The following is a 144179-nucleotide window of genomic DNA, read 5'->3' as shown; positions in this document are numbered from 1 at the left end:
ATCATCACGCTTTCATGTATTCAGCTGATAGTAGCAACAACCATAGAAAAATTCGTTTATTCATTATCGAAAATAATCTCTCCCTAAATAATAATTTTCAATCATTTTTCAATTTTTGCATTTCATTTGTAATAGAGTGTATATTTAAATCAGTAGTGGAACAAACAAAATGTTGTTGATACTGCTGTTATAAAATATGCACGCAACGCAATGAATGTTCAAAGACATTTCATTTATTCACCTAGGGTAGTCGTTCAGGTCTGACTTTATAAGCAGTGTGAAAATTTGTGTTTCCATCCTAAATTATTAGAATTTTGCGACATGTCAAAGCTAGGACATGACATTTTGGAAACCGTCTGCCAATACCCAAAACACAATGTCTGAACAAAATGTTAACAAACAAAGAATGATGATTGTTGCTACTTCTCAAAAGAAAAGGGAGTTTCCCCTCGAAAAAGAACCCACTTTTTGATATCATTAATAACTAATGATTGATCGACATAGATAACGCATGAACTAGTATTTGAAATTATTCATGAGCTTTAGTGAACAATAATTGTATCTATTCATTCATCTTTAATTTCATGAAATACGCAGTAAGTAAAGTAAACAGACAAATTGTTCAAAAATGTATCTGCGTTTTGCTTGCATCCTCTCTGTGGTAAAATTACTGGAAAACGCTAGCTCTTCAAACATGTGATGAACATAATTTTTGTACACGAAGTGTCGACTTGCCTGCTTAGTTATTTGTGAAGGAATCCACCGATTTGAAACACAAAATGACCAAAATGACCTCACCCGTGAACTGCTTGTGCGTGAAATTGTTTAATCGAGGCACGTAATATTATATGGACTGGAATGAAATAACAGAAGCAGAAATTATATATCTTGCATGCCTACTGAAAAATAACATATATTTATTTCTCAAAGAGAAAATAAATTCCTTTATCAAGATATGAACTTGCGCACGTCCTATTTTTTTTTGTCTGACTCCACCCCCTAATTCCAGAGTTACGGCCCATGAAATAGTGAAAAATGCACATTATCACCTCATGACGCGCCTAGCTCAAAAAGTATTTAATATAAATTGATAAAACCTTGCAGGAGTCCTTATCAGTTTATCGTGATATGAACTTGCGCACCATCTATGTTTCCTCTGACTCCGCCCCCTATTTTCAGAGTTGTGGCCCCTGAAATAGTCGAAAATGCTCATTTTCACATTGTGATGCGATTAGCTCAAAAATTATTTGATGTAAATCTATTAAAACTTGCATGAATCTTTATTATGATATAAACTTGCGCACGTTAACTTTTCGTCTGGTTCAATCCTTTATTTTCAAAGTTATGGCCCCTGAAATAGTCAAAAATGCGCATTTTCACTAAATGAAGTGCCTAGTTCAAAAAGTATTTGATGTAAATTCATGAAACCTTGCATGAGACTTTATCATGATCTGACCTTGCTTACTTGGCATTCTTCTTGAGATTTTAGCGCAAATTACAGAGTTACGGTCCTTGAATTAGTCAGAATACTGGATTTTTGTTTATGATGCTCATAGCTCAAAAAGTATATGGCCTAGAATAATGAATCCTTTATATAAAATGTTTGTTGGGGCTATAACCCCCTTAAGACTGCAAATATTTGAATTATTGTCCTTTATTTGTGACAAATGTACCAGTGGGGGCACACCATGTGTCCTACAGACACATTCTAGGTTGTTGTTTTGTTTTTTTTTATTTCAGAAATAAATTTTGTGCTAGTAGTTTTACAATTTTATTCCAGACATCCGCTCTTCAACCAGTTTCTTCGCTTGTGATAACCACCAAGTTACGCAGTGCACGTGGTATTGTTCTGACCATGACAAGTTTTTTTGCTCGACTTGTAGGGATTCAGACCATAGGTAACAATGTTTCGTTACATAAATATTGCTTTCTACTACTTAAATTTGGTTATACAGTAGCAGCAGTCGTCCGAGCAAAGCATTCATTAAGCTTTCTTATAAGTGTGAAATACTGCCGTTATATAAACATGCAGAGCTTAATTCTATCTAGCTACAAAACATGTCATGCTTTGATGCAAAGAAGAAATCCCGCTTGTATGAAAATGTCGTTAATGGTATTACACATGTGACTTTTCAGAAATGGTTGCAGGGCATTAAATGATTAAGATCATATGATTCAGAATTTTCAGTTTAAAAGAACTTTGGCATGTTAGTAACAACACATATTTTAAAACGTATGTCAAGTTATATTTCCACTTTATATTAGAATTTCGTTAAGTGTATGTTGATACAAGTTACAGCGAAGCATACGAAAGTCAAAATATTTTCCCAGTTCTTCCAACAATGCAGTTTAGTTATAAATTCAGCTTGTCCTCTTCCAATGGTTTGAATTATGTTAAACTTGTAGTAGTGAGCGCAATGACCAATTTTATATTGCTGCCTCGCTAGAATATCATGCCGTAGAAACGTGACATGATACCCCACCCAGTCCTATTATACTGACACCCGGCTGATTAGTCCTAACACTATCCTGTAAATGCTGAGCGCCTAGCCAGGAAGCTAGTAGTAACATTTTAACCTCTTTGGCATGACGTGGCCAGGGATAGATCCAACGATCTCCCACATTCGACGCGGGTGCTCTAACACTAGGCTATCGAGGCGGTACACCACTTGAGGAGGATCCCTATATGGGTCAGTTGCTCCAAGGTCATGGTCACAGAGATACCATCATTTTTCAAATGTTTTAACTTTCAGTTTAGTTTCTGGATTTTTTTATCTTAGAACTTGACTTGATTTCTGGTATTTGTTTTCGTTTCCGGGCTCATGGCAACTCGTGTCACAGTACCAAACCATGAAGAATGACTAAGCACTATTTGACTAGGATGTTAATTTTTTTTTTTTTTTTTTTCTATCAGTAGGTCAAAAGTCAAGGACACAGTCGCCTTCAGATTAAAATGGTTTCCAGACTTTAAATCGTAAAGAGTAGACAACCCCTATTGATTTTGGGGTCACTCCGTCGAAGGTCAAGGTCACAGGGGCCTGAACATTGAAAACCATTTCCGATCAATAACTAGAGAACTACTTGACCCAGAATGTTGAAACTTCATAGGATGATTGTTCATGTAGTGTAAATGACCTCTGTTGTTTTTTAGGTCACTCCGTCAAAGGTCAAGGTCACAGTGGCCTGAACATTGAAAACCATTTCCAATCAATAACTTGAGTACCACTTGACCCAGAATGTGTAAACTTCACAGAATTATTGGTTATGCAGAGTAGATGATTCCTATCGATTTTGGGATCACTTTATTAAAGGTCAAGGTCACAGGGGCCTGAACATTGAAAACCATTTCCGGTCAGTAACTTGAGAACCACTTGACCCAGAATGTTGAAACTTAATAGGATGATTGTTCATGCAGAGTAGATGACCCCTGTCGTTTTTGGGGTCACTCTGTTAAAGGTCAAGGTCACAGGAGCCGGAACTTCGAAAACCGTTTCCGATCAATAACTTGAGAACCTCTCGACCCAGAATGTTGAAACTTCATAGGATGATTGTTCCTGCAGAGTAAATGACTCTGCAGGGTTTTTGGGGTCACTCCGTTAAATATCAAGGTCACAGGGGCTTGAACATTGATAACCATTTCCGATCAATAACTTGAGAACCTCTTGATCCAGAATGTTGAAACTTCAAAGGATGATTGAACATGCAGAGTAGATGACTCCTATCGATTTTGGGGTCCCTTTGTTAAAGGTCAAGGTCACAGGGGCCTGAACATTGAAAACCATTTCCGGTCAGTAACTTGAGAACCACTTGACCCAGAATGTTGAAACTTAAAAGGATGATTGGCCATGCAGAGTAGATGATCCCAATTGATTTTGGGGTCACTCTGTTAAAGGTCAAGGTCACAGGCAGGGGCCTGAACTTCGAAAACCGTTTCCGATCAATAACTTGAGAACCTCTTGACCCAGAATGTTGAAACTACATAGGATGATTGTTCCTGCAGAGTAAATGACCGTATTGTTTTTGGAGTCACTCCATTAAATTTTAAGGTCACAGGGGCCTGAACATTGATAACCATTTCCGATCAATAACTTGAGAACCTCTTGATCCAGAATGTTGAAACTTCATAGGATGATTGAACATGCAAAGTAGATGACCCCTATCGATTTGGGCTCACTCTGCTAAAGGTCAAGGTCACAGGAACTTGAACATGGAAAACAATTTCCGATCAATAACTTGAGAACCACTTGACCCAGAATGTTGAAACTTCGTAGGATGATTAAACATGCAGAGTAGATGACCTCTATTGATTTTTTGGTCAGTCTGTTAAAGGTCAAGGTCACAGGGGCCTGGTCATGTAAAATCATTTCCGGAAAATAACTCGAGAACCACTTGACCTAGAATGTTGAAACAGGAGCCTGAACAGTGATTTGAGAACCACTAGCTCAAGAGTGTTGAAACTTAGCGGGATGACTGAACATGCCAAGTAGATGATCCCTATTGCAGCCAACCATCAGTGTCTCTTTGACTTTCGCTCCTGACACCTATTGACTTCTTGCCTTTAGGACTTTGCATTGGGGGAGACATGCGCTTTTTTGCAAAAGCAATTTCTAGTTGATTTTGGGATCATTCAGTTATAGGTAGACACCGTTACTGGAAGATTGAAAACGGTTACCAGACTGCGCATCATAAAGCATATAGGATTTTAAACTAGTGCCAGTAGAGGAAGATTTCTATCGAGTTTATTTTTTACATTGAAATTATCCAGTTAAATTTTCAAAGAACCCTTCTATGCGACCTAAGGTAGGTTTTGAACAGTGATTGCGAGCATTTCAAATTTTTATTGATAGTGAGCTAGAGTTATCTTTCCTGTAGTTATCATAAAGAACAACAAGTGTTAAAATCAATGCAGCATGGTGCTTCAGAGCAATTATGACAAACTGACAATATGTAAAGATATAACACATATATATTCCGATTAAGAACAATGATTTAAAAGACATTTGCCACCGAAGCTTTACGTGTTGCCTGCTTAGTCCGATTTCGGATTAAACATTTTCGGATAAGTGGCTACAATTGCTCTACTCCGTACATTTCCTCGGGGATAAGCATTTACATTTGTGATCAATTATGTTGTTTAGAATTTTATCAGTAAAATGATCCAATAACCATGCATACCCCTTGCATTTTGAATATTAGGATTTTTGTTTTTAATTTAGCGTAGGGTTAAAAAACCGTTAACGATTTTAATGCCTTGTGCAGGACCATTTTCAAAATATCAACATTAAAACATTAAAACTTATGTGAACATAAAATTTGCTGGACTGCAAATTACCTTTGAAATCTTGGTTACCGCTTCTGATAGCTAGTTTTACGCTAAATGATCTAGATGGAAACAAGCTCCATGAGAGATTGCAGTCTGAATACAGAACGGTTCCCTCAACCAAGCCGGCTCTTTTGAAGTTCAAGAATGTCATTTTCCAGTCTTTTGTCCATAAACGCGTTACAGTTCTCGTACTTCTTGATATTTCCACTGTCACAACGCCTTGAGCACCATTTCGGTGTCACAGACAAAGCACATGTTATTTCATCATTTCTGAGCGACCGCTAACAAGCGGTGTGTTGATAATCAGGAATGTATCGACACCTGTGTTTATGAAATCTACATAATGTACTCTGAACCAGTGATGAAGCATGCAAACATCACGGAGTGCTGTCCTGAAGACACCCATTTGTGCATATCCTTCAAACCAATAATAGTTTTGAATAGCAGCGGGGTGTACAGAGGGTTACCTTGCCGATATTGTTTCATGGATTACCTGTAACATTACAAAGCTGAAGGCAGATAAAAGGGAAATAATAAAAACATAACTCCAGATGCAATGCTGGCGTATCAGTGAAGTTCGATAAATCAGTTATAAAAGCAGCAAACTGTTTACTGTGTGGGGTATCTTGAGGTAGTGTCATGTTCTAATATGGATATAAAACAACATGAAAACTCTGTGTGTGCACATACGCCGAATAGATCACACCAAAGAAGATTTGCTCGTGATGACACCAAATCTTTAGTAATAAAACCTGTCGTAGTATGTTATTAAGTGGTCTTCCAAATACCATATTAGTCAAATCAAAATATGTCCAGAACACGACATTTCGCATAACAACTAGGACGCCTCGCAATAGTAATGCAGACACCGAATGCTTTTAAAGATCTGTAAAATATTCCGCAAGCTACCAGATTAACTTCGTCTTTAATGTTTTATGTCTCAATATGTTTGGCTTGTTCGGTTTCAGGTCTGTGTTCGTTTAATGTCTTGTATATACCAATTTTTAACGTGTTTGGGCATGAAGCTAATGTGTTTTGTGGTATTTTTTATATAAATTATAAATAAATATTATATTATTATTAATAATAACAATAATAATAATATAGATTTTATAATGACTGCCGTTGCTATAGTATATCATTTTATATTTATTCTATTTATCCAATCGTGAACGTTTATTTGCAAACACGTGACCGTACAATATATATATTACCGTAGTGGACGCTCGTGCGTACAAAAAACCTGTATTTTTCCGTATTAGGACGGTTCAACAGTTCCATGTTAAACATACGATAAAGCCCGAAAAGCGTAAAAATGTTTCGAATGTAAATCGGGTGAAGTAGGCGCTCCATGCTCTGTATAATCAAGCTGGGAAAATACAGCAATACAGTATTCAGTGAATCATTTTTAATCTAAATAGATATAGAATATAAAAGGTCTTTAAAATTGTACTGTACAATACGAGATATATTTGGACTCGTACCTAGCTGGGAAAACCATATTAGACTCGCCGCTATAATATGGTTTTCTCAGCTGTGTACTCGTCCACATATATCTCCGTATTGTACAGAACAATGTTAAATGACCTAATATTATTGTGTATATGTACAATTAGCGGGTGTAGGAAGACTGTCTGTATAGATACCTATACATATGCCTTACTCTATTATTCTAATACTTCCAGAACATGTGTTGGACTAAAAATGGTCGTATCAGAAAGCTCATACGGGAAACAGACACAAAGTCTTGTAATCAAGAGTAAGGTGGGAAATTATAATGTGAAAATAAAAAATCTTTTGATTAATAAAGATGACAATGACAAAAGTGTGTGTAAAGTAAACAGCGTCCGTTTGCTTCCTGATGGACACATTCTCCTAATTGATTCGGGTAATAAAAGGATTAAAAAACTGGACACCTCATACTATGCTGTCAGCCACTGTGATCTACATGGTCCTTCATATGGCTTGTGTTATATCGGTAAAGATATTGCTGTAGTCAGTGACGGGCCGGCCGGCCATATTCAGTTTGTGAATATATCGGGTAAAATGAAGCTTGAGCATACAGTTAAGCTTGACCATGAATGCTACGCACTGGCGGTTCATGGTGATATTCTCTATGTCACAGATTGTAACACAGTATATACTTATAATAAAGATCTTCAACAGAAAAAAATGCTGTACTGCAACCGTTGTTTGAAAGTTTTTGAAATTATGTGTGGTATTGCTGTTAGTGATGATGGCGAGATACTTTATATTACAGCTCTTTCAGGAAGTATTATAACAATAGATAAAAACGGAAATCGTCTGTTCACTTTTGAACACAAGGTTGATTTTGCCAGAGATGTGTGCGTTGTGGGTGATGGTACTGTACTTGTACTGGACAAATCAAACGTTGTGTTCCAGGTTGATTACAGAGGTGAAAAAGATCTGGGAAAAGTTGTTTGTCCGTCAGATGGTTTAGAATTTCCAGAATCGTTATGCTATGATAGACAAAACTGTAGACTAATAGTTTCGTGTTACATGAGTAACTATGTAACAGTCTTTCAGATGCAGCATCTGCAACAGATATGGTAATAAGTATTCACATTTCCATTGGAACTTCTCATAAATGTTCACATAACAAACCCTATGGCGGCTGAATTATGATTACACTTACGAGCATATATGAGCCGTGCCATGGGAAAACCAACATAGTGGGTTTGCGACCAGCATGGATCCAGACCAGCCTGCGCATCCGCGCAGTCTGGTCAGGATCCATGCTGTTTGCTTTTAAAGCCTATTGGAATTGGAGGAACTGTTAGCGAATAGCATGGATCCTGACCAGACTGCGCGGATGCGCAGGCTGGTCTGGATCCATGCTGGTCGCAAACCCACTATGTTGGTTTTCTCATGACGCGGCTCATATCATTTTTGCAAAAGACTCACGTTTTGCCGCATGGACTTCGTTAGTTGAGTTAAAGTGTAAAATCATTTTAAAACGGCACATATTTGACATAATTTATCGATCTAAACCTAAGATATCGGAAGCATAAACAGCTAAAAAGCAGGAAACTTGTTAAAACAGTTTTACTTGTAGCAAATGCAGTCTTGATCCAAAGTATATAGCTCAGTGAATTCGATCCTATTATATAGACAAAACATGAAACAGCTTAATCACGATTTTGTTTTACATCAAAATATGATTACCGTTTGCTTTTCAGCAAAGTAAAAACTTTCGCGCGAATTAAACTCCGGAACGTTTTTATGCTTTAATATTGCAATAAACGATGGTTGGTTGAACAAATCGATACTAGTACTACAAAAAGCTTCAGAATGGTTTTCCGGGGTTTTTTTTATCTAAACTAATTAATTTTAGAATATTTATTATGAAAAACATTGGCAAACATTTATTGTTTGACGATTGGAACAAGTTCTTTCTACTTGATATTGTACGTAAGTATTGACCTGGCACTCATTAATCTTCGCCAATATTTTCGGGAATTTTCGTTAATTTACGCAATATTTGTATCCTGAAAGTATCTGTATTTCTAAAGTAACATATAAAGTTAACCGATGACACGGTGGCCTAGAGGTAAGGTGTTTGACTTCCACGCACGTTACCACAGGTTTGAAATCATTTAAATCATTTTTTTCAATTTAATGTATTGTAATGTGATCGTTTACATTATTCTATGTATCATATTTCATGAATTTTAATTGTTTTATCTTGTAGTATTTATTTTCTGGAACGCTGGTGACAGGTAATTTGTCTTTTTATCTAAGATACTTTTAAAACAATTTTATTCCACTTTTTTACAACGGGTAAATATGATTATTGTTAATAAATGAACCATAATTATCACGATTAGTGATGGGCCGACAATCGGCGACAATCAAATAATCGTCGGCGTTGCATTCATGAGCGCGATCGCCGACTTCACTTTTCCCTGACCGATTAATTATTTGGCACCCTAAACGGATAATTTAGTTGTTTCTGGCCTCTTTCTTTCTGGTATTTATGGTTCTTTGGGGCAATTACGCCAAGGGAAAGTACTCTACCTAAAAATGGCATCCTCCAAAGTCTCGAAAGAAATTGAGGTCATCTGTAATCACCCAGATTTTGGAAGATATATGGCTTTTACAACATTAGGCCGGGAAAACCATCAACCTAAACTCTTGACATTAGTATGGCAGTATGCATAGCATGCCGTAAGACTTACGCAAGCATATTAGCAATTTTTGATTTTGTGGGATTGAAATCATTCCAGTCGTAAACTAAGAATTAATAAATCATTAATACGTTTTTTGCTCCAAACAATTTTCATTTGATAACACAATATCACTGGATAAGTCCCTTGTGAAATTAAGACAAGTACCTGATTTGAAGTTTACTATCTTCACAAATATTTTACTTTTATGCAGTTAAGGTTCATTCTATCGGAAAAATAGTGGGTCTAAATAATTAAGATTGGCGGGTTTGTTACTGGACAAAAGTCATAAAAAGTATACACCAGTAGATTCGTCTTGGAACGAAGTATACGACTAGATAATTAAACTACGACTACGACTCTTTCATAAGTCGTACGACGACGAATTTGATAACAAAATTGGTAATGTTTTTTCAAAATCAAGGGTTGCTTCAAAATACATGCAGAGTCCATTTAAAATGTATTAATAGACAGACAAGACATGTATCTAGTTCCTGCCACCCTTTAAATTACCCAAACTTTTTCTAAAAGGCTGACAATTTACGATTGAAAATATACTTTAAAATGCTTCAGACGATTGTTTTCATCGTGTTTTGTTGACATGACGGACTACTTTTTTGTTACTATAAATACTAATATTGCACGGTGAAAACGTGCTCGATTCCCGCCAAATATAATAAAGGATAGTTCTTCACGCCGTTTACCTGAAGGGAGAGTTCCTTATCCCGATTATCATTCTCGGCAGATTTTATAGATCCAATAACACTATTCTAATAGTACAGTCAAAAAGTATTCGAAGAATAATCAATATTTTTTTTTTAATATTCTACAACCTGAAATGAAATCTAGAATATCTGATTCATTGAACTACGGTCTACTTAATATGATAAAAGCGTTATCGTTCCAAACTTTGTAAAAAAAATTCTTACATCCATAACGTTTTTCAAAAAATTTGACTACCTCAGGGGCGGATACAGTATTTGGTGTAAACTATTTGAAGACTAGAGCAAATAGGGGGTCCGGGGGCATGATTCCCCGGAAAACTATGAAAATAATGGATCCATTTGGTGCATTCTGGGCGTTCTGGGGTACTTTATTTGTTATTGACAAAGGACAGGTTTTGTGACAAAATCAACACAAATAACATGCTAATTATAGTCACGTCTTATGAATTGTCAGACTTATTCTTGCGCGAGTATCTCGGAATTTCTTAGCCGTTCGTTTTTTGAGGATTTTCATGGAGAGGGTTTACCTAGGAGTAAAATAAAAAGGTTTTTTGGAGCTCATGCAAACTGTCAGATTTTAAATGTGCCAGCATAGCGAGCGAGAAAAAAAAATGCATTTTTTCCATCAATAAAAAAACAAAAAAAAAAACAAAAAAAAAACAAACAAATTAACAAAAAAAAAAAACAAGTAAGACAAATTACCTGTGAGACAGAGATAAAAATGCACTTTTTATGTTTAACCCAGAACAGAAAACAAATTAAGTTTTCGAGCGTAGCAAGCGAGAAAAAATATGCATATTTTTCAGCCGGAACAAAAGATTAATCATTAGTGCGAGCGTAGCGAGCTAGAAAAAATGCATATTTCATATTCTTAAGTCAGAATAAAAGACAAATTATGTATCAAAGCGTAGCGAGCGAGAAAAAATGTATATTTTGCGATTATTTTACCCAGAACATAAGACAAATTACCTATGCTCCGGCGATTTTAGGGGCGGGAGCGCCCCGGTGACCCCCCCCCCCCCCCCCCCCCGCTATGAATCCACTAATGGCAATACTTCAGTCTGTACGCATAAATGATTACTGTACAAAATTCATAATTTGATGGAGTTTTATTGTACAAAAACGGCTTTCGTTTTGGAGTTTAAGTATGCCTGCATCTTAAGCCTGACAACAGAACAACTTCATAATCTCTGCCGACGTCGTTGATAAGCTTAAATGTTGTTAAACTTTGCTAGATCCCTCTTCCGACATCGACCTTAAAGGCCTTTATCATACTTAAGGGCAGGTCCGGATCTAGCCTGGAAATCCAGTCTGACAATTTCTAACCATTTTTCTACCTGCAAATTGACAATATCAGAAACTCGGATGAATGCCAATTAACATTAATTGGCACAATTTAAGTTGGATCTTTAATGTAGGTAAGATTTCTTCTGACAATTATTGTCAACGGCTTCCCAGGCTAGTCCGGATCCAGAAATGCCTTTATTTGATGCAGCGAGGCAACAGTTTAGAAAGAATGTGTCACCAGCGAGACACATAGCTCCCAGCGTGAGTAGGAGTCAGGGTGTTCTCCCCCAGCAAAAGTTTGAAATATAGTTATGTAATGGTGGCATCTGATAGAATTTTTGGTCTGAATTTTGAGAAAATATGTTTAGTATACAGCATCTTCTGTGTTAGACTGTGCTATTTACGATAAAAAGGATGAAAGTGACGACAAGTAAAGTAATCAATGATGACTGTTTTATTTTGCAGTATAACAAATTCATGCATGTCCACACAAACTAGAAAATGCTTTTGTAAAAAAGCGCATGTCTCCCCCAATGCAAAGTCCTATAGGCAAGAAGTCAATAGGGGTCAGGAGCGAAAGTCAAAGAGACACTGATGGTTGGCTGCAATAGGGATCATCTACTTGGCATGTCCAGTCATCCCGCTAAATTTCAACACTCTTGGCCTAGTGGTTCTCAAGTCACCGTTCAGGCTCCTGTGACCTTGACCTTTAATCAAGTGACCTCAAAATAAATAGGGGTCATCTTCTCTGCATGTCAAATCATCCTATTAAGTTTCAATATTGTAGGTCAAGTGGTTCTCAAGTTATTTCCAAAAAATGATATTACATGAAAAGGCCACTGTGACCTTGACCTTTAATAGACTGACCCCAAAATCAATAGGGGTCATCTACTCTGCATGTTCAATCATCCTATGAAGTTTCAACATTCTGGGTCAAGTGGTTCTCAAGTTATTGATCGGAACTGGTTATCAATGTTCAGGCCTCTGTGACCCTGACCTTTAACGGAGTGACCCCAAAAACAATAGGGGTCATTTACTCTGCATGAACAATCATCCTATGAAGTTTCAACATTCTGGGTCGAGAGGTTCTCAAGTTACTGATTGGAAATGGTTTTCCATGTTCAGGCCCCTGTGGCCTTGACCTTTAACAAAGTGACCCTAAAATCGTTAGGGGTCATCTACTCTGCATGACCAATCATACTATGAAGTTTCATCATTCTGGGTCAAGTGGTTCTCAAGTTACTGACCGGAAATGGTTTTCAATGTTCAGGCCCCTGTGACCTTGACCTTTCACAGAGTGATCCCAAAATCGTTAGGGGTCATCTACTTTGCATGACCAATCATCCTATTAAGTTTCAACATTCTGGGTCAAGTGGTTCTCAAGTTACTGACCGGAAATGGTTTTAATGTTCAGGCCCCTGTGACCTTGACCTTTAATGGAGTGACCCCAAAATCGATAGGGGTCATCTACTTTGCATGTACAATCATCCTATGAAGTTTCAACATTCTGGGTCAAGTGGTTCTCTAGTTATTGATCGGAAATGGTTTTCCATGTTCAGGCCCCTGTGACCTTGACCTTTGATAGAGTGACCCCAAAATCAATAGGGGTCATCTACTCTTCATGACCAATCATCCTATGAAGTTTCAACATTCTGGGTCAAGTGGTTCTCTAGTTATTGATCGGAAATGGTTTTCAATGTTCAGGCCCCTGTGACCTTGACCTTTGACGGAGTGACCCCAAAACATAGGGGTCATCTACTCTTCATGACTAATCATCCTATGAAGTTTCAACATTCTGGGTCAAGTGGTTCTCTAGTTATTGATCGGAAATGGTTTTTCAATGTTCAGGCCCCCTTTTCCCCTTGACCTTTGACGAGTGCCCCAAAAAAACAAATGGGGTCGTCTACTCCAGCCGTCAGAAAGATGAATAATAAAACATTTTCTGAAACAAAACTAAAGTTTGGAAACAAAAGCCAAAAAACAGTACATATAAAAATTTTAAAAACCAGCGTAAAAATTTTCAAGAATAACGATTTATATAGTAGCAAAAAGGGAAATAATTTTTTTTTTTTAATCAAACAAAAAACTCCTTACCAGAAACGCCCTTAAAAACACCAAAAATTTGAAAGTAACCAGAACAAGAGCTGCCCCGAAGACAGCGCGCTCCACTATTGGGGGATTTAATAAAATAATATATTTAAAAGAAAAACCCGCCCTTTTTTAAAAGGAAGATACACCAAAGGGGCAAAAAACCATCAAATACACAAATCTGATTATTAGATTGTTACAACACATGCAGATGATATGATAAAGATATTTTTTTTTTTCAAGTCATTACTTTATAGCCCCAAAATTTATGTCCAAAAAACAAATTTTGTAAAAGTTTTAATATAAAAGGGCACAATTTGGTCAAAAATACAAATCAGAGTTATGGGACTTTTACCACACATGCGATGAAAAGATAAAGTTACATTTAAATTTCAAGTCTTTATTTTATTTGCTTAAATATATTCAGAGAGCAAAGATTGCAAAAAAGTTAAGTAAAAGGGCAAATTTCTATCAAAAACACAATTACATTTATGGGTATGTACTGCATATGCAGATATCAAAAACAAATACTTTTAATTTCAAGCATTATCTTTTAAAATACCAAAATAGTCTATAAAAAAACTTTCGGAAAAAAAACATGAAAAAAATTCTATGTAAAACCCTTTGGACCTTGACCTTGGTATAATGGGCCCAGCCCTTACACATACTTTGTTGTATCGGAAAAAGTTAACTTACAGTATATAAAACACAAGTAACAAAAAAATTACAGAAAAAAAAAGGGCTGCCGAAAACTTTAACCATAAAAAAACCAAAGTGTAAGACCTTGGGTGACCTTCCCTTTGGTACAATGGGCCCTCACTACTTGTTTGTATACGGACATTTTTAGTAAATTACAGAAGAAAACAACATAACAAAGAAAGACAAAAAACAAAGGGTTTGCCGAAAAACTTAAACCTAAAAATAACCTAAGTATAACCCCTTTGGGGTGCCTTGCCCTTTGGGTAAATGGCCCAGCTCTTACCAGACTTTTTTTTTTGTATGCGACAAAGTTGAACTTACAGTATGATATAAGAAAAAGTAACAAAGAATGACGAAAAACAAAGGCCCAAAAATTTTAAACCCCAAAAAATCCCTAAGTTAAGCCCTTTGTGTCCTTGCCTTTGGGTAAAGGGGGCCCTGCACAATTTTGTTTTTTACTGGACAATTTTTATGTAAAAATTTACGTAAGATATAAGCTTTTAAAAACAAGAATACAGAAAAACGAAGGTTGCCGAAAGATTTTAAACCCTTTAAAAATAACCAAGTTAACCCCTTTGGGTCCCTTGACCTTGATATAAGGGCTAAACCCCTAACTATATTGTTTGTATAGGGGACAATGTTTTTTTGAAGTTACAGTACGATATAACAATAGAACAAGTATGACAGAAAAACAAAGGTTCCCGAAAAATTTAAAAACCTTTAAAAATAACCAATATAACACCTTGGGCCCTTTTGACCTGGGAAAAACAGCTCAGCCCCTATACAAACTTTTTTTTTTAATACGGGAAATGTTAATGTAAATTTTACAGTAAGATTAACAATATTACAAAGATAACGAAAAACAAGGTTGCCGAAAAGATTTTTAACCTTAAAAAAACCTAAGTAAACACCTTGGTGACCTTCCTTTGGGGTATAATGGGCTCAACCCTACACAAAAAATTTTTTTATACTGGACAATGTTTTTTTAAAATTACGTACGATAAAGCAATAGAAAACAAAGAATACAGAAAAACAAGGTTTGCCGAAAACTTTAACCAAAAGGGTAACGCCGACGCCGGGGCGAGATAAAAACCCCCACAACCCCGCCCCCCCCCCCCCCCCCCCCCCTTTTTTCCCCGAATAGGGGGCAAAAAATGGTCTTGATTTCTCCCTACTCAATAAAAAATTTTTTGTCTAATATTTTATAGTGCAACAAAGAGAATTAAAACTGAAAAAATCTAAGTCCACCAAAAGTACACGGGCACCTTACGTCAAAAACTAAAAAATTAATGTAACATGGGGTTTGTACACAGAAAAGTATCCCAATTTCTCCTAGGCTAAAAAAACCCCTTCCCCCTCGAATTTCTATAATAACTTGTCCTTTTTTCAATTTGGACAGTACCTTTTCTGTTAAAGGGGATGCTTACCAAAAAAAACTGTTTTAATGGCAAACAGTGCTGTCACATCAGACTGCAGGGTGTGCAGGCTGACATACTAACCCTGGTCACAAAGACAGAATAAATCATTTCACATTAAGGGGTTAATAGAAAGAATTTACAGAATAGCTTTTTAGTAACAGCAAAGATGGGGCCGGTTCTTACTCATCACACCCACTCATGATGATGAACTTTTTTGCCAGTAAACAAATCCCCCCATGCATGAACAAAACTAGGGACAAAGTCTTTTTTGGTATTAAATTTTTGGCCTCCAATTTGACCTTCGAGCTAGGGGTCTTGGTTTTGACATACCCCGGGTACATCATGGTGAACATTTATCCCAAGTTTCTAAATTTCCCTTCAGGATCACAGGCTATTGACCAGACAAAAAAAAGACCAATTAACCTTTGACCTCTAAGTGGCCCTTGACCTGGAGAAAGGGGTTTGGGTCTTTGCAAAACAACGTTGCCCTCTTTATGAGAACATTAAAAGCCGAGAATTTCCCAAAAACCCTTTAGTTGGCAGTTATTGCCCCAGACAGAAACAGCCCCCGTTTAACCTTGACATCTAATTTAACCCTTTGACAGGAGCAGTCGGGGTCTACAAACTTACACGAAACATCCAAAACTTTTTCTATAAAACAAGTATAAAAGTCTTCCTTTTTCTACAAGACATTTATAAAGTTACAATTTTTATTAGAACAGGCTCAAGAATTGAAGTTTAAATCAAAAGTCCACACTTTTAACTTCCATATTCTAATACTTTAACTTTGGGGGATAAAAAGTATTTTGTAAATTAATAAAAACAAGTTCTTCATTCAGGGAAATTTATTTTTTTTCCCCTAATTCTTGATATTCTTCCTGTTTCCCCCCAAATTGTTTGGAAATAAGTTTAAAACCCCTTTTGTTTTACCCCTGTGCCATGTTGCAATTTTTTTTCGAAAAATGCCCCCAAAAAATTGAAAAGAAAGTTTGCACGGGACACATATTTCCGAAAGTACACCTTTTTTAACTTCTTATCAATCAAAATTTTTAGATTTCAAGATTTTGAAAAATTATTCTTAGGCAGTTCTTCATACATGATGCATACTTTTTTTCCTCTAAACTCGATTTTTTCTAGTTTTTTGTCGGGGAAAAGGTAGTATTTTTTGCAATGTAGACCAAAAATATTCATTTTTTGTTGCCTCTTTAAAAACAATTGGGGCCCTTCAAGGATCATCGAAGGGAACAATTTAGCCTTTTTTACAACTTAAAACTTAACATGTTTTATATTTTTCATAAAACACAAAATTTTAAAATGAAAAATCTTAAAAATTTTAAAAAATTTATCAGTCTGACAGACATTATCAAGAAAATGCTTAAAAAGTGGAAAAACAGACCTACACAATAATAAAGAAAAGAAAACAGCTTAAATTTCAACGAGAATATATTTGTCTGTATGTCTTCAGCATTCCATTTTCAACTAACACTATTATATCCGACCTTCATTCCAAAATGTATCCCAAAATTTTTCTTAAATTTGTTTGAAACTGTGAAGGCAACAAAAATGTACAAGGTATTTGATATTTTAAAGGGACATCACTAAAATAAAAAGCACCTGAAATGAAGTCTGCAATATTGCATGCCTACTATTTTGAAAATTTCATACAACTTATTTTTTCACTGTGACACAAAATGAAAACTGTGGGAGATGAAATTAATTTTAAATAAAAAAAGGGGCAAAAACACCCAAATTAGATTTTACTAAAATAGAAAAAGGCCTTAATTTACTTTTAAAGGGAAAAAGTTATTACAAGTTTCAAGGGCTTTGGGTTTTAAAGGGGGGGAGGACGGGTACATAAAGAACAAAAAAAAGAACTGAAATTTTTATTTAATTCAAGATCAAAAGGGCCCATAACTTTAGAAAACTGCATCAGATGTAAAATCCACTATTTAAAAAATTTATAATTTTGCCTTGGCCCTAAGTATCCATGATCCATTTGATATATGGAATCCAAAAAAAGTTGTAATCAAAAGGGAGAAGGAAGCTATGATATGACAATTTGAAAAAAAAATGACATAATAACTAAGAAACAAATTCAAATTTTATGCCCCGAAATATGTCCTGCCACTTTACTGATGTACCAAGTTTCATTTTAACTGATAAATAGTAAATTCATAAAAAATTCAAAAATGCGCTCTAAACACCCGTACCTTTTGATTCTACTTTCAAGTCACCCAAAACCCAGAACGGCAGCTGCATTGAGCATTTTGTTCACCATATCATACTGTAACCATAAAAAAACCCAACAGTACATTTTTATACAAAATTTTTTTTCCCAAAAAAACTGTGATTCTCATAAATTTCAACACTTCACATTAAAACAAAATTTAAAATACATGAATTAATTCTAAAATCAGTTTTATTTTGTAAAAAAAATGCGAATGCCCTATCTATTTTCAAAAAACGACTGTTGGGAAACCTATTTTCCGAATGACCAGTTTCCCGGGCACATTAAAACCCTTTATTTCTTTTTGTTATTCTGTAGTTGTTTCATCTAATCATTTAGATGTTTGTTTCCCAGTCACAAAAACCAAAATTTTAAAGTTTTTTAAAGTTTGGGTTTTTTAGATAAATCACCTTTGTTTACAAAACATCTTTCTGCTTAACGGGGCATGAAGATAGCTTGCGCATGCGCATAGTTTTCCCCAGCAGAGGGACAAGTGGGGAAAAAAATAATCAAACTAATAATGATTGTCTGCTGATAACAGTTTCTTTTAAATTTTAAAGCAAAAAAAATTCGTAAGATGCAGGGGTGTCGATTTTTGCACTAAATTTTATTCTATATCTATTGGAATTTTCAAAATCGTATAAGACAAAAAATTTTTATATCAAACCCTTGGGTTTTCTTTCGACGCTATTTAAAGCAGTTTTTTTCTGCGAATTTTGAAAAGAAAATGATAAAGAAATGTGTAGAATAGTTTTAATTACTTTTTTTGATATCAAATTTAAAAACAAAACCTGTCAAAATATTTTTCCGGAAACAGGTTACCTGACGGGAAAAAATAACCATTTTAGTGACCCCATTTTTAGCCCCTAAAAACCCAAATTTTACGTCACAACGCATGCGATTGCAACTCGGGGTGTGGAAAGAGCTGAAGTTTGTGCAGTGTGAGCTTTATTTATGTCAAATTTTTTTTAGGAATAATGGGGCCAAATTGAAAAAGTGTCCGGGAAAAAGGTTCCCCAAACCCTATAAAATGGTGTGTAAAGGGTCTTCCTTTGGGAATTTTTAGCATTTATTTCCCATTAATTTTTTTTGAAAGAATTTTTTTATCTTCATCAGAAATAAGATAGTATAGTTAAAAAAACTAGAGGAAACTATTGGGGTTTTCAAAAAAAAAAGCAAAAGTGTGACAAGGGTTGGAAATTCAAACCATTTTTTTGGTGGGCACCTATTTTTTATCCGCAAAAAATTAAAATTTCAAAGGAAATATATAACTTTTGGGGAAAATGTTGAAAATACCAATCAGATAATTTTGAACAGCCTTCTTCATAATTTTAGAGAATTTCCAGTAAGATCGGTGAAAAATATTTCGTGTTTTATGACAAGGAAATATTATAACATAAATTTTTCAAAATATATGAGTAGTTTTGGTATAGATTGAACTTATTTTAAAAACGTTTGTGGACTTTTTTTTTAAAAACACCCCTTTTTGCACAAATCTGACAAAAAAAAAATTTCCTAGAAAAGTTGTTGCTGAATGAAAAAAAAATTAACAATTGTTATAAAAATTTTTTTTCCTTACATTTTGCAGTTTAAAACCACATTCCAAATTTCAAAAATGCCCGGGATTTTTAAAATGCACAGGGGGCACTACTAAAAATCAGTGTAAATTCTTAAGTTTATTTTTTTTTTCAAACAAGATTATGGGATCACTAAAGACAAAAGCTATTTAACAATTACTTTATTCCCAAAAATAACAAAAAAACGAAAATTTTCGCAACACAAACATGAAAATTCGCACATATAATGCTTTAAATGAAAAAAAAGTGATTTTAAAAACAAATTAAAACATTGAAATCTTTGTTTACAGGGACTGCTTATTTAAGTAAAAAATACAAAATATCATGCAGGTAAAAGGAAGGAAAATCATACACTTTAAAAAATGCTACAATTTTAAGAAGATGCCAGGGGGAAAAAAGGCACAAAATAATTCAAGGAATAATTTCATAGTAAGTAAAAATTCTTTCAACACAAAAATCTACTGAATATTACATATGTAGGAAACTTTTAAATTAAAATTAAAGTTTTCCCCTTTTAAACCCAAAACTTAGAAAAAGCAAAAAAAAATAATTTAAAATGTCCTGGGATTCTTTTAAAAATGCTTAATTATCAAGTAATGCATGCATTAACTTTTCACACGCAAAATAAAAACTGCCACAACATATTACAGTAAAATGCTATAAACTGAGAATGCAAAAAAAGGTCACAGGGGGCATCACTTTGCTTTAAAATGTAAATGAAAGCTCTTTTTTAACCTTGTAAATTTTCCCTTTAGAGTGAAAAAAAGAAAAAAACCCATTTTTAATTAAAGAATACTTACAAGGACATTTTGGGTGTGTAGACAATATGAAGATTCCCGAAAAGTTGATTTAAAAACAATAAAATCATAAGGGGTTTTCAAACGAAGGAAAAAATCTTAGAAAAACATTTTGACTTAAGAAAAGTAAGGGGTTAGAAATTGTAGGTTCAACTTTTAAATGTACCTATTTTTTTTTATGAAAGGGCTTCCATCACAAACGAACATTGGAGGAATAAAATTATTAAAAGAAAAAAAAAGTATTTTGTTTTAAATGGGCAGAGTTCAGATTTCATTTAAGAAAAGCCAAAAATGTAACAATTAATTTGGTTAAAAAGAAAACACAGTTGAAAACTACCTTTTTCCCAAAAGTCACACTTTGAGCAGAGGGGACAAAATTTGCTATATAATTTAACTTTATAACTTTAAAAAAAGCTTGACCCTTTATCTGAAATTTCACACATTCTCGAATACATTTATTTGGAAAGATTTGCCCCAAAACACATTAAAAAATGAACTGAATGAAAGTAAGGGGAAAAAAGAAGAAAAGCTTCATTTTTTTAAAAATACCCATAAAGGAAATCACATTATATATGAATCTTTACAATTGGATTAATGTATCTTAAAAATATTCATGTAACTTTCATTTCTTTAGCGATTTTTAGGGCTACACACAGCTGATTTATGAATTGAACAATCATGCAGCCATGTAAAAAATAATTATGATACATTTTATTAATCACATCTTTCGTAATTACCCCTGTATGTTATTTCATTCCTTTTATAAATGAAAATTTGTTGATATTTTTGGGGGCATGATCATGCTTCATTCAGCCCTTGCCTTTTTCACTATCAGAGGTGGCCTTTCTTGGCTACTTTTAAACATTGTTCTTTTTTTTACGAAAAATTTTTGAGAATATAGTCTATATAGAACATTTCATTTTACTGTTCTGGGCGACACATGTACCCGTTTAACAAGAAAGCAATGTGAACGCCCAGCACAGGGTTTAAAAATTTGCAAATGACTTTTTTCCAGGTGCAGGATTCATTCATCTGAAACAAACACATGACGGGTTAAATGCACATAAAACCTTTATTCTAATTTTTTTTTTGCTTTAGAAATTGAGGTTTTGCCGGATGATTCAGCACGTCCGATCAAAATATTTTATGGGATAAAACAGTCAGTTCAAAATTTTGTCAATTCGAAAGCAAAAAGACATCAACGTTTTTTTTCTAAGACAAGATCTATTCTGTCATTCTGATCGTTCACTATCATGAAACAATGCGTTAATTCTGCTCGACCCTTTAAGATCGAGAATGATTTGTTGAAATCTACCAGTGGATCTAATGATAATCTATGGGGCAGTGATACAAGCATGCATGTTTTCTCCCCCCAAAAATGGCAAATCATTCCAGATCTTTAAAAAGAGTCACTGAAACAACCAAAATTTTAACTCTTACAAAATAACTAATTTTATATAAATCATAAAACTTTGCACTTACCATTGTTTCCAACCCCAAAAAAACTCGACCTGTCAAAATAGTAAAAACGGGGGGCCTTTTTACGGCATTTCCCGTAAACTTCCAAGGAAAAAGTCCAAATTTATTCCAGTTACTTCCATATGCGATATTATCGTGAATTATAATTATATGCATAATGTATCGCATATAGATTTAAGCATAAATTTAATGTTCGTGAATCCTGTGCTTTAGCTGTTTTCACGTTAAGCGCCGAAAATCATGAAATCCATAAGGCCATGTGCTCAGCCTGATCACATTTCTACGCACTAACACATTTTTACGTGAAAAAATATGCTGAAATTTACATTTTATTATGTCAATTACTTTGTGACTGCAACCGTTTCTAAAAATAAAATTGACACATCTGACTTTTATGTGTATTGCCATTGTAATGATATTATGGATTTTTGTCATAGATACGCATGTTTATCTCAAATTAGTTGTGAAATGATGATGTCTGCATGAAAAAAAAATAAAATAAAAATTGTCTGAAATTATCGACTATAAAAGGCACTTTCATCAAATTTATTTAAAAATTGATTGCTCGCAGGAAGTAGATATATTATCTATGTACGTTTTGGTCACAATTTTAGGCAGAATAATGCTTGAATGTAGCAGCTGTCGATTTTGAAAAAATATGACCGCCTAAAAATATTTTTTTCTGTCTTCTGTCCAGATTTTCGGGTACAAGTTGGCATTTGTTTTTCAAGATATATACTTCGAAGGAGAGCTAAATCATTTTCAATAGGCATTTCATTCATCAAATTATGTAATTCTTCAGTAAAAATTCGCAAAATGGTTGTAAAGACAAGCACTAAAATGTCGATATTTTGGCTATAGAATGTACCTTAACTTACTCATATTTATGAAGGGATACAATACAAATAGGATATTTGACGTCTGTGTAGTTCATTTCCTGAGTAATGACATAAAACATACACTGTGAGATGACCTTATAGATATGCAACTAGAGTAACCGATTATATCCGATTAATCGAATCGGTTGGCTTGTCCGATTATGCCGATTAATCGATTGGCAAATCTAACCGATTTGCCCATCACTACGTGATGCGTTTGATCAAATAAGCAAGTCTGCATATAAAATTTGGGGGAAAAAAGATATGGTCAGACGTAGGACTCGAACCCATAAGCCTGATATTGGCAGCTAAACGCTTTGTCTGCACAGCTACCTGTACATGCGACAGTTTATCAATTAAGAATTATATATGTAATAGTTATATCGCTATTTATGTTCGGTTAATTTACGGAGAAAAACGGAATATTCATGAGTGCCGTGTCAATACTTACGGACAATATGATTTAATTCATTGATCTATGCACTTGGTTTGGCACATATCTTCATTTGACATGCAATACGAGCATTCTATTGCATTTTCTTTGTTTTTTGGTAGAAACGCTGTGTACATATTTCTATATGTGGTGTTTGTAGAAGCGGCTGCGCTCTTTGTTGTTGTTGTTTTTGTTTTGTTTTGTTTTTTGTTTTTTTTGTTTTTTTTCTTGTTAGACCTTTGTCCTTGATTTGAAAGGATTGACACATCTTGTTAAATATTGGTCATTTAAAATGATTTATCATGTTTACTGATATAAAAGAAACTCTGAATGAAATGCGTGTTTATTTTACAAATATACTAATTATATGTTCTTCAATATGATCATAGTTTAGCCGACATTGGTGTGTGAGCAAAATTATGAGAAATCTATCCATGTACTAACATTTTCAGTGAAAAAACACAGGGGATAAACTTGTTTTAGCATTTGGTCCATATGAAGTTAGAAAGCAAATATTATTATAATGTTTAAAGTCGTTAATTTCCGGTTTATGTCAATGTTTTAAAAATATAGACATTACTTTAATCTAAAAGTAAATGTTAACGTTTAAAGCTGATTCATTGAATTTATAATTATTGAAGAAACCATAAAGTCTGCTCTACAACAATATCAATAAGAAGAAAATAGCTTTTATCTTTACAACACAAAATGTGAACTAAAGTGAAAGTTCTTTCTTTTTTAGCTCACCAGAGCACAAAGTGCTCAGGGTGAGCTGTTGTGATCACTCACCGTCCGGCGTCCGTCCGTCGTCCGTCCGTCCGTCCGTCCGTCCGTCCACACTTTCCTTTAAACAACATCTCCTCCTAAACCAACAGGCCAATTTTGATGAAACTTCACAGGGATGTTCCTTTGATGGTCTTCTCTAAAAATTGTTCAAAGAATTGAATTCCGTGCAGAACTCTGGTTGCCATGGCAACCGAAAGGAAAAACTTTAAAAATCTTCTTCTAAAAAACCAGAAGCCCTAGAGCTTAGATATTTGGTGTGAAGCATTGCCTAGTGGACCTCTACCAAGTTTGTTCAAATCATGACCCCGGGATCAAAATTGACCCCGCCCCAGGGGTCACTTGATTTTACATAGAAAAATCTTTAAAAATCTTCTTCTCGAAAACCAGAAGCCCTAGACCTTAGATATTTGACATGTAGCATTGCCTAGTGGACCTCTACTAAAGTTGTTCAAATCATGACCCCGGGGTCAAAATTGACCCCGCCCCAGGGGTCACTTGATTTTACATAGGAAAATCTTCAAAAATTTCTAAAAATAAAGCAGAAGGCCTAGGTCTTAGATATTTCACATGTAGCATTGCCTAGTGGACCTCTACAAAATTTGTTCAAATCAGACCCCCGGGATCCAAATTGACCCCGCCCCAGGGGTCACTTGATTTTACATAGGAAAACCTTAAAAAATCTTCTTCTCAAAAAGCAGAAGGCCTAGAGCTTAGATATTTGACATGTAGCATTGCCTAGTGGACCTCTACTAAAGTTGTTCAAATCATGACCCCCGGGGTCAAAATTGACCCAGCCCTAGGGGTCGCTTGATTTTACATATGAAAATCTTCAAAAATTTTCTTAAAATAAACCAGAAGGCCTAGAGCTTAGATATTTCACATGTAGCATTGCCTAGTGGACCTCTACAACATTTATTCAAATTATGACCCCAGGGTCAAAATTGACCCCGCCCCAGGGGTCACTTGATTTTACATAGGAAAATCTTCAAAAAATTTCTAAAAATAAACCAGAAGGCCTAGATCTTAGATATTTGACATGTAGCATTGCCTAGTAGACCTCAACAAAATTTCTTCAAATCATGATCCCCGGGGTCAAATTGACCCCGCCCCATGGGGTTACTTGATTGTACATAGAAAAATCTTCAATATTTTCTAAAAATAAACCAGAAGGCCTAGAGCTTAGATATTCGACATGTAGCATTGCCTAGTGGACCTCTACAAAATTTGTTCAAATCTTGACCCCCCAGGGTCAAATTGACCCAGCCCCAGGGGTTACTTTATTGTACATAGGGAAATCTTCATAAATTTGCTTAAAATAAACCAGAAGGCCTAGATCTTAGATATTCGATATGTAACATTGCCTAGTCGACTTTTACAAATTTGTTCAAATCATGACCCCCGGGGTAAAATTGGCCCCGCCCCAGGGGTTACTTGATTGTACATCGGAAAATTTTCCAGAAAATTTCTAAAAATCATCAGTTTGACATTTGAAACATATTACTCTGGTGAGCGATCCAGGGTCATCATGACCCTCTTGTTTAGATTTCTGATATTTCTGTTATCTTTTCTATATGTTATTAATTCTATTAATACTGTGAGATGTACATCATAATACTGCTGGGTTTTTTTAGTTTTATATCGAAGATTAAACAAATATTTGATATAAAGGAATAAAAAAAAAGTGGTGACACCTGCAAATCGTTTTACAGCTATTTTTTTCTATGATGAATGTTTGATAGTATGAGCAATACTATGATGCTATAATGTCCATGTTTGGTTAGACGAATAGAGGTTTGAAAGAAATATTTCGTATATCCTTATTAGAAGCTGATACTTACAAGTAATTACATTTGTATCGAGAAATATGCACGAGTTCTGCAGCGTTAATATTGCGCAACTTTAGGAGCGGTGGTAGGTTAGGGTAGGAACTTTTTAAATTCTTATTTTTAAGCTTATAGACAAAAAGATTTTCCCTGTGATAAATTCTGGTTAATATTTTTTCTTTGTTATTTTTTTTAGATAGTTAAATAGTTGCAATGTATGTGAAGGTCTCTTTAGGCGAGGGGAGGGTAGAAGAGCAACATTTGCTTTCTCAAGCATTTCAGAAAAACAAGAATTTGACATCAAAACAAAACACTTAATAAAAGCATTGTTTAATTATTTCTACTACAAGATTTGCCGATTCATAAAAACAGAGGGTCACTGACCCTAAAGCTATTCATTTCATAGCTTATTATCTTGACCTTACCCTGCTAAATTTTGATAATGAACTTGTCCATCTTTCAATTTGGACAGTACCATTAGCTGTTAAAAGGGGTGCTTACCAAAAAGATACTGACTGAATAGCGAACAGTACAGATCTTGATCAGACTGCATGATGTACAGGCTGATTATGGTCTACAGTGGTTGCAAAGGCAGAATCAGTCGTGTCCAGCATGCTAAGGGTTAACATTTGGTATATGTTACCATTATATGACCCTCTGGCATTGTTGATTATATAACTGTCCTTGTGCAAGAAATGGGTTCACCCTTTAGCACTACGTCTGTCCTATATGCTTTTACATAGGAAACATAGTAAATCTTCTCTCAACCCATTACCCTTAGAACTTTGATAATAGGCTTGTATTGTCAGGATTTGAACCTCAACTCTTATATCACATGCCAGATATCAAGGCTCTAGCATTATGTCTTCAGAGAAGAAGATTTTATATAAGTCTCAAGGATATATGCGTTATATGTTTTATGTATTCTCTAAATGTTACTATGATTTATTTCATCTAATGTTTAAATGATGATAATGAAGAATGACAGTTACAGTCTTGCACTATCTTTTCCCATGTTCATGCATGTATATGTTTCTTGTGGAGCGGTGGACTTGTGGTTATGGTATCGGCCGCTCAACCCGGGGTCGTGGGTTCGAGCCCCACTGGGCCCGACCATGACTTCTCAAACCTGTACTAGCTTTTCCAGGAAGCGGAATGGGGAGTGGTTCAAATAAGCTTTAGGCTTTCATCACAAAAAAGCTACAATAAATTGGTATAAACTAAACTATCTATTTCTTATTTCATATTTCCAAGAAGTATATTGTGTTTTAACTAAATTGTCACCATTTATTAACTTGACTTCATCCATTCATCTGTATTTTGTGTGAATGTCAATTTCCTAAAACTGTTCCTGGAGGCTGCCATGTTGTTTACTGCAGCGTGTAAAAAATCCATTTTCATATTCTGTTGCACTTTCATCATTTTGTGTAATGTGCATTGATAGGATGCTAGAAACATATTTTAATTATTAACTTTACTAAAACTTTATATTATTGTTAATTTCAATCGCGGTCTAAATTTGGAACTATCAATCATCGGAATTCTCCGTTTTATTTCACCAATTACATTTTATCTACCCAAATGTTCTTCATCTTTACTAACAAAGAGATGTGTTGTTTTTGTGTATTATTGCTCATATTTTGTTGTATGTCATGTTATTCGTAATTTTACTTGGTAATTCCGCTCAGCGTATTTTAGGAAGAGATTTCCTACCCAACTCTGATTGGCTTAGAAAATTCCTAAGTGCAATCTGATTGGTTGAGACCTCTCTCCTAAAATCCTAAACGGACCAAAGCTTATAAATAGAGCGACAAGCCTCATTTGGATTAGGACAGTTGCGAAGGCGCCATTATTTAAATTTGTCAACACAACTATCATACAATTCAAAATCATTCTTAGAGAGTAATTTAGGAATCTTTTCTAAATTTCGGATTACAGACTTAAGGATCAATGTATTAGCATTATTTAAATACAACTATAGGTATAACGTACATATGAAATCGTGTTAGTATGAGTTTTAGGAAATAGATCTAAAATTGTTAACTTAGGATTTTATAGATTTTAGAAAACGGTCTTCTATTTACTATGGCAACTGTCCCAATTTGAGAGCTGGCGCACTTCATGAAATATGATTATTTATGATATAGGATTACTATTCCGTATGTTTTTGGCAGTTATAATGCATTATTGCATTTAATACAGAGTATAACAACTGATATCGTTGTCGTCTTCTATTCCTTGCTACTGCTGGAGTATTGAAACAACCCTATCTGGTAGTCCCGTAAATTGTAGCGTATTTCATTAAAGCATCCTGACCCCACTAAGTACGCTACAATCCTATAATATATATGTCACACTCAAGGGCGTGGCCATTTTCGAATCTAGGGCAATATTTTGAACAATTATGGTAGAGAGTCAAACCCAGATATCAAATGCAAAATATCAAGACTCTAGTTATTATGGCTTTAGGGAAGAGTTTCAAAGTCATTCATGTATAAGCCTATAGTATAAACTGTGGAGCATTTTTCACCCTAGGGCAATAACTTGAACAATTAATATTGAGAGTCTTTACCCTGACATCGTATGTCAAAAATCAAGGCTCTAGCTATTATGGATTCGGAGAAGAAAATATTCAAAATTTCGTTCATATTAGCCTATATTATATTATATATACATGTCACAGACATGAGCATGAACTTTTTTTAACCTAGGGCAATCATTTGAACAGTAACGATAGTAGTCAGTCCCTGATATCACACGCCAAATATCAAGGCTCTAGCTATTATGGATTATGGAAGAAGATTTTCAAAGTTTTTTATATATGAGTATATAGTTTATGCATTTCAAACTCAGGAGTGTCGCCATTTCTGACCCTAGGGCAAAACCCTGAATGATATCACAAGTCAGTTATCAGGGCTCTAGCTATTGTCGCTTCAGAGAAGAAGATTTTAAGAGTTCATAGCTGAAAACCTATTTTAACCAGAGTGACCTATATGTTCAATAAACCGAAATCATTTGAACAATTTTGAAATTCAGCGGTTTCGAAGGAGAAGTTACATAAAATTGCTGACGAAGGACGCATGCACGCACGCACGACAGAAGACGGACACAGCGTGATCGTAACAGCTCACCATGAGCACTTCGTGCTTAGGTGAGTTAAAAACAAAAACGCTTCGTCTTGCCTCTGCCGAGGATCGGATCGAACCATAACCTCTTGAATGTAAAGCCATTGTTCTGACCATTACGCCATATGGGGTCTTGATCTCATTAGAAAATTATCATTTTAATTAAAGGCCTAGATTCACTACTATATAAGTGTCCCCCCCCCCCCCCCCCCCCCCCAAATCCAATATACAACTCCCATCTTATCTGCTGCTTATCAGCGATTATGTAACAGTAACTGATTAGAGGGCAATTAGCACAGCAGGGACCCCAACTAGACCATGAAGATGTGTGCAGTGGAGTTGAAAGAAATTAATTTTTCTTCAGTGAATGTGGAATGATAATAATAATTATTATTATTTTGATATTATATAGATTATAATAACTATTACTTTAATGTTATAATAATAATAATAATAATAATAATAAAAATAATCATAATAATTATTATTATTATTATCATAATAATTATTATTATTACTATTATTATATTACATATAGGATGAAAAAAGATACAGTAATAATATTGAAAATAATAATGATAATAAAACACAAAACTTGCATATTTCTTTAAGAAAGTTCCTCATTATCTTATTATTGTGAAAATAAGTTTCTGATTATTTTATTATTGTGTTTGATCAACAATATTTTTCTTTACATAGAAATGCCAAAAAAAACCTAGTATAACTTTAAATGTTATTAATTATTCATTAATTTAAAATAAATTACATTGTTTCCCCTTCTCACTAATTGATACACTTGAAAGGTAGACTGACTTTCTAATAAACAAGGACCCTTGTTTATTGGAACCATACTGTGATGGTCATTAGCCCCCAACTGTGCTGGTGAAGACAGAAATCCCTTGGCCCACTGCCAAAATCTAGGCCTTTAAAGTCGCGCGATGTGATTCGTTGGGTTATTTTACTTTCAGTTGAAACTTGTGTATTTACAATGTACTTCTATTTCTCAAAACAAATATATTCGGTACTTATTTCTTACCAGAATTAAACGGTAACGGTAGATTTCGCGGAAGGACAGAGCACAGCAACACAGGGCCGCCACAATTAAAAAAAAACTGCAGTGGAAAGATATGGCAGAAGGGTTACTTCAAAAATCCTACAACAGTACATTTTAATTATATTCAAGATACAGAAATGGGCATGAAATAGGAAAAGGGGTGCTGGTGTTGGTAAAGTGGAAAAGCAACACTTTTTGATGTGAAGAAAACTTAAGTGACCGTTTCTGGTTGTCAAACGTGATTAACAGGGCAATGCCTAAAACAGAGCATTAGATTGAAGACGGAAGAATATAAGAATCTCCCTCTGGTTATAGGAATTTCCGACGCGCGGGTACTTGTTTATGCGATATCGATCCTCTTTCGAGTTACCGCCAAAACAGTTACCCGTGAGGCGATATTCCACTGATACCAGCCAGAAAGAGCAATTGTAACCCTAGGAATACGAAGAAAACTATGATCATGAACGGGAAAATATACTTACCCATTTCAAACGCATCGCACATTACTCTCCTAAAACGCACAGTTTGGTAAATGAGTATACAAGAAATAGAGTTACTGTTTATACTGAAGATTGACATGACAATGTAGTATTACAGTCGGACTTCGTTCGCTCAAACTTGAAGGGTCAGGCAAGATTTGTCCACGGTATTGGCAGTTCGAACCATCGAAAAATATACAGTATAAAAAAGATTTTTCCGTGGCCTGGCGATAAGTTCGAGCGAAAAAAAAAGTGTTTTTCAAATTATCTGCGATTGAGCAAACGAAGATCAACTGTATGCTTTGGATTAAGATCATAGTGGATCATTTATGTGGGTTTTTTTGTTCCGTCTTTTCCCTCTATATATGTAAACTAGTGAAGTACTTTGAACTAAAAGTCCCCTCCTACATCATTCTTACATATAATTTTAAAATTAGCATTTATTTGATTAAATATTGTACCTAGCATTCAACAATTACCTTTATAAAAACAAAAAATAAACATACAGATTTTGAAATAGTCAACGGCATTTAAGGTTTTAGTCTTTGGTCTTGTGTAGAGCTTTACTATATTCCAGTAATTTTGCTGTAATGTGACACAATAACATTATAAATTGCAAAATATAGAAGTATCTATAGTTTATCAATAAATGTATAACTTGGAAGCATATTGGTATTCAGAGAGTGAGGGCACTTAGATTTACAACTGCTCGCCCGTCTGTCGGGGTGACCGTCCGTCCGCACGAATTTGTGTCGTGCATATCTCAAAAATATTTTACCTAAAGTCTTCAGCATGAGCAGTTGTGCACTTTGGATTTTTTCGGGATTTTACTCAGTAAGATTAGAGTTACCGCCCATAATGCATAAAGTAACTAAATGTTGATGTCGCATAAATCTACAAAAGTATTTGACCTAGAGTCATTAAACATCAGAGCATTGTTATAAAGCATGTTAGATATGCGCCTGTAGTTTTGATTGAGAATCCACCCAGAAATGCCAGAGTTCTGACCCATGCCTTAGTCAAAAATTAAGCATTTACGGCTTAAACATTTCGTTGCACATATCTCAAACAGTGTTTGACCTGTAGTCATGAAGCTTTATAAGACTGTTATTCAGTTCGCCAAACAGTGCACCTGGTGTTTTATTTAGGATTCTCCCCCACTCAACCTCCCCCTCTTACTACCTCTACCTTTCCTGAGAATAAAAATATAAATGAAGAAAAACAGCCTTTTCGATACGCCCCCTCCCACCCCACCGATGACCTGTATCCCAGCCTAAGGTAATATGAAAGTTAACTTAATCCTGCATTGTCAACAATTGATATATGACCGTCGTTGACAGGAGGTAGGGGTATCAGTGTCGTATGAACATACATGTACTTTATACTAATATGCCTACCTACAAACTATAACTGTTATCAAGCTCCTTCATATACTATATATGTCGTATTTTCTGGTATTTGGATATGTAAAGTTTTCGTATCAATATCTTATATAAAGTTATTTATTTGTTTTCTCAGCTTTGAAAATACGTTTCTCTTTAAAGGGACTAACCCATACATTTTAGGCGAAAAATAATTTCTCTCAGAAATCCATAAAAAGTGAGTACTCTGAAAGTGGCAAGTGGTACAAACCAATTGACATAAGATTTTTGCGAGATATTCTTATACATTTTACATGTATATAGCCAAATATATTGTGCAGAAAAAAGTAAACCTTTGCAACCCTTTTGAAATAATGTAGAACACTCGAACACCTTGCAGCTGCCTTGCGTTTTGTTGCAAAATACTGCTGCGAAACGTACGACTATCGCACGAATTTGCACAGCTGCCGCGCGGACCCTGCAGCAGCTGTTTGTCTTCCCATCTCTAGAAAAGACAGATCCGCTCAGCTCACCCAACTCATGCTGACGAGATTTCAGACTGACAACATTTCTCATGCCACCTAAACATAGATCATGATCTGCACTGTTCGCCATTCAGTCAGTATCTTTTTGGTAAGCACCCCTTTTAACAGTTAATGGTACTGTCCAAATTGAAAGATGGACAAGTTCATTATAGAAATTTAGCAGGGTAATGGTCAAAATGTAAAAACGCACATAAAATAAACAAGTGAATGAAGTATTGCCATGCAATACAAAGTCCCCTACTGGAAGGCACCTAATTTTCTCTACTGCAGTATAACATAATGAACTGATATCTGTCAATGATGTATAAACAATATTGTACTATATATACAATATGTTATAACAAAACACTTGGATTAAAATTTATATATATAAAAACCTACAGTTGTTTTCATATTGAATTTTTTTGGCTGATTATAAAAATGTTATTGAATAAGTTATTTATAGTAACATCAAAGGGAAATTAATCTTTAAAAAAAAAAAAAAAAAAAAAAATCTATATAATATAAGTCCACAAGAAACTCTTTACCAGGTAGAGATAGGTCAAAATACACCTAAAAATTGGATGTAACATGCATGCTGTACCACAGAAAAGTGGTCTCGATTTTTCTCTACCGCCAGTAATAAAAAAGTTACAATAAAATCTATTTATAGTAAAACAAAGGGACGTAATTCTAAAAACAAGGGTGCCTCATGGTGGTGAACATTTGGTCCAAGTTACATCAAAATCCCTCCATGCATGAAGAAGAAATGTTCCGTACAAAGTCATTCTTGAATTTGACCTTTGACCTCTAAATATGACCTTGACCTTAGACCTAGGGACCTGGTTCTTGCGCATGACATGTTGTCTCATCCAGGGGAATATTTGTGCCAACTGATATCTAAATCCTGCTTTGCATGACAAAGTTATAGACCGGACAGGAAAAAAATCCTCTTGACCTTTGATCTCAAAGTGTGACCTTGACCTTTAAGCTAGGGTACTGGGTGTTGCGCATGACACGTCGTCTCATCATGGGAAACATTTATGCCAAGTAATATTGTAATCCCTTGATGGATGACAGAGTTCTGGATCGGACAGGGAAAAAACCTTATTGACCTTTGACCTCCAATTGTGACCTTGACCTTTGAGCTAAGGGTCTGGGCTTTGCGAATGACATGTTGTCTCATCATGGGGAACATTTGTGCCAAGTAATATTAAAATCCCTTCATGGATGGCAGAGTTATGGATGGGACAGGAAAAGAACTCTGTTGACCTTTGACCCCCAATTGTGACCTTGACCTTTGAGCTAGGGGTCTGGGATTTGTGCATGATAGGTCGTCTCATCATGGGGAACACTTGTGCTAAGTGATATTAAAATTCCTTAATGAATGTCAGAGTTATGGACCTTTGAGCTAAGGGTCTGGGCTTTGCGCATGACATGTTGTCTCATCATGGGGAACATTTGTGCCAAGTAATATTAAAATCCCTTCATAGATGGGAGAGTTATGGACCGGACAGAAAAAAAGCCTTGTTGACCTTTGACCTCCAATTGTGACCTTGACATTTAAGCTAGGGGTCCAGGTTTTGCGCATGACACGTTGTCTCCTCATGGGGAACATTTGTGCCAAGTAATATTAAAATCTCTTCATGGATGGGAGAGTTATGGACCGGACAGGAAGAAAGCCCTGTTGACCTTTGACCTCCAATTGTGACCTTGACCTTTGAGCTAGGGGTCCGGGATTTGCGCATGACACATCATCTCATCATGGGGAACACTTGTGCCAAGTAATACTAAAATCCCTTCAAGGATGGGAGAGTTGTGGACCGGACAGGAAAAAGCCCTGTTGACCTTTGACCTCCAATTGTGACCTTGACCTTTGAGCTAGGGGTCCGGGTTTTGCGCATGACACGTCGTCTCATCATGGGGAACATTTGTGCCAAGTAATATTAAAATCCCTTCATGGATGACAGAGTTATGGACCGGACACGAAATTGCGGACGGACGGACGGACGGACGGAATGACGGAAAAGTGCATTCCTATAGTCCCCGAAACTGGTTTTCAACCAGTAGGGCACTAAAAACTAACACATGCGGTTATCGCATATAAAACAATTATCAATTTAATTAAAACAATGCCATAGAGTCTCTTAAATACAGTATAATAAATAAATACGCACAAAGTACGTAAGATCTTCGTACAGTTGTCTTGCAAAAGCTTGCATTTTGTTGTGCGGTTACAAGAAAGTTTTGCAAATTCTTACGACAGCCTTGCGGCATACTTGCAAATGCCTTGCTTTCTTTTTCTTCGACCAGGCTGCGAACAGCGTACTGCTGCCTTGCAGTGTCTACGACCGGTGCTGACCTTTTGCGAATTTGGCTACGGTACCTTTGCCCTGCGAAATCGTACGACCAAAAAAATGCACGTCTGATGAGAACCACTTGCCTTCGAAAATCACTTTTCAGTTCCTTCAATATGTCCTAAAGAGTACATTTTATTGTACTAAGAAACTTTTTTTGCATTAAGAAACCCTTTTTACCTTCTCTCAGGTGGTCTGTTAATACAAGCTGCACTGTAGTTTACGAATTTAAAGACAAACAGATTTCCCTCTACATATGTTGTTATTAAGCTAATACCTTCAAGTCTATAATACGATTTACTGTCAAAAGAAATAATTAACATTATTTTCACTTGAACAAAACTTGACAATTATTTGAAATCTTGAAACATCAAATTAATGTTGTCTCGCAGAAATATGTCAAATTACAATCATTATTACTTATAAAAATTGCCAGGTTAATGTTTAAATGTCTATTTTAATCTAGAAACATGCAAAGAAATAAAGTAAACAATATGTACGTCAAAATATTCTTTCGAAACTACATGTATAAGGTACATACTATATATATTACTTTATTTTGTAATTACAAAATGTAATTTTTTCCATTATTATTGTTGTTATACTCAGGTAAATGTCATTTTAATGCAAATACCGTTTATATTGCATCATTATCCGTACGTTTCTTCAGCTGTATCGGTAGTTTCCTAGATCATTATTCTTACGTTTCTCCAGCTGTATCGGTAGTTTCCTGGATCGTTTCCCGTACGTTTCTCCAGCTGTGTCGGTAGTTTCCTGGATCGTTATCCGTACGTTTCTCCAGCTGTATCGGTAGTTTCCTGGATCATTATCCGTACGTTTCTCCAGCTGTATCAGTAGTTTCCTGGAAACAGAGCCCACAGTACAATTATTTTCTAGTCAAGGATTACAATTATCACTTATTGTATTGGCACATGGATACAGCACCTTGCAAGTGATTCTATAAAATATTTTATACTTTCTTGAAAAAAAAAATAACAATACGCGACATACTTCCATATTATTTCACTTTATCTACAAGTCAAGAGAAGATATGGATTCACATAACGCTATATCAAAATCTATAGAATAAAAATACTAACAAAAATTGCGATTCTGTTGGATATCAAACCCACACCCACAAAATATATATACTGTACCTGTATTATCACGGCTATTAAAGCGGTAGATTTTGTGTTGAATCATACTGATTTGTAAGCATTACCTTAATGACGGACCGTTCCATTATTAAAAGTTTAAGAACATAGCTAACATCAAAACTGAACTATAGGAACGCTTGATTAAGACGAAGAAAAACAATTATCATTTATGTAACGGTCTGTTACAATACACCAAAAAGAAAACTATTCTGCGCATCATAGGCCGTTAACACAAAATGAGCCAACGAGCACAACATGGGTATGGCATTCGCCTTCAAATTTTACAAGGACATAAAGACATGTGCAGAGGTCGGCATATTGTTTCCATACAGTCTAATTTTTATCAGGGAGGCTGTTTAAAATATCCTAAAAAACTACTTTTGTCAAATTATATTTCACTTAAGGTAGTGGACCCGCAAGGACACTCGGCAATTTCCGTGCGATAACGTATCCCCAGTATGCGATTTCGGCATCCCTCGGCCTTAACAGAAAATTGATTTGAGCCGCATCATGAGAAAACCAACATAGTGCGTTTGCGACCAGCATGGATCCAGACCAGCTTGCGCATCCGCGCAGTCTGGTCAGGATCCATGCTGTTCGCTAATGGTTTCTCTACTTGCAATAGGCTTTGAAAGAAAACAGCATGGATCCTGACCAGACTGCGCGGATGCGCAGGCTGGTCTGGATCCATGCTGGTCGCAAACGCACTATGTTGGTTTTATCATGGCACGGCTCATTTTCAAAACATGCCGAAATCGCACTCGGAGACTAGCAGCTAGACCGATAATAAAGAATTTGTCACAAAATTTCAACTTTTCTAAATTTTCTTTCATTTTATGTAATAATGACAAATGCCAGTCTATTTTAGAAGTTTTCGCAGAGAACTGATTGTATTATTATCAGTCTGTGATATTGGACATAGGATATAAATAAAAAATTAAAAAATAATAATATATCATAGTCTAGGAGCTAGTCTAGGAATACGTAAACGAAGGAAAAGTTCCGATTGTCATGACGGGTCCACTTCCTTAAAGAAACATTTTGTCATATAAAACAGAAACTCTGTACTTATGATGTTGCAATTGGGATTGGACATGCATTAGACAATTTGAGCAGTGACTATTTTACAAAACGAGCAAGCTCTAATAAATCCGTGTCTTTAAGATTAAAGTTATCATTGGCAATATGAAAACAAAACTGTTTGACTGCAGATGGGTACGATAGAACACTTTACGCCCCATCTATATATCAGATGGAGATTTGGTTGAAATTATTGATCGTTCAAGCGGACGTCAACATGATTAAGACTCTCAGGGGAAACATCATTTTTTTTCAAGTGTTATGACGTGTCTAAGTGATAGTAGAAAGAATTCAACAGTTTTGATAAATAGTATTGTAAGGAGACGGAATTATTTTTAATAACGGAAACTTTGAGGCATTCCTTGGCAAATAAATTCGCTAAATTAGAGCAGGGATTGAGGAGGAAAGAGAAACATTTCTATATAATACAGAAAATGATATTTGCATATTGTTATTTCAGTGGAATTCACGCAGAGTTTGTAACCCAGGGGCAAAAGAAATTTAAATTCGGAAGTCAACATATGAAATAATAAACTATTATTTCATAGACAGCTGGCACTTGAACTTTATTAAAATAGATACTGGTCTCCGAAACTAAATGGAGGTTGGGGTAATCCTAGAGACAGAAGTTTGTGTGTAAAACTTTTGTTTTATGAGAGTAAATTGTAACCTGATAGCTTATGATTGTAAGTCATTTTACAGAAACTCGAAGAGTCTGTAATTGAGTTTTTAGGTTAAACACCATTTCTGACTTTGAATGGTTATATTTCTGTTTATATTTGCCGACCTTCTTCGTGCCTTCTAAGTCTTCGTACAATATAGATAAATGTATGGAAAAAAGCAATAACTACACAGAGGTTACACCTCAAAATGGTAGCAACGCATTTTTGTAGTCACTACCAAAATTCGGCCGAGTTTTTGTAGCGACAAAATGCGTTGCTTGAGTACTTACGATATGTTAAGAATCATAGAATGGAACGTATTTTGGTAGTGTTTTTTTCTACATCAGGGGCTGTGCTCATTTTACAATACGCACAAAAGAGAGATAAAAGGAGGGGATGTCTCCTATAAAAATGGTGGGGGAGTGGGTTCGGAGTTCCCCTACCGAGATATAGTTCGTATGAAAACAACCAAAATGTAGATCCCTGAGAGTGTGAAAGGGGCCTCAAACGACACTTCCTATGCAATAACATAATATTGTTTTGTTGTTTTAATGTGCTGGTGTTGTCCGAGGGATAGTCCACCGAGATTTTTTAAAGCACGAAAATGTTGAATTCTGTAAAACGAAGTATAAATGTGAGGATGGCACCTAGTTATTTTTTAAAACATCCCACATAAACATAAACGGTGAATTCTGTGCGTGTTTTAGGGGTCTTAGATATATACTAGTATTTCCGACAAAAAAGATTTTTTCGTTTTAAAGGTGAGGGGTTTCGAGAGTCCACCACATATATCTTTGAAACACAACGTAAAAAATGGTAAAATATGGGCGTGGGCTTGCTCGTATAATTTTTTAAAAACTAAATTCTCCGTCGTTAGATTTAGATTTTTATTTTGGTGTATACATGCGAGTGGTATTTTGGGGTCCTCCCCGGACAACACATGGAAATGGTGGGTTCTGTGTGTTTAGATGGGTAAGAAATATATCATTTACTCAGAAATGAAGCCTCCTCCACAATAAGGTTTTTCTCGTGAATCTCCTGAAGTTTAATCTCAAACAGTCTATACTTACTTATGGGCGTTTGTGAAACCTGTCCCAGGGCCATGCGAACGACGCATAAAATAATTGTGGTGAACATTTGTGCAAGTTCCTTCAATATCTCCTGATATATGTCAAAGTTAGTGTTGGATTGATCTCTCCAAGGTTCCTGCTTGACTGAATCTAGGGCCGTTATATTTTCAAGGTCAAAAGGTCAAGGTCGTATGAACGACTATGTTCCATCATGACTCTCTTTGAAATAATATTGTCCATTCGTCACAAAATATTTTTTTTATTAATACCGTTTTGCGTTGGATGTGTACATATCCAACGCATTTTGGTACTACATTTTTGTAAACTACCAATTGCGTTGAGTGTAACGCATTTTGGTAATGACTACCAAAATGTGTTGCTACCATTCTGAGGTGCAACCAGATGCAACCCTTTCTTTTATATGACAAGTAAAAAAAGTACAATTACTTGACCAAATTTGGGACAGGAAAACGAGGGAACTGTGAAAGTCTTTTATGATGATAATTACAAAGCGTAATTTTGCCGTGAGTAATCTGGTACACTTTAAAACGACTAAAGTTATTTTTTATGTACTGTTACAAGGGCTCTGCAAAAAGTTGTAACATTGGGTTTGGATTTCTTAAGTGCTACGTTTTATCAAAAATATTTTTACTACAAACCTTCAAAGTATTCCCTCTTTACCGAAACACATTTTTATAACCTTTTTACCCAGTCGCGGAAAGCAGATAAATAGTCTTCTTTTGGTATCTGTTTGAGACACTGATAAATGGCGCTGCCAAGAGAACTTCTGGACTTATATTTCTTTCCAGAAAGCATTCTCTTAAGCCTTGGAAGTAAAAAAAAACGTCAGAGGGACTCAGGTCAGGTGAATAAGGCGAATGGTTTACAGCTTCCACATTTTCAGAAGCCAAAAAAGACTTAACAATCTCGCATTTGTGAGAGAAGGCGTTTTCGTGCATAAGATGTATTCCTGACCATCTTTTGCTTGGACGTTTCTTATTGTTAAACTTTTTCACTTTCTTCAGTACAGAATTCTTGTAGAATCGTCCAGTGACTGTATGACCAGATGGACAAGGCGCTTGAACGACTGGCCCACTAGAATTGAAGCCCATCACTGTGGCTCAAACATGTGCACCCAGGTTTCGTCACCTGTTAGCAAGTTAGAAATAACCCGTCTATCACAGCCTTTGTATGTTTTCTAAAGTTCCCGGGCACATTTAAGGAGTTGTTTCTTTTGCTCCTCAGTGAGCAAATGAGGTATCCACCTAGCGCAAACCTTTCTCAGGTTCAAACGCTTTTTCAGATTTCTGACTGGCTATTTCTTTCACAGACGTTCGACCACAGCTTTACAGCAGCGATGTTTGCCTTTGTAACAGAGGTTTCAGACCTACCAGAACGGGTATCATCTCCGACAGATATTTTCCCAGCTTTAAAAGCTTTAACCCACCTAAAAACTGTACACATTGAAATGGCCTGAGGTCCATATATACCACACAATTCATCAAATATCTGTTTTGAATCTATATTAAACCTAATGCGGCATTTAATATAGCTAGAATTTCAGTCTTTTCGTCCATTTTACAATGTGACAAGTAAATCGGTCAGTGTATATGACTGCATGTATTTTAATTTAAAATAACTCGGTCATTTGAAAAGCAGTTTGCAAGAAATAAACGGATATCGTTAGCGATTGGACACACCAATCAAGTGCAATGAAGTTTTAAAAAATACCTGGGATAAAACTACGGAAGCCCATTAGTGACAGAACTTTTTCAGGACCCTTGTAAACGTAAATACTGACAAATAAACTATTATACAGTAAAATATATAGCGGGTGTCATTACTTTTCGAAGGTTAACAATATCATGTGTCTCTCGAGCAAGACTGTGTTACTAGTTTTATTATAATACTCCATCCTGAGATATTTAACAAACTAAAATGTTATCCTTAATATACTTCAATTTCAACTTTTTCCCAGTACAAAAGCGCACACATTCTTAAGCGAGCGCATATAACACCCGGTTAGGTTCTATTAGAAACAATTATCACACCTTGATGTTGTTCCAAAAATATAGTATTCAAACTAAACCACTGTATTGGTCTATGGAAATTTTACATTGTTTACTTGAGGTTTAATAAATATACGTAATAATATCTAAGAACTTTTTGAAGCATGAAAAGTAACCAGTGTGTATGAGGGCAACTGAATGTGCAAAAATTCCTAGTTGCACTCCATGATTCCAAATGACAAGATAATAATTACACCACTAAGGGTGTAAAACTGTTGTAAAAAGACATTAAGAGCGCAATTTTATATTGTTTTGCTTATAATATGGAAGATGTTGCAATATTACCCGAAAGTGTTTATGCAACATAGATGGACTGATTTATAGCTACACATTAATGAATAAGAGTAAGAAAGACAAATTGCAGGTTTGTTTAGGAATACATGTGGTGGTATAAAAAGTAATCAAAATGACTGATTTCATTGTAAATTTTCTCCTGGTTCCTCCTAGTCTATTCAGACTGTTAAAATGTACAAATGATTCACTAGCTGTAAACGTATTTTAAACATGTTAAAAGTATGTTACAAGTGTTCGAATAAAGAGCAAACAATGGTTCCGATAAATTTGTTGTGGTGGAAATCATAGGAAGGACGCATTTTTGTTGCAAATTTCAAAGTATAATAATGCCGTGATAATTTCGGTATATGTAAAACCAAGTGAATTTGTCTTGTAAAAGACCAAAATTATGTTTCCGTTACCTACGTCTTCCGGTGGCTCCTGATATGTATGTAAATCAGACAAAAGTAATCTGATCTGCAAAGAGGCGGACTGTTGACTTGACTCTTGAGAAGGTGATCGTGAATGTAAGTAAGGAAAAGAAGATGGCCAAACTAGCAGAGTTAGTAAACATTTCAACACTCTATATGGAACTCTGTTCTGTTCTCTATCCTACCCTACCCTACCCTACCCTACTTCTACTTCTACTTCTACTCTACTCTACGAAACCAAGTTTCAGCAAAGCCTTTGATGTTAGTAGATTGCTTTTGAAACCTGCCCATTATGGCATCAGGGACACCACTCAGTCATTGATACAAGCTTTTCTTTCAGATAGGAAACAGAGAATAGTGGTTGATTTGTCAATTTCCAGCACAGCTCCTGATTTTTCAGGTGTACCCCAAGGGTCTGTTTTGGGGCCGCTTCTACTTCTGCTCTACATTAATGACATACCTGCTGCTGTAACATCTAGCGTGCGCCTTTTTGCAGATGATTGTGTCATTTATAGACAAATTAAGTCACAAGCTGATTCCGTCCAGCCTCAAAAGGATCTCGATGGCTTGTCATTGTGGGAGCAGAAATGGAAGATGTCTTTCAACATAGCCAAATGTCATATTATGCATGTAACAATATCTAGAAAAACCCGTTAATACAGTCTATATGTTACATAATCAACCCTTATCGACAGTTAATCAGGCAACGTTTCTAGGCATTGAAGTAGCATCGTCATGGACCCCTCAAGTAAATTCAACAGCTAGTCAAGCCAGCCAGAAATCAGGTTTTCTTTAACGTAATATACATTCTGCAAAACGCTCCACCAAGACTACAGCCTATAATTCAATAGTAAGATAACTGTTGTAAGACCCGGGCACAGTCACAAATTTCCTTACTGATCTCAAATGGCATACTTTACAAGATAGAAGAAACTACTAGTATAATAGATTAGCATTCTTTCACAAAATGGTTTATAATCATGTTGCCAGTATCTTACACCATACACCAGACAATCTAGGCATTACCATTACCTAGCATATCACATACCAGCTACCACAGCAGATTATTACAAATTTTCATTTTTTTCCACGGACAGTTGTGCTATTGAACACACTTCCATCGTATGTAGTCAGCGTTGAATCAATCTCCAGATTCAAGCCAGCGTTGGCTGCATACGTGCTCCAACCATAAATGTATTACACATGCTTTTATGCTGTTTTAACCCTACTAACATCTTCCTTTCTGCACAACATAGTATGTACATGTATGTACATTTTTTTTTATTCAGATAGAGACTTAAGGTTCTCTTTAGGTTTTGCACAATTATTTTACCACCAACTGCCAGTAAGTACTAGGTGGATTGAGTAGCCTGGAAAAGCTGGTGGTTCTACATGTATCACTTTTTAATTCCCACGCATGGCCATAATGTTTCATTACTGAACGTTTGCCATTATTATAAAAGAAAAAGAAGAATGATATAAACAATATTGTACTATATATATACAATACGTTATAACAAACCGCTTTTAAAATTTGTATATACAAAAATCTACAGTTGTTGATTGTTTCATAACATCTATAAATATAAAAAAGTATCTAATTTCAATTTCGATAACATTTTATTTTAATATTGGTGGGAAAATATGAGAAAAATGTAAGAAATCATCATATTAAAGGGAAGTTATTCTGAAGAAAATACACAAATATTTTTTTAATTGTGTCCATATGACACAAGAGCTTATAAAAAATTACAGACTAGACAGGAAAAGATCACTGTTGACTTTTGGCCTTAAGGGGCTTTACCTTTGCACCTTTACCTTTGCACTAGGGGTCTGGGTATGGCACATGACACAGTGTCTCATTATGGGGAACATTTGTGTCAAGTAATATTAAAATCCCTTAATTGATGACGGGGTATGGACAGGAAAGGAAAAAATCCTATTGACCTTTGACCACTGAAAGTGACCTTGACCTAGTTAGGGATAAAGGGTTGCGTTAGATATGTTGTCTCATTATGGAAAACATTTGTGCTAAGTAATATTAAAATCCCTTCATGGATGAGTTATTGATAATACGGGGAAAAAACCCTATCGACATTTGACCTCCAAGTGTTTCCTTGACCTTTAAGTGAGGGGTCTGGGTGTTGAGCACGACACATTGTCTTATCATGGGTTACATTTGTGCCAAGTAATATTAAAATCCCTTTAAGGATTGTTGAGTTACAGACCGGACAGGAAAAAGGATTTGTTGGCCTTTGACTTCCAAGTGTGTCTTTGACCTTTCAGCTAAGGGTCTTGCGCATGATATTTTGTCTCATCCATGACAGAGTTCTGGGCCGTACACAAAGCAGACCCTGTTCATGCCATGTTAATATTTGACTGCCAAGTGTGACATTGACCCTTGAGATAGGGGACCGAAAGTTGTGCATGACATACTGACTTGTTATGGGGTACATTTGTGCTAAGTAATATTAAAATCCCGTCATGGATGGCAGAGTTATGGACCAGACAGGAAAAAAGCCCCGTTCACGTTTGACCTCCAATTGTGACACTGACCTTTCAGCTAGATGTCCGGGTTTTGCACATGATACGTTGTCTCATCATGGGAAACATTTGTGCCAAGAAATCCCTTGATAAATGACATAGTTATGGACCGGGCACGAAATGCAGACAGACGGACGAACGGACGGACGTCCCTACATATGGATATTTATGTAGCAACTCTTTTGTTCTCTCTATTGTTCTTTTAGCCGCGTAAAAGAACAATAGCCACATAAAATCTTACGGAATGAATGACATCAAAGAAAAAGTACCATTACCTATTGTTCTTATAGCCACCTAAGTGTGCAAAAGTAAGCTCGGAATGACGGACGGACGGAAAAGCGCAATCCTATAGTCCCCGAAACTGGTTTTCAACCAGTAGGGGACTAATAAGTTAAAACATAATAACCGTCATGCAATGGTCAGTTTAGTGCACGCAAACCATCCACTTATTAACCTAAATTCAAATTCTTTAGACGAGAATGTGGAAACAAGATAATTTCCCACAGTAATAATAATGATAATTAATAATTAATATTATTATTATTATCAACATCATCATATAGAATGCCTTAAAGTATTTCTTCTGCCACAAAAGTACAATATCCCTCAAGCGTGATCTGTGCAAACTGATACCTGTCGGTACGATTAGCCAAAAATGACAAAAAATAAGTGATTTAATGAGTGTGTCAGAATCATAAGTACTTAATGTTTTTCGCAGTCATTTCTTAAACTTTTAAAACACCTGTCATGCAGTCATTGATCCTGAACCGCAAAGTCAATTTGGTAAGAAAGACCATTATTTTTGAATGTACAAGATAAGAACTTTTAACCATTCAATTATCACGAAGAATAATCATTTCATCATATATATATCTATATATATATTAAACAATAGTACACCCATACAACGTTCTCTGTTAAAATATGGGACAATGCAGTCTAATATGTTAGAATAATCTATATTGTATATAGATCAAAATAACTGTGAAGAATATGAAGTCTCAGCTGGATCTTCTTTTTAAAACTACATTGATTAGCAGGAACTGCAGGTAGCTCGGTGGGTCTGTTTACAATTTATTATTCTTTCTTTGACCTTTGGAACGGACAAGTTAAAAGTTACTATAATGGGAATGAACTTTAAGACCAAATCGATACGTTGATACAGATTGACACATACACGTTGAAGAAAAATACATCGCTATTTTATACATTTTTACAAAACAAAACTATACATGTAAACACATGTCAGAAATGCTGATGATTTTAATAGGACATCTGTTGTTAATGTTGTTCCTTTGAGATAAAAGGCAAACCATTTTATCTTATAATATTTCTAGATAAAACCTCAAATAGTTCACTGCAAACTTAATTATTAATTAAGGATTAAATGTTATCTTCTGTGTATTTAGATCGGTAAAAACGCACTGGGTCATCTGGGAAATCCATAAATCGCGCTGTTTAATTATACCTGTCTAGATGCATAAAGAAAAGGATTCAATCCTTGTATTTACATTTTACGGTGGCTTGTTAAAACGGTTTTTTTTCTATTAGTGTCAGAAAGTTATGATAGATGCCACTCTACTGATCTTTACAGTATCTACGTAGAACAGACAAAAGGATCCACCCACGTTAACTTGTAATTCGCCGTTCGAAAAAAAAATCCTGTTTCCGATTATTTTTGATATCCTTAAGGTAGTTTTGCACGTTCTGATCAATCATTTTTCTACATTATAGAATATTATGAACCCCGACATTTCAAAACATCAGAATATACTAAACTCAAAAATTTGGATTCCATGCAAGTTTTATTTCTTACAGATTTTATTAAAAAATAACAGTTCATAGGAAAATCACAAACTTGAGGATATTTTAAAGAGTAGAATTGTTTCTACAATTTAGATTTTAATAAAACTGCTGTAAATCAACATACTGTCTATAATACGGTCAGGTGTTATGTATAGGTACTTATGCTTATTTTTAAGACATTTGCACATGATTTAAAAGGCCCACAATTCAAAAGGTATTGAAAAGCATTATTGGGAATGATTTCATGTGTCAACATTTTTAATTCAAAGGAAAGTTTTGTTGCATAACTGTAGCCTATGCATGGAATGACATTTAAATGATTTATACGAAGGATGATTTACTTTTCCTTATTCCGGATCCAGGCGTTATTCTTTCTAATCTGAATAAATGACGTCAAAACTTCCGGTTTGCCAAATATGTAGAACTACCATAAGTAGGCCTAAATCCCATAAAACCACATTGTCTTTGTGTTTGTTACATAAAGATATTCTACAAAAAAAAAACACAAATAGTGAATGTATAGAGGATATTTGTTTGTTTCAGTGTAAGATCGAAATGTATTTCACCGAGTGAACACTATAATTAAATATTTTCACGAGTGGCGCAGCCACGAGTGAAAATGTAAATTATGGTGTTCACGAGTAAAATATATTTCAATCTTACATTGAAATAAACAAATTTTCTTTTATTTTTATGTATTTTCAATGGTTTTAAACAAATTATATCCTTTTTACCGGCACAGCGTCACGTGCATCGCATCATGACGTCATAATATCTATGTAGAAAAACTGTCAAATAGTTCTATGACGTTTCCACACACTGGATAACCGGCTATCTTGACGCCCGCTGGAAATGTAACTCAGCTGGAAATGTAACGCAGCTGTAAATAGGTAGGTAAAGTTTTTCATTTATTTCTATTAAAACGAAGCCAATTCTTGCAAATCAACTTGACAGTTTTATCAAGGAATGACCATTGCTTACATTTACAATTTCTGGGCCAAAAACGATCGTTATGTTTTGAGATATTCGCTAACAATTTATTCACTTTGAAAAATCGAGCAAAAATCCAAAGTTTTGCGCAAATTGTTTTGTTTATGAACAACCTGTGAAACATTTTATCATCTGGTTGAACAGATGTGTCCTTTCGGAATACCTGTGTGAAGTTTCCGGGTTCTACGTTATTCCTGAAAAAGTATATTAGCCGTTAAATAGGCATGGTCGAAAAAAAAAGACTGTCGAAAACGGCCGCTAGTGCTGTCGTTGAACTCAGATGTTAGCATTTATAGACTATCCATTAACTCCGATGATTTTGAATACTTTTGTAAGTAAAAAGTATTACTGGCAGTGATTTGACGGAAACGTAATTATTTTTAAAATTGGCACTTTCATTTCAAGAGGCTTTAGGACTATATTCCTTCACACCCGGGCTGAATTTAAACGTAGTTCACGCGTTCTTGCCATTTTTCCAGCATGCGAAAGCCAACCATATATTTTTTTGCAGTTACACCGAATTTTGCCAGCTTTTGATGGTGGAGGAAAACCACTACAGGTGCCTCCGGGCTACTACAGAAAGTAATTTCACCTCGGGTTTTGCAAGTGCAAATGATTGCTTCTGGCCGTCAGTCCTTGATGGTGCTAGATGGTGTATAATATTATTTGCTCATACATAATTATTTAATTGCTCCTAATGTAAATCTGCTATTTTGTTTTATTCATAAATACCCTTTCAACAAATACCAGTTTATTCATGGTCAAAAACTGCAAGTTGTTGATGTATAGAGGCAAACGATTGAAAACGATTGTTTCAAATCTAAATAAGCAGTACTTTGCAAAATCTCACATGAATGTTAATTAGTTATTTCTTAGCATGGCAGCCACATGTAGCTTTAATCAACATATAACAAGGTAGATCGGAACTGTTCTTTGCTTGTTTACGATCTTACGATAACGGATCCCAGAATTTATGTCACAAGAGTTATCCCCCTTTTGTGCAGTTTACGCATTTGCTCTTTCTGTCTTACACTGTTATTTTGTACAACGCTAGGTATTGTATATTGTTTCACATACATAATGTCTTTTTGTTTAAAAATAAAAGTTTTACGCATACACAGTATTATAAGCCATAAATAAGCTGCCATAAAACACAGACTTTTAGTGTATTCGTGTGTAGATCTTATCTACTAAGATTCGTGTATAAATGTGACTCAGAGGTACAATGATAGCCTACTGATTTGTACTGCCAATCCCGTACTTCAAAACATGATAGAGGTCATTTGGATATCTTAGATCCAAAAATCAATTAGAGGACAAGTTCAGGTTCTGCACACGAGGAAATTGTTCACGTGTACTGGGTATTGTACCCAAATCCTCTTCCACTTATTATGTCTCTGCAGCTTACCTGCACCTGTCAGGATTTATTAATTTAAATTCTATGAATTCAGGTCAGGTGTATTATCATGATCAACATACGCGCTACAGGCGGCCATATTAAGTTTTGCTGTTTTCATTACCCTCTCATACACACATAGATCTACTCAGTTCAAAAGATACATTCATCAGATTTGATTTAGTGACTAAAACAATTTGCAAAAAAAAAAAATGAAACATATTTACACCTCCTTTCTAATTTTTACTTTCAGAAATGGAAGGAGAGAATAATTTCGAATTAGAAGCAGATGAGCCTCTGGATGGGTCTTTGCTTGATATCTCAATAGAGGAAGAAGTTGATAATGAAGTATTTGATTGTGGGATATGCAGTAAATCTTACAAGACAAAAGATAATCTGAAGCGGCACTTAAAAGTACACGACGATAAGTATAAGTTTTCATGTACTTGTTGTACACTGTTCTTTACAACAGAACATGAATACAACGTCCATAAACAATTAAAGCATTCAACAAGTTTCTTGTGTATCACATGTGGAAAGACTTTCAGCAGGAAGGCTCATTTGACAGACCATGCAGCTTTGCATGAACCGGCGGCAAATCCAGACAAGGTTCAAGTTTGTCCTTTCGATGCCTGTAGAAAAAAATTTACCAAGAAGACACGATACCAGGACCACATGAACATACATACAGGGGTAAAACCGTACGAATGCTCGTGTTGTCAGAGAAAGTTTCACGGAAGATACGCCAAGAACCAACATGAACGTGTGTGTGCTGGTGTAGTAGAAAATAGATGCGAAGTGTGTAGCTCAGTATTTACTGATAAGTCCACTGGACACGGATGCTCACACATACTACACCATCCTCTAAATAGCGAAGTTTTTACATACAACCTTGAATCCATTCCTTTAAAAAGTGTATAAGGAGTTGAACACACCAAATTTCCTTACTATGGTCTATTGTGTGAAATTAAGAAAGGGCCATAATTCATGAATAAATAGCCACAGAAAAAAAGTCCATTATTTGTGGTCATCTTCACATTAACGTCCTTCATCTGTGAAATTTTCAAGCATATCCTTCCAATAGTGTTTGAGGAGTCAACACACAAGATTTTTCTCTATATTCTACATAGGGCCAGAACTACAGTGAAAACAGTCACAGGAAAAGTTCCTTCCTTTATGGTCATAAATGTGGGGGCATAAAAAGGGTAAAGCATAAGTTTGTAATTTTAAAGGAATATGAGCTAGTATACACTGCTAACAATATCTAATGCTACTAATAAAAGTATCAATGTAGAAATTTTAAAATCTGAAACAAACAAAAACAATTTACTTGCCTGCAGTCTTGGACATGGATAAATTAGTGAGTTTCCACAGTCGACCTTGAACGGAAAATTTTCACCACCTGTATAGATATACACCTGGCCTTGCTCAGCTGTAAATATCAAGGTATCAATGTTACAATTTCTTTAATCAACAAAATAAAAGGTGAGTAAGAAAAAATAAAAAAAATACAGATCTTTGTTAATTTGTTTCGTTCTGTGTATTGTATTGTTTTTATTATGATATCAGATTTATAGAGTATAACTACCCTTTTCATGTTAAACACTTTCAAAGGTACTTAAGTTAACATGATAATAAATAAAGGAAGCCACTCAGGGTGCCAATTCATCCCCTACCTGTATAGGCACACAGAGATCTGACCAGAGGGTGAGAAGGAGAGAAAGCCCCCAGAACAAAGAGAAAGAGAAATCATTTAGATACAGGCATGACCGGCTAACTTAGCCTAGCTCTTTGCAAATGGACTGGTTCTTCAAAGTGCCCAGTGTATAGCATCTATACATACTAAGCTGACTATCCTGGTAAGAACCGGTACTGGGTTGTTACTTGGATTGTAGACACTCAAAAGCATCTCAGAAATTCCCAGGGCCTGGTCAGGGATTTGAATACTGGACCTCTGGATTGACATTCAACTGTGTTACCACTAAACAACTTGGCCACCCTTTGAGCGAAATATTTTTCCAAAAGTACAGCAGTTTCATCAGGAAAATATCTATCACTCTTTTTCATTAAACCCATCAAAACATTTAATAAAGACACATGAAGTACATCAAGTTTGAAACTGGAGTCACGTCTTGCTATGAATTTTCCTCATAGCTGAATACTTTATGTAAGAATTAATGGGTTATGGGGTTCTAATGATAGGTTGCTGGCTAACTTATGTTTGTCAAGGTGCCCCGAATACCTACATAATGACAGGAGTTGTAAACAAGGTCTACACAGAAATGTGAAGATATCAAAAACCACTGTAAAGTGGACATAATTTTATTGTGAATATAGGGCCACTGCTATGACTTTGATCTTAAAGCCTATGTACCCGGTATTCTAAATTGATGTAATAAAAGGTCCAACTAAAGCCACTGATTACCTGCATGAAAGTCTCTGCTATGGCATAAAATTTAATTCCGCAATGAAGAGCATACAGAATTCAGCAGATTATTGTTTCAAATGATAAAATTCAAACAACTAAACTTTATAAATCTAATGATTCAAATGCCACCATCTCTCCTATTATTTATGTTACTTAAACATATCAGATTTGAAAGGTTTGCTCAAAATTTATATCATTAAACTTAACATTTTTATTTGTAAACAGCATAATTAACCTTTAGCCTGCTGGCGGCAAACGATTCTGCCTTTGCGACCAGTGCAGACCAAGATCAGCCTGCACATCCGTGCAGTCTGATCATGGTCTGCACTGTTCGCTATTCAGTCAGTACATTTTCAGTGAACACCCCTTCAGATAATAAATGGTATTGCCCAAATTAAATGATGGACCAGTCCATTTTAGAAATTTAGCAGGCTAAGGGTTAATACACCTAAAGTAATTAAAGTCATTGTTGAGATAAATGTATAGCTACCGTCAAACAATTCTTCCGTGAAATCCTCCGTCCTAAATGGAGCTCCAATAAATAGGTCACTCATTGTATCATTGTTGACATCCCAAAACTAAAAAAGGTGAACATGAAATACAGCAATTAATGTTTTCTATGTTGTTGTTAGGTTTAACGTCAGACCAACACAAATATAGGACGTATAGAAACTTTTCAGCTTTTCATGGTGGAGGAAGACCTAAGGTACCCTTCCGGGCATTAATTCAGGAACCAACTGAAACCTGGGTAGGACAGAAATTAATGTACTCTACCTTAATTGTAGAATTCAACAAAATATTTTATATCTGACCAAGTCATGTAAAGTGAATGCAATAATTAATATTAATGAATGTAAATAGAAAATTTTAAACACCATGCATTAAATTGCAGTATTATCCAATATAAATGAAACAGACACTGTTTAATCCAAATTCTAATAAAAGCAAAATAACTACAAAAGACATTTTATATCAACATATCTATTTAGATAAATTTGTTTACCTTAACTTTGTAGCCGAATCTTTCATACGATCTGTCTCCTTCTATTACATGATCAGCTGTTGGCGATTTGGTACTAGGTAACCGTCCTGCTGTTGTGTTAAAGAGCCCTACAACCCCGGCCTGCTTAAATTCTGAATGTCTGCCTGCGATTGAACCACTGACTTCCTCACCAAGCTGACTAACTGCTATAACCTGGAAATCAAAAGAAACAGACCAAGTGAAATAACTGTTTCCCCATTAAGCTGACTAAAATTTAAAACAGTTATAATTGGGAATGAAAACAAACTGATCAGGTGAAGGAAGGACTCCTTTACCAAGCTGCCAAACTGCTTACCTCAACAGGGAGAGTGCAGATCTACTGATTGCGGGGTCGTGAGTTCGATCCTCAGGCAAGGCGAATGTCACAATTTGATATAAGATATTTTGTCTGAAATCATTTGTCTTCCACCTCTGATTCATGTGGGGAAGTTGGCAGTTACTTGTGGAAGACAGATTTGTACTGGTACAGAATCCAGGAACACTGGTTAGGTTAACTGCCAGCCATTACATAACTGAAATACTGTTGAAAAACGGTGTTAAACCAAAAACAAATCTGATCAGGTGAAGGAAGGGTGGCATATTTACCAAGCTGACAAACAGCTTTACCTGGAGATCAAAACTAACTGATCAGGTGAAGGAAGGGTGGTGTATTTACCAAGCTGACAAACAGCTTTACCTGGAGATCAAAACTAACTGATCAGGTGAAGAAGGGTGGTGTATTTACCAAGCTGACAAACAGCTTTACCTGAGATCAAAACTAACTGATCAGGTGAAGGAAGGTGGTGTATTTACCAAGCTGACAAACAGCTTTACCATGAGATCAAAACTAACTGATCAGGTGAAGGAAGGGTGGTGTATTTACCAAGCTGACAAACAGCTTTACCTGGAGATCAAAACTAACTGATCAGGTGAAGGAAGAAGTATTCACCAAGCTGACTAACAGCTTTACCTAAAAATCAACACTAAGTGATCAGGTGAAGGAAGGACGCATTTACCAAGCTGACTAACAGCTTTACCTGGGAATCAACACTAAGTGATCAGGTGAATTTATTTATTTATTTTGTTGGGTTTAACGTCGCACCGACACAATCATAGGTCATATGGCGACTTTCCAGCTTTGATGGTGGAGGAAGACCCCAGGTGCTCCTCAGTGCATTATTTCATCACAAGCAGGCATCTGGGTAGAACCACCGACCTTCCGTAAGTCAGCTGGATGGCTTCCTCACATGAAGAATTCGACGCCCCAAGTGAGGCTCGAACCCACATCGATGAGGGGCAAATGATTTGAAGTCAGTGAACTTAACTACTCGGCCACGGAGGCCTCTAAGTGATCAGGTGAAGAAAGGACGCATCTACCAAGCTGACAAACAGCTTTACCTGGAAATCAACACTAAGTGATCAGGTGAGGGAAAGACGTATTTACCAAGCTGACTAACAGCTTTACCTGGATATCAACACTAAGTGATCAGGTGAAGGAAGGACATATTTATGTATACCAAGCTGACTAACAGCTTTACCTGGAAATCAACACTAAGTGATCAGGTGAAGGAAGGGCGTATTTACCAAGCTGACTAATAGCTTTACCTGGAAATCAGAACTAACTGATCAGGTGAAGGAAGGACATCCTAAACAAGCATTACAACAGCTTTCACCTTGGAAATAATATAAAGAAATTGCTTCAAAAATACAAAGTCCCTTCCTAGTTTTGGGACAATTATGCGAAAAGGAAAATATCTTAATACAATGACATTCCTTTCACGAATATGCAACACTATAAATTTTGTTTATATAGTAACAACTATTATTTTATAATGTAAAGCAAAATGACAAGGACCCAGTTGCCTTCTCTGTTTATTATCTGTACAAAATGTTGGTATGCAATGTTTTGCCATTTACATATGAAATTTTACTCTGTTTAAAACAAAAATAAAGCAGAAAAAAGCAAAGTGATAGCTCTGACACGGGAACAACAGCAAACTTCATTATGATGGTACCAATTAAGTTTATACAGTCAGCAACCTTACTTCATTGTGAAATTATGGCACTCTAAACATGTGGTGTTGTATTTATAATGTTTATATACTTAGAAACAGACATAACAAGAGCTGTCCATAAGACAGCCAAGCTCGACTATTCGAAATATTGTCACAGAAGCAGGAAATTATTACCCAAAATGTTAAATATCAAAAGAGTTTTAAGTTCGAAAGGGGACATAATTTGACCAAAATACATATCAGAGTTATGGGACTTGGTGCTATCAACTAGTTTTATAACCCCGAAGAAACATATTAAGTTTCAATTCAATATCTGCATTAGTTTTGGGGATAGTAACTTGCATGTAAAACTTTAACCAGAATTTTCAAAGTCCAAAAGGGGGCATAATTTGCTCAAAATACATGTTAAGAGTTATGGAACTTGACCCAGTGAGGTTGGTAATTGACCTAGAAAAAGAATAAATAAGTTTCAAAGCTATATGCCTTTTGATAATAGCTGTATGTACTTGCACGCAAAACTTTAACCAGGATTTTCTAAGTCCAAAAGGGGGCATAATTTGCCCAAAATACATGTCAGAGTTTAGGACTTGGTGCTATCAAGTAGTTTTAAACCCCGAAGACACATGTGAAGTTTCAATTTAATATCTGTAGTAGTTTTGGAGATAGTTACTTGCATGTAAAACTTTAACCAGGATTTTCTAAGTCCAAAAGGGGCATAATTTGGCCAAAATACATGTCAGAGTTATGGGACTTGACCCAGTGAGGTAGGTAATTGATCTAGAAAAAGAAAAAATAAGTTTCAAATCTATATGCCTTTTAGTAATAGCTGTATGTACTTGCACGCAAAACTTTAACCAGAATTTTCTAAGTCAAAAAGGGGGCATAATTTGGCCAAAATAAAGGTCAGAGTTATGGGACTTGGTGCTATCAACTAGTTTTATAACCCCGAAGACACATGTGAAGTTTCAATTCAATATCTGCATTAGTTTTGGAGATAGTAACTTGCATGTAAAACTTTAACCAGAATTTTCTAAGTCCAAAAGGGGGCATAATTTGCTCAAAATACATGTTAGAGTTATGGAACTTGACCCAGTGAGGTTGGTAATTGACCTAGAAAAAGAATAAATAAGTTTTAAAGCTATATGCCTTTAAATGATAGCTGTATGTACTTGCATGCAAAAACTTAACCAAGGTGTGACGCCGACGCCGACGCCGATGCCGACGCCAGGGTGAGTAGAATAGCTAGACTATTCTTCGAATAGTCGAGCTAAAAATAGATTATAAATCACTATGTTTATAAGGAAGGGCACATTTTACCTGTTCATTTTTGTCAGGGTATGGTGAACCAATATCTGCACTCCAACCATTTTCTGAAAAACGTGAATAACCATATGCCGTCCAGTTCTGTGTCAGGTTAGTTCCGTAAAATGCATTGATCTGTCCGACACTCTGAATGTCTTCATCTGAGGTATAAGAGCAGTTAGGTCTGGAAAATGAAGAGAACTCAGCTGATAAATCCTGAGAGAATGCTTGTGTTGCCTAATCAAATATTATACAGTCATTATAATAGTAGCTTGATCTGGGATGCTGTATTCAGCTTTAGTGAATTTTGCCAGATCAGATGACACAAGGCGTGCAAGTGCACGACGAGTGCCGAATACAAAATCCCAGATCTAGCTTCTGTTATAATGACCCTTTTATTATATACCGCCACATTTTTCTTTGTCGTTTTGTTATCGAACAAAATCCTTAATGTTTTAACAGTTTACCGATGTTAAAATAGAACTGAATGTAGTTCTTGTGTGCACTATTTATAGACCTGCATTAGGTCATGCATATTAAATGAAAGTAGTCTGGCAACATACAATACAAAAGGTACAATACAGATTTTTTCTGCCTGTACGTATCAATTTGTAAAATACAAGTCATATTTTTGACAGAATTTATATAGGTACTGGTTGGGAACCATTTTCCGGACAGGACCAGTTTCCAGACACATGTAATATCCACTTTATTTCATTGTTATTCATGTAATTGTTTCATCTAGATCATTTAGATGTTTGTTCTTCATGTCTACAACAAACCACTATTTTATAAGGCTGTATAATGTTTGGGTTTTTGATGATAACTCACCTGCGTTTACAAAACAACTTTCTGTCTTAACGGGGCATGAAGATAGCATTGCGCATGCGCAGTAGTTCACACATGCTGAGGTATCAAGTGGGGAAGAAATAATCAAACTACATAATGATTGTCTGCTGATAACATGTTCTACTTTTAATTTCACGCTAAAAGTTACGTAACATGTAGGGCTGTCGATTTTTGAACTAATTTTATTCTATATCTATTGGAATTATCAAGAATTTGTATAAGACGAAATTCGAGTTTTTTATAGTCAACCTTGGTTTGCTATCGTAGCTGCTATTGAACGTCAGGTTATGTTTCATGTGCAATTTTGAAGAGATGAATGATAAAGAAATGTGCAGAAATAGTTTAATTACTTATTTTGATAACAAATTAACAACAAAACACCGTCAAAATATTTGTCCTGATACTGGTTTACCTGACGGGAAAAATAACTTATTTTAGTAACCCATTTGAGGCCCCATGGAACCCATATTTTATGTCACAACGCGATGCTGATTACAACATCGGATGTGGAAGGAGCTGAAGTTTGTGCAGTGTGGGCTTCATTTATGTCAAATATTTTTTTAGAGAATAATGGAGTCAAAATATGAAAATGTGTCCGGAAAATGGTTCCCAACCAGTATGTAATAAATTTGTTTGTCTGTATGTATTTTTTTTTTTTTTTGCCAATTACATATGGGTAAAAATGCCACTTTTCAATATGATTTCAGTATTGTATTGGCACACAATTAAAAAACAATCTGTGTACCTGGATTTCTAAGCATAAATTACTATTTCTAAAAATAATTTGCTTGAAAATCATGTTCAAACATAATTTTAGGTACATGTATACAACAGCATTCAGTTAATGTAAACATGCAGTGTTCATTGATTCTGTTCTAACCAGGTACCAATGTTAAATATGGTGCCTATAAGCATAAGGTGTGTCAAGCATAACTCTGAAACCTATACAAGGGACCAGTAAAGGTGAAAACACACTACTATGTAACTTGGTATCACTTTTGACTACTATATAGACTACTAGAAAAATGATCTCGAATACCTGTAACAATATCGAAATTCCGGTTGTGAGACAAACATGACGTTCTGGTTGTTCCAAGTGCCAAATGTCATATCATAGCCAAACCATCCATAGCTCTGAAAAGAAAACACAGCGATAATAGTAATACAATAAATACTGCAACTGCTTAGGTATACATTACAAAGTTTGGCAAAGAAATGGCAAAAATGCTGATAATATTTGCAAGAGTGTTGCCAAATATCGTCTTTGTTATGTCTAAAGTAATTGTATAACAAATATTGATTATATAAAACCAGTTCAAACAAGAGCTGTCGGAGAACAGCAGTGCTCGACTATTCAACAGCCAAAGTCAAACAAGAGTGCCAGACTGTCAAAAATACGCCTGTCATTGAACTTGGCCTAATTCAAGGGCCATAATCCAAAAGTGCCTAGGGCAATTTGGCTGATTATCGAACTTGGCCGAGATATTATGCCCATAAACATTGTCAGCAAGTTTGGTGAAGATCGGATGAAAACTGTTCGACTTAGAGAGCAGACAAGGCTAAATTCGCAGTTTTTTGAGTAATTTAAGGGCCATAATCCAAGAGTGCCTGGGTCGTATTGGCTGGTTATCGAACATGACCGAAACATTATGCCCACAAACATTGTCAGCAAGTTTGGTGAAGATCAGATGAAAACTGTTTGACTTAGAGAGCGTACAAGGCTAAAATCGCAGTTTTTCAAGTAAATCAAGTGCCATAATCCAGGAGTGCCTGGGGCGATTTGGCTGGTTATCGAACATGACCGAGATATTATACCCACAAACATTGTCAGCAAGTTTGGTGAAGATCAGATGAAAACTGTTTGACTTAGAGAGCGGACAAGGCTAAATTCGCAGTTTTTCGAGTAATTGAAGGGCCATAATCCAAGAGTGCCTGGGGCGATTTGGCTGGTTATCGAACATGACCGAGATATTATGCCCAAAAACATTGTCAGCAAGTTTGGTGAAGATCGGATAAAAACTGTTTCGACTTAGAGAACGGACATGCTTTGGATGCCGACTGCCTGCCGCCCTTCACCCGCCGCCACGGGTGTTCACATAATACACCCCACTCTTCCAGAGACGGGCGTATATAAAGGGGTTTAATTTTGAAAAACTAGATGTGTGTCCATAGGACACAGGTGCCCCCCACTCCTGCCACTGTAACATGCTTTAATGACTCGGGTTAAACAATTTTTAAGATACAACATTCCTGTAAAGTTTTGTGACTCTACGTCAAATACTTTTGGAGCTACGCGCAACAAAACATTAAAATGACAATTTTTTCCTAGGTCAGGAGCCATAACTCCTACAATACTGAATGAATCCAGACACGAAACCCCAGGTGCACAACTGCACATGCTGACCAACATTCCTGTAAACTTTGGTGACTCTAGGTCAAATACTTTTGGAGCTATGTGCGACACAACATTAAAATGACCAATTTTTAAATAAGTCAGGGGCCATAACTCCTACAAAACTGAATGAATCCGGACGCGAAACCCCAGGTGCACAACTGCACATGCTGACCAACATTCCTGTAAACTTTGGTGACTCTAAGTCAAATATTTTTGGAGCTACGCGCGACACAACATTAAAATGACCAATTTTTAACTAAGTCAGGGGCCATAACTCCTACACGACTGAATGAATCCAGACGCAAAACCCCAGGTGCACAACTACACGTGCTGACCAACATTCCTGTAAAGTTTTGTGACTCTAGGTCAAATACTTACGGAGCTAGGCGCGACACAACACTAAAATGACAAATTTTTACAAAGTCAGGGGCCATAACTCCTGCAAGACTGAATGAATCCGGACGTGAAACCCCAGGTGCACAACTACACATGCTGACCAACATTCCTGTAAAGCTTTGTGACTCTATGTCAAATACTTTTGGAGGTAGGCGCGACACAACATTCTCGGACGGACGTATGGATGCACGGAAGTTCCTACATATGGATACTTATGTGGCTACTCTTTTGTTCTCTCTATTGTTCTTTTAGCCACGTAAGAGAAAAATAGCCACATAAAAGCCTTACGGAATGAATGACATCAAAGAAAAAGTACAGTTACCTATTGTTCCTATAGCCACCTAAGTATGCAAATGTGAGCTCGCACTGACGGAGGGAAGGACGGACTGACGGACAAGAGCAAATCTATATGCCCCCACCACTCATGGGGTTGGGGGGGGGGCACAAAAATCAAAACAGGGTTATGAAACCAGCACAATGCTTATCAGCTCATGAAAGCGGACAAATGTGTGAAGTTTCAATACATTCCCATTAGTGGGTCACAGCTGAGATACCAGCTTACATACAAAATTTTAACCAAAAACTGCTAAGTCGAAAACGGGGTATAGTTTTGTAAAAATACAAAGCCGAGTTATGAAACCTGCACAGTGCATGTCAGATCATGACAGTGAACAAGTGTTTGAAGTTTCAATCCATTCCCATTAGCGGGTACTGACATACCAGCTTACGTACAAAACCTTAACCAAAAATTTCTATGTCGAAAAAGGGGCAAAATTTTGAAACAAGAGGGCCATGATGGCCCTATATCGCTCACCTGTTATCATTGCACTTCTTTTCCTCAGAAAAAATATCTAAGTCCAAAGGACAGGAACAACAAACGGAAGAAATTTAACCAAAAAGAAAAAAAAATTCTTAAAAGGTACAGATATGTCAAAATACACATAAAAATTGGAGGTACCATCCATGTTGTACCACAGAAAAGTGGTCTCGGTTTTTCCCTACGGCCAATAATAAAAAAGTTATTAAAAATAAGCTATTTATAGTAACGTAAAAGGGAAGTAATTGAAAAGAAAATTATTGTAAGTGAATAAAACAAGGATCTGCCATATAAATCTGTTGACATAAATGAAATTTTAGATCAGTATCTTCATTAGTTACGAAGATATACCCATTTTAACTTGAAATAAAGGGAGGTAATTTGACATAAAATCAGTCCATAGTTATCTACCCTCATTGGCTCAGTCCAACTAATGACAATAATGAAATTTCAAATAAGTCCTATAAGTACTTACTGATATAAATCCATTTTGATTACAATCAGGGGAGGTAATCAGATATAAAATAACTTAGGAACCTACGATTGGATCTGATTTGTCAAGGAATCCAATATTTATTGTTGTTGAAGATATTTTGGAAGTTTGTATAAAATAAAACCATAAATGAAGTCTCTATATGGCTGCAAAAGCCAAAATAGCCAATTTTGGACTTTTAAGGGGCCATAACTCTGGAACCCATGATGGAATCTGGCCAGTTCAAGAAAGGAATCAAGATCTTGTGGTGATACAAGTTGTGTGCCAGTTTGGTTAAAATCAAATCATAAATGAAGCTGCTATTGTGCAGAAAAGGTCAAAATAGCTAATTTTGGCCCTTTCAGGGGCCATAACTCTGGAACCCATTATGGGATCTAGCTGGTTCAATACAGGAACTGAGATCTTATGGCGACACAAGTTTTGTGCAAGTCTGATTCAATTCAAATCATAAATGAAGCTGCTATTGTGCAGACAAGGTCAAAATAGCTAATTCTGGCCCTTCCAGGGGCCGTAACTCTGAGACCCATAAAGGAATCTCGCCAGTTCAAGAAAGGAACCAAGATCTTATAGTGATACAAGTTATGTGCAAGTCTGGTTTAAATAAAATCATAAATGAAGCTGCTATTGTGCAGACAAGGTCAAAATAGCTAATTTTGGCCCTTTCAGGGGCCATAACTCTGGAACCCATTATGGAATCTGGCCAGTTCAAGAAAGGAACCAAGATCTTATGGTGATACAAGTTGTGTGCCAGTTTGGTAAAAATCAAATCATAAATAAAACTGCTATTGTGCAGACAAGGTCAAAATAGCTATTTTTGGCCCTTTCAGGGGCCATAACTCTGGAACCCATAATGGAATCTGGCCAGTTCAAGAAAGGAACCAAGATCTATGGTGATACAAGTTGTGTGCCAGTTTGGTAAAAATCAAATCATAAATAAAGCTGCTATTGTGCAGACAAGGTCAAAATAGCTATTTTTGGCCCTTTCAGGGGCCATAACTCTGGAACCCATAATGGGATCTGGCCAGTTCAAGAAAGGAACTGAGATCTTATGGTGATACAAGTTGTGTGCAAGTTTGGTTAAAATAAAATCATAAACGAAACCACTATCGTGCAGACACGAAATTGTTGACGCACGCACGGATGGACGCACGCACAGACGACGGACGAAGGGTGATCACAAAAGCTCACCTTGTCACTATGTGACAGGTGAGCTAAAAAAAAGCAAAATAGAGTTATGGAACCTGTACAATGTAAGTCAGTTTATCATAGTGAATAAGCATGTGAAGTTTCAATCCATTTCCACAAGTGGTTACTGAGATACCAGCTTACATACAAAACTTAACCAAATCAGGACGCCGACGCGGACGCGGACGCTGACACAGACACCGACGCACAGGTGAGCCAACAGCTCTACCTGTTCTTTGAATAGTCGAGCTAAAAAGAACATTAGGAGGAAATTTTCAGATTGCAAAAAATAACTCGAGTACTTTCTGCGAGTACTTTTACTTTTAAATTCTCTTTCATCTTTGAAGTTTGACCTCGGTGCAAAGATTGTCCACATCATAACATTATCTACGTGATCAAACTGACGTTCTAGAATAATGTCAACATGCACTGTAAATATCTTGATCACAAAAGAAGTTCTGAACTTTCAGTTTAATTAACAAGAGGACCATGATGGTCCTGAATCGCTCACCTCTTCCCACATGACCCAGTTTTGAGTATGACGTCGTTTTTTTCTATTATTTGACATAGTGACCTAGTTTTTGAGCTCATGTGACCCAGTTTTGAACTTGACCTAGATATTATCAAGATAAAAATTCTGACCAATTTTCATGAAGATCCATTGAAAAATATGGTCTCTAGAGAGGTCACAAGGTTTTTCTATTATTTGACCTAGTTTTCGAAGGTATGTGACCCTGTTTTGAACTTTACCTAGATATCAAGGTGAACATTCTCACTAATTTTCATGAAGATCTCATGAAAAATATGGCCTCTAGAGAGGTCACGAGGTTTTTCTATTTTTATACCTACTGGCCTAGTTTTTGACCGCAGTTGACCCAGTTTCAAACCTGACCTAGATATCATCAAGATGAACATTCAGACCAACTTTCATACAGATCCCATGAAAAGTATGACCTCTAGAGAGGTCACAAGGTTTTATTATTATTTGACCTACTGACCTAGTTTTTTAAGGCACGTGACACAGTTTCAAACCTTACCTAGATATCATCAAGGTGAACATTATGACCAATTTTCATGAAGATCCATTCAAGGGTATGGCCTCTAGAGAGGTCACAAGGTTTTTCTATTTCAAGACCTACTGACCTAGTTTTTGATCGCAGTTGACCCAGTTTCAAACCTGACCTATATATCATCAAGATAAACATTCAGACCAACTTTCATACAGATCCCATGAAAAATACGGCCTCTAGGGAGGTCACGACGTTTTTTCATTATTTGACCTACTGACCTACTTTTTCAAGGCACGTGACCCACTTTCGAACTTGACCTAGATATCATCAAGATAAACATTCTGACCAATTTTTATGGAGATACATTCACAAGTATGGCCTCTAGAGAGGTCACAAGGTTTTTCTATTTTTAGACCTACTGACCTAGTTTTGACCGCACATGACCCTGTTTCGAACTTGACCTAGATATCATCAAGATGAACATTCAGACCAACTTTCATACAGATCCCATGAAAAATATGGCCTTTAGAGAGGTCACAAGGTTTTTCTATTATTTGACCTACTGACCTAGTTTTTGAAGGCATGTGACCCACTTTCGAAACTGACCTAGATATCATCAAGATGAACATTCAGACCAATTTTCATACAGATCCCATGAAAAATATGGCCTCTAGAGAGGTCACAAGGTTTTTCTATTATTTGACCTAATGACCTAGTTTTTGATGGCACGTGACCCACTTTCGAACTTGACCTAGATATCATCAAGGTGAACATTCTGACCAATTTTCATGAAGATCTCATGAAATATATGGCCTCTAGATAGGTCACAAGGTTTTTCTATTTTTAGACCTACTGACCTAGTTTTTGATGGCATGTGACCCAGTTTCGAACTTGACCTAGATATCATCAAGGTGAACGTTCTGACCAATTTTCATGAAGATCTTGTGTAATATATGGCCTCTAGAGAGGTCTCAAGGTTTTTCTATTTTTAGACCTTCTGACCTAGTTTTTGAAGGCACGTGACCCAGTTTCGAAGATGACCTAGATATCATCAAGGTGAACGTTCTGACCAATTTTCATTAAGATCTTGTGTAATATATGGCCTCTAGAGAGGTCACAAGGTTTTTCTATTTTTAGACCTACTGACCTAGTTTTTGTAGGCACGTGACCCAGTTTCGAATTTGACCTAGATATCATCAAGATGAACATTCTGACCAACTTTCATAAAGATCCCACAAAAAATGTGACCTCTACAGTGGTCACAAGCAAAAGTTTACAGACGGACGGACGGTTGGACGGACGCACGGACGACGGACGCTGCGTGATCACAAAAGCTCACCTTGTCACTATGTGACAGGTGAGCTAAAAAATATAATAACTGGTTTAAAAATGTACTGAAAAATGATGCATATATTAGCATTGTTTGATAAATTAAAATTTACTTTTTTCTACCAAAACAGTGATACAATTAACAAGCCATGTTTTGCAGTTTCTCTAACCTTATCAATAGAACATGTAATACTATGTAGCTTAACGAAGTTTGAAATTCTTAGAACTAAGTAAATAACACTGCAATATACTGTCAGTTCATTAGCAAATACTTTGATTTATTCATTCCTACTCGATTATGCGTGCTACATAAACGTTTCCCTTCTTCTCCAGAATTTGTAGCTGAATCAGTGACATATAATTATATTAAGTTAAATCCCATACCACTGTTCAGAACTATATATGTAAATAATAATAACAGCTGCGATGGGGATGACCAGTTTCAGAAGTTATGAACACACTACTTCTGTACAAATGTTGTAATTATTAATTAATACATGTTTTTAGGGCCAAAATTTAACATGTTTTCTGCATCGCTGAAGTAACTTGAGATCAATATAACTGCATCTTTATTAGTCCATTCTGTGATGTACTATTACACCTGTTCAAGTGCAATCGTACAATCAACATCATACCAGCATTGCTAAATACAAAGTGTATTTATACTTTTATCACTGAACTTTTAAGTTATTTTTTTTTCTTTAAATAAAAACATCTGCATCTGTGAAGAAAAGATTAGTCATGTTAATCTTTAGCCTGCTGGCTGCAAGTGATTCTGCCTTAGCGACCACTGCATACCAATATTCATTCGTTCAGGCTGATCAAGGTCTGCACTGTTCTCTATTCAGTCAGTAAATTTTCAGTGAACACCCCTTTTGAATATTAATTGAATTATAATTGACCAGTCCATTTTAGAAATTTAGCGGGGTAAAGGTTAAAATAATAAATCCTATTTGTCTTAGTTCTGAATATAAGCTAGATTATATCTAAAATGCCTTTCATTTATTTTCTCGATGTTTATCTCCCCTACACTGTAAAACCAAATATTTATATCATTATACTTGACAAACAACTGACAAATACCTACAGAGCCAAGAGTTAACTTCATTTGCAGTTTCATGTCTATAAATTACCTTGAATAAATTTAATAATCAATATAAATAAAACTTACACAAAATTCAAGTCTAAAAATCATTTTTGGTAAGAACATATAAACTAACTGCTTAGTTTTTTGCTATTTCTTTCTAACTAAAATTCATTAACCTTTAGCCTGCTGGTGGCAAGTGATTCTGCCTTTGCAACAAGTGCAGACTAAGATCAGCCTGCACGTCTGTGCAGGTTGATAATTGGCTACACCTTTCGCTATTCAGACAGTAAATTTTCAGTGAACTCCCCTTCGAATAATAAAAGTTACTGCCCAAATTTAATGCTAGACTAGTCTATTTAAGAAATTTAGTAGGCTAAAGGTTAAAGTTTTATCCCTAATTTCACTTTCCTACCTGATTTCCGTTTATTCCCCAGTGCAATTCACTTACATCTTTATAAGTATAACCTGAAATATACAAATATATTGTAATCATCTGCAAGTAGCACAAAGCTTTGTCATTAAATACACCACATAAACAATGGTATCAAAAAGTTGTATTTCATTAACATTTGACATTCAAGGAAAGTCATATGATTGTAGTCTTGATGTAAATGAGATGTGAAAGCAAAATTTGTTGTCCTGTTTGGTGCCATATAACCTATACTGTGTTGGTGCGCCGTAAAACCCAAATAAATAAATAATAAATAATGAAAAAACTAAGAATCAGTGATGAAAACATTTGGTTATTACTGTACAAAAGAACTGGTAACTGAAACACTCTTACATTTCGTTATTTCAGGGCTTTTTGCCGCTTTCAAGCTTCTTTTCCTTCCAGGGATAATTCATGCGTAAGCGCTCATTATGGGTAGAACCACCAATACTTGTGAAGCCAACTAGAAAGCCTCCACACAAGAAAAATTATTCACTCTAACTGAAGTCTGGAAACTAAGCAATGAATGGCAAGTGATTCGAAGTCAGTTTACTTATCATTAATAACCAATCAGTCTTTTGCATTTAGAGACAGCAATAGTTACCAAAATTAAAAACATCAGCAAACAGTGCAGCAACAAATCCCCTCTGTTCTCCCCCTCCAGGGGCAAAAGGTGTTCCTATCACAAGATCTCGATATCCATCATTGTTTACATCTCCAGCTGCCATTGAGAACCCCAAATTGCAATACTGAAACTGCAACGGAAAAAGGTCCATCACAAACTTTACACTAGGGGCAAATATAAATTATTTTTTAAAGTAAGTGTTCAATTTGTTCACTGTCCTTAACTAGACAGTATTTTAATCAGGCAGGTGCTACCTGTAGACAAGCTGAAACATTTGAATGAATGGAGAAAGGTCCACCTAAGGATGGTACTGATCAAGTTTTGTGAAGATCTTTCAAGGACTTTCATCTATAATCCTAAAGGACCAGAATATAAAACAACACTGAGACTCAAAAATGTTTCAAAACTAAAGAGTACTTTGAACTGACTGTAAATGTTATGAGGATATAAAGCATTTTGATTTAGTGGAGTTTAAGATAAAATTTACAAAGAAGCTCTTAACTGCGGTAGAAGTTAACAAGTAAAAACCGTCATCTGAACAAGAGTTGTCAGGAGACAACAAAGCTCGACACAAAAGATGAAAAAAGGACGCATTCTGAAAGGAGGCTTATTTAGCAGGGGTTGGTTGAGTAAGAAAGAATATTGAGAAACAGAAGAAAGTGAAAATGAAAACTAGAAATGTGTCCATAGGACACGGATGCCCTCACATTATAACTGCACCATCCTCTAAATAGCATAATTTTAGAAAAAATACCCACAGAAAAAGTCTGTTATTTATGGTCATCTTCACATGAAGGTCCTTCAACTGTAAAACTTTCTAGCATATCCTTTCAATAGTGTTTTTGGAGTTGGACACACAAGATTTTTCTCTATATTCTACATGTATATAGCAAAACTCAAAGGTCTATAACTGGAATTAAAATAAACACAGAAAAAAATCACTTCTTTAATGTCGTCTGCATATTATGCTTGTTTATCTGTGAAAGTTTGAAGCAAATCAGGCTAACAGTGTGGGTGGAGTTGGACACACAAGATTTTATTCCATATTAGAAACGTAAGAAACTGAAAGTAAAAACAAGTTACCTGAGAAACACACCATAACAGTGTAAACATGTTTGACCTAGTGATTTCATGTAAAAAATATTCTGACCAATTATCATTAAAATTGGTGCAAAAATCTTGAGTATAAACAAGTATTTTCTTTGATTTGACCTAGTGACCTAGTTTTTAACCCCAGATGACCCATATTTGAACTTGACCTAGATTTCATCAAGGCTATCATTCTGATCAAATTTCATGAAGATCAATTGAAAAATACAGCCTCTATCGCATACACGAAGTTTTTCTTTGATTTAACTTAGTGACCTACTTTTTGACCCTAGATGACCCATATTCAAATTCTAACTAGATTTCATCAAGGAAATCATTCTGACTTAATTTCAGGAAGATCAATTGAAAAATACAGGCTCTATCACATACACAAGGTTTTTCTTTGATTTGACCTGGTGACCTAGTTTTTGAACCCAGATGACCCATTTTCGAACCTGGCCTAGATTTCAGCAAGATGATCATTCTGACAAAATTTCATGAAGATCAGTTGAAAAATACAGCCTCTATCGCATACACAAGCTAAATGTTGACAGACGACAGACAGATGCCGGACATCGAGCGATCACAAAAACTCACCTGAGCATTGCTCTGGTGAGCTAAAAAGCTTTTTGGGTGGTTTGGTCATGATGGGTGTTATGCCAATGTCATGGCAAGAATTTATTTATTTATTTTGTTGGGTTTATTGTCGCACCGACACAATTTTAGGTCATATGGCGACTTTCCAGCTTTAATGGTGGAGGAAGACCCCAGGTGCCCCTCCGTGCATATTTCATCATGAGCGGGCACCTGGGTAGAACCACCGACCTTCCGTAAGCCAGCTGGATGGCTTCCTCACGTGAAGAATTCTACGCCCCAAATGAGGTTTCGAACCCACATCGATGAGGGGCAAATGGTTTGAAGTCAACGACTCTAACCACTCGGCCACGGAGGCCCCACATGGCAAAAAAGTGTGTTTAGTTCAGTTGAAATGTGTAGTTGATCGTTAAAAGGATATATTGTTTTAATAAAAGAAAAATATGGTTGATTATAAAAATAATAAATCCAACAAAATGAAAGCAATCTTGAGTTATGGAGCTATGTCATTCAGTTTGTATTACCATGGCAAAGAAGTGTATGAAGTTTTAAGTAAGTGTGACATATAGTTACTGAGATACTAACTTGCTGACAATCATGAAAAGAATTTTGTACAAAAAGGGGCATATTTTCATCATCTAATTCATTATCTTATCATTTGAGATGTGGGTTTGCTGAAAGTCACTGACAAGAGCTCCACAAAGCCAGGCAATACATGCCCAAAGTTCTTGAGCACAGGAGGCAGTAACATTGAAACAAATTTGGGGTCTGAGATGAAATGTGGTGGTTGGTGGGGAAAGGGGGGGGGGGGGGGTTATGCGGCAACAGTGAGAAAATACTAAGGCAAAAAAACTAAAACTGATTTTATGTGTGGGGTGGGGTGGGTTATTTGAGGGATAGGGGAAGTGATGTGGATTGTTGCATCCTCAATTCATCTCATCACCAGCCTACGTTCCAAGTTTTAAGACAATACTTTGAATAGTTCTGAAGTTGTGCTCCGGAAACAAAATATGACATATGAACTCAATGACCTTGACCTTTAACCTAATGATGAAGTTCATGTACCCTGCAAATCATCTCATCACCCTCTACCTATATCCCACCACTAAACTCAATGCAATGAATGGTTATTAAGTTATACTCTGAACACTAATAATGACAGAAAATTTGGACTTCGGACATTCAATATGACAAATTTGACCTTTGAGCTCAATTTGTGTCCTTCATCTTTGACCTTCCGACTCTGCACAAGTCTCATTGGCATCTACCTGTATGCCAAGTTTAGTCAATATCTTGGTTATTTAGTTATGCTCCGGAGACAAAGTATGAGGGACAGACTAGCAGATGCACATGACATGTGTATGTCTGTTTTTCCAAAACGGGCGCATAAAAAGATGTTTAGACACCACGTCAACACCAGGATCATTGCATTAGCTCTAGTGACTTTTGTCGAGACTTAGCTTAAAACCGGCTTTTTTTACTATGATTTACATTTCAAAGAAAAACAAGATTTCTGATGTATATTTAAAGATATTTGAATGGACAACGGAAAAAAAAACAAGGATTAGCAATAACCACGTTCCAAGCACGCAATCCCCTCAAACCATAACCCTATAGCAGTGTACGTATTGGTGTATATGATTACTTTATCCACAAAAAATACAAATACATTGACAAATGAAGTTATAGACTAAGTAGGATTGGTTTTTAGGAGGAAATTATGTTCATAGGGAAATCTATGGAAAAAGCTTTAGATATCTTCCTACTCATTAAGCAAACAAATCAACTCGAAAATCCCTTAATTAACCTTGTTTCATATAAGGATAGTTTGACTTGCATTATCACTGACAAGGTTTTTCTTTCAATTTCTCTTTAAATTTAGGACACTATCATTCATGATGGAACTCTGAGGGTGGAAACAGAAACTTTTTTAATTTTCAAAATACCTTTATTAGTTTTGACTTTATAGCCACAATAAAATGATTTAGATGGTGGTATTTTCCAGTCAAAATTTCACACAAAAACTTATTCATTTCAATTTTGACTTTATCTTTTGATGAACTGATATAAAACTTCCAGGATATCTTAGTTTGTAAAAAAGGCAAATTGCAAAAATTTGTACAATTAGATACTTTTTCAAAATAACTTTAATTAGGTAAACTACATTACTGGCAATAAAATTATCCTTTTTAAGAAATTTCAAAAATTTAGTAAGATCATACTACTACCCAGACACTAAAACAATGCATATCTTTTATCAGAATTTTGAATAAAAGCCACAATTCAGAAAAAAAACACTGTTATGGATTTGCTGGATCCAACAGTAGGTAGTAAATCACACAAGGATGTTGGCGAAATCTATCACAATTTTTGTACACATTGTTATATAATATAGGTCAAAGTATTTCTGTCCTTTGTTTCATATACAATTCATATGGACCTACCTTTTGACAAACAATGGTTATATTGGCAGCACCGTTAGCAACAATCTTCTTCTTTGGAAGACCAAAGTAAATGAGTACGTAACCCTGTAAACACAACAATATTTTTCATGGATTCTATAATTTGTTTACCCTACAAACTGCATAACTACTGAAAATACGATCAATTAGAAGCATTTTCTTTGTCAATGAGAATCAGCAAGGCAAAACACACACCATCTGGGTAATCTAAACCTACCAATTTTTTATAGCCATCTTAGTAGGACAGGATTACATCTATGTTATATCGCAGTTTCAACGAATTCAATCAAACAGCTTTTAACCTTAATATCCTGCTGGCAGCAAGAGATATTGCCTTTACGACCAGTGCAGACCAAGATCAGCCTGCACATCCGATCATGGTCTGCACTGTTCGCTATTCAGTCAGTAAATTTTCAGTGAACACCCCTTTAAATAATAAGTGATGCTGCCCAAACTGAATGATGGACAAGTCCATTTTAGAAATTTAGCAAGGTAAGGTTTAAAGATGACTGAACCATGAAGGAAAGTAAGAGGTGGCTAACCATAAGTGAAAAGCATGAAAAAAAAAAAACTCTTTTGTTAAAAAAACTTTTAAGTATGACCTATCCTACTTACCATATTTATGACATAATACCTATACCAAACAATTTTTACCCATTACTTAATTTCTTAGAACAGAAAGACAATGAATATACATGTATTTCTTTGCATCTGACTTCTAGCTGGTTGCAGGTTCAAGAAAACAAGTCATGACTATGGTTTAGTCATCAGAAATACCCTCTTCCAATTATTTCTTATGCATCACTAAATCATGAATCTTGGATTAATCATAATAAAAAGTAATTCCAACTTTTCATGGAAAGGACTTTCCAAGACAGTATTGCTGATGAAACAAACCGGAAACCAAATTTTGAACCTGGACCACTCAAGTTTTAAAAAAAAACACTTTGAACATTCCACTTAATACTATTTAAAACTATAACTGAGTTTCTGATTTAAACGGAAATTTTGTGGCACAGTTTATTAAAGTGGTGAACGTCACTAATTCTAACCACAAACATGAAAGTGTACTGTTTCAAGATCTTCAGAATAAAAATACGAAACATGTAAATGGAAAGGCTTTGCACTTCTGAACACCTTTTAGACAATCATTACCTGGAAAAGAGGAAAATTATACTAAAAACCACCAAGGAAATTTGTGTATTTCAAACAATGGACTGAAACTTTCAATCCACTTTAAATATACTTTTGTAAAGAATTCATAATACCCTTCAACTAGATTTCTTAAGTTAACTTTTACCATAAACCATTGTACAGTGCTCAATAATACAAAGACTGGAGATTCAAGGGGAAACGTGAATTACAACACCCTGTATTTCCTTATCTTCAAGGTACATATATTATCAACCTAAATTTCCAAACATATGCGCACATTTACATTTCACAACATAATATAAACTGACGAGCATTCAAATAAATTCAAAGTTATAAAGTGACATGACTTCAATACATACAGCAATCTTACAGTATACGAGGGATGTTCCATAAATATGCGGAAAGTGCTCTCATTTCTTCATGTATCATCAAAAATGAATGAAACTGCTACATAATGTAGATTAGGGAATATGACAAAATTATGTTTTCTTTGGAAAAATAATAAGTAAATACTAGTCCCCATGGCAACGTCATCCGGCCCAATTTTGTCTCTTTTTCTATACTACATGCGCTAAAACATTACGTGCCACTGGCATATTTTTCAAGCTACCCTTTCTTTAATTGGATAAATATAAATATGAAGTGTAAGCGCTATGCCAATAACATCAAATTATAAATGTGACATCATTAAAATGTTTGGCAGGCATATTGTGTTGGTCATTGCTTGAAAGTCAGTGTTGAACGGATTCATGAGAAAACATTTTGTGTTTTGAATCAAAAATCAAGGAAAGAGACAAGTGCTATACTGCTAAAGGTTTAATGGACAATGCCCTAAAGAACATTTTATTAGTAGAACGGGACATTTAAAAGTGGTCAGGAGAATATCTCTGACGACTCGTACAGACATGAAAAATGACGTTCAGTTATATTTTATCAATTAAAGAGCTCCATGATACAGCATCACAGTTCAGTGTCCCATTTCATCAATACGACAGGAATATCATATGAAAAATATCTATTTATTGGCAGGAAGGTGTAGAAAATGCATTTAATTGCGATAAACATTGAACCAATGGTAATCACGAGTTGTATTGATTAATTGTTTGTGATATGACAGCGTCTTAATGATGTTGGGCCGCTTTTTAGGAAGTGACATTGTCTAGGAGACACTAAATAAATATTTTGCATGTTCTGAAATCTGTGATATAAATATTCGCATTTACTATGTTTATATCCCTCATATTTTCAAATTTCAGCAAAATGAGACCAGAAATAAAGAAATGAGAGCACTTTTCCGGGCCCTCGTACTTAAGCAATTTTACGGTACACTGAAGCAATCTTACAGTTTACTGAAGCAATGTCACAGTATGCAATCTCATGATATACTGAAGTAATGTAACAATATGCAATTTCATGGTATACTGAAGCAATGTCACAGTATGCAATCTCATGATATACTGAAGTAATGTCACAGTATGCAATTTCATGGTATACTGAAGTAATGTAACAATATGCAATTTCATGGTATACTGAAGCAATGTCACAGTATGCAATCTCATGATATACTGAAGTAATGTCACAGTATGCAATTTCATGGTATACTGAAGTAATGTAACAATATGCAATTTCATGGTATACTGAAGCAATGTCACAGTATGCAATCTCATGATATACTGAAGTAATGTCACAGTATGCAATCTCATGATATACTGAAGTAATGTAACAATATGCAATCTCATGGTATACTGAAGCAATGTCACAGTATGCAATCTCATGATATACTGAAGCAATGTCACAGTATGCAATCTCATGATATACTGAAGTAATGTCACAGTATGCAATTTCATGGTATACTGAAGTAATGTAACAATATGCAATTTCATGGTATACTGAAGCAATGTCACAGTATGCAATCTCATGATATACTGAAGTAATGTCACAGTATGCAATTTCATGGTATACTGAAGCAATGTCACAGTATGCAATCTCATGGTATACTAAAGCCATGTCACAGTAGGCAATCTCATGGCACACTGAAGCAATCTAACAGTATATTGAACAAATCTTACCTTATACTGAAGTGGACTTTCATCCAAATCTGCAAAAGCAGGTGCACCAATGGCTATATCGTCTGCCCCATCTAAGTTGATGTCCATAACAGCAACTGATGTACCAAACCTAGACTGTGCCTGGAAAGTTGTTTTGTAATCTAGACTAGGCCTAAAGATGATTTTTTAAACAATTTCAAGACCAAACCGAGTCAAACTTAACAGTAAAATTTCATCCTGTGTCGGGCTACATTTACTGAGTTCATTCATTGTATGCTGTTCTATCTAAGCTCTAGTTCTGAATCTATATTTAATTAATTTACTTAAATAGAAGATATATTTAAAGTAAAACTATCTTTTTTGCACTGATAACATTTTAATTCATAGAATTACTGTATGGGCAGCTGTCCTCTTTGGATGTAGTTTTTCCTGTTGGGACTTCTGTCCGTCGCTTTAACAAAGAAATTGACCTTTAGCTGCTGTATCCATTATTTACCTTCACTCTAATTTTCAAAGATTCACTGTTCTGTTCAGTGCATAAGCTTGCAGTTTTAACCTCATAAATTTGGTATGAGATCTCAGAGAAATAAAGTAAGTGCAATGCAGCAAAATGATAATTACTCACTGTTCCCCATCCTTTAAGGATCTGACCTTGACCTGTTGATTCAAGACTGTCAAGGTCAGGATTTAAGGTCTCTGGAATACCATTGTCATCTCCTGAAAATTTTTATTAATTTATCAACATACTATTTAAATCAGTCTAAGTAATAAAACAAGAGCTGTCGGATGACAGCGCGCTCGACTATTCGAAGAATTGATTGAAGAATGGGGTCAAAATATTTCCATAGATTTTCAGACTAAACAAAAAAAATGGATTAAACAAAAACTGTTCCTGTATTTGTGGATTTCAATTAGTCTTACACTAAATGGCAATGTGTGACCATGATGGCAAATATGTTAAGTTATATGTTAGGCAAAACATGGACTTATATGAAAAATTTAACTAATTTCCAAGTCCAAAAAGGGCCATAATTCAGTCAAAATAGTTGACAGAGTTATGTACTCTCGCCTACAGATGGAAATCATGTTGATAAACTAGTGTTAAAAGTTTCAAAGCCACAGTTCAAATAGTTTTGACAAAACGCTGACTTGTTAAAAAAAACTGAACAAATTTCAAAGTCCAAAAAGGTCCATAATTCAGTCAAAATAGTTGTCAGAGTTATGTACTCTTGCATACAGATGGAAATCATAATGATAAACAAGTGTTTAAAGTTTAAAAGCCATCTGTCAAATAGTCTTGACAAAACATGGACATATACAAAACAAAACCAATTTCCAAGTTCAAAAAGGGCCATAATTCAGCCAAAAAAGATGAGAGAGTTACGTACTCTTGCCTATTGATAGAGACTATTATACTGAACAAGATATAAAAGTTTCAAAGCCATTTGTCAAACACTTTACACAAAATATAAACTGGTACGAAAAACTTAACCAAGATTTCTAAGTCAAAAGGGGCCATAATTCAGTCAAAATGCTTGATGGAGTTATGTACTCTTGCCTACAACTGGACATTGTGATGGTTAACAAGTGTTGAAAGTTTCAAAGCTTTATCTCAAAAGACTTTGTCAAAATGTGGACTGGTACGAAAAACTTAACCAAGATTTCTAAGTCAAAAAGGGGCCATAATTCAACCAAAATGCTTGATGGAGTTATGTACTCTTGCCTACAACTGGACATGGTGATGGTAAACAAGTGTTGAAAGTTTCAAAGCTTTATCTCAAAAGACTTTGTCAAAATATGAACTGATACGAAAAACTTAACCAAGATTTCTAAGTCAAAAGGGGCCATAATTCAGTCAAAATGCTTGACAGAGTTATGTACTCTTGCCTATAACTGGACATGGTGATTGTAAACAAGTGTTGAAAGTTTCAAAGCTTTATCTCAAAAGACTTTATCAAAATGTGGACTGGTACGAAAAACTTAACCAGGGTGTGACGCCGACGCCGACGCCGTGGTGAGTAGGATAGCTCTACTTATTCTTCGAATAGTCGAGCTAAAAAGTCTCAATCCTTTAAGGATCTGACCTTGACCTGCTTATAAGACTCTCAAGGTCAGGGTTCAAGGTATCTGGAATACCAGTGTCATCTCCTGAAAATTTGTTAATTTACAATCCGGCCTATTCTGCTCAATCTAGGGAATAACTAAAGTCTCAAGGAGTGTATATGGACATAGCATAAATTACCAAAGACTTCCAAGCTACTCATATACGACACAAACACATTTTCCTTACTGGTATGATGCACTTGCATATTTTCAAGGTTTTACTGACTTGGCCAATGTAGATCAGGTTAATATTAGACATTAAAATGGACACAGAATACAAAATATATGCTAAAACAAACCAAGAATGTGATTATAATGATCTTTCTTTCATTACAACCGCAGGATACAACAATACAATTATAGCCAGAAAACAATGTTTCCAAGTTTTTAAACAAGAGCTCATAGAACACGAAATGCCCCCATTAATGCATTCAGCAACCGAAACTGAAACTGAATAATTTGATTAAATGCCTATTTTTATACAATGACATATTCAATGGCGTTGTACATAATAATGATAATAATAATAATAACAATATTAATAATGACAATAATAATAATAACAGCCTTATTTTAACAAACAGTCATGACCGCACCCCTCCCCTTGAGGTCATTTTACCCCCATTGCAAATACTAGTTCTTAAAGCATCACATGGTACGCCCAGACGGGCTGCATATAGAGGTTCAAACCCCCCGGTTAATGGTGCCATCATATACTATTTAAAAAAGAAATACTACACACTACCCTACACACAGAGCCTGTACCAACAAGTGCGTTTAATTAAACAAACCTTGGAAATAAAAATGTTGAAATGTAAAATCTTTTACAAAAATTTAAGAACTATTACCTGCTGTTTTCGCATAATAAACAGTTATCAAAAATTTTAAAACAATGCCGCAAAATCTCTGAAATACAGTGTCTTAAGATTTTTTTTGAATGCGTAGATCTAACGGCAATTCATTCCAAAGTTTTGGACCAATAGTACAGAAACTTCTATCATTAAATGTTTTGCACTTGTTGTATGGAACAACATGACGACATTCAGAATTTTCAGATGATCTAAAACCTTGTCTACTTGGAATATACTCTGTAAGCAATTTTGTTAAATACATAGGTGCTCTGCCAGTGTGACAGCTATACATGAAAGAAAGTATCTTGAACTCAATTCTTGCTTTCACTGGCAACCAATGTAAGTGATACAATGCTTGTTTAGAACTGTCAAATTTCCTCCTGTTAAGGACAAGTTTTGCGCACATGTTTTGAATAATTATGTTGCATCTTGCGCACCTCACAGTTAGCTACACCATACAGTATGACATTGCAATAATCCAGATGTGAAATAACTAGAGACAAAACTAAAATTTCAGTGGCTGCTTTTGTTAAATATTTTCAGATGTTCTTAATTCATAGGTAATTCAACATGGCTGTACGACATTTGCAATTTACATGATCTTTAAAGTTCAATGTTTCATCAAAAAATGCACCGAGATATCTAATTGTGCTTTCATGTTTGACATCATCACCAGCAATGTTAATGGAATTTGTAAAACATTTGTTCAATTGAGGTCTGCTACCAAACATAATAAATTCAGTTTTGGAAATGTTCATTTGCAGTTTGTTTCTAATCATCCAGTCATTGATTATAACTGCGCACCTTTCATGGTCTCCGATTGCTTGTGATTCTACGGAAACAGATGTAGGATGAAAGCTTTTATTTGCTATATGATCATCAGCAAAACCTTAGACTGATATGGGTTTTGGAATAACTGCACAAGGAACAGATTGGTCACTGTGCACTGGACATTTATGTACTGACCTCAAATCAATAATTAAGGTTCAATTACTAGTCATAAGTGACGTCCGTATCAAATGTGATCTTAGACCAAAGCATTCTCTAGTTATTTGGCAAAAAGAAATCTACTGTTCTGGGTCAATGTGACCTTGACTTTTGACCTACTGACCTCAAAATCAATAGAGGTCATCTGCTGGTCATGATCAACCTCCCTATTAAGTTTCCTAATCCTAGGCCTAAGCGTTCTCAAGTTATCTTCAGGAAATGGTTTAACTGTTCCGGGTCACTGTGACCTTGACCATTGACCTACTAATCTCAAAATCAAGGGGTCATCTGCTGATCATAACCAACCTTCCTACCAATATTTATGATCCTAGGCCCAGGCGTTCTTGAGTTATTACCTGGAAACTGATTGGTCTACGGACCGACCAAACGACAGACTGACCGACCAACATCAGCAAAACAATACCCCTCCTTCTTCAAAGGGGGGCATAATTACATATCACTGTTTCTTTTAATTAGCAAGTCATAAGAAACTAACAATATGTGTATATATCACGGACCTATTTAATGAATAAATGCTCCAGAACTTACCATATATTATGTAGACTCGACCCTCCTGTGGGCTACCAACAGTTCCATATCCTGGGGCTGTGATAACTAAATCTGGTTTACCATCAAAATTGAGGTCTCCAGTAGCATATGATCTGACAGATAAAAAGCCATAAACATCCTTCAAACTAAATTAAGAATATAATCTAATCTAGGTGAATATAATCTCAGTGGATAATATTTATATAATCTTATCTTTAAAGATATAATCTAATCTAGGAGAATATAATCTTGATGAAGAATACAATCCAATGAAGGAAAATATAATCTTAATTGATAATACAATCTAATCTATGAGAATACAATCTTGGAGAATATAATCTCAATGGAGAATACAGTGTTATCTAGGAGAATATAATCTCAATGGAGAATACAGTGTTATCTAGGAAAATATAATCTCAATGGAGAATACAGTCTAGTCTAGGAGAATATAATCTCAATGGAGAATACAGTCTAGTCTAGGAGAATATAATCTCAATGGAAAATACAGTGTTATCTAGGAAAATATAATCTCAATGGAGAATACAGTCTAGTCTAGGAGAATATAATCTCAATGGAGAATACAGTCTAGTCTAGGAGAATACAACCTCAATGGAGAATACAGTCTAGTCTAGGAGAATATAATCTCAATGGAGAATACAGTGTTATCTAGGAAAATATAAATACAGTCTAGTCTAGGAGAATATAATCTCAATGGAGAATACAGTCTAGACTAGGAGAATATAATCTCAATGGAGAATACAGTGTTATCTAGGAGAATACAATCTCAATGGAGAATACAGTCTAGTCTAGGAGAATATAATCTCAATGGAGAATACAGTGTTATCCAGGAAAATATAATCTCAATGGAGAATACAGTCTAGTCTAGGAAAATATAATCTCAATGGAGAATACAGTGTTATCTAGGAGAATACAATCTCAATGGAGAATACAGTCTAGTCTAGGAGAATATAATCTCAATGGAGAATACAGTGTTATCTAGGAGAATACAATCTCAATGGAGAATACAGTCTAGTCTAGGAGAATATAATCTCAATGGAGAATACAGTGTTATCTAGGAAAATATAATCTCAATGGAGAATACAGTCTAGTCTAGGAGAATATAATCTCAATGGAGAATACAGTGTTACCTAGGAAAATATAATCTCAATGGAGAATACAGTCTAGTCTAGGAAAATATAATCTCAACGGAGAATACAGTCTAGTCTAGGAGAATATAATCTCAATGGAGAATACAGTCTAGACTAGGAGAATATAATCTCAATGGAGAATACAGTCTAGTCTAGGAGAATATAATCTCAATGGAGAATACAGTCTAGACTAGGAGAATATAATCTCAATGGAGAATACAGTCTAGTCTAGGAAAATATAATCTCAATGGAGAATACAGTCTAGTCTAGGAAAATATAATCTCAATGGAGAATACAGTCTAGACTAGGAGAATATAATCTCAATGGAGAATACAGTCTAGTCTAGGAGAATATAATCTCAATGGAGAATACAGTCTAGACTAGGAGAATATAATCTCAATGGAGAATACAGTCTAGACTAGGAGAATATAATCTCAATGGAGAATACAGTCTAGACTAGGAGAATACTATCTCAATGGAGAATACAGTGTTATCTAGGAGAATATAATCTCGATGGAAAATACAGTCTAGACTAGGAGAATATAATCTCGATGGAAAATACAGTACATTTTGTATATTCTAGGTGAATATAATCTCGACGGAGAATGCAGTATATTCTAGGTGAATATAATCTTGATAGAGAATATAATCTAATCCAGAAAAATGAAAATTTAATCTATAAAATTATAATCTAACCTACAATTAAGACAAACGGTGAGGATATAAGGTAACTATTAAAATCAGATTTCTCATCAACATTGAAGTCTCTTTGTCACATGTACAAAAACAAAACTTTGGAGAAATATAAGCAATAAAGGTGTTAATATATCTAGTATACTAGCTATCAACAAATCTAACCATGTCTTCTGCACTTCAATCTATTTAGATTCTGACTTCTGATTCTAGAAGTTAAATTACACTTCAGTGCTCACAGAGACAAAGATGTCAACAAAGACTTCAGTATATTACTTTTAAACTAAAGATGCTTTTGAGAAAAGCGCATGTCTCCCACAACTGCCTAATCATCTAAATAATAAGTCAGTCTTCATATATTGTTTACTGAATCCACATGTGCATGCGCTTTCTTGACACCAAAAGGACCCCTATACTACTAGTAGTATAGGGGTCGGTTTGGAGGTAAAACTACGCAAGAAATCTGAGTGATTTTGGTAATTCAAGGGCCATAATTCCGAAGTGCCTAAGCCGATTTGGCTAGTTATCGAACTTGGCCGAGCACTTATTGGCAGACACATTTTGTTGAAGTTTGGTGAAGATCGGATGAGAAATGTTCGACTTAGAGTGCGGACAAGCTTTGTGACAGACAGACAGACAGACAGACTGGAGTAAATCAATATGTCTCCCACACCACTGTGTGGTGGGAGACATAACAAGAGGGTCATGATGACCCTGAATCGCTCACCTGAGTAATATGAGCCAAATGTTTAAAATAGCAAACTGATGCTAAAATATTAGAAAGTAGGTCAGTAGGTCACATTCATGGTCACTGAAAGTCAGTTTTAAGATTGGTGTGCAAAACTGTACATGTCATCCAAATTTCAAGGCTTTATCTTAAAAAACAAGAAAGTAGGTCAGTAGGTCAAGGTCACAGTCAAGTGACCCCTAATCGCTTGGGGTCATCACATAATTTTAATTGAACAGTCTAGGAAATATAATTTTTTAAGTATTTATTCCTATATAACTCATATAACAAGTGACCCCCAGGGCGGGGCCTCTTTTCACCCCAGGGGCATAATTTGAACAATCTTGTTAGAGATCCACTAGGCAAGGGCACATACCAAATATCAAGGCCTAGGCTTAAACTTTCGGAAAAGAAGATTTTTTTTCCCATATAAGTCTATGTTAAATTTGAGACCCCAGGGCAGGGCCTCTTTTCACCCCGGGGGCATAATTTGAACTTTTTTGGTAGAGGACCAAAGGCAATGCAACATACCAAATATCAAAAGCCCTAAGGCCTTGGCAATTAATAAGGCAAGAAGATTTTTAAAGTTTTTTCCTATATAAGTCTATGTAAACCTGAACCCCACGGGGCTGGGCCTCTTTTCACCCCAGGGTCATAATTTGAAAAAGTTTGGTAGAGGACCACAAGGTAATGCTACATACCAAATATCAAAGGCCTAGGTCAAGTGGTTTTAGACAAGAAGATTTTTAAAGTTTTTCCTATTTCCTATATAAGTCTATGTAAAACTTGTGACCCCGGGAGGGGCCCTTTTAAACCCGGGGCATAATTTGAACAATCTTCATATAGGACCATAAGATGATGTCACAGGCCCAAATATAAAGGCTCTACGCCTTGCGGTTTTGGACAAGAAGATTTTATAAGTTTTCCTTTCGGTTGCCATGGCAACCAGAGTTCTCATGGAATTCAATTCTTTGAACAATTTTGAAAGGGGCCACCCAAGGATCATTACTGTGAAGTTTAGTGTAATTTTGCTCAGGGGTTTTTCCCAAGAAGAAAATTTTTAGAAATTGTGATGGATGGACACGCATGCCCACGACCCATGACGGGACGCGGACGACGGACATTGAGCAGTCACAAAGCTCACCATGAGCCTTGGCTCAGGGAGCTAAAAACTGGATGATTTTGTGCTGGGAAAAAAATCCTGGCATTTGGACATTTTGAGCTGGGTTAGCAGTGTTTTATACTTAAATTGTTCTAATGTCTTTGCTCCAAAAAGAAATTTTATTTGAATAAAATGTAATATCCGGGCATATGTAGTTTAAACTGCCGTCTGTCCGACTTCTATCTGTTCATTACACTTTCTTATTAACTATACTCTGTACTTTGTGTACTCAATTCCTCTTACATTTTCCCAAACCAATTTAAACTAGAGCTATCACTAAAGGTGAGAATGTACCCCCGCATGCACGGGACACAGTACAATTGCAATTTGACGCACACAAGATTGCATAATTATGTGACTGTATGTATATAGACGTATGTATACAGTATAGTAACAAAAAACAAAGTCCATAATACTATGCAGAATATTTATCTAAAAGAATGTAACATGCACCATGCACAACTAGGGTTGGTACTGATCACTTGTGGAAGTTCATTAAATTTGTGGTAAGAGTTTGGTAGATTAGGCACGCACAAGATTGCATATGCAGACTGTATGTACAATATGTTAACAGAAACAAAGTCCCATAACCTGCAAATTTTTTTCTGAAAGAACCTAACATGCCCCATGCACAACTACTGTTGGTTACTGATCACTTTGTGAAGTTTCATTACATTGTGTCAAGGGGATAGGAGAGATGGTGCGCACAAGATTGTGTTATGTATACAGTATAGTAAAAAAAAACAAGTCCGTAACTCTGAAAATTTTTTTTTCTAAAAGAACCTAACATGCCCCAGGGCAAAAACTACTGTTGGTACGATCACTTGTGTGAAGTTTCATTAAATTGTGTAAAGGGGGATGAGGAGAGATGGTGCGCACAAGTTTGGGTGTCTATGTATATAGTAAGGGTAACAAAAAAACAAAGTCCCATAACTCTGCAAATTTTTTTTCTAAAAGAACCCAACATGCCCCATGCACAACTACTGTTGGTACTGACACTGTGTGAAGTTCATTAAATCTGTCAAGGGGATAAGGAGAGATGGTGCGCACAAATTGCGTCTACGGCCAGACGGACAGACGGCCAGACGGAACAGACGGACAGACAGACAGACAACCTGAAACCAGTATACCCCCCCTTACAACTTTGTTGTCTTTGCTCCAAAAAAGTAGTTTTATTTGAATAAAATGTATATTCCGGGCTATGTATTTAAACTGCCCCCGTCTGTCCGACATTCTATCTGTTCATTACACTTTCTTATTAACTATACTCTGTACTTTGTGTACTCAATTCCTCTTACAGTTTCCACCAAATTTAAACTAGAGCTATCACTAAAGGTGATGAATGTACCCCCCGCATGCACTGACACAGTACATTGCAATTTGACGCACACAAGATTGCAAAATTATGTGGACGTATGTATATAGACTGTATGTTACAGTATAGTAACAAAAAAACCCAAAGTCCCATAACTATGCAGAATATTTATCTAAAAGAATGTAACATGCACCATGCACAACAGGTTGGTACTGATCACTTGGTGAAAGTTTCTTTAAAATTTGTGTGTAAGAGTTTGTAGATTAGGCACGCACAAGATTGCATAAGCAGACGTATGTACATAGTATGTTAACAAAAACAAAGTCCCATACTCTGCAAATTTTTTTTCTGAAAGAACCTAACATGCCCCATGCACAACTACTGTTGTTACTGATCACTTGTGTGAATTTCATTACATTGTGTCAAGGGGAATGAGGAGAGATGGTGCGCACAAGATTGTGTCTATGTATACAGTATAGTAACAAAAAAACAAAGTCCCATAACTCTGCAAATTTTTTTTCAAAAAGAACCTAACATGCCCCATGCACAACAAACTGTTGGTACTGGTCACTTGTGTGAAGTTCATTAAATTGTGTCAAGGGGAAGGAGGAGAGGTGCGCACAAGAGTGTCTATGTATTAGTATAGTAACAAAAAAACAAAGTCCCATAACTCTGCAAATTTTTTTCTAAAAGAACCCAACATGCCCCAGGCACAACTACTGTTGGGTACTGATCACTTGTGAAGTTCATTAAATTCTGTCAAGGGGATAAGGGAGATGGTGCGCACAAGATTGCGTCTACGGACAGACGGACAGACGGCCAGACGGACAGACGGACAGACAGACAGACAACCTGAAACCAGTATCCCCCCCCTTTAAAAACCCTTTGTTGTCGGGGGTACAATAAAAACTTGTCATACAACATTACCATGAAGTGATTATGCATCTATGCCAGGTTTTTTCTGTCTGAAAAATTTTTCCTGAGTTACCCCCCAGACTTAACAATATCACAACAATTTATGCACCTTGTGTACTCTACCCCCAAAGTTTCAATCCAATTCATGGACACTTGTTTACATCATCAACATGAAGCACACAATCCTTTATATATTTTGGAGAATTTTAATTCTAATTTTTTTTTCTTCAGTTTTGTCCCCTTTGTGAACTAACAATAAAACAACTACATATGTACATATTACCTTGTGTACTCGACTCCTACAGTTTCCACCCAAATTTCAATGAGACATTGTATACAGCATCAATACGATGTGACTTTTTGCGTACTTTTTAAGACTTTCAGTTAACCTTTAGCCTGCGGGCCCCAGAAAGTGATTCTGCCTTTACATCCGTGCAGGCTGATCATGGTCTGCACTGTTCACTTTTCAGTCAGTAATTTTTCATAAACCCACCCTTCGAAAAAATTGGTATTGTCCAAACTGAATAATGAACCAGTACATTTTAGAAATTTAGCAGACAAAGGTTAATATTTTTTTCGTAAGCCCCTTGGGAGTTATAATCTTATACTACCAAGCAATTTTAGGGCGTATGTGTCATACAATGTTAACATCATTTTTGTTGCAAGTGATCTTCGTGACTTTTTGCTTTCTCAGACAAGTACTGATGTATTTTGATTTCTGCGCAGCAAACGGGTTACAAAGTAAATAATAATATACTAACTCTCCAAGTTTTGCATAATCTTCTTGACAAACAACACTCTGTCTGGAAATCTGACTCTCCTGTTAAACTTTTCCTTTTGCTCTCAAATTTTAAAGAGAAGGTTTTTCCTTTTTTTCTGTAATTTCATCTGAAATTTTCATCAAGTGATAAACTGATGAGCATGCATAAAATTACCTTGTTTACTGCAGATAAGGACATTTTAAAATACTGAAAATTTCAGATAGTGAAAATCAGGAAAACCCTAATTTCAACTTCTTTTAAAGGGCTATTCTTTTATCAGTTTAAAACAATACATTTAAAATCCTATTATGAACAAAGGGCTAAGATGGCCCTAGGTCGCTCACCGAGAAACACACCATAATAGTGTAAACATGTTTGACCTAGGATTTCATAGAAACAAATATTCTGACCAATTTTCATTAAGATTGGACCAAAAATTGTGGTCTCTTAAGTGTAAACAAGTATTTTCTTCCATTTGACCTAGTGACCTATTTTTGACCCATGATGACCTACATTCAAACTTGACCTAGATTTGATAAAGGGCCCAATCATTATGACCAAATTTCATGAACCTCAATTGAAAAATACGCCTCTACGCATACAAAACATTTTTCTTTGATTTGTCTAAGCGACCTATTTTTTTTGATCCTAGATGACCCAATTCAAAGTCAACCTAGATGTAATCAAGGCAACATTCTGATAAAATTTATCATGAAGACCAGTATAAAATGCAGCCCCTATTGCAAACATGTAAGATTTTTCTTTGATCTGATCTAGTGACCTATTTTTTTGAACCCAGATGAACCATTTTCAAACTTATCCTAGACTTCATCAAGGCAATCATTCTGATCAATTTCATGAAGATCAATTGAAAAATACAGCCTCTATCGCATACATAAGGTTTTTTCTTTAATTTGATCTAGTGACCTAGTTTTTTGACCCCAGATGCCCCATTTTCGAACTGGGCCTAGATTTCATCAAGGAAAATCATCTAATTAATTTCATGAAGATCAATTGAAAAAACAGCCTCTATCGCTACACAAGGTTTTCCTTGATTTGACCTGTGACCTTGTTTTTGACCCCAGAGACCCATTTTCGAACTTGGCCAGATTTCATCAAGGCAATCATTCTGATCAAATTTTATGAAGATCAATTGAAAAATACAGCCTCTATCCCATACACAAGGTTTTTCTTTGATTTGACCTAGTGACCTAGTTTTTGCCCCCCAGAGGGACCCTATTCAAACTAAGCCTAGTTTTCACAAGGTAATCATTCTGACCAAAATTCATGAAGATCAATTGAAAAATACAGCCTCTATCGCATACACAAGGTTTTTCTTTGATTTGACCTAGTGACCTAGTTTTTGACCCGAGATGACCCATTTTCGAACTCGGCCTAGATTTCATCAAGGTTATCATTCTGACCAAATTTCATGAAGATTAATTGAAAAATACAGCCTCTATTGCATACAAAGTTATTCTTTAATTTGACCTAGTGACCTAGTTTTTGACCCCAGATGACCCATTTTCAAACTCAGCCTAGAATTTACCCAAGGTAATCATTCTGACAAAATTCATGAAAAATCAATTTGAAAAAACAGCCCTATCGCATACACAAGGTTTTTCTTTGATTTGACCTAGTGACCTAGTTTTTGTCCCTAGATTTCATCAAGATAATCATTCTGACAAAATTTCATGAAGATCAGTTGAAAAATACAGCCTCTATTGCATACACAAGCTAAATGTTGACAGACGACAGACAGACCCCGGGACATCGAGCGATCAAAAAAACTCCCTGAGCATTGCCCAGGTGAGCTAAAAACATGAAAAACAGTAAAGCACAATATGTGACTATACACCAAAACATCACATAACTATTCAAACCATACTCTCAACCTAAACAAATTTGGGGGTCAACAGAGTGAACATCATAGGAGCAATTTGTCCAGTATTGAAACAATTTCACCAGACCGTCTTGGTAATCTGGTAACCTATTTGTAAAATTAAAGGTGTCCATAACTAACACTTACCCTGCTAAATTTCTATCTTCCAATTTGGACAATACAATTAACTGTTAAAAGGGGTGCTTACCAAAAAGGTATTGACTGAATGGCGAACAGTGCAGATCATGATCAGACTGCACAGATGTGCAGGCTGATCATGATCTACGCTGGTCGCAAAAGGAAAACCAATTGTCCAGCATGGTAAGGGCTAATACTATCTACTGAACTAAGAGGTCATTGGTATTTCCCAGAGAGGGGTGTTTTGCATTTATCTGTGCTCTACAGCAGGCATATTAACCCTTAGCCGCTAAATTTCTAAAATGGACGGGTCCATCTCAGTTTGGGCAATACCATTTATTTTTCGAAGGGTGTTCACTGAAAATTTACTGACAATAGGCAAACAGTGCAGACCATCCGGCAGTCTATCTTGGGTCTGCACTGGCGCAAAGGCAGAATCACTTGCCGCCAGCAGGCTAAAGGTTGAAGAACCAGGCTGTCTATAATTCACAAAAAGTTATGCTAAGTGTGCTGAATATGCCTATATCTAAAATGTTTCTCTCTCTCTCTTCTGGGGGCTTTCTATTACTTTGTACATCTGTTCAGATCTGTAATACAGGATGAATTTTGCTCCATAGCATGATTCATGGATTTCCCGAGGTCCCAAGTGATTTATAGCCATTATTATAAATGGACATAAAATAACATCAATCAGTAAAAAAAACCCACTGGTCTATTTAAAACAGTGATTTACCGGTATAAGTTTTTCCCTTTTTACAAAAACCACTGTTGTTCAAGGGGTGGAATATTCTACAAGTGGGTATAACAAATTATCCACGAGAACTCTGAAGTATCCAATTAAACTCAATAACAGGGTGATAGGAAATAAAAAAGATATGTCTTTTCTTTCAACAAATCAAACTGTGAATTTTTTAATTTCAGGAAAATGTAATTGTAGTTTCAGTTACCATCAAAATACAATTACGTTTCAAGTGACAAGTGAAATGGAAATTTATATTTCAAACAAACTGAAATTCCATCTCCTACTTGTCGTGTCATCCAATCACATAAAAAAGAATATAAAAGAGGTTGAGTCCTATACTGGATTAACTGCAGAGAGAATTATATCACTGGTATACTTCAAATGCAGACCTCAATAGACAAAAGTATTATAATATTTATATGGGTAGAAAATAATGAGATGCATTATTAACTGCAGGACTGACTCTGTATTAAGTAATATACTAAAAAGTAAGCTTAATAATGTTCAATGGGAAAAGTGTATGAACTAAATTAGAGGGTAAAAAAAGTAACACTTTTTTAATAATTTAAAAATATTCCTTTGACAACAGTCAGATGAGTAGATATGCTTGTAAAAAAGCCCCTGTAAATTTTATTAATTAAACTACTAACTGGTAAAGTCACTAGTAAGACTAACTACAGGCACCAGCAATATTGATTTCATACACTATTTTACCAGTTTTTCTTCTTTTTTCACAGGACAGGATCTCAACAAAAACTTGGGTACATTTTGTTCACTGTGGGACAAAAAGGGCATTGGGTCACTTGCTCTTTCTTTCCTACACTAAGTTAGGATGCGTGTACCTCAGTTCTGTCACTGTTAGCATGTCCGATACAAGTACGGATCCACTACTATTTTTTAGCTTTGCACAATTTCAATGTTGGACATACCATAGACAGCCATTATTGGTACACTATGTCTAGTACAGATGCCAAAGATCTATCCTTTTTGATCTATTCTACACTAAATAACTTTGGATTTAAAAAAGAAAATGTATGTTTTCGGTCTAAATACATTATATCTGACAAATGGATGAGTCAGAAAAACTTTCATGATTTTTCTATCATAATAGTGGGAAGCACTGGGGAAGGTGTACAACTGTCAAACAGTGATGTTGATTGTATGTTAGTTCTTAAGGATATAATCTGTCTTGACCAATGGAACGGTTGAAAATTTAACTATTCTTGAAACTGATAATTCTAACACAGCACCTGGGTTTTAAAAAAGGTAGTTCTTAAAAAAACCCTTAGGGAGATCTATGAATGCGATTCGACTACATTTAAGCACTTATGCCTCTGCAACTACACCTGATAGACAACCATATGTTTCCAGTACAATATTCAGAAATTATTTTAAGATACAAACTACCTCAGTGTTTGGAATGCAGCATAAAATAACTATCAACGGTCCAGCTGAGACATATAAATTATCTGGTGGGTCAGCAAATTCCCGACAAAGATTTCGTTTCATCTTTTTTGTTCTATGGAAGAAACACTTGATAAAGGCAAATAGGACAAGGTATTACACTTTCCATCAAGTGAGTGTGTAAGAGAAATTTCAGAATGGAAGGATATCTTGTTCCTGTTGGTGAAAACAAAGCGCTCACCAAGACTTAGAATGGCGAATATGTAAAACTACTGCTGAGAAAGAATTAATTGCTAGTCTAAATGAAACAAATTAAAAATATGTTTTGTTAAAAAAGGTAGCAAAATCTGTCTTAAATCAGTATGTAAAGCTCTAACATCATATGTTGTTAAAACGAGTCTTTGGATAATGGAAGGAACAAATCAACAAGGTCTTTCTCCAAGTGTTATAGTGAATCTAATACAAAAATCACTGTATTTCATAAAATACTGTTTAGAAAATAACCACCTTCCAAACTTTATGATTCCCGAAAGAAATCTTTTAAGAGGGGCTGTCAACAGCAGGGAGAAACAAAATGTTATAAACTTCCTTTCTGACTGCTTGAGGGAAGGCGGAACTGTTCTATTAAGGGTTCCAAAATTGTATCAGTGTGTTTCCTACAGCATGACTTATCCAGAAAATGTGATTAAGTATGGAAAATGGAGAGATGAGGTAGAAAAGCAAAAACTTCTACTGGACTTACAGCTTGCTGAAAGATTTAATGATCATAACTTTTTAATTAACATAACTACCTGTAAGTCAATGAATGAGATTCTGAATTTAGCCTTAAATAGGGTGAACGATGCCAAAACAGTAGAACATATGGTTAAACTGATTGGCCTAGTAATGCCAGACTTAATACCTCTTTTGTTATCAGGAAAAACACTCCAAGAAGTACCTGAGGTGTACGCAAAAAGACTGGAAATGATTTCTCTACTGTAATCTCGAACAATGTTATTGGACTAAAGTCTTATGCAACAGCCAGGAACTGGATCAAATCAACATACCAAAAAACTAATCATTGTGTAACAGTCCTAACAAATGTATAATTTTCATGTGAAGGGCTAAATATAACTGTTGTTAAAATGACTAACAGAAAACATGATTTTCCATTCACAGTTTCTAAAGAATATTAAGAAACAAAGAAGGATCAGTTTTGAGTAATGAACAAAGTTGCATTGTATTAAAATGAGATGAAGCAATGCAATATTTATCCTTATATTTCTAATAAAGTTTAATTTCATCATAAAAGTTACTTCTTTATATAAAATGAAGAATTAATTAAAATAGAGGGACAACACGCTTGGACACCAGATAGGTCTTAGTTGTATTTATTTATAGATCAACTAGTTTCGGTTTTCTATGAATCTTCATCAGGATATACAATCCCGAAAAATGTTAACTAATGTACAGTTTATTACGTTTGGTTACTAAATTTAAAACATTTGTTACTATTTATAGACTAAATTTGAAATATTGCCAAAATGTGAAATAAATTTAATAAAAGATAATAAAATCAGTCTGTGTTCTTGAATATTCCAAATATGTAGTGGACACTTATGATCTGTTCATTAAGTTCAGAGAATTTTGCAGTTTCATCCAAACATACTGTTGCCATGCTATTTGATTCGTGAGGTAAGTCTAAGTTTATATTTGAATCACTCTCTTGTCCTTTACCCTAGGAAAACTAAGAACAAGCAGCTAATGCCTGACGGCATTTTGGCCGGGTTTTCCGAATAAGGTGATAATGAGTTAAAAATCTAATAAAGGCATACAATAAATGACCCCCAAATTAATAAGCACTATTGAAGGAAAAAGGGGAAAAAAAGAAATGGACAGGTAGAAAATAAAATTAAAGACATAAATTGGTGTAAAAAAACAAAGTAAGAAAAAACACCATGTTCAATGTTTATATCCCCGGGGACCTTGACCTTGACCCAGAAATCAATAGGGGTCATGTACACATCAAGCATACGTATGAGTTTCAAGGTCCAGGGAAATACTTGTCCAATATGGACGAAACAATTTTCAAATTTTAGATCCCTGTGACCTTGACTTTTACCCAGTGACCCGAAATCAATAGGGGTCATGTACAAATCAAGACCAACATTTCATGAAGGTTCAAGGTCCCAGGTGAAATACTTGTCCAGAATTGAGCAGAAACCATTTTCAATGTTCAGGTCCCGTGACCTTGACCTTTGACACAGTGACCCCCTTCTCACTTTGGAACAACTAAGGTAATAGGGGATCATTCTGAGCAAGTTTCTTGGGAAATTTTGGGTATAGTTGTTTGGGGAAAAAGAGGGCCATGATGGCCTATTTTTGCTCACCAGAGTTTATCTGGCCTACTGACCTTGAAACTACCCAGTTTCGAATTTGACCTAGAGATCATCAAGGGCAAACACTGACCACGTTTCATAAAGATTGGTCACAACGCGACCTCTAGTGTTCACAAACTTTCCTTTGGTTGACCAGGTGACCTAGTTTTTGACCCTTCATGACCCAGTTTCAAACTTGACCTAGAAATCATCAAGACAAACATTCTGATTAAGTTTCATGAAGACTGAGTCACAACTGTTGCCTTTAGAGTGTTCACAAACTTTTCCTTTGATTTGACCATGTGACCTAGTTTTTGATCCCACATGACCAAGATTCAACTTGACCTAGAGATCATCAAGACAGACATTCTGACCAAGTTTCATAAAGATTGAATCACAACTGTGGCCTCTAGAGTGTTCACAAGCTTTTCCTTTGATCTGGCCTACTGACCTAGTTTTTGACCAAACATGACCCAGTTTAAAATCTGACCTAGATATCATCAAGACAAACATTCTGACCAAGTTTCATAAATATTGGGTCACAACTGTGGCCTATAGAGTGTTCACAAGCTTTTCCTTTGATCTGGCCTACTGACCTTGTTTTTGACCTTACATGACCCAGTTTCAAAAATGACCTAGAGATCATCAAGGCAAACATTCTGACAAAGCTTTATAAATATTGGGTCACAACTGTGGCCTCTAGAGTGTTCACAAGCTTTTCCTTTGATCTGGTGTACTGACCTAGTTTTTGACCCCACATGACCCAGATTCGAACTTGACCTAGAGATCATCAAGACAAACATTCTGATCAAGTTTCATAACGACTGAATCACAACTGTGGCCTCTTGAGTGTTCACAAGCTTTTCCTTTGATCTGGCCTACTGACCTAGTTTTTGACCCACATGACCCAGTTTCAAACTTTACCTAGAAATCATCAAGATAATCATTCTGGCCAAGTTTCATAAAGATTGGGTCAAAACTGTGGCCTCTAGAGTGTTCACAAGCTTTCCCTTTGATCTGGCATACTGACCTAGTTTTTGACCAAACATGACCCAGATTCGAACTTGACCTAAAGATCATCAAGACAAACATTTTGATCAAGTTTCAAAACGATTGAATCACAACTGTGGCCTCTTGAGTGTTCACAAGCTTTTCCTTTGATCTGGCCTACTGACCTAGTTTTTGACACACATGACCCAGTTTCAACCTTTACCTAGAAATCATCAAGATAAACATTCTGGCCAAGTTTCATAAAGATTGGGTCAAAACTGTGGCCTTTAGAGTGTTCACAAGCTTTTCCTTTGATTTGACTGGGTGACCTAGTTTTTGATCCAACATGACCCAGATTCAAACTTGACCTATAGATTATCAAGGGAAACATTCGGGCTAATTCTCATGAGTTTCAAACTTAAATTGTGGTCTCTAGAATGTTAACAAGATTTTCCTTTGATCTGGCCTAGTGACCTAGTTTTTAAACCCACATGACCCAGTTTCAAACTTGACCTAGAAATCATCAAGACAAACATTCTGACCAAGTTTATAAAGATTGAGTCACAACTGTGGCCTACTAAGTGTTCACAAGCTTTTTCTTTGATTTGACCGGGTGACCTAGTTTTTGACCCAACATGACCCAAATTCGAATTTGACCTAGAAATCATCAAGACAAACACTCTGACCAAGTTTTATAAACATTGGGTCACAACTGTGGCCTCTAGAGTGTTCACAAGGCAAATGTTGATGGATGACGCACGACGGAAAACGATGGACGCCAGACAATGACTCACAATAGCTCACCTTGAGCACTTCGTGCTCTGGTGAGCTAAAAAATGAATGAACAACAAGGTTAACATGAAACTCTTTATTCCATCCATCCGCCCGCCCGCCCGGACAGAAATCTACAAGCCGGTTTTAACATCGGTTTGCTAAACTGTACATGTCATCCAAATTTCAAGGCTGTATCTTAAAAAACAAGAAAGTAGGTCAGTAGGTCAAGGTCACAGTCAAATGATCCCTAATCACTTGGGTCATCAGGTAATTATAATTAAACAGTCTAGGAAATATGATCTGATAATTTTTGAAGTATTTTTTCCTATATAACTCATAATTACAACAAGAGACCCCAGGGCGGGGCCTCTTTTCACCCCAGGGGCATAAGTTTTTTTACTATATAAGTCTATGTAAAACTTGTGACCCTGGGGCGGGACCTCTTTTCACCCCTGGGGCACAATTTTAACAATTTTGGTAGAGGACCACAAGGCAATGCTACATACAAAATATCAAAGGCATAGGTCTTGTGGTTTTAGACAAGAAGATTTTTAAAGTTTTTTACTATATAAGTCTATGTAAAACTTGTGACCCCCGGGGCGGGGCCTCTTTTCACTCCTGGGGTACAATTTGAATAATCTTGATAGAGAACCATAAGATGATGTCACATGCCAAATATCAAGGCTCTATGCCTTGCGGTTTTGGACAAGAAGATTTTTGAAGTTTTTCCTTTCGGTTGCCATGGCAACCAGAGTTCCGCATGGAATTAAATTCTTTGAACAATTGTGGAAGGGGACCACCCAAGGATCATTCCTGTGAAGTTTGGTGAAATTCTGCCCAGTGGTTTTCAAGAAGAAGATTTTTTTAGAAAATGTTGACGGATGGAAGACACACGACACACGATGGACATTGAGCGGTCACAAAAGCTCACCTGAGCCAAAGAGCTAACAAGAGGTGTCTGTTGACAGTGCACTTGACTATTCAAAGAACTGATGTAAGTATGGGGTCAAAATATTACCACCGATTTTCAGATTTCTAATTTCTATGTGAAACAAGAGCGCCGCCAAGCGGGGCAATATACGCCCGAAGGCTTACATCATAGGATGGGAGCAAAATTTTAAGAACTTGACTGTTGTAGCCCCAAAGGACTGGAACAACAAAAGGAAAACTTCAAAAAACAAATCTAAGTCCACAAAAAAAATATTCAAAGTCTACAAAAAAAAATCCTTATCAGGTACAGGTATGTAAAAATACACCTTAAAATTGGAGGTACCATCCATGTTGTACCACAGAAAAGTGGTCTCGGTTTTTCCCTACGGCCAATAATAAAAAAGTTTCAAAATAAGCTATTTATAGTAACATAAAAGGGAAGTAATTAAAAAAAAAAATTATTGTAAGTACAAAAAAGAGGTCTGCCAAATAAAAACAAGAGCACTGCAATGCAGAGCAATATACACAAAGCAAAGTCATATATGACCTTTGACCCTTAAGTGTGACCTTGACCTTGAAGCGAGTCATCCGGAACATGCGCTCTGCACATCGTTACAATGTGGTGAACATTTCTGCCAAGTTTCTTTGAAATCCTTCCAGCAGTTCAAGAGTTACAGAGCGGACACGAAACAAACTGACATGACTTTTGACCCCTAAGTGTGACCTTGACCTTGAAGCAAGTCATCCGGAACATGCGCTCTGCACGTCGTCTTGGTGTGGTGAACATTTGTGTCAAGTTTCTTTGAAATCCTTCAAGGGGTTCAAGAGTTACAGAGCGGACACGAAACAAAGTGATATGACCTTTGACTCCTAAGTGTGACCTTGACCTTGAAGCAAGACATCCAAAACATGCGCTCTGCACATCGTCTCGGTGTGGTGAACATTTGTGTAAAGTTTCCTTGAAATCCTTCAAGAGGTTCAAGAGTTACAGAGCGGACACGAAATTGCTAACGGACAGACGGACGGACGGACGGACAGACGGACACTAGCGTCATAACATAATACGTCCCTTCAGGCGTATAAAAAGGGCCACAGCTGAGGCAAAATCCTTGTTCTAGTTATGAACACTATGATGGTAAACAAGTGGTCACAGTTTCAAAACCATATGTCAAACTGTTTAGACAAAATATGGAATGGTACGAAAAACTTAACTGATTTCCAAGTCCAAAAAGGGCCAAAATTCAGCCAAATATGTTTGACATAGTTACATGCCCTTGAATACTGATGGAGATCATGACGATGAACAAGTGTTCTTAATTTCAAAGCCACATGTCAAAGTTTTGACAAAATGTGGACTTGTATGAAAACGGAACCAATATCCAAGTCCAAAAAGGGCCATAATTCAGCCAAAATACTTGACAGAGTTATGTACTCTTGCCTACAAATAGAGACTGTTATAATAAACAAGTGATAAAAGTCATAATGTCAAACAGTTTAGACAAAATATGAACTGATACAAAAAACTTAACTATGATTTGTAAGTTAAAAGGGGCCATGATTCAGATAAAATCCTTGATGGAGTTATATACTCTTGCATAAAACTTGACATGGTGATGGTCTATAAGTGTTAAAAGTTTTAAAGCTATATGTCAAAACGTTTTGTCAAACTGTGGACTGATATGAAAAACTTAACTAAGGTGTGATGCCGACACTGGCGAGTAGGATAGCTCTCCTTATTATTTAGATAGACAAGCTAAAAACATTTGAAGACGTGATCCAAGGGGCTGAATAGCTAGCCATCCATTAATCACCACTCTCCCTATAAACGTTTCACTTACTGCAATTTACTTTTCCATAGTATGCATTATATGTAGATATTTACTTCTTTCGAAAGGATAAAAGAAACTGATATTCCAAAGTTAACAGATCTGAAGTAATAGAAACAGTTTTATTGGAATGCAAGTGGCAAATAAATGCTCTTTAATTTCCTGGATTAAGGTCTTGTGTTGTTTTGCTATATATGTCAAAGAAGTCCAGGTGAAGGCATTACTTACATTTGTGATAGCTCTAGTAATTTAAAAGTATTTCAATAGTCATGGAATGTGACCTATTGAGCTAAAAGTTATGTTAAACATGAAAGGGAAATATAGTTATTTTTGCTCAAAACAATAACTTTCAGAATTTAGAAATACATATTTCATAGAATTAGATGTATTTGTAAAAATGTAGAATGGAGTATAATATTTCCTTCATTAAAGCGTAATGGTATAATGAAAAAAACAAGCATACTATTCACCCATAAGTTACTTTTTAAGCTGAGTGATCACACATACTTCCATAACAATTTCTGGTCTGTATGACTTCTGGCCTCAGGAAATCTTTGGACTTGTTAAGTTGCTGACATACAACTTGAATATTTTACAAAAGTGGCAAAGTCTCAAGTAAAGTGTGTTAATTCATTTTGGTAAGGTGGACATTTGCTCCCCAGTTGAAATGGTAAACAGGACACTTGCACCTTATCTGCAGTAACATTAAAAACCTACTGCTGGATTATATATAGTATTATTATATACCATAGTATACCATAGAATAGTAACAAAAAAGCCACTAAAAACGGCCATTACCGCTGCCATTGACAGATCTATAATTGCGCAGTGTGCCTCTTGTGCCATAATCATAATGGCCCCAGGTACTAGTATCCGGAACATCAGCATGTTCTGATGTTGAAGTCATGAAGCAACGTCATTTTTGCAGGTGAAAAGGGTGCAGAATCATTTTCAGATTGATTGTCAAATAGTGATGGCAATAAAAATGATGCTTATTAATTTGTGGAAAATATGTAAAATGAAAATACCAAGACAAATACGAATCAAAGGTATATAATAACAAGAGGGTCATGATGACCCTGAATCGCTCACCTGAGTAATATGAGCCACGTTTCAAATGGCAAACTGATGCAAAAATATTAGAAAGTTGGTCAGTAGGTCAAATTCATGGTCACTGAAAGTCAGTTTTAAGATTGGTGTGCAAAACTGTACATGTCATCCAAATTTCAAGGCTGTATCTTAAAAAACAAGAAAGTAGGTCAGTAGGTCAAGGTCACAGTTAAGTGATCCCTAATCACTTAGGGTCATCAGATAATTATAATTAAACAGTCTAGGAAATATGATCTGATCATTTTTGAAGTATTTCTTCCTATATAACTCATATAACAAGTGATCCCCAGGGCAGGGCCTCTTTTCATCCCAGGGGCATAATTTGAATAATTTTGGTAGATGACCGCAAGGTGATGAAACATACCAAATATCAAAAGCCTTGGCCTTGCAGTATCAGAGGCAAAAAGATTTTTAAAGTGTTTTCCTATATAAGCCTATGTAGAACTTAAGACCCCCTGAGGCAGGGCCTCTTTCACCCCAGGGGCATAATTTGAACAATCTTGGTAGAGGACCACAAGGCAATGCTTCATACCAAATATCAAAGGCCTAGGTCTTGCGGTTTCAGAAAAGAAGACTTTCAAAGGTTTTTCCTATACAAGCCTATGTAAACTTGGGACCCCCCCAGGGCGGGGCCTCTTTTCAACCCAGGGGCACAATTTGAACAATTTTCAAAGAGGACCATTAGATAATGTCACATGCCAAATATCAAGGCTCTACGCCTTGTGGTTTTGGACAAGAAGATTTTAAAAGTTTTTCCTTTTGGTTGCCATGGCAACCAGAGTTCTGCATGGAATTCAATTCTTTGAACAATTTTGAAAGGGGGCCACCCAAGGATCATTCCTGTGAAGTTTGGTGTTATTCTGCCCAGTGGTTTTCAAGAAGAAGATTTTTTAGAAAATGTTGACGGACACACGTCACACGACGGACAACGGACATTGAGCGGTCACAAAAGCTCACCATGAGCCTTTGGCTCAGGTGAGCTAAAAATGAGCGAATTAAAGTCTCCCTTATTTTTACCCAAATCTCTCTTAAAAAAAAGCCCTGTTGAGGCAAATCTCCCTTACTGACTGTCTGAAAACATGGCGTGTATGATGTGTATCATTTAAAATACAACAAACAGGATAAATTGATTGAACTATTATTGCAATTGTCTTATAACATACGATATAATACTTTTAAATCATAAGCAAAATTCTGAAAATACATAAATTTTTCAATAAGCATTAATATGGAGCAAGTATTTTTGAAATAATAATAAGAGAAATCGACATTGCCATCCCTTATCAAAGCAAATGTTTTATATAACAGATGGCCAAGATGTGGAAATATGTTGATATAATGAATAAGTATTATTAGGCCTATCAGTTGATAAAACAAGAGGACCATGATGGTCCTGAATCGCTCACCTCTTCCCACATGACCCAGTTTTGAGTATGACGTCGTTTTTTCTATTATTTGACATAGCGAGGGTTCAACGCAATAAGGGCGTATCTACATATGATTATTATATGTAGATACGCCCTTATTGCGTTGAACCCTCGATAGTGACCTAGTTTTTGAGCTCATGTGACCCAGTTTTGAACTTGACCTAGATATTATCAAGATAAAAATGCTGACCAATTTTCATGAAGATCCATTGAAAAATATGGTCTCTAGAGAGGTCACAAGGTTTTTCTATTATTTGACCTATTGACCTAGTTTTCAAAGGTACATGACCCTGTTTTGAACTTTACCTAGATATCATCAAGGTGAACATTCTCACTAATTTTCATGAAGATCTCATGAAAAATATGGCCTCTATAGAGGTCACAAGGTTTTTCTATTTTTATACCTACTGGCCTAGTTTTTGACTGCACGTGACCCAGTTTCTAAACTGACCTAGATATCATCAAGGTGAACATTCAGATCAATTTTTATAAAGATCCATTGAAAAATATGGCCTCTAGAGAGGTCAAAAGATTTTTCTAATTTTAGACCTACTGACCTAGTTTTTGACCGCAGTTGACCCAATTTCAAACCTGACCTAGATATCATCAAGATGAACATTCAGACCAACTTTCATACAGATCCGATGAAAAGTATGGCCTCTAGAGAGGTCACAAGGTTTTTTTATTATCTGACCTACTGACCTAGTTTTTTAAGGCACGTGACCCATTTCAAACTTGACCTAGATATCATCAAGGTGAACATTCTGACCAATTTTCATGAAGATCCATTCAAGGGTATGGCCTCTAGAGAGGTCACAAGGTTTTTCTATTTCAAGACCTACTGACCTAGTTTTTGATCGCAGTTGACCCAGTTTCAAACCTGACCTATATATCATCAAGATCAACATTCAGACCGACTTTCATACAGATCCCATTAAAAATATGGCCTCTAGAGAGGTCACAACGTTTTTTCATTATTTGACCTACTGACCTACTTTTTGAGGGCACGTAACCCACTTTCAAATTTGACCTAGATATCATCAAGATGAACATTCTGACCAATTTTTATGGAGATCCATTCACAAGTATGGCCTCTAGAGAGGTCACAAGGTTTTTCTATTTTTAGACCTACTGACCTAGTTTTTGACCGCACATGACCCTGTTTCGAACTTGACCTAGATATCATCAAGATGAACATTCAGACCAAATTTCATACAGATACCATGAAAAATATGGCCTTTAGAGAGGTCACAAGGTTTTTCTATTATTTGACCTACTGACCTAGTTTTTGAAGGCACGTGAACCACTTTCGAACCTCCCCTAGATATCATCAAGATGAACATTCAGACCAACTTTCATATAGATCCCATGAAAAATATGGCCTCTAGAGAGGTCACAAGGTTTTTCTATTATTTGACCTACTGACCTAGTTTTTGAAGGCACGTGACCCACTTTCGAACTTGACCTAGATATCATCAAGGTGAACATTCTGACCAATTTTCATGAAGATCTCATGAAATATATGGCCTCTAGAGAGGTCACAAGGTTTTTCTATTTTTAGACCTACTGACCTAGTTTCTGAACGCACGTGACCCAGTTTCGAACTTGACCTAGATATCATCAAGATGAACATTCAGACCAACTTTCATACAGATCCCATGAAAAATATGGCCTTTAGAGAGGTCACAAGGTTTTTCTATTATTTGACCTACTGACCTAGTTTTTGAAGGCACGTGACCCAGTTTCGAACTTGACCTAGATATCATCAAGGCGAACGTTCTGACCAATTTCCATGAAGATCTTATGAAATATATGGCCTTTAGAGAGGTCACAAGGTTTTTCTATTTTTAGACCTACTGACCTAGTTTTTGACGGCACGTGACCCAGTTTCGAACTTGACCTAGATATCATCAAGGTGAACATTCTGACCAATTTTCATGAAGATCTTGTGAAATATATGGCCTCTAGAGAGGTCACAAGGTTTTTCTATTTTTAGACCTACTGACCTAGTTTTTGACGGCACGTGACCCAGTTTCGAACTTGACCTAGATATCATCAAGGTGAACATTCTGACCAATTTTCATGAAGATCTTGTGAAATATATGGCCTCTAGAGAGGTCACAAGGTTTTTCTATTTTTAGACCTACTGACCTAGTTTTTGACGGCACGTGACCCAGTTTCGAACTTGACCTAGATATCATCAAGGTGAACATTCTGACCAATTTTCATGAAGATCTTGTGAAATATATGGCCTCTAGAGAGGTCACAAGGTTTTTCTATTTTTAGACCTACTGACCTAGTTTTTGAAGGGACGTGACCCAGTTTCGAACTTGACCTAGATATCATCAAGATGAACATTCTGACAAACTTTCATAAAGATCCCACAAAAAATGTGACCTCTAGAGTGGTCACAAGCAAAAGTTTACGGACGCACGGACGCACGTACGCACGGACGGACGACGGACGACGGACGACGGACACCGCACGATCACAAAAGCTCACCTTGTCACTTTGTGACAGGTGAGCTAAAAAGGTCAATAAATGACTGGTGTGTGTCTTTTAGCCATAATGGCACATCTAGTTTCATAATGGCCCTGCAGTGCAAAATTTGGGAACAATTATCTAATAAAGAGCCATGCTCAAACGTATGACCTTTAGTGATTACCACTGGGTTCTAAGACTGTTTGTCCGCTCACAGGACATTTACCCCCACCCAACTCACATTCCTCATGAAGAAATGGTTAGGTGGATATCTGCTCTCCAGTTGATATGGTAAATAGGACACTTGCACCTCCACCACCCCCAATTAAATCTACTCTTTGGAACAATTTTCAGTCATCAAAAAGAGTTTTACTGGTGAAAATGTGATAGAATCTGATATGTTAGCTGCATTCAAGTTTAAGGTAATTAACAGCCCAGTTTTAAGTAACAACAAGTTCCTTTAACGAAACTGTAATTTTTAATTTGTGCTATGTGTTAACCTTAAAACTAGTTTATTACATAATTATCTACTACAAAACTGTTACTAACAAAGGTATTTATAACTGCATTAAGGTCATTGTCTTCTACTAAGTTCCAAAACAATCATTAGTGGACAAAATATTGATAGGGGGAAGAGGGCATTTTTGCATTTTAAAATTAAGCACTGGAGTGAGAGTTAGTGAAAATTTGTATTGGGGGAGGCAAAGCAGTCCACTTTTCCATTTTGTTGGAGCAATATTCTGGAAGGGTTGGGACAAATGTTCTGGAAGGGAAAATGTTAGGGGGAAAAGGGAAAGTCTGGATCCCATCCCCATTACCCACAGTTGTGATACTTTGAACATGTGTGCTGCATTTCATCTTGATGAATGAAATATCATCTGAAATTTCAACATAATTCCAAGGGCCCCAAAAACGGGTTAAGTGCCCACATTTGAAAATGATGAAGAGAGGATCTTATAATGATGCTACAGACCAAGTCTTATGAAGGTCTATCTTTGTACAGAACCATCCAACAAATTCAGAGAGGAATTTTTCAGGATGCTACAGACAAAGTATGGAATAATTTTGATCAGTTGTTTCAGAGGAGGAGATGTTTATGTAAATTGTGGGAGGACGACAGATGCCTGACCATACACCTATGCTAATATTGCTAATAACCGATTACAATGATACCTGACAGTACCAATACAGACAGCTATCTTTGAAATCATCATACCCTGTAGGATTTCGATGGTTTAATCCTTATTCCTCTCAAAGTTTTCTCCACCACCACATCATCGGGTGATACACCATTCATAGGTGGCCTTGTGAAATATCCATTCTTCCCAGGGTCACGATATCCTTTCATTCTTGGTACAGTTCCATTACAGTGAAGAAAAAGTGTGCTATGTGGAATGTCACAATCTCTAAAACAAAAAGAAGTCATGTGATATTGATTACAGTAAAGCTGGTGCATTTGAAACCCATCAATGACCACTACAATTCAACTAGATTAAACAGTTCATAGAAATGTATCATGACATTTCCATGTTTGCTAAGTTTTACAAGCAAATTCAATGAATTTATATCCCCCATCGAATAAGTTGTTTCATGAATGAAGGGACTATATTTTGATATTTAATTTCCAGATACATAAGTTATATACAGAAGTGCTGTGCAACAGTTTGTTCACTCACTGGTTCCTATCTTTTTACAAATTCAAGGGGTAAAGCTCTGCTGTACAGTGATATCTATTTGTATTAAGTTTCACGAAGATGTATCAATTGGTTACTTTGTTGGAATTTATGGATTTAAAAAACAATTAAAGGGCAATAACTCTGTATTAACTGAAGAGATCCTGATGAAAGATGCACCACCACCCATAGTGATCTATATTTATGTTAAATGTCATGAAGATACATCAATGTTATATGGGAATTTATGGTTTGTAAAACAATTAAAGGGCAATAACTCTGGTTATGAAGTGATCATGACCAAATTGCACCAATAGTGATCTACATTTGTGTAATGTTTCATGAAGATCCATCAATAGGTTACTTAGATAAGTCAAAAATCAGTAGTTTGTACTATAAACATTTTCATGTGTTTTATCAAATCAAGAGGAAAAACACTTCTTTTACTGGGTCAAGGTTGATAATGTGCTCATTAACAATTATATGGAGTTTGGTGATTCTAACTGAAATGCTTTTTGAATTATAAGCATTTTCAATATTTTTTTCAAAATCAAGGGGAAAAACTCTACTTTACTAGGTCAAGGGGGGTAATACAAAATGTGAGCAAAGGTCATGTGCTAATTAATAAATGTGTGACATTTGGTGATTCTGGCTCAAATAATTTTTGAATTATAAGAATTTTCAATCTCACACAGATGCAAACACTCATATATGAATGAACATCCAGAAAGACAAGACCAAAACAATATCCCTCTGCTTTCAAAATGGGAGAATATATATAACAGATGATCACAAAACAACAAAATATAGCAATTACTAAACAGGATGCATTTTCAATGCATTCAAAGCTTGGACTATGCTGTATTTTAAACTTATCAACCAAGTTTGCACAATCCTGCAAAAATATGAAAATTTGATACTGTGAAGGTCTTGTTCATTGAAAATTCATCAACGATTTCACAGAATTAACCGTCTTTAATCAAGTATGGCCACCATATTGTTACTGAGCCAGCAGCGTAAGCATACATATTTAAGTATGAAGAAATGGACATGAACACAGAACAAAATTTTTAAAGTTTACATAATATTATGAGTTCTAGCCTAGAACAAAACAGACATGCGTATGAAGGCACATCAAAAACACATGAAAAATCAAGACCATTTTCTGGCTGAAACTGAAATGCTTACAATTTACAAATGTATGTTTAAAGCATTTGGAACATCTGGTAAAGGCCAAACTAAAATGTTTACTTTCCAACCTAAACTGTATGTTCTCATAATCTTAACCCCTAGCTCTCTTTTCATTTATTTATCAAAGTTGATCAAAACCTAATATTCAGATAGACTAGAATCACTGTCTTGAACCTAGAACCTAATGATGGGTAGGGTACACTGATGTGATTAAGTTTATTTACATGAATATCGTAGGGGAAATAATCATGTTTAAATAAAAGAAAATATGAGCCGTGCCATGGGAAAACCAACATAGTGGCTTTGTGACCAGCATGGATCCAGACCAGTCTGGTCAGGATCCATGCTGTCTGCTTTCAAAGCCTATTGGAATTAGAGAAACTGTTAGCGAACAGCATGGATCCTGACCAGACTGCGTGGATGCGCAGGCTGGTCTGGATCCATGCTGGTCGCAAAGCCATTATATTGGTTTTCCCATGGCACGGCTCAAATCATTCTCACCCTGTCCCTTTTTCAATCATGGTAATAGTCTCCTGCCAAATTCTATGAGTCCAGCCTGCCATATCATCAACCCCACCAATGAAATATCGCTCAAACTGGTCCACCATGAATGGGCTCTGGTCGGCATATTCTTTAAACAACTGTAACAACACATTTACAATGTTAATTAAGCTAAACGCAAACACAGTTGGCAAGATCATTTATCATAGTGTAGCCATTGCACTTAAAACTGAAACATGAACACAATTTTAAAGTTAAACAAATTTTACCCAGGCAAGATTAAAATTGTTTCTTGTTTCGTTATTCATGGTAATAGTTTGAGACCATTTCTCTCCTGCCTTACATTCTTTCAATCTCTCACTTACACTTATTTGACACAGAAGTGTTTAACAAATGTACATCGAGTGCTGCCTAAAAACTTTATAGTAGGCTGTCATGTTAATATAATCACTCCCACCTGTAAAACAAGAGCTGTCGGGGGACAGCAATGCTCGACTATTCAACAGCCTTGTCAACTGAATGAATATAAAAGTCGAAAAAGGGGCATCATTTTGTAAAAATGCAAAGTAGAGTTATGGAACTTGTGCTATGCATGTCAGATCATGACAGTGAACAAGTATGTGAAGTTTCAATCCATTCCCATTAGTGGGTACTGAGATACCAGTTTACATACAAAAACTTAACAACAAAATTGTAAGTTGAAAAAGATGCATAATTTTGAAAAGGAGCAAAATTGAGTTACAGAACCTGTGCAATGCAAGTCAATTTAATACAGTGAATAAGTGAGTCAAGTTTTAATCCATTCCCACAAGTGGTTACTAAGATACCAGCTTACATACAACAAGAGGGTCATGATGACCCTGGATCGCTCACCTGAGTAATATAAGCTACATGTTTCTAATGTCAAACTGATGCTAAAATATTAAGAAAGTAGGTCAGAAGGTCACATTCATGGTCACTGAAAGTCAGTTTTAAGATTGGTGTGCAAAACTGTATAGGTCATCCAAATTTCAAGGCTGTATCTTAAAAAACAAGAAAGTAGGTAAGTAGGTCATGGTCACAGTCAAGTGACCCCTACCTGGGGTCATCAGGTAATTATAATTAAACAGTCTAGGAAACATGATCAGATATTTTTTCCTATATAACTCATATAACAAGTGACCCCTGGGGCCGGGCCTCACCCCAGGGAAATAATTTGAACAGTCTTGTTAGAGAACCACTAGGCAATGGAACATACTAAATATCAAAGGTCTAGGCCTTGAACTTTAAGACAAGAAGATTTTTAAAGATTTTTCCTATATAAGTCTATGTAAAACTTGGGACCCCCAGGGAAGGGCCTCTTTTAAACCCAGGGGCATAATTTGAATAATTTTGGTAGAGGACCACTAGGCAATGCAAAATACCAAATATCAAAAGCCTAGGCCTTGAACTTTCAGACAAGAATATTTTTAAAGTTCTTTCCCTATATAAGTCTATGTAAAATTTGGAACCCCCGGGGCGGGGCCTCTTTTCACCCCAGGGTAATAATTTGAACAATCTTGGTAGAGGACCATAAGGCAATGCTACATACCAAATATCAAAAGCCTAGGTCCTGTGGTTTCAGATAAGAAGGTTTTTAAAAAAAAATTCTATATAAGTCAATGTAAAACTTGGGACCCCCGGGGTGGGGCCTCTTTTCATCCCAGGGGCATAATTTGAACAGACTTGGTAGAGGACCATTACATGATGTCACATGCCAAATATCGAGGTTCTACGCCTTGCGGTTTTGGACAAGAAGATTTTTTAAGTTTTTCCTTTCGGTTGGAATTCAATTCTTTGAACATTTTTTAAAGAAGACCATCCAAGAAACATCCCTGTGAAGTTTCATCAAAATTGGCCTGGTGATTTAGGGGGAGATGTTGTTTAAAGAGAAGTGTAGACAGACGGCGACCGGACGCCGGACGATGAGCTATCACAAAAGCTCACCCTGAGCACTTTGTGCTCAGGTGAGCTAAAAAGCGAAGAAGATACCTCTTTGGCCCCAATTGCCTCAGCAAGTCTGTAAATAGATGATGGAAAAAAGTTATGTGAAAGTAAATATTAATTCTACAACATTTATCAATATATTCAGAAGTCATTACATTGACATTCAAAGGTCTTCATTACACAAATCAAAACATCTAAATCGTAACAAGGGCAGATAACAGCAAACTTACTAAATATATGAAAAGACTTGAAAGTTATGCAATTAACACCAAAAAATCTAACTTTAAACAGTGGACCACAATATTTGTTTTTGCAGAAAAACTGCTGTTATATCTGAAAAATTGACTTTTTTCTTTTGTGGGAAGGTGGGGGAAGGGAGTTGATGTGTGTGTGTTTGGAGGGGGGGGGGGGGTTAGTAATGTGGATTGTTGCACTCCTCTCACTTCATCACCACACAACTTTATTCCAAGATTAAAGTCAAAACCTTGAACAGTTTTGAAAGCTGTGCCCTGGACACAAAATACAAAGGACAGACTTTGACCTTTAACCTACCGTCCAAGTTCAAGTTTCATCAACTTCCATCACATCATTTCAGATGACATGTCCTTTGAAAGAAAGTGAGGATGGACGATGGATGAACCGACATATACAAACACTGAATGATCCCATTACCTCGCCCCAAGCAAATAGTCCTCAGGTGAGCTAAAAAAGTAGGAATGGCTGTATATTGCTGGAATGGATGTGTAAAACTAGGAAATTCAATGCTGTGTATGACATAACTGCATGTAAATCTAGGAAATTAAGTGTTGTGCATGGCATGACTGCATGTAAAACTTGGAAATTCAAGTACTGTGTATAGCATGACTGTGTAAAACTAGGGAATTTCAAGTGATGTGTATTGCATGACTGTGTAAAACTAGGGAATTTCAAGTGATGTGTATGGCATGACTGTGTAAAACTAGGGAATTTCAAGTGATGTGTATGGCATGACTGTGTAAAACTAGGGAATTTCAAGTGATGTGTATGGCATGACTGCATGTAAAACTAGGGAATTTCAACAGATGTGTATGGCATGACTGTGTAAAACTAGGGAATTTCAACAGATGTGTATGGCATGACTGTGTAAAACTAGGGAATTTCAACTGATGTGTATGGCATGACTGTGTAAAACTAGGGAATTTCAAGTGATGTGTATAGCATGACTGTGTAAAACTAGGGAATTTCAACTGATGTGTATGGCATGACTGTGTAAAACTAGGGAATTTCAAGTGATGTGTATAGCATGACTGTGTAAAACTAGGGAATTTCAACTGATGTGTATAGCATGACTGTGTAAAACTAGGGAATTTCAAGTGATGTGTATGGCATGACTGTGTAAAACTAGGGAATTATGTATATGTATTATGTATATAGAGTAAATGGCAATTATGCAATTTTAAAATGTGGAAAAGGCAAGTTAAGTAGAAAGTTCAGGTATGTCGTTGTTTTAATGGGTGAATAAAACATATAATTTTCACCGTCCAAGAAACAAAACCATTGTGCATTCTTGTATGATATCTTTTGGCATCTTCGAGTTTGTTCCATAATAATTGGAGTATATATTGAATAAGTCATCAGTAGGAATATACCTGTTAGAAGTATATGTCAAATTTATTACAATAAGTCATAAATGAAAATGTTCTAAAAGATGTTAAGGTTAAATATGTGTATGTTTACAGGTATGTGTAAGATTTCCTGAAATATTCCAGAATGTCTGAACTTTCAAGTATCAACATTTACAACACTAACTTATTTACAGTACTGACAGTCATGATTCAGAATTAAAAAAAACATTTACCACTTAAAATCTTTAAAAACTAACATAATATGATATAATAAATTACAACTGTCATTAAAGTACCTCTTAAATGCCCCAATTTTCCAAAACATACCTGAATATACATACACATATTAACCTCTACAATATACTAAGTAATTATACAATATTTCTGCCATCAGCAATTATATCAAATGCATGCATTTCAATAAGAGCAAACCAATAAATATTTATAGTAATTTATTTTCATCCTCTTCTATCAAAAAAACTGTTACATTTAGATAAATCTTTCTTCAAAATTTCACAAGCTTAATATTTTCTATTGTAGTCAAAGATATTTATTGGTTTACTGTTTTTGTTAAAATATTATGTGACACAAAAAATTCATAGCTGTATAAGTCCTTGCAGGTGAAGCCAGATGTAACAATTCTATTTAATACTGTTTACAAACTTTTTTGAATTGTAGGTTAATTCCATTCTTAATTCAAAATTCCTTCTGACAATATTTTATAAAGTAAATCTACTACTGTAACAGTAACTGTGTGTTTCGGATAAGGAAATTCCACATAATTATGGTTGAGATAATTCGAGGGTTGAACGCAATACTGTCGTAAGTCCTTTTTTATTTAATAGGAGTAACTACAGTATTGCGTTCAACCCTCGATATGTCTAACAGTGATGTTCTTCTGAGATTTTATATATATCTCAATACCAAGCATGGGGTTTAAACAAATTCCTCCCACAACTAAATGAGCACAGTCGATTAATCTTTTTCAACATTCAGTTCTTTTTTTCTGTTTTATATAGATTTTATACCTGGCCTGTTATATATAGCTTACTAAATAAATCAGTCCATTAACTTTGTGCGACAAGCAATGTGAAAAAAGATTATCTCACAAACACCAGTTTTTATTTGGAATACACCGTCTAATAGGCCATAAATATAAGAAACTAGCGCTATCACTGAAGGTGATGAATGTACCCCACACCCACACTGACAAAGTACATTACAATTTGCCGTACACAGTGTAAAGTAACAAAAAACAAAGTCAATTATGCTGAAGATTTTTTTCTGAAAGAACATAAACATGCACCATGCATAACAAGGGTTGGTACTGATCACTGGTGTGAAGTTTCATTAAATTGTGTGCAAAGATTCAGGAGATTTGGCATGTACAAGATTGCATATGCAGACTCTATGTATATAGTATAGTAACAAAAACCAAAGTCCCATCACTCTTCAGAATATTTTTCTGAAAGAACCTAACACGCACCATGCACAAGTAAGGTCGGTACTGATTACTTGGATGAAGTTTCATTAAATTGTGTGCAATGGTTAGGGAGATTAGACGCGCACAAGATTGCATATGCAGACTCTATGTATATAGCATAGTAACAAAAACCAAAGTCCCATCACTCTGCAGAATATTTATCTAAAAGAACGTAACATGCACCATGCACAACTAGGGTTGGTACTAATAACTTGTGTGAAGTTTCATTAAATTGTGTGCAATGGTTCGGGAGATTAGACGCGCACAAGATTGCATATGCAGACTCTATGTATATAGCATAGTAACGAGAAACAAAGTCCCGTAACTCTGCAAAAAAAAATTTTCTGAAGGAACCAAACATGCATTATGCACAACTACTGTTCTTACTGATCACTTGTGTGAAGTTTCATTAAATTGTGTCAAGGGGATAAGGAGAGTTGGTGCGCTCAAGATCGTGTCTATGTACAGACAGACAGACAGATGGACAGACAGACAACCTGAAACCAGTATACCCCCTTACAACTTCGTTCTTTGGAAGGTACAACAAATTACATGAAGTCAAATTGAAAAGCAGTGTGAATTTTTTGTGCCACACTCATTTCATGTTATCCTGCATGCATTTCTACAAGAAATACCTTTCTAAGTATATTTCACCCGAACAAGCCAAAATCACCTCCTTAGATATTTTTGTTTGGGTTCCATTAAAAAAGTTGTAAATATTATACAGGTCATCTGTTGGAATATACCTTCAAAAAAGAAAATTTAAAATCATCTTTATTTTTAAGAATTTTATTTCCTAAACAGTCACAAAATACATGTACAATAAATAATAAAATCAGTTAGTAGATACAAAATAATAGCAGACTGGGTTTGACCGAGTCTGTTCAAGACAGGTAATGAAAAGTGCAACACACCTCATGCCCCCTCACACCAGCCTCAGCAAAATTTTATCAGAGTATAACTGAGTGTACTCCATGATCCCAAAGGACCGGTAAATATAACAGGAGGGTCATGATGACCCTGGATCGCTCACCAGAGTAATATGAGCTACATGTTTCAAATGTCAAACTGATGATTTTTAGAAATTTTTTGGAAGATTTTCCGTTGTACAATCAAGTAACCCCTGGGGCGGGGCCAATTTTAAACCACGGGGCTCATGATTTGAACAAAGTTTGTAGAAATGTACTAGGAAATGTTACATATCAAATATCTAAGACCTAAGCCTTCTGGTTTATTTTTAGCAAATTTATGAAGATTTCCCTATGTACAATCAGGTAATCCCTGGGGCTGGGTCAATTTGACCCTGGGAGGTCAAGATTTGAACAACTTTTGTAAAAGTCCACTAGGCAATGCTACATGTGAAATATCTAAACTCTAGGCCTTCTGGTTTATTTTTAGAAAATTTTGAGATTTTTCTATGTACAATCAAGTAACCCCATGGGGCAGGGTCAAATTGACCCCGGGGGTCATGATTTGAACAAATTTTGTAGAGGTCCACTAGGCAATGCTACATGTGAAATATCAAAGTCTAGGCCTTCTGGTTTATTTTTAGAAAATTTTTGAAGATTTTCCTATGTAAAATCAAGTGACCCCTGGGGCTGGGTCAATTTTGACCCTGGGGGTCATGATTTGAACAAATTTTGTAGGGTCCATTAGGCAATGCTACATGTCAAATATCTAAGATCTAGGCCTTCTGGTTTATTTTTAGAAAATTTTAAGATTTTTCTATGTACAATCAAGTAACCCCATGGGGCGGGGTCAATTTGACCCCGGCAGTCATGATTTGAACAGGTTTTGTAGAAGTCTACTAGGCAATACTACATATCAAATATCTAAGATCTAGGCCTTCTGGTTTATTTTTAGAAAATTTTTGAAAATTTTCCTATGTAAAATCAAGTGACCCCTGGGGCTGGGTCAATTTTGACCCCGGGGGTCATGATTGAACAAATTTTGTAGAGGTCCACTAGGCAATACTACACGTGAAATATCTAAGCTCTAGGCCTTCTGGTTTATTTTTTAAAAAATTTTGACGATTTTCCTATGTAAAATCAAGTGATCCCTGGGGCGGGGTCAATTTTGACCCCGGGGGTCATGATTTGAACAAATTTTGTAGAAGTCTACTAGGCAATGCTACATGTGAAATATCTAAGCTCTAGGCCTTCTGGTTTATTTTTAGAAAATTTTTGAAGATTTTCCTATGTAAAATCAAGTGACCCCTGGGGCGGGGTCAACTGTGACCCCAGGGTCAAGATTTGAAAAATTTTAGTAGAGGTCCACTAGGCAATGCTACATGTCAAGTATCTAAGCTCTAGGACTTCTGGTTTTTGAGAAGAAGATTTTTTAAGATTTTTCTATGTAAAATCAAGTGACCCCTGGGGCGGGGTCAGTTTTAATATCGGGGTCATGATTTGAACAAATCTGGTAGAGGTCCACTAGGCAATGCTTCACCCCAAATATCTAAGCTCTAGGGCTTCTGGTTTTTGAGAAGAAGATTTTTAAAGTATTTTCTTTCTGTTGCCATGGCAACCAGAGTTCTGCATGGAATTCAATTCTTTGAATAATTTTTGTAGAGCTTCACCCAAGGAACATTCCTGTGAAGTTTGAATGAAATTGGCCTAGCGATTTATGAGGAGATGTCGTTTAAAGTAAAAGTTTACGGACGACGGCTGATCAGAATAGCTCACCCTGAGCCTTTGGCTCTGGTGAGCTAACAACACCGAGTCCAAGTTTGGGGAGACTTTTTACGGCTATCACATGGCACTTAAAGACTGCTGCTGTGATAGTTAATTAATAAAATCAGTTAGAAGATCCTTTGGAAGCATAGAATGCAACAAAGCAAAATAATAGCAGACTCGGTTTGACTGAGTCTGTTCATGAGAGGTAATGAAATATGCTACACCCCTCATGCCCCCTAGCACCGGCTTAATTCTATAATTAATGGAAATGTGTAATACCACTCAGATTACTAAGACAGGTTTATGTAAAGAAAAGGGACCTGTGTAAAGATGTACATTGCAATACCAAAATATTTTTCTTAAAAAGTAATAATGGTTATTAACCCTCATTCTAATATGCTTGTTTCTGTTAAAACATGCTAACGCTTAAATGACGTCACGTTAACGTGCAATGAAGTCAATGTTTCTGTTGCGACCAAGAAAGAGCGCTACTATGTTTTTCTACTGTTTTAGATAATATTAGAATCGAAATAATGTTTTCTATACATTATTTCTTAAATCAAAATCATAAATCAATATTGTCTGAAGTGCTTCAAGTTGATATGGTTCCAGTACTTTGTTTTTGTTGGGTTTTAAAGGTGGTCAATCTGATTTTGGTGAAGACATAGATATGTCCTAATATTTAAAGATGATTATTTACACATTTATGATCTTTTCAAGCCCTTCGTACAAGTTCAGTTTTCACTGGAAGCAATTTTAAAAATTTACTTTTCTATAATGGTTGCCCAAACAAGATTAAGATTTTTCAGCATCAGCATAAATCTAATGCTTTGTCTCATGAACAATATAAATATAAAAACAATTCTATTATACTTCTCAAAGATTTGTACTGACAATTTAATATTTTGTTGAGAGTCATTAAGAATGATATAAAATTAACTTATTGTCAGGCATTCCTTGCCCTTTAAGTTAATATCTAATGATAAAATGTTTTGCTGAAAGATGTGTATAGTATATCTTTAACTATAATGAACAAATGAAAGTGCTTTTTATTTCATTTAAAATAGAATAACATTAATTTGCAAGTGAGCCCCATTATAGTCTGTAGAAAACAATAGTACAAACAAATCATAATCATGGTAGGATGACTGTGTCTTTAATCTAATCATGATTTTCTGCCGACATGATTTTTTTCTGATTTTGTTAACTATCTCTATTAGATAACTAGAATTTTGACTTCTAAAATGACTGCCATTTTTTCCAACAATGATAAATATTGCAAAAATCAGGAACTATCAAGATAATAAAATCTGTGAAAAGATCCTTTGAAAGCATAGAAGGCAACCAAGTAACATAATAGCAGACTCAGTTTGATCCAGTCTGTTCATGAGAGGTAAGGAAATGTGCAACATCCCTCACACCTTCTAGCACCGGCTTAAATGGAATTTCCAGAATATCCCTTTCAACATGGCAAAAGCTCTTGCCACCTCTTACCAGAAACTTACCAGCCTTCTTCCAGTGGAATGTAGCTTGTGTTCATTTCATATTCTGTCAGGATATCTCCACCTGAAATAAATATTTGTATTAGAACACAATAATATTTAAAACAATGAATAGCAATCTAGATTTTTTTATAGTATTGACTTAAGTTATAATAACCTTAAGTTTGATATGAATAATTATTGGTGTTTTTGAAAAAAAAAACACTTTAAAGAGTACATAGAAACAACTGACATTGATATAAAAAAAAAGTGAAACATCCTTTTACCCTAACCTTCCCCATTGTCTAAGCTTGAATTAATCCCCATTCATTTAATATCATTTAAGCATAAAATTGTGCTACCAAATCTTGCAGGAAAATGACTTCCTTATGTATATTAGACTTACCAAAGTCTCCCACTGGATGAGCTTCATCAAATTTACCATGAAAATTGATCTAAAAATAGGAATGAGATATGAAATATCACATTAAATTTAAAGGTACTAATTATTATACTCTTTGTTTCTTTGTAGGGTTTTCAGTCATCAAATTTACCGTGAAAATTGATCTAAAAATAGAAATTAGATATGAAATGTCACATTAAATTTAACGGTACTAATTATTATACTTTTTGTTTTTTTGTAGGCTTTTCAGTTAAAAAGACAAAAGTTTGGTCCAGGGTCTGGGTCCAAGGTAACCCTCTGCACATTATTTAAGGCAAGGATGGACTTCTAGATAAAACTACAGGCCTTCTTCAAGCCAGCTGGATAGTTCCAAACATGGAAGAATTCTACAACCAATATGTGGTTTCAAACCAACATCTGCAAGGAACACAATGATCATGACTCACCTCCTGAACCATTCATCCATGCATGGTCCTCAATATTTGACAGAAACCTACACTTATTTCACAATACTGTATTTTAAATGACTGAGTCTATAATTCATATATGCTATCATGTTAAGTGATCTAAGTAATATCTATTCCCAAACATGGGCTAAAACATCTTACACTGGCCTACTTTCTTGTACGAAACTCTAGTCTTTTCAAAGAATGTGATCAAACACATACATGTATTTATAATTTCCATTGCCTTGTTTTTTTGTTCGGTTTATAGTCAGACCTATACCAAGGTTATATGGTGACATTTTCAGCATTTGAGAAGCCTATTTGTTAACAATACTGCTTTTTTACATAACAGCACAGAAATCTGGGATATTTTTGTTTTTGTCGTTAAATGTCTCACCAACACAATTTAAGTCATATTGCCACAATCCAGCATGTTATGGTGAAGGAAGACCCCAGGTGCACCTCCTATCATGGCTTCAGGCATTGACAGATACCTGTGTAGAACCACTGACCGTGAGCTTGGGTTTACAAGTGTGAACCTATGTTTACGAGCATGAACTATGGTTTATGGCGTTATTCTATGTTTTCACTTGAAAATATAGGTTAGTATTTGGAAAACCTGGTTTTACGTTCGAAAAACCTAAGTTTTTCGACAGGGAACCTGGGTTCACGTAATTATTGGACAATTGCCGTGCCATATCCGTAAGCCAGCTGGATAGTTTCCTCACATGAAAAATTGAAATCTTTTCTAATCCAGCTACAGTATGCTAACCGCTTGATTTCACAAGTGCCTGTAACATACAGAGTGTAACTCAAAAGGTTAACCATTAACATCTGTAACTGGCTTTTTGGACTATTTACATTTACCATTGCTTAAAGTAAATGTCTATTCTCAGACTATGTTAACGACATATATTTTTCTTCACTTTAACAGGCTTCTAATCTTTTCCTATACCATGTTATAATATTCGAACACTTTTGCCACAATATTTTCACAACATTTGTATTTAAATCTACAACTGCCTGTAGTGAAACACCACTAGCTCAAGCATTGATGGGTTGTGTATCCATGCAGACTTTTGGGATTCTTGTGGTCTTGGCCAGATTTATTTTCACTTCTGCTACAACTGTTGATAAACAGAGTCTGTGCTTTTGAATACTTGAAAACGTTTGATGACCCAGAAAAGCTCTGTGCACCTTTACTGCACATGAAGCAACTCAACATATTTATTATTAAATGGACTGTTAAAACTGTGCTCACCTCTCATGCAAAATTTATAAAATGTGTAAGAACCAGTCAAACCTGATGACAGAATTATTGTTTATATAGCACATTACATAAAGTTTTTCTATATAATTATACCACTTACATTTGCCATTGCTTGTAAAAAACCCTGATCTATTCCCAGACTGTGCCACAATATATCCGCCACTTGGTGTGATACTACACCAAATATAAACACAACCAACTTCTCTGTAGCCTGTCAAAACAAATATCAACGGTAAAATTCTGGATCTATATTCATAAAGCATCTTAGTAGAAAGAAATATTAAGATCAGAAATTTTTCTTTAGCCAATCTTACAGATCTGAGTAGGAAGCAGAGGTCGCGCTGTCGGCCGACAATGGCGCCAAATGCGACAATTTACAAAATCTGGCGCTAATTTGGATCAATTGGCGAAAGTCACTGTCGACAACAAAGTGAAGATCAGCCTAAGACATTTTTTTCCAATGACACCAAGGATAATACTACAGATTCGGGCGATATTGTCGTTGTAAAGTCGGCAGCGCCGAGTTTTTCAGACTGTTGTTATCTGTTTACTTAAAAGCATAATACACTAGACGTAAATTATCAATAAATCCATGGTTAACTCCGCCTGTTAAACTTCAACCAATCATAGCATTAATAATATCCCACTGTAGTTTTTTACAATATTGTTTCCAAAGAAACACTAAGATGAGAATTTAAGATTTCTTATAACTTCCTATTTCATTTTAAAACCATTTTTAGGATTACATTACTGATTATTTTCTCTGAACAGTGAGATGGAATCTAAACATATTGTTACGATCCAGGGGGTAGAGGTCTCCTAATACTGGCTATGAACAAACAGGCTATCTGTCAAACGATCTTTGTAAATTATGCAGGTGTACCTTTCATAGGGGTAGTACGGTAGCTGGACTAAATCCGAGTTACAGTTCGCACGGTAGTGGGCTGAATATAGCTTAGAGTAAATACGGTAGTCAGTTGAATCCAATTTAGTTAAATATGGTAGCTGGCTTGATCTAAGTAAGAGTAAGTACGGTAGTAGACTGAATCTGACTTGGGCATATACGGTAGTTGGCTGAATCCAATTCAGTTAAATACGGTAGCTGACTTGATCTAAGTAAGAGTAAGTACGGTAGTTGGTACTGGTAAACACAGTAGTACTAAGGTTTATTAATTTTGCCGACCTGTTAAGTTATTTCTTCTAGGCACAGGAAACAACAGAGAACAATGTTGGCTTTCCATAACCTTGGTTAATATCTGCATAAATATTCAACAACACAGATGTAACAATTCAATTAACTTTTATTTTATAGATTAGGTAAATCTATAGAGAACAATAACTGGATTCTGTTAACCTCAGGTTAGTCTATTAATTCATAAAATACGACTTTCTATGAATTGTATAACGTTGATAAGAATACATTGACTAGACCTAATAAATATAATGAGCGTATTTCAAGATCTCCGTGTAGTTGCATAACAGCATTTCACAAAACGCGTAGTTTCTATAACAGTATAATAACCGTTGTGACAATAATACCAGAGTTTACTGTACACAAATAACAATTTGAAGCACTGTTTCTTTAAAAATATATCAAAATGTTGTAAAAGTCTGTAGAAATAAGTTAAAATAACAATGATCCCAGGTCTAAGCAATTTACTTCAACGGCTCTTTACTTCGTGAATTTATTTTGCTTACATCTAAATTATTCGTGATAAAACAGGGAATAACAGCGTAGGATGTATGCTCAAGCGGTTCGAAAGCTAGACTGACTGGTGACCAAAAAGTGGGCAGCTTATATACTAAGCAGTGGTAGACTGACCAAAAGTGGGTAGCTGCTACCCGGACTTGGTAGTGCTGACCGAAGATTGGTAGAATGTCCGCTACCCAAAACGGGTAGTGACCCAATATTGGTAGAGAAAACTGTATTAATTCTGACAAGAAAATGACCGCTAAAATCTAATGAAAAATGCAACTGACTAAGTTTAACATTGAATATTGTAGTAACTACGGTAACAACCTTTATCAAACTACTGTATAGGTAAAATAGAGAGGTTATATTCTCGAAATATCGATGACTAAGCGATTTACTCGGCCGTAACTATCCCACAATGCAAGAGATAAAATGGCGTATACAGTAGGATTTGTAAAAACCAATAACCAGGCTGGTAACATTGCCCGATCGGGCTTATGACACAAAAAGTAATATTTCTTGAAAAATAATGAAGATATTTCTTTCAAACTTGGTCCATTTGTTAAGCATTACATATAATGCTTATCAAGATAGAAATAACTTTGTTGCCTTCAGTTTAGTTAGAATTACTTCCCTTTTTCAGATTTTTATGATGCATAATTTTTGAAGTCCAAAAATATTATGTTTTAATGCAATGTTTAAAACAGAAAAGGGTTCAGTGGCTTTCTAGTGCTCCAAACTTGTGCGCCAATACCTTTATTCTATATATTTAGGGTAAATACTTTGTTTCTAGTGCAGATGTATGAGCAATTTTTTTAGGACTAACATTTCTCTATAATGTTGTAAGTGAAAGCAGAGTAAATTGTTTACATTCATGTACTAGCGCAATAATTTAGAGCATTAGAAAGCCATTTAACCCTTTTTTGTTTTAAACTTAGCATTAGAACATTGTTTTTTTGGACTTCAAAGATTATGCGTCATAAAAATCTGAAAAGGGGAAATAATTCTACCAAAACTGAAGGCAACCAAGTTATTTTTATTCTAATTTGTATCATTTGTTATGCTTAACAAATGGACCAAGTTTGAAAGAAATATCTTCATTATTTTTCAAGAAATATTACTTTCTGTGTCATAAGCCCGATCGGGCAATGTTACCAGCCTGATAACATGTTTTTATGTTTTAAAAATGATTTAAACGTGGATTTAAACACTGACACTTGGCTAAAATACAGGTTCAATACCATAGTTTACGAAGGAATCGACATATTTAACAGACTTTATGGAATAACAATGAAATAAGCGTAAACACTTGGAAAGATTAGGATATCGCGGAATCATGTGGCTTCGACCTAATGTCAGGAAGGAAAATCTGGAATATTTCAACAGATACACTATGAAAAAGACAGGAAAGATAAAGGCAATCACTGTTTGTTTAATGTGTAGACTGCCCGATAAATATTTCTGGTCAGAATACATATTTTATGTATGGTGAATTGCCACATGCTTCGCACGAGTATGGAGATCTTGAATACCTAAAACACTATGAAAAATAAAGGTAAATGTTCACTTTGTTCAAGTTTTGACTAGTGTCCAAGTGTAAAGTAGTGTTTCGGCATAATAAATTAGTGTTCAAGTATTATTTTATAACCGTCTGAACAACCGGTTCATAATGATAACAACAGGTCATGTAAAAAGTTGATCAAAATCCGGGGCACTTCAATATTTGCATTACATTATTACAAAACCATAACTTTTTTTTTCATCTCTTTGATTTAAAGGAAAATCATATTAAAGGTCCAATACTAAGGAAAGTGAACATTTTAATTTCTTTTAAAAAGCACAGAAACTATTTCATTTTATTGGAAAATGAAAGTTGGTATGTAGAAATTCGAAATAAATCGCAGTATATGTACAATTATTTTTCTATGAAGTATGAAGAAAGTTAAAAAGACCTGGGGGGTCATTCTGTCGATTCATTGAAATTTCAACATAATACACATAAATTTCTTTGAGTTCCAAGTACCTTCTGTAAATTTTGACCTGCCAATCTTCATTATTTAGTGTCTTGCAGAAGTCTATGCACTGGCTATGAAAAAAATTGCCAACTCACTTTCCCTTTGTAATGGACCTTTAAAGACACATGCATTATCTTTCATTTATATAAGGTGCCACTAACATAAGAGAGGTTGAGATTTCATGTGTGCCTATACATGCAGTAAAACTTTTGCATTATTATTCTGCTGAAAATTGCCCCAAAACAACTTGAAGGAAGCTGAAAACAGATCGGAATAACTTTTGAGTCTGCTTCCTGGAAAAAAAGTTAGATCCAGATGATTAAGGTAACAGTCGATTAACTTTTTGGGTTATATTTCGACATTTTAGAAGTCTTAGTAAAAAAATGCATGATTTAAAGAGTAGGAACACTAAAAAGTCTGTACATTAAAATCAAAACATCAAACTAGTGCTTCGCATAAAGACTTAAATTTTGAAATATAATTTAACCAGCAGTTAGTTTAACAGCTGGTTAAAGTTTCAAACAAATGGATAATGATCTCTAAGTCAGCCTTTAGCGTGCTGGCAGCAAGTGATTTTGCCTTTGCGACCAGTGCAGACCAAGATCAGTCTGCACGGACATATGCAAGCTGATCATGGTCTGCACTGATTGCTATTCAGTCAGTAAATTTTCAATGAACACCCCATTGAATAATAAATGGTATTGCCCAAATCAAATGATGGACCAGTCCATTTCAGAAATTTAGCAAGCTAAAGGTTAAGAAGTAACCAACTTAACAATTAGACCGCTGTGAAAACTTCTAGATAAAAGTTGTTTATATTTACCTCATCCCAAGGTTGTGGGTACTTTGAATTGATATAATTTACTGAGGCATTCAGGAATGGTGCCCAGTGTGTATCCTCAGACACATCGTGATATTGACCTGAAACAAACCGGATAATGACATTACTGTGATATACTGTGAAATCGTTAACCTTTAGCCTGCTAGCGGCAAGTGATTCTGCCTTCGCGAACAGTGCAGACCAAGACCAGCCTGCACATCTGTGCAGGCTGATCATGGTCTGCACTGTTCGCTATTCAGTCATACATTTTCTGTGAACACCCATTTGAATAATAAAATTTATGGCATTGCCCAAATTGAATGATGAACCAGTCCATTTTATAAATTTAGCTGGCTAAGGGTTAAACAAAGGATGTGCAGGCTGATCATAGTCTGCACTGTTCACTAGTCAGCCAAAGGCTAAGGGTTAAACAAAGAATGTGCAGGCTGATCATGGTCTGCACTGTTCGCTATTCAGTCATACATTTTCTGTGAACACCCATTTGAATAATAAAATTTATGGCATTGCCCAAATTGAATGATGAACCAGTCCATTTTATAAATTTAGCTGGCTAAGGGTTAAACAAAGGATGTGCAGGCTGATCATAGTCTGCACTGTTCACTATTCAGCCAAAGGCTAAGGGTTAAACAAAGAATGTGCAGGCTGATCATGGTCTGCACTGTTCGCTATTCAGTCATACATTTTCTGTGAACACCCATTTGAATAATAAAATTTATGGCATTGCCCAAATTGAATGATGGACCAGTCCATTTTATAAATTTAGCTGGCTAAGGGTTAAACAAAGGATGTGCAGGCTGATCATGGTCTGCACTGTTCACTATTCAGTCAATACATTTTCAGCGAACACCACTTCGAATAATAAATGGTATTGACCAAACTGAAAGATGGACCAGTCCATTTTATAAATTTAGCAGGCTAAAGGTTAATATTTGTGGAAGACTAATTTTTTGTGGATTTTGTGGCTAAAACAATCCACAAAATGCAATCCCTAAGCACATGTAAAATTCTGATTAATTTTATGTTAAAAAGCTGAAATCCACAACTTCATAATCCCATGAAAAAATCCTTTCAGCAAAAAACATGAAATTTCGTGCCCACAAAATTAAATAATTTCCCAGTAATTCAATAAGGCACTGAGGAAATGATGCGCAGAAAGTTCCTTCAGAAACATTATGATATTGGCCTGAAGCAACTAAGATAATGACTTAATTAATATGATATACTTCACTCTGGAATTCAGAAACATAGCTCAGAAACACGATATTGACCCGATATATAATACAATGAGGAATTCAGACGTAGAGCTCAGTATGTATCCTATAAATATCATGATAATGCTGACCTGAAACAACTAAGATTATTATTATTATTATTATTATACCAGATTTATATAGCGCCCTTTTCAAGATCAATTTCATGTTCAAAGGCGATTTACATAGTTCAAATGCAGCCACACAGGGCGCATAATTCATCCTCTACTAGTAGACACAGAGCAATCTGACTAGAGGGACAGAGTGAGATAAAGCCCCCGTGACAGAGAGATCAGAAATCAGATAAGGCTTGTCCAGCCTGGTTCTTTAACGTGCCCAGTGTATAGCACTGATACACGCAAGGATTTTTTAAAGATAATGACATTATTGTAATATACTAATTCACTGTGGCATTAGCAGATAGGAGTATAAATAAATAAAATAATTGAAAACAAGAGCTGTCACTAATGGTGACAAATGCCCCCGCAACACCTTGACCTTTGACCTGGTGACCTTGACCTTTGACCTGGTGACCCCAATGTCAGTAGGGGTGGTGTACTCAATAAGTACTATCAGCATGTGAAGTTTGAAGGTCCTGGGTGAAGTGGCTCGCGAGTAAAGTGCCTTCATGCAAAAAGTTAACGTCGGCCCCTGTGACCTTGACCTTTGAACTGGTGACCCCAAAGTCAGTAGGGTTGGTGTACTCATAAAATACTATCAGCATGTAAAGTTTGAAGGTCCTGGGTGAAGTGGTTCGCAAGTAAAGTGCCTTCATGCAAAAAGTTAACGTTGGCCCCTGTGACCTTGACCTTTGACCAGGTGACCCCAAAGTCAGTATGAGTGGTGTACTCAGTAAGTACTATCAGCATGTGAAGTTTGAAGGTCCTGGGTCCAGTGGTTCATGAGTAAAGTGCCTTCATGCAAAAAGTTAACGTTGGCCCCTGTGACCTTGACCTTTGACCTGGTGACCCCAAAATCAGTAGGGGTGGTGTACTTAATAAGTACTATCAGCATGTGAAGTTTGAAGGTCCTGGGTGCAGTGGTTCGCGAGTAAAGTGCCTTCATGCAAGAAGTTAATGTTGGCCCCTGTGACCTTGACCTTTGACCTGGTGAACCCAATGTCAGTAGGGGTGGTGTACTCAATAAGTACTATCAGCATGTGAAGTTTGAAGGTCCTGGATGCAGTGGTTCGCGAGTAAAGTGCCTTCATGCAAAAAGTTAACGTTGGCCCCTGTGACTTGACCTTTGACCTGGTGACCCCAAAGTCAGTAAGGATGGTGTACGCAATAAGTTCTATCAGCATGTGAAGTTTGAAGGTCCTGGGTGCAGTGGTTCGCCAGTAAAAGGCCTCCATGCAAAAAGTTAACATTGGCCCCTGTGACCTTGACCTTTGACCTGGTAACCCCAAAGTCAGTAGGGGTGGTATACTCAGTAAGTACTATCAGCATGTGAAGTTTGAAGGTCCTGGGTGCAGTGGTTCGCGAGTAAAGTGCCTTCATGCAAAAAGTTAACGTTGTGACTAACGAACTAATGAACGGACGGACAGATGAAAACTAATATGCCTCCCTTCGGGGGCATAAAAAAGCTCTGCATTTAAGAAAACTTCTCTTATACAAGAGTAAAATTTTTTAATGACAAGAAAGTGGTGTACTCAATAAGTATTATCAGCATGTGAAGTTTGAAGGTCCTGGGTGCAGTGGTTCGCTAGTAAAGAGCCTTCATGCAAAAAGTTAACGTTGGCCCCTGTGACCTTGAGCTTTGACCTGGTGACCCCAAAATCAGTAGGGGTGGTGTACTCAATAAGTACTATCAGCATGTGATGTTTGAAGATCCTGGGTGCAGTGGTTCGCGAGTAAAGTGCCTTCATGCAAAAAGTTAACGTCGGCCCCTGTGACCTTGACCTTTGACCTGGTGAACCCAATGTCAGTAGGGGTGGTGTACTCAATAAGTACTATCAGCATGTGAAGTTTGAAGGTCCTGGGTGCAGTGGTTCGCGAGTAAAGTGCCTTCATGCAAAAAGTTAACGTTGGCCCCTGTGACCTTGACCTTTGACCTGGTGACCCCAATGTCAGTAGGGGTGGTGTACGCAATAAGTACTATCAGCATGTGAAGTTTGAAGGTCCTGGGTGCAGTGGTTCGCGAGTAAAAGGCCTCCATGCAAAAAGTTAACATTGGCCCCTGTGACATTGACCTTTGACCTGGTGAACCCAAAGTCAGTAGGGGTGGTATACTCAGTAAGTACTATCAGCATGTGAAGTTTGAAGGTCCTGGGTGCAGTGGTTCGCGAGTAAAGTGCCTTCATGCAAAAAGTTAACGTTGTGACTAACGAACTAACTAACTAACGAACGAACAAACGGACGGACAGTTGAAAACTAATATGCCTCCCTTCGGGGGCATAAAAAAGCTCTGCATTTAAGAAAACTTCTCTTATACAAGAGTAAATTTTTTTAATGCCAAGAAATACAAGTACAAAACAGAAATAACCATTTTTGCATACATCAGACCAAATCTGACAAATTCTTTATCCACGTATTTGTGTGAAGAAAAGAGGTAATCAGTTGACAAGAGAAAGAACGAGGCATATGATGACCATGGAATATGGCTAAGAAAGAAGCATAATTATGTGATCATGGAATGTGGCTAAGAAAGAAGCATATGATGATCATGGAATGTGGTTAAGAAAGATGCATAATTATGTGATCATGGAATGTGGCTAAGAAAGCATGATGATGATCATGGAATGTAGCTATGAAAGAAGCATAATTATGATGATCCTGGAATGCAGCTCCTCATAGTAACGTCTTCAATCAAGAGTACCGGTAAGCATTTACTCCTTTTTATTTCTTAAAATCATGTGTGTTCTGAAAAAGGGTACAGGTCTGAAAAGTATGCACCAAAGATGATTACTTATATTTCTTAGCATCTACACAGTCAACTTTATCTTGATATCTCCACATACTTTTGGCATTATTTCATCACAAGCTTGCACCTAGGTAGAGCAACTGATCTTTCATATGCCAGATGAATGATTTCCTCACATAAAACAAGGCTCAAACCCACAACAGTGAGGTGTAAGTGATTCAAGTCAGCAACCTTACAGCCACAGAGGCCCCTTATAATATAGAAGATGCCAGCATTCACTGACCATCTGAACAAATGTTACTAATATTATATAGAAGATGCCAACATTCATTGACCATCTGCACAAACTTTAATACATAGAAGATGCCAGCATCCAGTAACCATCTGAACTAATGTTACCATATAGAAGATGCTGGTATTCACTTACCATCTGCCCAAATGTAACCATACAGAAGATGCTGGCATTCACTTACCATCTAAACAAATGTAACTATACAGAAGATGCCAGCATTCACTCACCATCTGCACAAATGTAACCATACAGAAGATGCTGGCATTCACTTACCATCTAAACAAATGTAACTATACAGAAGATGCCAGCATTCACTTACCATCTGCACAAATGTAACCATACAGAAGATGCCAGCATTCATTTACCATCTGCACAAATGTAACCATACAGAAGATGCCAGCATTCACTTACCATCTGCACAAATGTAACCATACAGAAGATGCCAGAATTCACTCACCATCTGCATGAATGTTACCATATAGAAGATGCTGGTATTCACTTACCATCTACACAAATGTAACCATACAGAAGATGCCAGCATTCACTCACCTTCTGCACAAATGTAACCATACAGAAAATGCCAGCGTTCACTTACCTTCTGTACAAAGGTTACCAAAAAGAAGAAACCAACATTCACTTACCATCTGCACAAATGTAACCATACAGAAGATGCCAGCATTCACTTACCATCTACACAAATGTAATCATACAGAAGATGCCAGCATTCACTTATCATCTGCACAAATGTAACCATACAGGAGATGCCAGCATTCACTTAATACCTTCTGCACAAAGGTTACCCTAAAGAACAAACCAACATTCACTTACCATCTGCACAAATGTAACCATTCAGAAGATACCAGCATTTGCTTACCATCTGCACAAATGTAACCATACAGAAGATGCCAGCATTCACTTACCATCTGCCCAAATGTTACTATATAGAAGATTCTGGTATTCACTAACCATCTGCACAAATGATGCCATCATTCACTTAACATCTGCACAAATGTTACCATAAAGAAGAAACCAACATTCACTTACCTTCTGCACAAAGGTTACCATAAAGAAAAAAACCAACATTCACTTACAATCTGCACAAATGTAACCATACAGAAGATGCCAGCATTCACTTACCTTTTGCACTAATGTAACCATACAGGAAATGTCAGCATTCACTTACCTTCTGCACAAAGAAGAAACCAACATTCACTTACCATCTGCACAAATGTAACCATACAGAAGATGCCAGCATTGACTTACCTTTTGCACAAATGTAACCATACAGGAAATGTCAGCATTCACTTACCTTCTGCACAAAGGTTACCACAAAGAAGAAACCAACATTCACTTACAATCTGCACAAATGTAACCATTCAGAAGATACCAGCATTTGCTTACCATCTGCACAAATGTAACCATACAGAAGATGCCAGCATTCACTTACCTTTGCACAAATGTAACCATACAGGAAATGTCAGCATTCACTTACCTTCTGCACAAATGTAAATGCATTCACTTGCCATCTGCACAAATGTAACCACACAGAAGATGCCAACATTCACTTATCATCTGCACAAATGTAACCATACAGAAGATGTTGGTTTTCTCATGGTGTGGCTCAAATGTTATTTTCTTTAAGTAACTAAAGGTACGGATCTATACCTATAGAAGCCAAATTAAGAGGTATGGATCCGTATCTCTGAACAAGATTAATATGTGTACCAAACCCCTTAATGAAATATATATTTTAAATTCAGACAGCAGATAAAACAAGAGCACCGCCTTGCGGATGCTGACGCTCATCTGATTTTTTTTGTATAATAGAAATATTGTCCTACCCATGATTTTCTAAGTCTAAAAAGGGCCATCACTCTTGCAAAAAGCAGGATAGAATTATGTTTCTTGATGTACAGTGTCCACTTATGATGGTGAAAAACTGTTGCAAGTTTTAAAGCAATAGCTTTGATAGTTTATGAGAAAAGTTGACTTAAACATAATATTCAACCAAGAAAATGATTTTTCTAAGTCCAAAAGGGGCAATAATTATTGCAAAAAGCAGGATGGAGTTATGTTGCTTGCTGTACAGGGTCAGCTTATGATGGTGAACAAGAGTTGCAAGTTTTAAAGCAATAGCTTTGATAGTTTAGGATAAAAGCTGACCTAAACATAAAACTTAACCAAGAAATCTGATATTTTCTAAGTCCAAAAGGGGCCATAAATCTTGCAAAAAGCAGGATGGAGTTATGTTTCTTGCTGTACAGGGTCAGCTTATGATGGTGAACAAGTGTTGCAAGTTTTAAAGGAATAGCTTTGATAGTTTAGGATAAAAGCTGACCTAAACATAAAACTTAACCAAGAAAACTGATATTTTCTAAGTACAAAAGGGGCCATAAATCTTGCAAAAAGCAAGATGGAGTTATGTTTCTTGCTATACAGGGTCAGCTTATGATGGTGAACAAGTATTCCAAGTTTCAAAGCAATAGCTTTGATAGTTTAGGAGAAAACTGACCTAAACATAAAACTTAACCAGGCAACGCCGACGCAGACGCCGACGCCGACAACCGCTCAAGTGATGACAATAACTCATCATTTTTTTTTCAAAAAATCAGATGAGCTAAAAACAACATAAAAACCCAAATAAGTTATAGTGGACGAACGGACGGACAGTTGAAAACTAATATGCCTCCCTTCGGGGGCATAAAAATGCTCTGCATTTAAGAAAACTTCTCTTATACAAGAGTAAAATTTTAATGTAACTATACAGAAGATGTCAGCATTCACTTACCATCTGAATAAAGGTTACCATAAAGAAGAAACCAACATTTACTTACCATCTGCACAAATGTAACCATATAGAAGATGAATGATTCACTTACCATCTGTACAAAGGTTACCATACAGAAGATGTCAGCATTCACTTTACATTCGCACAAGTGTAACCATATAGATAATACCAGCATTCACTTACCATTTACACAAATGTAACCTTACAGAAGATACCAGCATTCACTTACCATCTGTACAAATGTTACCATATAGAAGATGCCAGCATTCACTTACTGTTACCATAAAGAAGACGCAGGTATTCGCTTACCATCTGCACAAATGTTAACATATAGATTATGCCAGACTTCACTTACCATCGGCACAAATATCACTACACAGATGATGCTAGCATTTACTTACCATCTGCACAAATGTTACAATATAGAAGATGCCAGCATTCACTTACCATCTGCACAAACATTACTATACATAAGATGATAGAATTCACTTACCATCTGCACAAATGTCAGAATAGAAGGCATCTGGATATGGACTTCCTGCCATCAGTGCATCATTGTGAGTGCGTATTAACTGAAAATATTTAATACAAGCTATAATTAAAGGTAATTATTCACATGTTGAGATTTTTTTGCTCTTTTACTCTTTTTCACTGGGACCCCAGTGTTGTTTTTTCTTCAGGCCAATTTGGGGCCAAACTTCAGCCCCATTCCCATTTTGCAAATAGTAAGACTATAGCTATGAAACCTTAAACTTTTGTAACACAAGACAGTATGCTAACATTTTGCTTCATTGCATGCCATATAATATCTCAGCAAAGTCTATCTTAATTCTATTCTCTATTACATGTCATTACATGCTTCAGTTTAGTGTTTGCCATTACATACCTCAGCATAGTCTATTTTTGCTCCAGAATCATCCTTGAAATAAGTCTTGGCTCTGTGACCTAAAATATACAATGATCTTTTTTTACTGAAATAACTTGAAGCAATTACAAAAGGATCACAATGAAAATGACTTACTATGTTCGATATTTTGTGAGGAGCCCCATGGTTTCTTCTTAAACAGATGTGCTTCCAACTTGCTAATTAAGCAGTCATCCAACACAAAGTGGTAAGAAAGAAGTGCATGCATAATTTAAGTGATACCTGAGAAAATTTATTAGCAATTCATTAGTGTCTTCCAATTAATACAACTACTTCACTGACTGTAAAGTGTAAACATGTTAAAAGATATATTAAAGTTTAATAGAAGTAAATAATTAGAACTAGATGGTTCAAATTTATATGAAACCACTGTAAAGAACTTAAATATAAAACATTACAAGTATTATTTTCTGATGTTTTTTACTTTCATGACGAAACAAAATCTGGTGCAAAGCATATGAGCTGCCCCATGAGAAAACCAACATAGTGAGTTTGCGACCAGCATGGATCCAGACCAGCCTGCGCATCCGCACAGTCTGGTCAGGATCCATGCTGTTCGCTAACAGCGAACAGCATGGATCCTAAGCAGACTGCGTGGATGCGCAGGCTGGTCTGGATCCAGGCTGGTCTGGATCCATGCTGGTCGCAAACTCGTTATCTACTGTCATGATGCTGCAAAAAGAAAAATTTCAGATACCTATTGGCCCCATATAATACAGCCTATCCCATTTCTAAACTAACTTCTGTGATGTCAATGGAAATGCAACAAGCTGAAGTTTGTTTTGATGTGCAAAATTGTGAAATATTTATACAGATGAACTGAATATTGCCAAAAATTGTGGTTTAGTGTCGAGTTTATCATGCCAACCAGTAGGTAGCATAATCATAAAATGAGCCGTGCCATGAGAAAACCAACATAGTGCATTTCGACCAGCATGGATCCAGACCAGCCTGTGCATCTGTGCAGTTTGGTCTGGATCCATGCCGTTCGCTAACTGCTGAGTTTCTCTAATTGCAATAGGCTTTGAAAGCGAGACCAGACTGTGCGGATGCACAGGCTAGTCTGGATCCATGCTGGTTGCAAATGCACTATGTTGGTTTTCTCATGGTGTGGCTCAAATGTTATTTTCTTTAAGTAACTAAAGGTACTGATCCATACCTATAGAAGCTAAATTAAGAGGTATGGATCCGTATCTCTGAACAAGATTAATATGTGTACCAAACCCTTTAATGATATATATATTTAAAATCCAGACAGCAGATAAAAAAACAACATAAATACCCAAATAAGTAATAATAAAAGTTTATAAACAAACCATATGATATGAATTTAGATATGTTTTATCCAAATACAAGAGAACATAATTATGTTAAACATTATGTTTACTTTCAATTCATGGAATTTATTTCATTTGTAACATCAGCAGAGATAGATACTTTATTTCCATCAATGTACATGAATATCAGATAATTGGAGGAAACACCTAATATAACAGACCAATAATTGTCAATCATTAGTGGATTATCAATAGCAAGTTTGGCTACATTTTGTGAATCATATACAGTGTATGGCCATTTTTTGAGTTGTCCTGCAGCTATCACTGTTTTTGTAACTACACATGTACGATTTGAGCCATCATCTACTGCAAATGACCCGCTACATATATTTCAAGTTACAAATGAATGTTTTAAAACTATTTCTGCATTTTTCATTTGCGACAAAATAGAAGACTTAATTTCCCCACAACACATGATTGAAACAAGAGCTATCATAGCTCAACTATATCGATGTTGGATAGTGAAATTTGGCACATCTGAGGAAACTGAAGCTGTTATTATGAAGCAAATATTTGTCAATTTTTTTATACACTGCATTTTTCATATAAAATTTCAAATAATATTTATATTTATAGAATACTGACATGTTTAGTATCAAACTGATTGTCTTTTAAAGTTAGAGTTGATTTAATAATTAGTTTTTGTAAATTCTTATGTTTATTTTAGTCATTGGAAATTTTCATTTTCTTTTACTATAGGGAATTACTTAAGTGTCAGATTATGTTAAGCTGACTCTCAAAGTCTCAAAAAGATTGTTAAGCCAGGAAGCCAAGCTGTCAACTTGTAAAAATGCTTTTATTTGTTTTTCTTGTTCTTCTGTTTAATCATCAGGTACCAGCTAAATATTGTGTTATAATAACTAAATAATTACTTAAGCCATATGTGTAAAAATGTCACGTCATTTCCCATAACCAATGAGAATCCTTCATATATTTTAATGTTATGTTTCTTTTAATCTTAAATAGCATATTCTTGCACTTTTACTTTTAGATGACAAAGTAGAAGGTGTTCCTTCATAAAGATTAACTTTACTATTTTTATTTGTGGTGTTCCACAGGGACTTTAGCGTTTAAATTTGTGTTAGGTGTTCCAACACATTTCTGGTGAACCAGATAACATTCTATAGTGCTTAAATATTGGAACTTTAGTAAATTAAAACAGATAAACTACACTGGACTTGATTTATTTTAATATAGTGCAAATTGCCGCATAATAGTTTGGTGAGAGAAACCGGCCAGATGACTTTTTAGCTCATCTGACTTTCCTAGTACCTCTGAAGACATAAGCCAAGTGAGTAACTCTTCTTATATTCCCCACATCTACAAGAAAATATTTTACTGGACTTTAAAGTGAACTTGAAACTGCAAGCAAACATGTTTGGATTTACCAGAAGAAATCATAACCATGGAAACTGGATCTACTTATCTCCTATCAATCAGAACTACAGGATACTTCAGCAATCACAACAACCATATCACACCAGTGTGCACTATAGGTCACCATCACTTGTTCAGAAACAAAAGAAAATAAGGGACAATGCCAGAATGACAGCATTCCTAAATAGAAAGGATGCTGAAAACCTTCCTTTCTGTCAAATGGAGGATTCAGAACTACAAAAGCTGTGTTTCAATTCATTAGTAAGATTCCATTTGGAAAATATCTCAGCTAAAGCAGAAGATGTTAGATCAGTTGTGTTGACAATTCAGCAGGAAAATGTATCCAAAAACCAAATGATTAGTTCTCTTGAGGAAAACAACAAATATCTGACTCACAAATCTAAAATCCAGTCGGAAGTCATCACAAAATTACGCGATCAGATGAAAGAAATGGATCTAAGTAAAGACACTTTACTAAATGAACATTCTAAAATCACAGATCAATGCTCAATGCTGGAACAAACCATCAATACTTCAAAACGTGTTGTTGCAATGTTAAACATACAGAACAATTACCTTGAAAACATCGCAGAAAATCAGTGTGAGAAAATTAAAGGACTAGAGAAAATAGTTTGGGCTTGTGAAAGAGAAATAAAAACGCTTGCAGATGAAATCATAAAACTAAATAAAACAGATAAAAGTGAAGGACATTCCATCTTCCTGTATGCCTGCACACAATGCACTGGTAACATATGTCACACACAGAGTGAGTGTCCTTCCATTGGAATAACATGCAAGCTCTGTGACCAACAGGACCACTTCACTGTTGCATGTACCTCAAAAGAAGAATTTATTAGACCTTTCTTCATAGCTCCTTCAGGCCCTTACGGGTTGTGACCTTGAACTCATAGAATGTTGAAAAAAAAAAATAGTGACTGGAACTGATACACAATTATATTTCATATTTGATATTTTATTTGACTTTGGGGACCAAAGTTAAAGAAGCAGGGGGAAGTTATTATGAAGCAAATATTTGTCAATTTTTTTATACACTGCATTTTTCATATAAAATTTCAAATAATATTTATATTTATAGAATACTGACATGTTTAGTATCAAACTGATTGTCTTTTAAAGTTAGAGTTGATTTAATAATTAGTTTTTGTAAATTCTTATGTTTATTTTAGTCATTGGAAATTTTCATTTTCTTTTACTATAGGGAATTACTTAAGTGTCAGATTATGTTAAGCTGACTCTCAAAGTCTCAAAAAGATTGTTAAGCCAGGAAGCCAAGCTGTCAACTTGTAAAAATGCTTTTATTTGTTTTTCTTGTTCTTCTGTTTAATCATCAGGTACCAGCTAAATATTGTGTTATATTAACTAAATAATTACTTAAGCCATATGTGTAAAAATGTCACGTCATTTCCCATAACCAATGAGAATCCTTCATATATTTTAATGTTATGTTTCTTTTAATCTTAAATAGCATATTCTTGCACTTTTACTTTTAGATGACAAAGTAGAAGGTGTTCCTTCATAAAGATTAACTTTACTATTTTTATTTGTGGTGTTCCACAGGGACTTAGCGTTTAAATTTGTGTTAGGTGTTCCAACCATTTCTGGTGAACCCAGATAACATTTCTATAGTGTTTTAAATATTGGAACTTTATTTAAATTAAAACAGATAAACTACACTGGACTTGATTTATTTTAATATAGTGCAAAAAAATTGCCGCATAATACTGTCATGGAAGTAAATGAAGAGGGCTGGCCCAACAAGCTGAATTTCAAAATTAAATCAGTGAAAAGGAACTTTTAAATCATTGGAAAATTCGGGTAAAAGTAATGCACCATGTGTCATATTTATGGGCTATTTCGGGAACAATATTTTAAGTTTGAATCAAATCTATTTAGTAATACTGGAGATACAGCAAATTTTAGTGCATCGCAACTTGAACCGGAAATTCTGTTAGTAAAAAGAGGGCATAACTCAGAACAGACTGGTGCCAGCATTATCAAACTTGTGTTATATGATGTGAGTGATGATGTGGAACAACCATTTTAAGTTTGATTAAATCCATTTAGTATTACAGAGATACATGTATAAAAAGAATAAAAATTAATCTGAAATTCTAAGTAAAAAGGTGATATAACTCATAAATTATTTGCACCAGAGTTACTGACCTTGTGTCATATATGATGAGAATGCTTTGGAAAAACTAATTAATTTAAGTTTTAATCAAATTCATTAAGTAATGCCAAAGATACAGTGAAAGTGCACCACAATTAACCTGAAATCCTAAGTAAAAAGTGAACAAAATTAATGAAATATGGATGCAGAAGTTATGGCCCTTGTATAATATGATGTGGGTGATGATGTGGTACAACTATTTTAAGTTTGAATTAGATCTGTCTGGTAATAACAGAGATAGAGTGAAAGTTTTAAAAACTATAACCTGCAATTTTAAGTAACAAGAGCTCCGCCAAGCGGGGCAATATACGCCCGAAGGGTTACATCAGAGGATGGGAGCAAAATTTAAAGGGCTTGAAGTGTGAAGCCCAAAGGACAGGAACAACAAAGGGAAGTCCACAAAAAAAAAATCCTTACAAGGTAAAGGTATGTCAAAATACACCTAAAAATTGGATGTACCATCCATATTGTACGTACCACAGAAAAGTGGTCCCGTTTTTTCTCTACGGCCAATAATAAAGAAGTTTCAAAATAAGCTATTTATAGTAATGTAAAAGGGGAGTAATTCAAAAAAAAATTATTGTATGTGAACAAAAGAGGGATCTGCCAAATAAAAACAAGCACACTGCAATGCAGAGCAATAAAAACAAAGCAAAGTCATATATGACCTTTGACCCCTAAGTGTGACCTTGACCTTGAAGCAAGTCATCCGGAACATGCGCTTTGCACATCGTCTCAGTGTGGTGAACATTTGTGTCAAGTTTCTTTGAAATCCTTCAAGCAGTTCAAGAGTTACAGAGCGGACACGAAACAAACTGATATGACTTTTGACTCCTAAGTGTGACCTTGACCTTGAAGCAAGACATCCAAAACATGCGCTCTGCATGTCGTCTCGGTGTGGTGAACATTTGTGTCAAGTTTCCTTGAAATCCTTCAAGGGGTTCAAGTGTTACAGAGCGGACACGAAATTGGACAGACAAGCTAGCTTTCACATGATGACCCTCACACACTGAAAATGACAGGGAGCTGATCAGTACTTTCTCTTTAAACCAAGACTTGTAATCAATTGACTTGTACTAGTAACAGTCTAGTCATAACTTGTCTAGTCCTAAAAACAGACAAAAAGTTGATTTTTTTAATATGATGACTTGTTACTTCAAGAACTTGTATGTATATGCATATAGATTCTATAATTATCCTTGCAACTAAAAATCAGTGCTTACTATTTATAAGAATTTAACTTAAGGTAATATATTACCACAGTGATTAAAACAAGAGCTGTCTCCATAGGATGACACATGCCCCCGATGGCACTTTGAATTCAGGGTTTCCACTGGGCACAATTTTTTTTTCCGCCACTTAAATTTTTTAAAGAAAAAGGTGCGCGCGGCAGAGGATCAGTAATGTCGAAAAAATTAGAATTAATATAATACACTCAATTAGTTCATTTTTTTAAAAATTTATTTTCTACATTCGACAAATAACTCAACAAGCAGATGCATACACATTAACATTGATTTTCATGTAAAAAATAAGTAGTCAGTTCAAAATTATATACCATTTTTTTTCAATCTCTTTTTCATTTCATACTTTTACTATGCAATTTGCTCTTGAACCAGTCTATCCTAATATCACATTGAGTCAAAAATAGGTTTTAATCTTAATTCTCAACTATTTTCAAAACAAATCTATAAAACTATCCCTATAGTATATGGGTTGCCAATTTGAATTATTTTCCCCTTTAATGGTCATTTTTCACTACTAAGATGTTTCTAAAACATGAACTTTTTAGCTCTTTAATTTCTAATTTTTTATTTCAAAATTTATATAAGGTCATTTACCCCAAAACAGCGTGTTTTATTTTATTTTATGACTTTGAAAAAGCTTTTCAAAAAGTTTTAATTTCATTATATTTTATATCTAAATTTCTTTAATGTTTCATACATAAAATGTACATGTATAGCGAAAATACCACCTAAAGGTACAAGTAGCTCTTTATTTTGATACCCTTGAATGGGGCCGTGTATCAATGCTATACGCTGGGCACGTAAAAGACGAACTGCTTTAGTTCATTTGTATCTCAATTCTTCGACTGAAATTTTACGAACGCACTGAAATACGCGACTGAAATTTACGAGCGCGTAGATTTATTTAACAGTAATATTTTATGATTGCGCAAATTTATCTATAATATCTTCGTTTTTCAAAATTATCGATTACTTTCGCAAATTGGCTTGATTTTAAAAAAAAATAACTTGCGTTTTAGTATCAAAAAAAAATGGTGGGGCTTTAGACGAAGCGCTCAGCAAATATTTCTTTTTCATTTGCTTTCGTAACAGTAGGCGGGTCTGAATTTGGCGAATCAGATTGACTGATAATCGTTCTTGCGTGGAGGAACACTCGCGTGACTCCGTGAAGTTTTAAATTATGCCCAGAGGTGTAATTCGGTATCGACACGGGTGTATTGTCTTCGTGTATTGCTAAATATCGGATTATCCATGACACGCTGTGTATAATTATTGATCGGTGATAGTCGGCACGTTTCTATTGTACTATAAGGTTGTTCCAGTAGTAAAACAGATGTTTATTTTATGCAAATTTAAAATTGGTAACTGTGGAAATTTTTTTTCGCCAATTTAATTTTTTTTTCGCCAAAAAAGGAATTGGCGAATAGCAGCGGAAACCCTGATTGACCACAGTGATTAAAACAAGAGCTGTCTCCATAGGATGACACATGCCCCCGATGGCACTTTGAATGAATAGTTATGGCCGATGTTAGAGTTTAGGACCTTTGACCTACGGACCTGGGTCTTGCGCGCGACACGTCGTCTTACTGTGGTACACATTCATGCCCAGTAATTTTAAAATCCATGCATGAATGACAAAGATATGGACCGGACATGCCCATCAATGCACTATCATGAAATATGACCTTTAACGTCTAAGTGTGACCTTGACCTTTGAGCTACGGACCTGGGTCTTGCGCGCGACAAGTCGTCTTACTGTGGTACACATTCATGCCAAGTTATTTGAAAATCCATACATGGATGACAAAGATATGGACCGGACACGAATGCACTATCATGAAATATGACCTTTAACGTCTAAGTGTGACCTTGACCTTTGAGCTACGGACCTGGGTCTTGCGCGCGACACGTCGTCTTACTGTGGTACACATTCTTGCCAAGTTATTTGAAAATCCATCCATGGATGACAAAGATATGGACCGGACACAAATGCACTATCATGAAAAATGACCTTTAACATCTAAGTGTAACTTTGACCTTAGAGCTACGGACCTGGGATTTGCGTGCGACATGTCGTCTTACTGTGGTACACATTCATGCCAAGTTATTTGAAAATCCATCCATGGATGACAAAGATATGGACCGGACACGAAAATTGCAGACAGACCGACAGACTGACAGACCGTTCAAAAACTATATGACTCCCTTCGAGAGGCATAAAAAAGTAGATTATCTGCCAGATTTTTTAAAGCAAATTGTTTGAGCCACAAGTTACGTACATGCCTCAAATTAACTTTAGATACAGGAAATATCTGCAAAGGAAAGAAAGAGGCATACTGGTACTGATGATAAACCCGAACAGAAAATGAGGTTTTTTACCTGTAACATTTTTATTTCTGCAAACTGAAATCAATGGTCGGTATCAAAATAAACCTTAACCTTTGCTGAAAACTTTACATAATTCAAATTTATATTTATAAGCAAACTCCCACTAAGTGGAGGGCCTGAAAGGGGAAAGTAAAAAGGGGACTTTATGAAACGTTGACTGATGATAAATTCGAACCCTTTGTCATTTACAAAAAATTCTTGGTATTATTATATTGGAAACTTTCCCAAAAGTTTGCAAACAGTCATTCCTGATCAAGTAATAAAAAAAGTTAACAAATGTCAGGCCTTCATGTTTCGACAGTGAGCATGCGCAAAATAATACCCTCTTCCCCAGTAATTTTGGATAAATATTTTTTATACAAATTTATTTAAGTCATTTATTTATACAGAATATTTACCAATTTTGTTTTTGTTTACACCAGTTGGTGTTGTAAGTGGAAACTATTAGAGGGTTTGTGTTCAATTTTATAAATAACCCGATTGCAATCGAATATTTCCAAGGTGTTCGACTTTATCATCTGTCCGGGTTTATCATCAGTACCAGTACAGTAACCCAAATTTAATCTAGATGATTATACGGAAAATATTACTTATTTCGATATGTGTAGTAATTCCACAAGCTTTAACTGTGTAAAACAGGCAGATATGTACAGCAATTCTTAACAGAATCATTATTTCCTGGTCTTTCTTTTTTTCAGGGAGCAGACATTTTGATCAGTCATGTGATTGTCATGTGACTTTTAAATAAAACCGTACTGTACCGTACATCAAACAATATAATCAAAGCGCTGAAAGCACAGAAATGTTGAAACCCACATTTGATGTGCAATAAACCACTCCGCTGTAAGAATTCCACACTTTTTACATGCAGAGAAGTATCATATCTACAGAGGGAAAAGGTCAAATCATGTAAAAAAAAAATCAAGACTTTTATTTGTAAACATTGCATCAAGTGAAAAAACTTCTATAAGCTTTTAAAATTGTCTTTATAGTTTCTCGACGATAAAGAAAATTTTGCTGAAGAACAGGGTTTGTGCTACAGCACTGGTAATACATGTGGGCGATTTTGTAAAAAGTAAAGCAAAACCAACTTACCTGTCAAAAATGCCTGTTGCAAATGTACTTTCTTTTTAAAATTACCGCCATATTTTTTTTTGGTTTGAAATATTTCACTCACTTAATCCTTACAGGAAAACACTGTACATCCTACTTGTTTTAAGAATGTTCCAAGAAGTCAACATCGATATATTTTGCATGTTAAGCTGTCTCTAGGATGACATTACAAAGAGAGTATACACTCGATGCTGGAACAGTTAATTTAAATTTATGAAATTTCATTCGCTACCATAGTTTGCATTTTTATTGTTATTTGAAAGCATACTAGAATCAGAATAGAAACAGTGGAACGCCACTCAACACGACAAAAATGAAAATGTTGCAGGTTCGCTTTGATTGAGCCTGTGCATGGTCGGTAGTGGAAATGCAGTCGAAGCCCTCTAGCCCCGGATTAAACAGACCTGAACATTTACACATGTTACAAGTACCTAAAACAATTTAAGTGACACCTGCAGTTGTGTTCACACGGCGGTGGGCATGGAACCTTCAATGACACACTAGTCTGCAATTCCATGAAAAGCGGAGTTTGGTCCCCAGTTAAAATAATGGACTTGCCCTAAAAAACAATAGGCAAAACTTACCAAACTGGAATTTAAGAATTTATCGCATACACAAGGTTTTTCTTTGATTTGACCTAGTGACCTAGTTTTTGAACCCAGATGACCCATATTCAAACTTGACCTAGATTTTATTAAGGCTGTCATTCTGACAAGATGTCATGAAGATCAGTTGAAAAATACAGCCTCTATCACATACACGAGGTTTTTCTTTGTTTTAACCTAGTGACCTACTTTTTGACTACAGATGACCCATATTCAAATTCTACCTAGATTTTATCAGGGCAATCATTCTCACTTATTTTCAGGAAGGTCAATTGAAAAAAAAAGCATCTGTCGCATACAGGTTACAGAGCCTGCATATCACAGAAACTGTCAAATCATTTTTATCAATACATCGATACCATAACATTACAAATATTAGCTATGTATAGCTTTTGACCGACATAGTTATACATGTAAGATTTCACAATATACACCAAATATCAAAGTTTAAGAGCTGCAATTTTTGTTTGGACGATAACTTTGAAAGTACAAAACGAACTTCCATTGCAATGAGAGGAAATATAGAGCTTTCGAATGGTCTCCCTTTTTGTACTTAATTGATCAAAATTTGTCATAACAATAATTTGGAATAATTTAATAAATAACGGAACTATAAGAATTTTAACAGATGATATACAGCAATGAGAAGAAATGCAAGGGATATATTGATCTATAAGTGCAATGTCAGAATTTTTAGAACTTTGGCTAAATGATAGTTAGCAATTAGAGGAAGTACAGAAGAATTATAACTCTATCACTATTTTGAAGATCTTAATTATCTCCCTTTATAATTATTAATAAAGCAGCTTTTGCATGAAATGTTTACAAACGATAATAATGACGGAAACTTCAAAAAAAAAAAAAAAGAAACATATCAAACAGGGAATGCCACGTACCAAAAACGCAGCCTCGCCAAAACGAAACCTACAGCGCGCAGAAGTGAACACCACACGCACACACGCACACACACACACACACAGAGTTTCGGTTCTGCGGGTGATACCGCGTTGGCCGAGTAAAATTTTAGTCGTAAGTTATATAGTAAAAAATACTACTGATACAGATATACATTAAATCTAAATTTAAGGCTATCAAATATATGTTCGTCTGCGTATGTGGGGAGACAAGTCATAATTTTGTTGTAGGCTGTTTTAAGCGCGCTATAAATATCTGCTACCTACGCAATAGTAAAGATAGTGTTTCGAAAACAATGCATATAATTTTGTTATTTGTCCTGTTACCGGACGTGTAGTCTTAACACTCTCGGTATACCGGTATGTCGTGTGTTTCCGTATTTTAGTGCATGGGGTTATCTCCACTTGAACAAGAATTTGAGAATGTAAAAATGTATGTTGTCACAACGCATCATAACCCACAGCTAAATTTATATGTAAGCATCAAAACTCCTTGCATTTAAACGTTTAAGTAACCGCTTATGTTCTTTTCATCAGTTAGCATACACGGCTGATGCTACAAAGAAGACACAATGCAAGTAACCACTAGTAAATAAAATGAATGATGGATGTAGTTTGTCAGATTATAGCATGTCTGAAAGCAACACGGACATTTTAGAACAAGAGGGCCAAGATGGCCCTAGGTCGCTCACCTGAGAAACACACCATAATGCACCATAACAGTGTAAACATGTTTGACATAGTGATTTCATGGAAGAAAATATTCTGACCAATTATATTCAAACTTGACAAAGATTTTATCAAGGCAATTATTCTAACAAGATTTCATGAAGATCAGTTGAAAAATACAGCCTCTATCACATACACGATGTTTTTCTTTGATTTAACCTAGTGACCTACTTTTTGACTACAGATGACCCATATTCAAATAATATCTAGATTTTATCAAGGCAATCATTCTGACTAAACTTCATGAAGATCAATTGAAAAATACAGCCTCTATTGCATACACAAGGTTTTTCTTTGATTTGACCTAGTGACCTCCTTTTTGACCCATTATAACCTATAATTAAATTCAACCTAAATTTTCCCAAGGCAATCATTCTGACCAAATTTCATGAAGATCAGTTAAAAATTCAGCCTCTATCGCATACACAAGGTTTTTCTTTGATTTAACCTAGTGACCTAATTTTTGACCCCAGATGACCCATATTCAAACTTGACCTTGATTTTAGCAAGGCAATTATTCTAATTTAATTAGAATCAGTCGTTTTACGGCTGTAAAACAGGTCCGATTTTCGTACAGATGAATGCACATGTGTAACTTCTAGAAATAGTAGCTTGCAATACAGCTCATTTTTCGGCGACGCCGTCTAAATTCGTTTTCGTTACCTATGCCACGTAACTTCAGTTTGCAAATCAAACTACTTGATAACGCATTATAGATAATTTATCAAAATGGAAGATTTATGCAACACTCTGCCTGATTGGACGAGAGTGTCAATTTTGTTTCACTCTCTTGATTGTGCTACGCTGAGTAAAATGTAGACAAAGCGTTTATCCTAAACGACGCTGTTCACAGTTTTTAAAGCTAACTTTGGCTCAGTATATTTAGCAAGAATATTGATATATCTCAAAATGATAAGTAAGTTTAATAAATATGATAAAAACCTGTTCAAATACCAACATATATCAAATTAAAGAAAGAGCTGAATATGGTCTGCGTATCACATGAATAAGGGTGTGATAAGAGTCTTTTATGTAGAGAAGTGCTTTTTAAAAGATTTTCCTTGTTACAATTGTTGTCTGTATATGAAAAGGTTTCTTGCTTTTGTGACTTATTCAGATTACATATTAAAATGAGTACTGGTTTGCTTTGATATATTTGTTATAAAATATTTAACTGATTTATTATATATGAATATTCAAATTATAATAAATTTTGATAAGAACACAATAGACTGCTTGCAATATTTCAAAGATAATGTAACCAAAGATGAAAAGGAAAAATAAATGTTGTATCAAGAGTATCATATCAAATACAGCAAATTGTATATTTGTATATTGTATTTCCATTTCGAACTTAGAGTAAACGCCAACACTGAACTGTAAAAAAAGCCATACCTTAATGAGTTACGGTAAAAATCCTGGCAGCTGGTTTCCAGAATTTTACCGTAAAGTTTACAGGACAGAACGTTTTCTTTTTTACAGGCCTAACCGTGATTTTTACGGTAAAGGTTCTGGAAACCTGCTTCCAGGAATTATAGCGTAAAAACATAATACCGTTAAAGTTTAAACCTACACACTTTCAGTTTATATGAAACCAGTCGTGTATTTGAACAGCTATATCAGCTGCGTCATGCGAAAATGAAAATTTTGTAAGATAACATCTAAATTAACATTGAAATAAAAACATCTCTAAACAAGGAAACTTTTATAAAAGTAATATCCTACAGGCATACAGACACTAAATAGAAAGAAAATGGTAGCATAATTGCGGATACAAATAGTCCTCAGATACTTTTTTGCTCTGCAGAGTTGTTTTCCTTATTTTCTTTGCATTTTTTTTGTGCTAAAATCAAACAGATGACAGATCTATGATAGACATGTAGCTAGCATTTTCATAATGAAATAACAACATTGAAAAATGTTTCATCGAAACTTAGATCATACACCACCACTTCAAGTTTGGGTCTCATTATTTAGCTGATTTTACAGCTTGTGTGTTTGACTGAAAATATTTTTCTTGCATCAACCACACATTTTAAAAAAATTTATTCATTACTGACAACATTCTTCAAGAAAACGTAAGTTACAGACATTTAAAATGGGTTCTGATGTGTGCTGCGGCCATTTAAAATATGTCAAATTTATATAGATTAAAGAAGAACAGCTATTTAGTGTGTTGTAACCTACACTTTTTTAGTTTATTTTCCACATCAGGGCATATAATATGCATGTGATGAAAACAATGATACACATGTTGAACCAGTATTTACAAAGACAATGCTAAGTGTACAAAACAACAATGCAGCATACTGTATATCTAACAAGAAATATCTTTAAAAATGATGGTCGGCGAATTGTTATAAGGAAAGAAGTTTATGAATTTTTCATCTAACATTCATCATTCATCTAACATTTTTCAAATTGCAAAACTAAACACCGCACTTTAACAATTTAAATGGTTCTCTTTTAATTTTTCGCAAAGGTTTCGTAGGGTTGCAATTTTGTTTCGTTTATCCTTAGACGAATAATTACAGCAGTAGTTTAATGAAGATTCATGAAGCGGTTCATGAGAAAAGGTCATTAAACGCGTTTATATTTTTAGCTAAATTGGTCCCTATCCCTATTTGTAACAAAATAGCAGGAGACCTTACGATATTGTTACACATCGAGTTTGATAAAAATCCATTACATTTTAGTGGTTAATGCGAAGAAAGGCATATCTGCTTTTAGCTATAGTGGTCCCTAACAGGGCCCAAGTTCCTATATAAATAAATTTGGAAGAGGACCTTATAATGATGCTCCAGACCAAGTATGGCAAAGATCCACCAAGCTGTTCATGAGGCGCTGTCGCGATGATAAAGGCATTTCTAGTTTTAGCTCTAGCAGCCCCTAAAAGGGGTCAAATGTCCCAGCTGAACAAAGTTGGCTGCGGGCCTAATAAAGATGCTACAAATCAAGTTTGATTAGAATACATTAGAAAAAAATCAATTAAAGGATTTTTTATTTATTATTTTTATTTATTTCTAAAATAGGCCAACTGATCCCGCTTTAACAAATAGCATATTCGCTACTCATGAATCTTTGGACAATGACGTCACACCAATAAAAAAGTGAAGGTCAAGCAAAACATACAATTGTAATTATTTCAATATTTCTGTTTCATAAGCAAAGTTTGACCGTAGTCATATCACATAGATAAACTGTATGCAGCGTACCTTCATTTCAGTGTAATGAGATTCAGTCATTATATAGCATATATAATAATAATACAGTTTTCAACTGAGTTCAATATTTGCATATCATACTAATATCAAGTACGTCCCAAGTTTGAAATCTTATACCATATTTACAATGTTTCCCTCCAAAAATGTATTTTATCCTCAAGTCTATATTCATTCAGTGCACCTAAACGTTACATAATTTTATCTTTAAGTTTATATAACACATCTTTAAAGTACAGAAGCCCGTATATATTGCGCTAGATTTAGTAAGTTATAATTCATTTAAAGCCCTGCTCCGCTGCTATTCAAATTCGTTTGTGTGTATGCAACCCAATATTGCAATAGGAAACAGTTAACGGCCACGTGCCACACTTTAGCACGCATAACCACAGGTATTTCATATAGAATTTAATATAGAACAGACTCTATTTGACAGGCGCCACTGTTCATAGTCAGGATTTTCATGCTTTTTCAGTGACAATTCAAGGTTAAAAGGTAGGACGGGAGCAGGGCTTTAATACACGTACTGCCATCAAATATAAATTTTTTAAAAAGTCACATTATCCTGTTTGTTTTGGGTTGTATAACACCGTTTTTCCAACAGTGTTACAATTATGTAACGGCGGGCAGTTATTATTATTATACAGGATTTATATAGCGCCCTTTTCATGATAAACACGTTCAAAGGGCGCCAAATCTACTGGTACATACACAGAGCGATCTGACCAGTTGGACGGAGTGGGACAAAGACCCCAGAACATAGATAGAGAAATCCTTTTAAGATACATGCCTGTGCGGCTAACATAGCCTAGCTCCTTACGAATAGACAGTTTGGTTCTTTAACGCGCCTGGTGTATAGCACCGATACACGCGAAGCCATGTTTCCGGGGATGTACCAGCACTGGCGGATACACTCAAGAATATCTAAAATAATTTCAGTGCCCGGATCTCTGGATTGACAGTCAAGCGTATTACCATTAGACCACCGGACCACTGGTTAACCTAACCGGACAATGACCTAATCTTACCTGCGTTCCTGGATTCTGTACCAGTACAAACATTTCCCCCGCAAGTAGCTTCTAACTTCCCCACAAAAATTAGAGGTGGAGGACTAACGATTTCAGACATCATGCCTTTTATAAAATCGTCATGGAGAACATTACCTCGCACGGGGATCGAAACCACGACCCCGAAATCCTTTGATCTACGCTGTCCCTATGGAGCTAAATGGGCGGGAGTTCTATGAATAAACATAGCAAATATATAAAATAGATATAAAATAAATGATCAAAAAGGTGTTATATGAACTGTTTACATTTTTAAGTAACATTTCGTAGTAATTGAGAAACAAATATGTCGTAAATATATATCTTAATAAAGCAATGTTCTAATATAAAAGCGAAAACGGATAAAAAGTCTATAGATCTACTCACCGAGAACTCCTACACGCAAGGGTTAATTAGGAAATTGTACATGTACTTATATACAGCACAGAAAGTCCTTTTTAACCAGTAGCTGCAGTTTTGACTGAAAAACTACCAGCTACAATATCGGTATGTATATTCCGTAATGCTGAACATTTATATTTATAA

The 144179-nt window shown here is 35.7% G+C and overlaps 2 protein-coding genes across 2 annotated transcripts; one reads left to right on the top strand and one right to left on the bottom strand.

The window, feature by feature from the left end:
• Positions 1-48360: 48360 nt before the first annotated feature.
• On the top strand, positions 48361-49026 carry LOC123546039 (gastrula zinc finger protein XlCGF7.1-like). The gene has a single exon (XM_053539680.1). It carries the CDS (start codon positions 48361-48363, stop codon positions 49024-49026), a length of 666 nt encoding a protein of 221 aa, XP_053395655.1.
• A 305-nt stretch (positions 49027-49331) lies between these two features.
• LOC123554349 (phosphatidylinositol-glycan-specific phospholipase D-like) lies at positions 49332-136731 on the bottom strand. Its single transcript, XM_053539679.1, has 24 exons — positions 136596-136731; positions 127427-127485; positions 127034-127112; positions 119331-119428; positions 114900-115010; positions 113087-113135; positions 112705-112765; positions 109160-109270; positions 106955-107065; positions 105483-105510; positions 103473-103612; positions 101324-101513; positions 84157-84173; positions 77326-77471; positions 73461-73552; positions 72857-72976; positions 69615-69698; positions 65467-65617; positions 64845-64897; positions 56760-56854; positions 54887-55055; positions 51537-51728; positions 51024-51111; positions 49332-49537 (listed from the first exon to the last, which is right to left on the bottom strand). The coding sequence occupies exons 1-24, from the start codon at positions 136675-136677 to the stop codon at positions 49347-49349; spliced, it is 2517 nt and encodes an 838-aa protein (XP_053395654.1). The 5' UTR covers positions 136678-136731; the 3' UTR covers positions 49332-49346.
• Positions 136732-144179: the final 7448 nt, after the last annotated feature.

This window comes from Mercenaria mercenaria, chromosome 3, assembly GCF_021730395.1.
Source record: "Mercenaria mercenaria strain notata chromosome 3, MADL_Memer_1, whole genome shotgun sequence".
Taxonomy (NCBI): domain Eukaryota; kingdom Metazoa; phylum Mollusca; class Bivalvia; order Venerida; family Veneridae; genus Mercenaria; species Mercenaria mercenaria.
The sequence above is the reverse complement of the archived record's forward strand: the minus strand, read 5'-3'. Positions and strand labels throughout refer to the sequence as shown.

What these genes read in the sequence shown, in the direction of transcription:
- LOC123546039 (XM_053539680.1), top strand. Translation starts at nt 48,361, where the DNA reads ATGGAAGGAGAGAATAATTTCGAATTAGAAGCAGATGAGCCTCTGGAT.
- LOC123554349 (XM_053539679.1), bottom strand. Translation starts at nt 136,677, where the DNA reads ATGATTCTGTTAAGAATTGCTGTACATATCTGCCTGTTTTACACAGTT. An exon ending in ACCCACAACCTTGGGATGAG is followed by an intron (nt 115,011 to 119,330) that starts GTAAATATAAAC and finishes TTGTTTTGACAG; the next exon opens with GCTACAGAGAAGTTGGTTGT. An exon ending in TCATCCAGTGGGAGACTTTG is followed by an intron (nt 112,766 to 113,086) that starts GTAAGTCTAATA and finishes TATTTATTTCAG; the next exon opens with GTGGAGATATCCTGACAGAA.